Source organism: Oncorhynchus nerka, linkage group LG7 (genome assembly GCF_034236695.1).
Source record: "Oncorhynchus nerka isolate Pitt River linkage group LG7, Oner_Uvic_2.0, whole genome shotgun sequence".
Taxonomy (NCBI): domain Eukaryota; kingdom Metazoa; phylum Chordata; class Actinopteri; order Salmoniformes; family Salmonidae; genus Oncorhynchus; species Oncorhynchus nerka.
In genome coordinates, this window is record NC_088402.1 from 29199801 (window position 1) to 29337061 (window position 137261).

General features: G+C 43.8%; 5 protein-coding genes across 10 annotated transcripts; 2 read left to right on the plus strand and 3 right to left on the minus strand.

The window, feature by feature from the left end:
* Nucleotides 1-7055: 7055 nt before the first annotated feature.
* LOC115131422 (protachykinin-like) lies at nucleotides 7056-11639 on the plus strand. The gene is made up of 5 exons (XM_029663140.2): nucleotides 7056-7760; nucleotides 8681-8783; nucleotides 9013-9036; nucleotides 11217-11273; nucleotides 11432-11639. Exons 1-5 carry the CDS (start codon nucleotides 7650-7652, stop codon nucleotides 11476-11478), a joined length of 342 nt encoding a protein of 113 aa, XP_029519000.1. The 5' UTR covers nucleotides 7056-7649; the 3' UTR covers nucleotides 11479-11639.
* A 2791-nt stretch (nucleotides 11640-14430) lies between these two features.
* On the minus strand, nucleotides 14431-33605 carry LOC115131424 (asparagine synthetase [glutamine-hydrolyzing]-like). 3 transcript variants are annotated; one of them, XM_065020390.1, is made up of 13 exons: nucleotides 33497-33577; nucleotides 30975-31974; nucleotides 30601-30856; nucleotides 23721-23961; nucleotides 23222-23407; nucleotides 22768-22869; nucleotides 22405-22532; nucleotides 21421-21547; nucleotides 20739-20845; nucleotides 20398-20498; nucleotides 20141-20222; nucleotides 19178-19333; nucleotides 14431-18013 (listed from the first exon to the last, which is right to left on the minus strand). In XM_065020390.1, exons 2-13 carry the CDS (start codon nucleotides 31049-31051, stop codon nucleotides 17804-17806), a joined length of 1773 nt encoding a protein of 590 aa, XP_064876462.1. In that variant the 5' UTR covers nucleotides 31052-31974; nucleotides 33497-33577; the 3' UTR covers nucleotides 14431-17803. The 3 variants fall into 3 exon arrangements, with proteins under 3 accessions (XP_064876462.1, XP_029519004.1, XP_029519006.1); XM_029663144.2 differs by lacking the exon at nucleotides 30975-31974 and having other exon boundaries at nucleotides 33497-33605; XM_029663146.2 differs by lacking the exons at nucleotides 30975-31974; nucleotides 33497-33577 and adding an exon at nucleotides 29325-29574 and having other exon boundaries at nucleotides 30601-30690.
* Nucleotides 33606-34284: 679 nt separating this feature from the next.
* On the minus strand, nucleotides 34285-47095 carry LOC115131423 (anillin-like). Of its 3 annotated transcripts, none has more exons than XM_029663142.2 (23): nucleotides 46881-47095; nucleotides 45341-45494; nucleotides 44407-44898; nucleotides 43847-44202; nucleotides 43223-43610; nucleotides 42794-43044; nucleotides 42488-42595; nucleotides 42217-42358; nucleotides 41788-41993; nucleotides 41437-41582; nucleotides 40717-40864; nucleotides 40210-40345; nucleotides 39863-40039; nucleotides 39494-39620; nucleotides 39350-39398; nucleotides 39192-39245; nucleotides 38629-38661; nucleotides 38338-38356; nucleotides 37996-38108; nucleotides 37204-37290; nucleotides 36850-36957; nucleotides 36438-36610; nucleotides 34285-36093 (listed from the first exon to the last, which is right to left on the minus strand). In XM_029663142.2, the coding sequence occupies exons 1-23, from the start codon at nucleotides 46896-46898 to the stop codon at nucleotides 35979-35981; spliced, it is 3600 nt and encodes a 1199-aa protein (XP_029519002.2). In that variant the 5' UTR covers nucleotides 46899-47095; the 3' UTR covers nucleotides 34285-35978. The 3 variants fall into 3 exon arrangements, with proteins under 3 accessions (XP_029519002.2, XP_029519003.2, XP_029519001.2); XM_029663143.2 differs by having other exon boundaries at nucleotides 39875-40039; nucleotides 43223-43613; XM_029663141.2 differs by having other exon boundaries at nucleotides 43223-43613.
* A 9704-nt stretch (nucleotides 47096-56799) lies between these two features.
* LOC115131425 (putative tyrosine carboxypeptidase MATCAP2) lies at nucleotides 56800-68798 on the plus strand. 2 transcript variants are annotated; one of them, XM_029663147.2, is made up of 7 exons: nucleotides 56800-57173; nucleotides 58624-59393; nucleotides 61239-61382; nucleotides 64652-64784; nucleotides 65204-65509; nucleotides 66304-66401; nucleotides 67128-68798. In XM_029663147.2, the coding sequence occupies exons 1-7, from the start codon at nucleotides 57149-57151 to the stop codon at nucleotides 67299-67301; spliced, it is 1650 nt and encodes a 549-aa protein (XP_029519007.1). In that variant the 5' UTR covers nucleotides 56800-57148; the 3' UTR covers nucleotides 67302-68798. The 2 variants fall into 2 exon arrangements, with proteins under 2 accessions (XP_029519007.1, XP_029519008.1); XM_029663148.2 differs by having other exon boundaries at nucleotides 58628-59393.
* A 2751-nt stretch (nucleotides 68799-71549) lies between these two features.
* On the minus strand, nucleotides 71550-108760 carry LOC115131426 (endonuclease/exonuclease/phosphatase family domain-containing protein 1-like). Its single transcript, XM_029663149.2, has 7 exons — nucleotides 107503-108760; nucleotides 89292-89343; nucleotides 81548-81658; nucleotides 74432-74566; nucleotides 74144-74276; nucleotides 73781-73975; nucleotides 71550-73536 (listed from the first exon to the last, which is right to left on the minus strand). Exons 1-7 carry the CDS (start codon nucleotides 108351-108353, stop codon nucleotides 73349-73351), a joined length of 1665 nt encoding a protein of 554 aa, XP_029519009.1. The 5' UTR covers nucleotides 108354-108760; the 3' UTR covers nucleotides 71550-73348.
* Nucleotides 108761-137261: the final 28501 nt, after the last annotated feature.

Below are 137261 nucleotides of genomic sequence, written 5' to 3' on the forward strand. Positions count from 1 at the left end.
ATTGCTTTAGTGCCTTGTTGCATGTTTTGGAATATTTTTTATTCTGTACAGGTTTCCTTCTTTTCACTCTTTCAATTAGGTTAGTATTGTGGAGTAACTACAATGTTGTTGATCTATCCTCAGTTTTCTCCTATCACAGCCATTAAACTCTGTAACTATTTTAAAGTCCCTATTGGCCTAATGGTGAAATCCCTAAGCAGTTTCCTTCCTCTCCAGCAACTGAGCTAGGAAGGGTCTTTGTGGTTGAATCTGTGTTTGAAATGCACTGCTTGACTGTGGGGCCTTGCAGATAATTGTACTGTATATATGTGCCCTCGGTCCTTTTCGGTTATTGTTACCATGTCCGTTGGACTTGTGAGTACCTGTGCTGTTGTATCGGCTTCCATGCTACATGTTATTGTGCAGTTGTTTTACGGGTCTCTTCCTGTGTATTATTTAGAGGTTTACACATCGCTCTTTTGTTTGGGTGGAGAAAATAAAAAACCCTATTACATATTCCTGCACTTGTCCTATCATTATACAGTGTGACAGAACCACTGCAATGTGGTATGACCTCCAGTCTGGTATAGTTGGTCACCTTGTGAATATGAACATTGATTCATGTTACCAAAGGCTTATAATCCCTTTGTGACAGTGACACCGTTCTGTTTGAACGAAGCCCAGTCATTGATAATCTCACTCAATGTCATTATTCTACACAATCCCAATTAACCAAGTGACAGAAGAGACCATGTACATGAATAGAGAACAGTATCCTTCACCGTGATATTTACATTACATTTACATTTTACATTTAAGTCATTTAGCAGACGCTCTTATCCAGAGCGACTTACAAATTGGTGCGTTCACCTAGTTAGTTAATTAATAATTAGTGACCTAAGGCTGCATCCAAAATGGCACTAAGTGGTGCACTATATAGTGAATAGGTTGCCCTTTTGGACACAACACTAGTTATCCTGGATACATTCATCTGAATCTGTTTCAATTTCCACATGTCATGTGATAAAAACCCAGGATAAACACAGACATGCATTAATCTAACATCAACGGTTTGACATTTGAGAGTCATTATTTCTACCATTGATAGAGCCTACACTTTCTCATGCTCTTTTGAACCTCTAATGCTGTAGGGATAATACGGAAGGGAGTGGTTTGTGGCACACACCAGTGGAGGCTGGTCGGAGGAGCTATAGGAGGACGGGCTCATTGTAATGTCTGTAATGGAATAAATGGAACGTTATCAAACACATCCAACACATGGAAACCACATGTTTGACTCCGTTCCATTTATTCCATTTTAGCCATTTCAATGAGCTTGTCCTCCTACAGCTCCTCCCACCAGCCTCCACTGATGTCAGCTCATACCGCAGTTACACCTCCAACACCATCAAAACATCTGCTATGTGGATGTCGGCCAACGCTGGTTAATGTCTTTTTGGACAGAATAATGTTGTTTCTCCCATATTTTATGTGCTGATTCACTTTAACCTCACGTATTCAAAATTCACTCTGCTTTGCCAAACAATTGCATGTATTACTGTGGGATATGTAAAATTGTCCACACACAATCAGACTATCCTTTACTCTTACTATCTGTTTATCTATCTGCAGCAGGCTGACTTGTTGATTACACATTTTACGCACCACATAATGACTCGCAATTCAAATCCACTGACACTTTCAGTAAGGTACAAAAACCACAATATAATCCGGGCCAAGAGACACATTATCCTGTTTTATATGTTTTAGGATTCATTGTTGTGGGAAAGTCTCTGTCTCTAAAAGGAGAGAGAGAGGGAGAGGATAGAAGAGGAAAAGGGAAGAAAGAGAGAGAGAATGAGAGGGAAAGAGAGAACACGTTAGAGAGTAATAGGATACGGCATGTGTCAAAATTGATTGATTGCTGACCTTATGACCTGATGACGTGTACTGAAATATCTATTAGGAGGGATTCCCTTATTCACATCTTTTTTAATCTGTCCTGGCAGCTAAATATTCGGGGCTGTGGGTTTGCGCTAAAGCTGTGGTAACAGTGTTAAAGTATATGCTCCACGTTCTGTCCCTAACTATGTGTGTGTTTCGAGACATTTTTTTTTTTGTTTTAGTTTTATAATGTTTACATATTCATTACACACCCCTGCATTCTATATTATTAAGTAGGCTGTTGGTCTTTGAGGTCCTTTATGTCAATTTGCCTTTATACATCTCATTGACCTACTGTCAACTCCCTCAGTTGTAAACATCTACAATAATCATTAGACGTACGCGTCAGAGTTATCATACCCCGTGTCGGGGTTTGTACAGAGTTGGTTAAATCCGCTCTTTTGCTCCCCGCTTACATGGCTAATAATCTCCAAGCTGCTCTAAGCGGTGTTGTTTGTGTGAATATTGTTTTCCATAAAGTTAATAACCCCCCTAAAACGAAATATGAAATGACCTCTTCCCCTATCGTTAAAGCGTGAGATACATTTTTAAAACCAGTGATTTAATTCAAAATATTTAGTACCTACATTTTAACACATGTTATAATTCCAAAATGTTTACTATTTCTTAGAGATAAAGGGTCCTGTTAGCCCCGACCTGTAACTGACAGTTAGACTTACAGGTTATGTCGTTGTCTTTTGTTTGTATTGTTTATGTGTCCGCTGTGCGGGGAAAATGATAATACAAGCGGAACTACGTAGCTAATACTGTTGTAACGGGGATCCTTATTGTAGCAACACACTTTTGTAGGGAAGGCAATCCTGCGCTGCGTTAGCTAAGTTTTCATGTCATCGGGTGTAGTTCATAAAGGTTGAAGAGTGTATGTTAGGATGAAGTGTGAATTCATGCCAGGAATAATAAGTGTGAAGTTTGATTTCCTCCCTTCTGTAATAAGCAGCCAATGAGGTATTTTTTCCTTTATTCATGTGTTTAATCTGAACCCGTTATAACGCCGGTTAAACTGTTATGTATGTAAGCACTTCAGAGTTTTACCAAGCTAATAAGTCACTCCTAAGATAATGTTGTAAGAGTGTGCTTAACTGTATTTTTAATTTACTTTATAGTTCTCACTGAAGGGGATAATTCTCACTGAAACTACAGAATAAAGCCACCAGTTAAAATCATGGAACGGTTGTGCTCGTGGTTACTGAAGGGAGCTACAAGACCATTATTCGTTTCGAATTCACCAACTCAAAGACGCTTGCCCGCTCCATCATAACTTCGTAAGTTTTCCCTCCCTGTGTAGATCAAACGTCCTGCCTGTAAATCCTGGGTATGCCCACATCATTAATGAATAAAATGTGTAGAAAACTGTTTAGCCATAGTTAAAGGCCTTTCATAAAGAGCCTGTCATGATTGCCTGTGCCTCATGTTTAACACGTATTGCTTGTTACCGAATACTACTGTTGTACATTTAATATCTACTAGCCGATTTCGTCGCATTTGCACAAATTCTGTCATGTTACTGTGGTCTTTTTAAAAGTCAATAAATATGTGTGTAGAGTGTACATGTTTGTTTCACTGTAGATCTGTTTAAGACCTCCTAGAAACACCTAATTTCATCCCACAGCATTAATTAATAAACTGTGTAGAAGCTGTTTAGCCATAAGTAAAGGCCTTTCATAAAGCAGCTGTCATGATTGCATGTCCCTTATGTTTAACACGTATTGCTTGTTACAGAATACTACTGTTGTACATTTAATATCCCCTAGCAGATTTCGTTGCCTTTGCACAAATTCTGTCATGTTACTGTGGTCTTTTTAAAAGTCAATAAAAATGTGTGTAAAGTGTCCATGTTTGTTTCACTGTATATTTGTTTAAGCCCTCCTAGAAACACCTAATTAAAGGCCTTTCATAAAGAGGCGGTCATGATTGCATGTGCCTCATGTTTAACACGTATTGCTTGTTACAGAATACTACTGTTGTACATTTAATATCCCCTAGCAGATTTCGTTGCCTTTGCACAAATTCTGTCATGTTACTGTGGTCTTTTTAAAAGTCAATAAATATGTGTGTAAAGTGTACATGTTTGTTTCACTGTAGATCTGTTTAAGACCTCCTAGAAACACCTAATTTCATCCCACAGCATTAATTAATAAACTGTGTAGAAGCTGTTTAGCCATAAGTAAATGCCTTTCATAAAGTGGCTGTCATGATAAACCTGAATCTGAAAGTACCTTTAGGATCTTTTCTTTGGGGTTCTAATCTCCCGTGTGTACATGCACTGAAAATCCTTAGGCTGGAGCCATCTGGAAGCTCTGTGCCTGTACATATAAAGAGAACTCAATAGGAAACTAGGCTGAGAAACATTATTTAGATGGCTGTTTAATTGTTGTTTAAAGCCTGAAATGGACACAATGCCCAAGGGACCTTGTTTCTAACACACACACACACCCACACACATTCCTTGTTTCCCACACACACCCACACACACCCACACACACACACACATATTCAGGTCTTAAAAATGGCTTGTTCTGGACATTTATAATGCCTATGTCCCAGCGCTATCTATAGCCCCAGACATTCCTGCTTCATAGATAACAACCATAAGGGAGATAAAACTGGGGGGTGGAGGGGGGGCATGGGCCCCAAAAGTTCAAACACCCTCTAACACATGACCACACGAACAGGGGGGGGCGGGGCGGGGGCACATATTCAGTACACGTCATCAGGTCATAAGGTCAGCAATCAATCAATTTTGACACATGCCGTATCCTATTACTCTCTCACGTTATTTTGTATAGTAAAAGCCCAAACAGAAACATTATATGCTTTTTCAAAAAGATTTTCTGACACGGGACTTGATGACAGTTGGTTGTGATCCTGTAATCTCAGAGTTCCATACAGCCCTGTGTTACGTTATCAGATGGAGATAGTAGTGACATGTTGAGTGATACCTGCTGGGAATCAAGCTTTATTCTATTATCTACATGGTGGTGACATAGAGCCTCACCCCGGTCACCTGCCATGCCATGCTGTGTCATATCATGCCATCATATCTCTACAGCTTTTTATATAAATAGCATAGCTATGTCTGTTTCTCTCTGCCTCTCCACCCTGCTAACCTTCCCTTTATCTTCCTTGTCCACCCTGTCTCCTCCTCTATCTACACCTTTACTCCCTCTACCTCCTTTTACCTCTCTCTACCTCCCTCTTACCTCTCACATCTCTCCAGCTACCTCTCACATCTCGCCATGTACCGCCCACCTCTCCCCTTCTACCTCTGCCTTTTATCTTCCTTCTTTACTCCCATAGCTCTCCTCACATTCTTCCTCTACAGCAGCACGCCCACCTCTCACTCCTTCTCTCACTTGCTCCCTCTCCTCGTTTCTCTTTCATATTCTCTTTCGCTCAGTCTCCATCTTCCATTGTCTCTCCCACAGAATACCCGCTTCTTCTGATTTAAGAGCCCTTTCCCCTTCCTCCCCCTCCCTCTTTCCCTCTCCGTCCCTCTCTCTTTTTCCCTTCTTCTCTCTCTCCTCAGTACCTCTCCTCTTCCCACTGTTAATTCGATAAGCAGTCCTAGTTGTGAGGATGATTAAAATCCATCTAAAGTGTCTTGGTGACTACAGATACCGTGGCAGCACAGATAATGTCAATAATATTAGCAGCAGCGTAAATCCATCCACCGTAACTCTGTCTTCAGACCCGCACTGCTGATGAACTAATCCTGATCCATAAATGTAATATTTGTTATTTATAAATTGAACGTTTTAGTAATATATGCATGTGATCTAATGACAGGCACAATGTGACGAGGCAAAAGGTCAAATTTCAAAAAGAGGAGTAGATTCAGGTGTCATTAGAACACATCCTATAGGTTGGATCACTGTAAAATGTCCACATTTTGACTGGGTCAATCCTAAAGTACTCATTGTAAATTATGCACATCATCATTGTATCTCTGTCTCAACATATGCTCAAGACTCATGCTCTTTCAAGGCTATTTGTATTGTGGTGTATGTGTTATAAATGTACACATCCCACTATGTGATTGATGGTGACAGTGTGACCTATTAGATCCTCCGTAGACTATATATACTGTACATGACAGTGACATTATATATATATGCATCGTGACTGAAAGACACCTCATGTTATTTATTGGTCAAATTAAAATGAGCAATTTTCCATTAACAACATGTTTAAATAAAAGGAGTCCGTTGTGGCTGGGAGAAAGGCACTTGAGTTGTCAAGCACTCGGTGAGCTGCGTGGACACTGTGAACTGTGTGTTGTCAGTGTCAGTGCATCTCTCTCTTCACATCCAACACCTTTCTGCTAAACAAGCCAAGCTTTGTAATGAAAATCAGCTGGCTCCTCTCTGTCTCTGTGGGGTCAGACACCTGTTTAATTCAATTCTATTTCAGTTTAAGGGCTTTATTGGCATGGGAAACATGTTAAAATTGCCAAAGGATGTGAACTAGATAATAAACAAAAGTGAAATAAACAATAAAAATGAACAGTAAACATTACACTCACAAAAGTTCCAAAAATAATAAAGACATTACAAATGTCATATTATGTGCAAATAGTTGAAGTACAAAAGGGAAAATAAATAAAACATAACTATGGGTTGTATTTACGATGGTGTTTGTTCTTCACTGGTTACCCTTTTTTTGTGGCAACAGGTCACAAATCTTGCTGCTGTGATGGCACACTGTGCTATTTCACCCAATAGATATGGAGTTTATCAAAATTGGGTTTGTATTTGAATTCTTTGTGGGTTTGTGTAATCTGAGGTAAATATGTGTCTCTAATATAGTCGTACATTTGGCCGGAGGTTAGGAAGTGCCGCTCAGTTTCCAGCTCCTTTTGTGGGCAGTACATATAGCCTGTCTTCTGTTGAGAGCCAGGTCTGCCTACGGCAGCCGTTCTAAATAGCAAGGCTATGCTCAATTATAATGATTGAATTTCCAATTATTCATTTTTAGAAAAGTAACTTTCAGAATCCAAACTATTGTCAATGTGAAGAAAAACATGATCCACTGATGAGTAAGGTGCAAATCAACTTTCTTTTTATGTTGAATTTTTGCTTTGGCGTAGGATTTACGTGAAACCTTGAACTTCAGTGCGTCATCAGACTCACTTACTTCCTTCGCTTCACTTGGACAGTCCGATTACAACGGGAACAATACACTGAGTGCCAAGGAGGGTCATAGGGGAACGTTTGAAAGTCATATTGACCATATGCAAAATATCACAACGGATATTAGTCATCACACAGCTCCGAGGAAGTACCTGTCAAGTAAATGTACTTGCTTAATTGATATAAAGCGAATTAGATACCTGTCACCCTTCTATCCCTTGCTATATAACCTAGTGCAGTACTACCGTGTGGTCACAAAGACACAACAGGACCAAAGTGAAGGCATTAAAGAGCAGCAGAGCTCGCTTACTGGAGCAGAGATAGAACTGAGGCGAGGTTGCAACCAAGGAGGGAACATATCATTTTTGTGCACGCTTGAGGCACTTATATGGAGAGAAGATACCAATTTCCGCAGGTGTCAACATCGAGCTCTCAAAAGTCATAGAGAGTGGCTAAAAAACATTTAAACTCAGTTTACAAGTGCCCGAACAGCCTATTTCTACTCTTGAAAATCGAAACAAACGAAGAAAGAAGACTTAAACGGCTGAAGAGTTGCACGCAACAGATTGCTGCATCATGAAATTACTGCTACCGCTTGTGATAGCTTTTCTTGCTATCGCCCAAGTTTTTAGTGAAGAAATTGGTCCAAAGGAAGATCTTGATTATTGGATGGACGATCAAATTACGGTAGGCATTAATGATTTGATGTAAGACAAGAAAATATGTTAGGACAATTGTTTGTTAGAATCGCCTGTTAAACGAATTGTAAAAAATTGACATGGGAAAATGTAGGATTGCTTAACTATGGGGAAAATACTTTTTTAATTGGATGGCACAGCCTTGTGTTTTGTTTCATCAAAATTATTGAATGGAATTTCAACCAATTTCTATAAAATAAAATAAAATGTAAAATATTTGTATGCTTTTATAAAATAAGTCACCTGTTTGGAGAGCTTGGTCATGCGTAATTACGCATGTATACAGACAAAACATCAAACATTCTACCAGCAACACAAATTCTATGTCCGTGAAAGATGTATTATGATTCAATGGGGATAAAGTATGAGCTCTTAGCTCAGTGTGCTTCCACCATTACCTTAGTCCCAGAATGAAGCTCTATTCACATGTAGCGCACGTTCTCCCTCTGACATTGCGGGTTGGGCGCCTGCCAAGTCTCCGGGCGGGGCTCTTATTTCTCATCATCTGCAGTCGGTTTGGGAACATTCAGCAGGTTACGCAAAGCGTTTTAACAAGGCGGGAGGGCTATACAATAAGGAAGGAACCAACGGAATTGGTTAATTGATGGGCACTTTAATGTGCATGGTCCATTAGCCATAGCAGCGGTTGGACTACTACTTAGACTAATGCTGACCTGTAGGCATCCCCGTCAGATAAAAATAGGTCGGATATAAAAGTTCACACGGGGGTGTCTTTACTGTTTTATATTGATTGCTCTGCGAGATTAGATCTAGTGCTATACAAGTGTACAATATTTTACGCGAAGGTATAGGTTGGAAGGCAATAAGGGAGTCAGTTTCCCCACCCCTCGTCCTATTCCCTTCTCTGGTGTCTAATGTTGCATTAATTAGATTTTCTCCCTCGTGCAGGACGAGTGGCTGTCATCTGACCCATTCGGAGAGATACTGCGGAGAATGACGCGGAAACCGAGGCCGCATCAGTTCTTTGGCCTAATGGGGAAACGCTCCTCCGGTAAGACTGTGCTTCCTCGCGCCTCGCCCTGTCCTCACCCTTCACGCTCTTGAAGGCACTTTCCCGTTTATTGAAATGAAATGCCAATATTGATATGCATTATTAATGCCTTTAATAATTACATATTGTATATCAATATATTTATGCACGTTTTGTAGCGTATTCATACATTCTTAAATTAGATAATTATAGGCCTACATTGACTGAAGTCCCCCCTTTATTCCAACAGCAAATCCACAGATAACCCGAAAAAGTAAGTGAAAAACGTATTAATAATTACTTAATTCATCTTTTAAATTAATCTTGGAGAACATTTCCCAGGAAATGTTGCAATTGTCCATGCATACCAACAAATGAAGCCATGATTGAGTTATAATTATTTATTCTGACATTATGTTACAAATGGAAAGGGACTGTGTGGGCAGTGTGTAAGGCAGGCAGGGGAAGCCAATCAGAACATTTGGCAAAGTTGGGGAAAATCTATTGTGACATCAACCCAAGTGATGATGGCTTTATTTGCACATGGGCCAGGTAGACCATGTGACAAGTGATGAAATGTGATGAGTTAACTCCATGAGTAGGGGGGATTAGGGATGACACAGGTCCTTCACCTGTACTTCACCAGTACTTCACCTGTATTTCACCAGTACTTCACCTGTATTTCACCTGTACTTCACCTGTATTTCACCAGTACTTCACCAGTACTTCACCTGTATTTCACCAGTACTTCACCAGTACTTCACCTGTATATCACCAGTACTTCACCTGTATTTCACCTGTATTTCACCAGTACTTCACCTGTATTTCACCAGTACTTCACCTGTATTTCACCTGTATTTCACCAGTACTTAACCTGTATTTCACCAGTATTTCACCAGTACTTCACCTGTACTTCACCTGTATTTCACCTGTACTTCACCTGTATTTCACCAGTACTTCACCTGTATTTCACCACCTGTACTTCACCTGTACTTCACCTGTACCTCAACTGTATTTCACCAGTACTCCTATGTGGGCGAGAGGAGTCGTGCTAACCAGAGGGGTGACATGATGTGAGAGGTGGGGTGAAAAGAGGGGTGAGAGGGGTGTGAGGGAGAAGACAGGCTGGTGTCACATATCCAGTGCCATAGGCCAACAGGTCCTCATTATCATTCATAGGAGGGAGAACACAAACCACATGTTGCCCAGCAGCAAAAAACTAACAAAATGCAGGGGTTGAATAATTATATTTATTTTTGCATAATGGTAAATAAAAGTAGATAGAGAGAGAGAGAAAGAGAGAGAGAAAGAGAGAGAGAGAGAGACCGGAAAATTAACCTGACAAATGTTTTAATTAAATCACAACCCACACAGCTAACAGGTCGTTTGATGGGATTTTAAGATGCAGTAGGTGGTAGTCTTAGTTCTGCCTTGAAGACAACTCTAGTCCCTCGCTAGGATACATAGTCTTAATTCTGCCATGAAGACCCCTCGCTATGTCTCCCCTCTGTTCAGTCATTGAGGCATTTCCTTAATGACTCCCCCACTCAGCGATATGAGGCAGCAAGTACGTCATAAATACGTGTAGACCAACGTGTTGCCGGAACCTTGATGCAGGCATGACTATGTCAGTCATTACAGGCATAGAGAGAGAGAGTGAAGGAGAGAGAGAGTGAAGGAGAGAGACAGAGGGAGAGAGAGTGATGGAGAGAGAGTGAAGGAGAGAGATGGGGGGAGAGAGGGTGGGAGAGAAAGGGGGAGAGAGAGGAAGAGAGCGAGTGCTTCGATCAATGCCCCAGAGTTTTATAACCCCACTACTCCCCCGTATCCCCATTCCCTCCACCCTTATATTATATTCCATTAGGGGGATTGACAGAGGCTGACAGAGACAACAGTCAGTCTGGGACGCAAATGTCCCCTCAGTACGTACATCCTATCCCGCCCTCTTAGGAAAAAATCTCCAATCACAACCCTTCGTTCCTAAACCTGTGGGTGGGCGCCGCTCTATCCCTCAGTCACTAGGGCAAGGGGATGGAGTCCGTCAGTCAATTTGTACGATACTAGAGATCAGTAGGAGAGGTCACACTCTGTCACCATCGAGGTTATACACCAGGCATTGCATCATTAACAAAAAATTATGGGTCACACTTTATATGGATAGTCCCATATAGATGATCTACACATGGTCATACTATCAACACACTATCTGTTGATAAGCAACCACTTGCTAAGGTAACGGTTAGGTTTAGAATAAGGGTAAGGGTTAAGGTTAGGGCTAGGTTTAGTTTAGGGTTAGGGTGTAAATAATATTGGCAGTTTTTGGAAGAACTCACGCCTTTTTGTTCTGCACACTAGTCACTGCATCACTCGCTGTCTGTAATTGCAGTGACAATGGTTTTAACTGTTACAGGAAGAAACTCACACCTTTTTCTCCTCTCTTATCTTCTCTTTCAGGGCATAAAATTAACTCCTTTGTTGGACTGATGGGTAAGAGGAGCCAAGAGAAACCAGGTAAGGGTCTCATATGAGCTTTTTACACGACTGATCAAACCGAGCTGTTCTTAGATGGCCTGGTTACAAATCCACAATAATTGCTGGATCTGTGCTTAAAATGACAATCTGAAAATAAACTGTGCTGTGTTATTTACAAGCTTTCTCTTCAACTACAGATTCATATGAGTGGAACGCACTACAGAACTACAACAAGCGCCGCTAACCGGTTGGTCTTTCTTCAGTCCTCTGCTATTGGTCCACTTCTCATCCAGTCATTCCTACAGACAAGTGGAAGGGGTGTCTGATGCCGAGTTTTGTTTTGTGCAAAATATGGATAGTTAGTCAAAGTTATTGTAAGTTACCATAATAAAATGTCTGTTTTCACATCGTGGTTTTGTAGCTGTATTGTACCTGACAGTGCCAATTTCATTTGTCCAGGAAGAAGGGAGCTCAAAGGAGGGCAGGAGTGTGATCTGAAGAGGGTTACAAAATTACGGTCGTTTTCCCCAAAATTCACAGGTTTTCCGGAAATCCCGGTTTTAAGATTAAATCAGAAGGGAAATCGTAAACCAGAAATTCTCAGAATCCTCCGATCAGGATTTCTGGGAAATCCTGGGACATTTGGGAAAGTTTGCGGAATTTTGCCACGCGCAGTGTGATCTGGTACTCCTACCGTACTTTACAGAAACATAATGTTATTTAATGTATGTCACAGTATTAGTGCCATCAGCATAACATTTGTTCCAAATAATGCTATTGTCGTGGAACATCAAAGCAAAGCTCTACCCCAGGGTATGTAGAAAATTGCACTGCCAAGCCCACTGTCTAGTGCCTCATAAATGATTGTGCTGTAAATCAACTACACACTCTGGTACATGCTGCTCTATCAGAGCACGCTCTCGTTTAAATTGACTGTAAATCAACTACACACTCTGGTACATGCTGCTCTATCAGAGAACGCTCTCATTTAAATTGACTGTAAATCAACTACACACTCTGGTACATGCTGCTCTATCAGAGCACGCTCTCGTTTAAATTGACTGTAAATCAACTACACACTCTGGTACATGCTGCTCTATCAGAGCACGCTCTCGTTTAAATTGACTGTAAATCAACTACACACTCTGGTACATGCTGCTCTATCAGAGCACGCTCTCGTTTAAATTGACTGTAAATCAACTACACACTGGTACATGCTGCTCTATCAGAGCACGCTCTCGTTTAAATTGACTGTAAATCAACTACACACTCTGGTACATGCTGCTCTATCAGAGCACGCTCTCGTTTAAATTGACTGTAAATCAACTACACACTCTGGTACATGCTGCTCTATCAGAGCACGCTCTCGTTTAAATTGACTGTAAATCAAACTGTCATGTTTTATAAAACCAAGAGGTATGGTATGATATGACAGAATACTTGTGTGTGATTATGGCTTGATATATTAAAACTATTTTCTTTATTGGTGGAACGTGAATTTCTTATTTTCACCGATAGGAATATGCTGTGAAAGCGAAGAAAGGAAATTGTTCAACGGATGTAGATATCGTGGAGTGGTGCACCCTCTGAGGGACAAAGAAAGTAGCACACAGAGTTGTAAAATTGGGCAACCCCTCCCTCTCACACTGAAGAACAGACAGTACACACATCCAGGCACTTTCCACAGGTGATGGAGTTGTAGGCAGACTCATGGAAAACAGAAAGCAAAACGCTGCACACTGCTGCTCATGCTCCCAGGTGATATTTATTTACGTTTCGACCCTTAGGTCTTCATCAAGCATCCATATCCCAGGTGGGGGTGGAAGGTCCTATATATAGGGGCAGTACCCAGTGACATCACTTCCTGAAACAGGAGGTAAAAAATATATGACATAGTTTCACAATATTAACATTCAATGTATCAAAATATATGATCATACACAGGGAATGTGATCAATATTTACAGTAATATACATACACATACAATATTCAACAAGGATTTTTTTTTAAACAATTTGGACATATTGAAACTATAAAAACGGTTTCAAGTCAAACTCCTCGTTAAGGCCAAGAGGAGACAGTGTGTTGAGCCTGTGTATCCAGAAAGATTCCATTTGAAGAAGTTTCCTCTCAATGTCCCCTCCCCTGCATGACATCTTGACCATTTCTATTCCAATGTATCTCAGAGAACTAATAGGAAGTCCAGCTTGTACAAAATGAGCAGCAACAGGATGTTTTGTCTCACCTGTCCATATATTGCTGCAGTGCTCACTGGTCCGTGTCTTAAGGCTTCTATGGGGTTTCCCTGTGTAAGACGGGCCACAAGGACATTTCAACATGGAAATAACAATGGTGGACATGCAGGTAATCAGACCCTTGATGATAAATATTTGTCCTGTGCGAGGGGGGGGAGGTTGGTACTAACCTCCAACTGTCTTCTTTTCAGAGGAGACTTTCCTCCAGACCAAATGGAGAGCGACGGGGAGCACTATGGCTCCTAATTATGCTAACCTATATCTAGGAATGTTTGAAAAACAGGTGGTGCTGAATCCAGACCTTCACCCCTTTCTCTCCAATATTCTCCTAATTCGGAGATATTTGGAAGACATTTTTGTGATCCATACAGGGACCCAGGAACAACTTTTGGAATTCCATGCTTATCTAAACTCTATGACTCTAAACTCTCTAAACACCTTCACTTCACCATTAACTATGACCTATCACAATCAGTTTTCTTGATGTGATGGTTATTATGGACAAAACCTCCCTCTCGACAGATCTCTATAGGAAACATACGGACAGGAATACCCTCCTCAGAGGTGACAGATTTCATCCACGTCCACTTATTAAAAGCCTCCCAAAAAGTAAATTCAGTCGCATCAGAAGAATATGCAGCTCTGATACTTCTTATCAGAAACAGATGTCACTGAGTACTGTCCCTATATATAGGACCTTCCACCCCCACCTGGGATATGGATGCTTGATGAAGACCTAAGGGTCGAAACGTAAATAAATATCACCTGGGAGCATGAGCAGCAGTGTGCAGTGTTTTCCATATTAGGATACCCATAGTACTTAGAATGCATTCCCAATATATTGCGTTATACTTAAGTTGTATGCTAGTGTGGATATTGTAATGCAAACTCATGAATATCATGACCACACACACAACAAAAAAAAACACATCAGATAGATATTGTCAAGGGTATGGGGCACTTTTTATATCAGTCATGGTTAGGATGAAATACAGTAGACAGACACATAGCATTATGTACATCACTTTAGACATCTAATGCTGTAGTTTCATACATTTCCATCAGTCTAGACTCTAGATGGACCGTAGTTGAGAAAACAAAGTGCAATCAAATGCACCATGGTTAGCATCCAACTTCCAGTGTGTCTTTTGGTTTCACTATTTTCCTTAAGTAATGTCACCCATTATACGAGTCTGTCTCAAGTATGTTTTGTCTTCAATTGAATCATGTTGTTCCCAGCTTGACATTCAATCTGTAACACATTCTATTGTCATCTCAACGACACACTCACGCAAGAACCCTCACATAAATACAAAAACACACATCCACGCACACACACTTTATTATGGTTTATAGACCACTATTACACCATGTCATGGTCTTTGCTCTGATTTGGGGGGGGTGAAAACATGTTATGATTATGGCCCAATAGTCAAGCTTTTATAGTTGCTTCAATAAAATACTACTTTTTTAATGGTGAGTGAGTGTTGAGCATTATCCTTTTCAATAAGAAATGTTCAAAGAAAGAACCTTGGGGATTGATCAAAGCATTACAAAGTTTCATCATAATTCTGTTCTGACATTTAAAATGTTTAAAAGACATGAGTTGAATTGGGGTACTTCTCTTTATCAGGTTGGGTAAAGAACAGGAGAATGTCTATACCATCTATACCAGGGGAGGCTCCTCAGAGGCGGAAGGGGAGAACCATCCTCAGTGAATTTCATTTTTTTTTTTAAGTAAAACTTTTTAAAGTAATTATTTTTTAGATGAAACAATACTATAATAAATATAATCACTCACCAAATAATTGATTAAAACACTATTTTGCAAAGAAGGTCTACAGTAGACTCAGCAGCACTCTGTAGGGCAGCACCAAGGTGTAGCAGGAGGACAGCTAGCTTCAGTCCTCCTCTGGGTACATCGACTTCAAAACAAAACCTAGGAGGCTCATGGTTCTCAACCCCTTCCATAGACTTACACAGTAATTATAACAACCTCTGGAGGATGTCCTCCTCCCTATCAGAGCTCTTGCAGCAATGGGGATCCATAATCAATACAAATACAAAATGACATGTTGTCCACCCAATCGAAGAATCAGATAATTAATCTAGTACTGAAAGCATAAGCTATAGCTAGCTAGCACTGCAGTGCATGTGGTGCGTAGTTGACTCAAAGAGAGAGAAAGACAATAGTTGAACAGTTTTGAACAAATTAATTTCTTCAATTTGCAGGAGAAGCAAGAAAAAAGTGTATATAGAGAGATTGTCGTTTTTTAGCTAGTAAATACAGCTAGCTAGTTTAGCCTACTGAAACACTCCGCCCAAACAGCAGGATGCTATGTTAGCTAGCTGGCTATGACTAACACAACTCTTCCAAGTCAAGGTAAGCTTGTGGTTTTACTAATGTATTGCCACCGGGGCCGACACTGTAAAGTTACTGCATGATTGTAGTGGGTTTACTAACGCACTAGTTATATTAGCCATGTTGACTAGGACGTTACTTTAGCTAATATGGTGACAACGATGCAGGCTGTGTGTGGTGGTTTGGCTTGGAAAGTTTTTTTTTGCCTGATCACATACAGCTGATGTGTTGTGCATTGAAGTCCACAAGCGACGGAAAGAGGTAAGAGGAGCGCGCAGATGCGAGAAGAAATACAACGTGGCTGTGTGTTTACGCGTGATCAGTGGTGTATTCATTCCGCGGATTCTGTTGAAACGCGTTTCTTAAAAAGTAAGCAAACGGAACAAAACGGGGAGAAACAGAGTTGTGTCATTGTTAGACATCGCAAGTGTCACTGATAGTGACAGTCCATATGAGAGACCCAGGCCATGCAGGGTGTTACCCTCCAGTCGGAGCGCTGTTTCAACTGTTGGACCAATGATTACGTCCTATATCAGCTAGATGCAGGACAGAGTGTACAAGGCGGTATTGACTGTCACCATCTGTCACCTCAAATATGTCTCTAGACCTGTGTGCAGCTACGTTATAAACGTTAATTCATAGGCTAGGTTGTAGCAGCCTCATGATGGGTATAGGGAAATATGAGAAGCACGTAGTAGTCTGAACCTATCGCTGTTACATTGAACTGGCTCAATGGAATATGAATGACAGTCATCCAACATGCTGAAATAGAACGGCACTGACCGCAACTGATCTATACCTAAAAGCTATCCTGTCTATTGTCTCCTGTGACATAATCAAGACATCTTCTTGCACAGAATTGAACCTATTACAGCCTACTCCCTGTCTGGGTAAGAGGCAAAAGGACAATTGCAGTACCGGTTATACGCATCTAACTTAATGTAAATGACAGAAAAAAGCACTCGTTAGGAACAGTTAAATATCATGTTAAGGTTTAGCCAATGTCTGAAGCTGTTAAAATATGTATGTAATTTAGATATAATAATATGTACTATGTAATCACCATATGGTACTATAATCGATGAAAGCATTACAGTAGTGCTACTGAATTCCAGATAGATGGCCTACAGCATCATTCCAGTCTTCCAACATTATCAACTATTCCTAGTGAAACAGCAGTTTCCCAAATCAGTACTGACCCTGTAACTGTAATTAACACTGGTTAAGTACTAGAGCTTGATGATTCCTCCATAGAGCTGCCATAATTATCGCATAATTGTGTAACCGACAATTATGGTCAATAACGTGAACTAAAAAAATAGTCTTAAATTCATTTTAGGAAAAGGGGGATTCAACTTTAGATTCAAGTTTCAGGAGAATGGGGGATTCAACTTTATATTCAAGTAGAAATAATTTACCCAATAGCAGTTTTACATGAAATGGGTAAAGTTGGTAATCATTTTATGAGCGGAACGGCACGGTTGGGAGAAGTTTCATTTCCAAAAGTTCCAAGAGGTCAAATCCATTCGTTTTTGAAACAGGAATGTCACCAATGCTGTGTTCTATTCATTAGGTTTATCGTAGCTAATTAGATATGACTTATCTAAAGATGCATTATGAAGCGTTACAAGGTCAAACCATTTTTAAACAAAAATTACAATAACCGTGACCATTTGCATGAAAAGTAAGCCTAATCGTTACCCAAAATTCCATAAAAATCACAACTTTAGCATCAGACTGTTTCCAGATAGGTATGTGGTGAAGGGGAGGTGTAGTAATGGTGTGAAGGGGAGGTGTAGTAATAATGGCACAAGTGATTGACAGCTGACACAGTCTACATTCCAATATCCATACTAGCATACCACTTAGAATGCATGCATGCTCAATAGACTGCTTCACTCTAAGTGCTACGCAAGTGAGGACACTGGAGAAGAGCCACTGTTGCTTCTGTATCACTGGTCCTTGTCAGGCTTGTAGATGGAGAGGGTTCTGGCTGAGGGGTCTGTAGCATTGATCCAGCGGGGCATCCAGTAGTGGCTGAGCCACTCAGCTTGGCCCGGGTAAAGCTTCTCAAACACCTGGCGGTAGAAGTATGCCTCTTTGGTTCTGGGAGGGAGGAACGGGAACGTCTTAGAAGACTTCTCCAGCTGGAAGTCGTTCACCTTGGAGGAGTGAAAGAAGGAGTCAGAATGTGTGTGTGTGGTTGTGCATATGTCATGTGCCAGCGTTCCTGTGTGTGTGTGTACATGCGAGCCTGCTGTGTGCGTATGCACGTGTGTGTGTACCTTGCTTTTTTCAATTTTTACTAACGACATGCCACTGACTGAGTAAAGCCAGAGTTTCTATATATGCGGATAACTCAAAACTATACACGTCAGCTACTACAGCGACTGAAATGATTGCAACGCTTAAAGTGCTGCAGTTAGTTTCAGAGTGAGTAGCAAGGAATAAGTTAGCCCGAAATATTTCTAAAACTAAAAGCATTGTATTTGGAACAAAACACTCACTAAACCCTAAACCTCAACTAAATCTTGTAATAAATAATGTGGAAATTGAGAAAGTTGAGATGACTAAACTGCTTGGAGTAACACTAGAATGTAAACTGTCACGGTCAAAACATATTGATGCAGTAGTAGCTAAGATGGGGAGAAGTCTGTCTATAATAAAGTGATGCTCAGCCTTCTTAACGACACTATCAACAAGACAGGTCCTAAAGGCACCTAGTTTTGTTGCACCTGGACTACTGTTCAGTCGTGTGGTCAGGTGCCACAAAAAAAGGAGTGTTAGGAAAATTGTTGCAATTGGCTCAGAACAGAGCATGTTGAATGCACCGAGCTGTCTGTCTAAACTACTGGCACACAGCTCGGACACCCATGCATACCCCACAAAACATGCCACAGTCCCAAAGTCCAGAACAGACCATGGGCGATACACAGTACTACATAGAGCCATGACACAATGGAACTCTATGCCACATCAAGAAACTGACGCAAGCAGTAAAATTAGATGTAAAAAAAATAAAAATAAAAATAAAAAACAGATTTTAAAAAAACGTATGGAACAGCGGGACTGTGAAGCAACAAACATTGTCAGACATGTGCATACACACACACGACAACACTATACATACACATGGATTTAGTAATGTAGATATGTGGTTGTGGTGGAGTAGAGGCCTGATGGAACAGTGTGTTGTGAAATCTGTGTATGTATTGTAATGTTTGAAAATTGTATAAACTGCCTTAATTTGGCTGGACCCCAGGAAGAGTAGCTGCTGCTTTTGCAGCAGCTAATGGGGATCCAAAATAATACAAATACAAAAATACCTCAGACTCCATCTGGTCCTGCAGGCTGTTGTACCAGGACTTCTTGACAGACGTCATTCCGTCACTGAAGGCCTCTTTACGCCGCCATAGGATCTCGTCTGGGATCAGGTTCAGACCTTTAAATGAGTCTCTGAGGAGGTGCTTCTCCACTCCATCCTGGTTACACAACACATCCCTCAGTCAAACTGAACTGTGTTTGGAATTATAGCACTGGAACCCTTTACATGTTTAGAGACAGATTTTTATTGCAAGGATTCTGATTTGGATACACAACACTTACAATCACTCAATACACATATTTTCCACTTTTGCAATAATACTGATGGGTTCTGACTTCTAAACGTGAAAATATGAAATATCCTTATTCATGACACTGAGGGAGAGAGAGGGCATTGAAGACCGTTTATGTTATTGTTAGACATCAGGTATCCTATGGAAAGGACTTGCTACACCAGAAGTTAATGGCAATCTGTAGGAGGAATGTATATGGTGGGGTCAATTAAGGATGGATATGAGCTAGGGCCTTGGAATGTTACTGAGTAAGGGAAAGGCAATCACATGGATGTGGTCATTGATAAGGGTGGAGAGCTGTGGATTAGTGAGGAATGGGGGCCGAGGTCAGGTCACATTAAGGGAGAAGGAACAGTTTATTACCCACATCACTACGCTTCCTGCCTAGCAATAAAGATGTAATGTTTAGAGGGAAGGAGGAGACTTCACCTAACGTGGGGTAGATATACTTGGGCTGGTGGGAACATGTCTTTGTCTGTTCGTCTGTCTGACCCATTGGGTGAATAAACTTGGTTTGAGCTTTTCATAGGTTGTCCGTCAGTTTTTACTCTTCTTTAGAATCTAACAGTACATTACTTCCGATTTCATACTCCATTATCTCATCAGAGACAAATGTAGGGGATAGGGAGATTGGGATAGTGAGCATATGGTGATAAGGCTGAGAAAACTGACCTTGGGTTGCCTCATCTCCTCAGGCAGGGAGAGGTAGTACGCTGTGAACCTGTGGTCCAGGAAAGGCACTCTCAGCTCTAGACTGTAGAGAGAAGAGGAAAGTCAGAATCCTAGATCTTCTGTATTAAACCTATAGCTTGTGAAAAGAAAGAAAGAAAGAAAGAAAGAAAGGAAAGAAGAGCAGATAGCGGTCTGACAAGTTGAGGAATGGATGTAAAAATGAATGAATGTATTGAAAAATAGGTTGATGCCCCTACCCATGTGCAGAGGTGGTGCGGTCTGCTCTGAGCACGTCAAACAGGTACAGCTCCTTCAACAGACGAACACTGTCCTCTGCTGCTGCCTTGGGAGTGGGAGCCTGGAACAGGAAACAACAACTCAGCTCATATTCCCAGACATAACAACTGGTTCCAGGGTTGGGTTCAATTCCAATTTCAATTAAGTCAAACCAGGAATTTCCCATTGATTTCTAATAAATATGTTCAATTCCTGCACTTCCTGAATTGACTACTGCAGTCAACACAACAGTGTCTGGTACATGAAATTTGGTGAGGGGGAGAGAACGACACATCTCTGATGTGGAACAGACTTACAGTACCTTGTGGAAGTAGATGTATCCTTGTGTAAGCTCGTCAGAGCCTTCCCCAGAGAAGATCACCACGCTGTCAGTCTTCTCACGGATGTACTTTGACACTAGGTACATGCCTGCAGAATGAGAAAGGATTATTGGAAACAGAATTGAGTTGAAGTACTCCCTTGGCTATAACTTAAGCCTTACCAAATATACTGTACATTTCTTATAAAAAAGGTTATCGCGCCATCTAGAGACAAATAAAACCATCTGTATTTAGCAGGAAAAAAGTAAATGAAAGTAAACTGATCATCACATGAACTTTGGTCTTTACTTCAAGTTTGCACTTTTGGGACTGTTCAATTGTACCAGACAAACTGAATCACGTATTTCATCAACATATTAGGCCAAGGTCTGGCTGATTGCTTCTCTCTATTGACAGGCTTTTACAGGCCACACTCACTAATCTCCCAGGATTCCACTGGGATTCAATCCAGCCAATCAGGAGGAAAGGGAATGCAGCCTGTCCAGACTCCCTTTGTCCAGGTCATTGGGCACATTGACAAGGTACAAAGAAGCTGTCTAGTGTCTCGGTATTTCACAAATGTGTCATTCCCATAGCCTATTAATTAATCTTCAATGAGACACCACTTCTGATTGGTGTTTGGAGGTCTAGGCCAATCTAAGATGGGACAGTGTGCTCTCTCACCGACAGAGGCGCGTATGGTGGTGATGTCATAGGTCTCCAGGTGAAAGATGACCTCCTCCACGGCTTTGAGACCCTCCTCAGGGGTGAAGTTCACCTCGTGGTGCTCACTGCCGATGTAGGACGCCACCTGGAACGACACAAGGCATTCACCAAGACATTCATTCATGTTATCTATTTATTGCCTTCAGTTTATTGAGAACACATACTCTTTTACAATTACAGGGAGCAATGACTTCACAGGCTTCTTCACAAAGGAGTCTTTGGTATTATATTTGTATTATTCTATCATGTTGCGTTTTCATCATTTTAAATGCTCCTTTGTAATGCACTGGGAGCTGTAATGTATTGGGTAAAAGGTGATACAAAAATAAAGTTAGATTATTACTGATTATGAAGTTTTTTTTGTTACGAAACTAATTAACTAGCCTGCTAATATTGTTGCGCTCGCTAAGTCTAGAAGTCTTAGGCCTAGTTAACTGGTCTGTAACTTGATGTAAGATGTGCAACTATGTGAGAAATCAGCGTATGAGGTCAGTGCTGTATGTACATGCGCTCAGAAGACAGCAAACTTACAGGGATCCAGGGCCAGCTCAGTCCTATGGGTCAGCTAGCCCAAGCAGATTATTATTTGTTGTTGAAAAGGGTGACCAAAATATATATTTACAAAAATAAACTTCAAAAGACCGCTCCAAAACTGAAAAGGTTAACTAAAACAAAAAAATAAAGACTTGCAGGCCGAGGGGCTCTATGGCCACCTCTCTCTGAATCATTCACGCTCAACCTGATTGCCTGTACCTATGGGCTTCATCAAGGCTTGACAGAGCACCTGGACCCGGTTGCTGCTGCCTCCCTGGGGATGGAGTGTAGAAGTGGTAGTGTCTAATCATGCTCCTAAGACCTACCCAACCCGTTCCATAACAATATCATCACCATTATATTATAAGGCAGAGTCTCTCTATGGAGGCTGGAGAGAGCCTCACTCACCTTGCGAGCAGCCAGAATGTCTGGGCTGTCTTCAGCCCCGATAGCGAAGGTCTGGATGGGGTACTTCAACTTCTCCTCTTTGGCCAGTTTAACCAGCGTAGCTGCCACCAGACTAGAGTCCAAACCACCTGATAGAAATATATAATAACAGTCATACACCTCATTTACTAGATTATCACACGTTTAATTTGACCTATGGTGTAAAGATAATAAGAATGTATTATCATTGATATATTTGCACAGACAAGCATTAGTGAAAACAACAAGTAAAAGACCTCAAGCATTACTAACTCAAGGCACAAGCTTTCATGTGTGACACTACACAAAGAGGCAAACATACTTTGTAATAATCATTATTTGTACCTGAGAGAAGACAGCCGATCCTCCTGTGGGCCATGAGGCGTTTCCGGACAGCGTTCTCAAACAAAGAGCGGATGTTGCTCTTCACTGTCTCTGGGACAAAACCTAGAGGACAGCAAGAGATCTTACTGTCATCACACAGGGACCAGTCAACTGAATGGTTGAAGACCAGCAAATCAACTCTAGCATACTACACATCCAACTCCCATTGTCAGTGACTACAATGATTTCAGTTGGACAACAGGCTTCATTCATGGCAATACCCTTAATACCAAAAACCTGCATCCTAAAAGAACAATCAGTGACGCATTCCTCTCTTCATCTTATGTGTCAAACAACATCTGTCATCTTTCACTGATAGCTAGTGACAGGTAGTGGCACAGTTAAATAATCTGTAACCTTGGCCGCTGTCAATCATGATGCTGACATTATGGAAATACTATGGATGGGTGTGTACCTGAGGGGAGCCTCTCTACTGTGTCATAGGCAGCGTGGTTGGGCTCCTGGGTGCAGCAGTGGAAGCGGTCCATCTGAATAGACCCTACCTTCCCTGTGGGCTTCAGGTCAAACACCTCAAAGTGTCCTGGGAGGAATGGAGTGATCTTAGGAGGTGAGGACATTGAGTGGGTGATATCAGTCAGACCTGGGAACAAACAGAATAAGCATGTGTTTAAGAACAAACATGGAAACACTTTACATTAAGTTGTTATCATACCTGTGTAGTAACACTGTTGTTACACACTAGAAACAACATCTTAGCATTTTGTTACAATTGTACTTGACCAAGTGAATTTCCATTGAATAGCAATAGAGTTGAGCAGTTAATTTTTTTTCTACACTCTGTGACAAAGTTCATCCTATCCTATCCTGAATAGGTATTGTTCTTTAATCCACTTGTGTAGCAACCAAAACAGCTCAACCCCAATGGAGATATCAAGTAAGTAGTCCCCTCTCACCTTTTGCCTCAGAGCACACAGCCAGGAAGCCGTCGTCAGTCAGTAGTTTGAACAAAGGCCGCACGCCATACGTATCCCTCCCCAGGAAAACCTTCCTATTGGCTGTGTCCAGGAGGACGAAGGCGAACACTCCATCCAATAGGGACGCCATCTTCTGAATGCCGAAGCGCTCATACAGGTGAAGCAGGATCTCACCATCTACTTTGGTCTGGTAGTCAGTAAACTCAAACCGCTCCTTCAGCTAAAGAGGGAGGAAGATGGAGAAAGGTATTAGGATTATTATGAGACATAAGACATTACAAGTGGTGAGACATGCTCATGACATACACTCACCAACATATTTATTTGGACAGTGAAGCAAAAACTTTTAATTTGGCTCTATCAGTGGTGGAAAAAGTACCCAATCATCCTACTCCAGTAAAAGTAAAGATACTTTAATAGAAAATGACTCAAGTAAAAGTCACCCAGTAAAATACTACTTGAGTAAAAGTTTAAACTATTTAGTCTTAAATATACTTAAGCATCAATAGTAAATGTAATTGCTAAAATATACATAACTTAAGAATCAAGAGTAAAAGTATAAATAATTTCAAATTACTTATATTAAGCAAACCAGACGGCACAATTCTGTTTTTTATTTTATTTACGGACAGCCAGAGGAACACTCAGACATAATTTACAAACGAAGCATTTGTGTTTAGTGAGTCTGCCAGATCAGAGGCAGTAGGGATGACCAGGGTTGTTCTCTTGATAAGTGAGTGAATTGGACCATTTTCCTGTCCTGCTAAGCATTCAAAATGTAAATTCTTTAGAAATGTATCAAAGTAAAAGTAAAAGTTGTCAAAAATATAAATAGTAAAGTAAAGTACAGATACCCCCAAAAAACTACTTTGTAAGTACTTTAATTTATCTACGTAAGTACTTTACACCACTGGGCTCTATACTCCAGCATATGAGGCGACAGTACAGAATGTCCCCTTTTATTTGAGGGTATTTTCATACTTACAGTGCCTTAGGAAAGTATTCAGACCCCTTGATTTTTTCCACATTTTCTTATGTTGGTTACAGCCTTATTCTAAAATGGATCAAATTTTTAAAATCCTCAGCAATCTACACACAATACCCCATAATGACAAAGCGACCCTTTGCTATGACTCAAAATTTAACTCAGATGCATCCTGTTTCCATTGATCATCCTTGAGATGTTTCAACAACTTGATTGGAGTCCACCTGTGATAAATTCAATTGATTGGACATGATTTGAAAAGGCACACACCTGTCCATATAAGGTCCCACAGTTGACAGTGCATGTCAGAGCAAAAACCAAGCCATGAGGTTCAGGAAATTGTCAGTGGAGCTCTGAGACAGGATTGTGTATTGAGGCACAGATCTGGGGAAGGGTACCAATCAATTCCTGCTGCATTGAAGGTCCCCAAGAACACAGTGGCCTCCATCATTCTTAAATGGAAGAAATTTGGAACCACCAAGACTCTTTCTAGAGCTGGCCACCTGGCCAAACAGAGCAATTGGGGGAGAAGAGCCTTCCCTGGTCAGGGAGGTGACCAAGAACCCGATGGTCACTCTGACAGAGTTTCAAAGTTCCTCTGTGGAGATCGGATAACCTACCAGAAAGACAACCATCTCTACAGCACTCCACCAATCAGGCGTTTACGGTAGAGTGGACAGACAGAAGCCACTCCTCAATAAAAGGCACATGACAGCCCGTTTGGAGTTTACCAAAAGGCACCTAAAGACTCCCAGACCATGAGAAACAAGATTCTCTGGTCTGATGAAACCAAGATAGAACTCCTTGGCCTGAATGCCAAGTGTCACATCTGGAGGAAATCTGGCACCATCGCTACGGTGAAGCATGTTGCATTTTTCAGCAGCAGGGAATGGGAGACTAGTCAGGATCGAGGCAAAGATGAACGGAGCAAAGTACAGGAAGATCCTTGATGAAAACCTGCCCCAGAGTGCTCTGGAACTCAAACTGGGGTGAAGGTTCACCTTCCAACAGGACAACGACCCTAAGCACACACCCAAGACAACGCAGGAGTGGCTTCAGGACAAGTCTCTGAATGACCTTGAGTGACCCATCCATAGCCCGGACTTGTGGATGCTACAATGATTACAGATAATCATAAATGAATTGTGAATAATGATGAGTGAGAAAGTTACAGATGCACAAGGATCATGCCCTCAAAACATGCTACCCTCTCACCATTACAAATAACAGGGGAGTTTAGCATTTTTAGGGGGTATGATATTTATGCCTCTGATACTTTCTCACTCATTATCTAAACAGTAAATCAGATATGTATGAAAATACCCTAAAATAAAATGTACATTCTGTACTGTCACCTCATATAAAACATTTGATCTCAAATCCATAATGCTAGAGTATAAAGCCAAATGAAAAGTTTTAGCTTCACTGTCCAAATTAATACAAAGGGTAGTATACATGCTTATAACTGAATCACAATGGATAGTAAGTAATGTATGCACAATCACATCCAACAATTGTGCATACTACATGTAGTATCTGGGATCTACATCTGTTTATATTAGTTACTGTGCTGTTACTAAGCAGTAATGCATTACGGCAGTGTTACGTTACTACACCTAATAGGAAATGCACATGCGCACTGGGGTGCCGGGAACTGTAGAGCACGAAGGGTTTTGACTGGTCATTTCTCCACAACACAAATATTACAGTGGCAACGAGGTGATTAAACTACATAAACGGAGATTGCTTGAAGGGAAGAATTTTGCGTGAATAATGAAACTCAAAATAATTATGTAATTCATCAGTTATTTTTTATTTTCTTTCGCCAGTAGAGAAGGCTAAGCACTGCTAGCACTGCTAGTACAGTATTCAGGAGCTGCCAAGTAGCAAGACTATTGGAGTCCAGAATGGCGACACTGCCCCTGGTGGTTAAAAACGGTCTCATTGAACCCATTGAAATTAGGCGATCTCTGGAGAAATATTGGCAAGAGAAAAAAAAGGAAGAAGGAACGTAACACAAATGAGTGCAGTGAATGAAGTAATTGCAGAAACTTCTGAAGTGAAGAATTAGATGAAAATTAAGGAATACAAGGAATAAGGAAACTGAACAATTAACGGTGAAAATGGCAACCATTGGTCGAGTACCAGAGTTTGAGGCTACAAAAGAGGATTTTGATTCCTATTTGGAGCGTTTTGAGCGTTGGCTGGCTGCAAATTAAATCAAAGATGGAAAGAAAGCAGACGTATTTCTCAGTGTTTTGGGTCCAACTGAGTATGGATTGCTGAAAGGTCTCATTGAACCAATGAAAGCAGTGGAGTTGAACTATGCAGAACTGACTGAAACTCTTTCAAGGTATTTCAAGCCTAAGCCAATTCTCATTGCAGAACGTTTCAGATTTTACCAACGTCACCAGAGTCAATGGGAAACCGTGGCTGACTACATCCTTGCTTTGAAAAGGCTGGCAAGTACATGCGAGTTTGCACGATTTCTTGATGATGCTCTCCGAGACAAGTTTGTATGTGGTCTCACAGGTGAAGCATATCACAGAAGGCTCCTGTCAGAGAAGGACCTGACCTTTAAGAAAGCCTGTGATATAGCACTTTGACTCGAGCTTGCCCACAGGGATACTATTGAGCTATCGGGACATGCAGAACGTCAGAAAGGTGTTCACAAGGTCAGTGATGCACGTGGTGAAAAAAGTTCACAAAAGTCACACTTTTTTCAGTCCCGTTGTCAAGGTTACACAAGAACAAAGCAGCCCACATCTCAAAGGTTTAAGCCAAGGTTTTGCTACAGATGTGGGGGAGATAATCATCAGCACAGTGAATGTCGATTCCAAAATGAAAAGTGCCACAATTGTGGAAAGGTTGGACATTTACAGAGAGTGTGTAAGGCCTCAAAACGCACAGCAAGAGCACACAAAGTGTCAGACGCAGCACAAGAAGAGGAAGGTACAACTGAAACAGTAGTGGAACTGTTCACAGTGTACACAGCTCAACAACTAAAAGATGGAATCTATCTCAACATGGAGTTAGCGGGAAAACCAGTAAAAATGCAGCTGGACACCGGAGCGTCTGTATCTCTGGTTCCAGAGAGACTCTACAAAGAAAAAGTGCCCTCTTCAGCCCGCGTCCATCCGCCTTTCTTCATACACTGGTGACACTATTCCTGTGTTAGGGCAGATCCAGGTACCAGTCCGGTATGAAGGGAAGGAGTGGACGCTACCGCTTGTCATTGTTAAAGGAGAAAAATCAGCCTTGCTAGGCAGAAACTGGTTACAAAAGATCAAGTTGAACTGGGGAGAAATCTTCAGTCTGAGAAATGACAAACCAGTGAGTCAGGCTACACTCACTAACATGCTGGAGAAGCACAAATAACTTTTCAAAGATGGCTACGGTGAAATACAAGACTTCACAGCAAAAGTCAGAGTGCAAGAAGGAACCAAGCCTATCTTTCACAAACCACGTCCAGTTCCCTATGCTCTTAAGGAAGCAGTAGAGAAGGAACTGGACCGCCTACAGAAGAATAACATATTCACGAAAGTAACGAGAAGCAACTGGGCCGCTCCGATTGTTGTAGTCCCAAAGAAAGAAAAGACCGTCAGAATGTGCGGTGACTACAAGGTCACAGTAAATCACTGCATACTACCAGAGGAATATCCACTACCAAATGCTGAAGATCTGTTTGCCACTCTAGCTGGTGGGAAGGTTTTCAGTAAGCTGGACCTGGCATTCGCTTATCAGCAACTGAAGCTGGATCCGGAGTCAGAACAGTCTGACCATCAATACACACAAGGGGCTATTCAGATTCAATCGCTTGGCCTATGGAATCTCAACAGCTCCAGCGATATTCCAACAAACAATGGATCAGATCTTGGACGGTATAGACCATGTTGTGTGCTTCATGGACGACATCCTCGTGTCAGCACCAACCATTGGAGAGCACCTGGTAGTGCTGGACAAAGTGATGTCAAGACTGGAGAAATACGGTGTGAGAATGAAACGCAGCAAGTGTGAGTTCCTCCAGGACTCAAAGGAGTATCTCGGATACAAGATTGATGCACAAGGCCTGCACCCAACCAACAGCAAGGTGGAAGCAATCGTAAACGCACCAGCATCCACAAATATCTCAGAGCTGAGGTCATTTTTGGGGCTCCTGAACTATTACGGAAAGTTTGTGGCAAACTTGTCCACATTGTTGCATCCGCTTCACCAACTTCTGCAGGCCGATACAAAGTGGAATTGGTCCCCACAATGCGAAGAAGCATTCAAGACTTGCAAACAGCGTCTGCTAAAGAGCAAGTGGCTTGCCCACTACAACAGAGATGAAGCTGAGACTCGCGTGTGATGCATCTCCATACGGAGTAGGAGCCGTCATCTCACATGTTCTACCCTCAGGTGAAGAACACCCTATTGCATTTGCATCACGGACTCTGTCACCAAGGGAGAAAAATTATGCTCAAATTGAGAAGAAAGCTCATGAGACACTCAAAGAATGTCAGAGAATTCAAAGAGGAAGAGAGGGTGATGGTACGTGATTTCAGACACCCTAAGCGCCTGTGGAACTCAGGTGTGATCTTGCAACGCAGAGGACTTACCAAGTCCAAATTGGTCATTGCCAGGTCAACGTTCATGTGGATCATCTGCCTACGGTCCAATGCCCCAGCAGAGACATGCCGAGAGAACAAGAACGACCCCCAGGACTATTCTCCGTGCGGACGTGGACGTACAGGAGAGACAGAGCCTGACCTTCCACCCGAACCTGGCCCACCACAGGAAGCCCAGGAGGAGCGGAGATATCCTATTCGACATCGAAGGGCACCTCAAAAGCTTGACCTGTGAGTTGAGCTGGTTAAGGAGGTAACAGACAGTAAAACAAACACTTTAATATGTCCTAGATAAAAGGAAAGAAAAAGGACATTACCTGGGTTAGTTATTAGGACACAAACTCCATCTTCGGGGCAGAATAATCCCCTGGATTTGTGCTGGGCTCTGAAAAGTCTGCTTCAACCCAGTAGTTGAAAACTGTTTAAGAATGCATTGTTCAGATATTGCATTAGTAGTTACCTAACATATTTACCTTGTTCTCTGGGAGTTAAACACTATGGGGGAGGAGTGTAGTGTCTGGGATCTACATCTGTTTATATTAGTTACTGTGCTGTTACTAAGCAGTAATGCATTACGGCAGTGTTACGTTACTACACCTAATAGGAAATGCACATGCGCACTGGGGTGCCGGGAACTGTAGAGCACGAGGGGTTTTGACTAAACGAAAACTAACTGTACTCCCGTCTCCTGCCTGGTCATTTCTCCACAACACAAATATTACACTAGAAATTAGATAATAATTTAATGCCATTTTTTTTAAAGACAGATAATACCATTATCAATATGATCTTTGAAGATATTACGACTTTCTTCCCTCCCTGTTTTCACAAACTCACATTAACAAAAGTTTACTTCTTTGGCCACGTAAGTCTCTTTGGCATAGAAATAGTACCTTTTTAAGAAAGGAGTTAACTGGCCTAAAGCCATCCCTGCTTCGTGACCTGCAAGTAGAAACTCAATACGTTCCACACCAAAACTTGGCCAGATTCTAGGGTTCCTTGAGGCCTGGTACCATCTCCATTCCTACAGTAGCCTGGGGCTCAGAAGTTTGGATTTCAGGCAATATCTTACTATATGTCTATGGGCCGTAACTACGGTGTGATTTGTAGATCTCCTACCATAGCCTGGGATTTGTGACATAAAACAGTAACACAATCTGGATTCCAGGCTATACCTTATATGTCTATGGGCCATAACTACTGTGGTGTTTGCAAATCTATTGAGCCTGGGATATGTGAAACAATGTGGATTCCAGGCTAGACCTACCGTATGGTGGTTGTAGATTTCTCCGTTGTAGACAAGCCAGAGGTAGGGGAACTTCTTGATGCGGATGGGCTGCATGCCATACAGCTGGTCTACAATAGCCAGGCGATGGAAGCCGAAACAACAGTTAGTGAAGCCGTTGATGTTCTCAAAGCGAAAGGCGTCAGGGCCCCGGTGGGCAATCTTCATAGCGCTGGTGCACTGAACCGACAGGCACTCATCACTGCCAAACAAGGCCCATATACCACACATCCTGGGGCTGGAGAGAGCGGGGCGGGGGAGATAGAAAGAGGGAGAGGGTGTAATAAATACATGCCACAAAGGGCAGAGAAGATGGTCCAGAGACTAGTGCCCCTTTCGTATCTGTTCTTTACAACCTTTCAACCAGTGGAGGCTCCTCAGGAGGAAGGGCAGGACCATCCTCAGTGAATTTCATAAAAAAATAGTAAAACATGTAAAAAGTTATCCTTTTTAGATAAAACAATACTAAATATAATCACGCCACCAATTAATGATCAAAACACACTATTTTGCAAAGGTCTACAGTAGCCTCAACAGCACTCTGTAGGGTAACACCATGAGGTAGCCGGAGGACAGCTAGCTTTTGTCCTCCTCTGGGTACATTGACTTTTTTTTTTAATCTAGGAGGCTCTTGGCTCTAACCCCTTACAATAGACTTACACAGTATTTATGACAACCTCCGGAGGATGTCCTCCTACCTATCAGAGCTCTTGCAGCACAAACTGCAATCAAAGGATCAGAGAATTAATCTAGTACTGAAAGCATAAGATATTGCTAGCTAGCATTGCAATGCATGTGGTGACTAGTTGACTCAAAGAGAGAGAAAGACAATGAAAATTAAGGAGAAGCCAGAGAGAAATGTATAGAGAGATTGTCATTTTTTCCCACTTTCAGTTTCACTTACTTAGCTAGCAAATGCAGCTAGCTAGTTTAGCCTACTGAAACACTCTGCCCAAACAGCAGGATGCTATGTTAGCTAGCTGGCTATGACTAACAACACTGGAACTCTTCCAAGTCAAGGTAAGCTTGTGGTTTTACTAATGTATTGCCACCGGGGCCCGACACTGTAAAGTTACTGCATGATTGTAGTGGGTTTACTAACGCATTAGTTCAATGAGCCATGTTGACGAGGACATTACTTTAGCTAATATGGTGACAACGATGCAGGCTGTGTGTGGTGGTTTGGCTTGGAACGTTTTTTTTTTGCCTGATCACATACAGCTGATGCGTTGTGCATTGAAGTCCACAAGCGACGGAAGGAGGTAAGAGGAGGAGCGCACAGAAGGAATAAAACGCAAGAAGAAATACGTGGCTGTGTGTTTACGCATGATCAGCGGTGTATTCATTCCGTGGATTCTGTTGAAAAAAAAGTATATTAAATGGAAGCAAACGGAACAAAACGGGGATGAACATACTTGAATTTGTCCAATAGAAACTCGTTTGCATCCGTCTCTCAACCTGTGTGCACCTACGTTATAAACGTTCATTAATAAGCTAGGTTGTAGCAACCTCATGATGGGTATAAGGAAAATGTGAGTATCACGTAGTAGTAGCTATACCTATCGCTGTTACATTGAACTGGGTAAATGGAATATGAATGACAGTCGTCCAATATGCTGAAATAGAAATGGACATAGTGCACCTTTGCTAATCAGATAGGAAACTATAACACACCACACTATCATACCATACTTTTGGGTGGGGGCCACAAAATCTGAACTCATCACGAGGGTGCGCAGTGGCTCGCAGGTCTGAGTACCCACATCCATAACCACACATGCAGCGAACTTGCGAGCAAAACATTTTAGCGGCCCTTTTGACAGGGGAGAGAAAATGTTTTCGTTAATTTCCTGCAATTCTACACATTTGGCAATGGTCGGAAAGAAACGTTTGCAGTTAATGTGCCATCTGAGTGAGAGTGACTAACAAAATCAATGGGGGTCCCCCCCAGACTGTAATTTGACTATGATACGTTCAGATAGTCTAGCCAGCTAACTTACCAATCTAAAAAATGTTAGCTGACGCAGGCTAATTGAGTGAATGACATAACTGCTGATTCACAACCAAATTACACCTTGTACAGTATACTATAACTCTCAACAGTAAATTGAGACACCGACTGAGTTTGGGGGGGGTTGATCCGCCAGTTGCCCATCCAAAACTTAAACTGTCTTGACTGTCCACTAAAGTACCTCTAAAAATTCCATCCACCAGTAAATCTTATTTAATAACTTTCCAACTGTATTGCACTTAAGTCATTATGAGTGTCACTGCTCTGCTCGTGACAGTCCATATGAGAGACATGCAGGGTGTTCCCCTCCACCCTCCAGTCTAGGCAGGGCGCTGTTTTCAACTGTTGGACCAATGATTACGTCCTATATTAGCTAGATGCAGGCAAGAGTGTGCAAGGCGGTATTGAATGTCATTCATAGGCTAGGTTGTAGCAACCTCGTGATGGGTATAGGGAAAATGTATCTCGTCAAAGAAATAAGGCCGCGGTCATGTAAAACAAATGGAGAAAGAAGAAATACTATTGGACATATCGTACCTTCGCTAATCAGATGACACTATAACACCACACTATGATACTTTTTTACAAAACTATTGACGTCAACGTATTAAACTGTGTATTCGAAGTAGTATTACTGTTAAGACATCAAAACCGGTTTCACAAAGCGAGTCCCCATCAACATTTATTAATAAACAAATACTGTGTCGCTCTCTGCTCCACATGGTAATTAAACGTATGTGCCATGTGGCTTTGTCAAACCGCACGAACTACCCGGCAATAGAAAAGACAAGTTAAGATTCACTCCGTGATAAATACACATTCGATTGAAATGTCTAAAACGCATTAACATAGTTGTGAGAAACATACCTTTGTCGTTGACACAAAGGGGTGAATTAATAGTATTCTCCTCAGCGCCTGAAATGATGCAACGACAGAACTTCTGTACACGGTAGTGATGACTATGTCCTTAACTGAACTGGGAGGGGCGTGACTTGCAACTTCATGTTCGGTTGCATCACTTTATGGTTATATTTGAGATTCACATTTGACATACATTCTGGTTAGTTTGCGAGCCAAAGGTAACATGTTACAATAAACATACACTACATGACCAAAAGTATATGGACACCTGCACGTCGAACATCTCATTCATTAATCATCGCATTAATATGGAGTCAGTCTTATTCTAGCAAAGACAGTTTCAATTTATACTGAATAAAAATATAAATGTAACAATTTCAAAGACTTCACTGATTTACAGTTCATATGTAAATCAGTCAAGTGAAATAAATAAATTAGGCCCTAACCTATGGATTTCACATGATTGGGCAGGAGTTTAGATGGCAAACAGCCCCACCTCCCCCCAACAAATGTGCACAACATTTTAGAGAGAAACTTCATTAGTGTGTGGAACATTTCTGGGATTAAAATAACATGTAAAAAAAAAAAAAAAATTCAGCTCATGAAACATGGGACCTACACTTCACATTTTTGTTCAGTGTAGATAGGTTTTGGAAGTGACCATGTACAATTTAACAAACACTGAAATATTTCTCACCCTTCATAGCCAATTTTAGATTGACATGCTACATATGGTCTAAAACACCAGAATGTACCTTAAAATGCAACCCTAATCGTCTTTAAACAAAACACTATTTTGGTTAAAGCTGGCATTTATTTAAGTCTCATCGTTTCAGAATTACCAGTACATCAGGAATATTTGGAGTGCTTGTTGTGCCAATGAAAGACCAGAAAGACAGGACAGAACAGAGGATATAATAGAACTGCCAACATGTGGAAAATTAACATTGTGCATTAATTAATGGGTAGATAAGACATACTATTCCCCCCAAATCATCCATGTAAAAGCACAAAAAGGTGATGCACTCAGTCCTCTAAGCACATGCTTAAAACTGGGACTGAGAATAAGCTTTGCAGTTCATGACAGTGCATAGCTAAACTAAAATCAGAATAGAAATGTGCCCATAGGTTATTGCAATAACATCAACTGTCAAAGTTCACCATTACAATATAATGGTGGTAAAATATACTCATATCTGCTGACCCACACCCAGTTTAACTGTAACCATTTAAAACATGTACACAAAAATAAAACATCTACATAAAACAATATTAAGGGTTCTCGTTCTGTAGTCTCATTGACCTAGAAGTTTATAACCAGAGTTTGCAACATGATAAATACAAGACTAGCTATAGTTAAGATTGCAAAGGGGAAAAAGGGAATAGCAAAACAAGAAGGGTATTGAGTGGATAAAGGTGTGCGGCTAAATCTACAATCCTCTTATGGTTGTTCAACAGTGCTTCTAAATCATGCCATTCTCCCAATACTATGAGAAAGAGGAGCATTCACATGTATGTATATAGAATAAAATTCTGGTGCATCACCTTGGCACTGACGCAGATTATTCTAGAATTGGGTGTGACAAATTTAAATATTTTATAATGTTCCTCAAATCATGTGAGTGTAACAGCACAGAAAACCAAAATGCAACAGTCTCAAAATTCTCTCAAAGTTGGTAGCATGGCCTTAACACGTTGGAAATGCATAGAAAATACAGGGTCAGCATGGATTGTGTAAAAGCACCAGCAGCCCTTGTCAATACTGTAATATCTACTAAAGTACAGCTTTATTAATCTCTCTCACACTCATAACTTAAACCAGGGATGGGCAACTTCGATGTGGGTGGGGGCCACAAAATCTAAACTCATCACGAGGGGCCGCAGTGCTCACAGGTCTGAGTACCCACATCCATAACCACACATGCAGCGACCTTGCGAGCAAAACATTTTAGCGGCCCTTTTGACAGAGGAGAGAAAATGTTTTACTTAATTTCCTGCAATTCTACACATTTTGCCATGGTCGGAAAGAAATGTTTGCAGGTAATGTGCCATCTGAGTGAGAGTAACTAAGAAAATCAATGGGGGTCCCCCCCAGACTGTAATTCGACTATGACTACCACAAGTTTAGATAGCTGGTTAGACTAGCTTACCAATCTAAATAAATGTTAGCTGACGCGGGCTAATCGAGTGACTGACAAGATAAAAACTGCTGATTCACAACCAAATTACACCTTGTATAGTCTACTATAACTCTCAACAGTAAATTGAGACCCCGACTGAGTTGAGGGGGGGATTGATCAACCAGTTGCCCATCCCAAACTTAAACTGTCTTAAAACACCTCTAAAAAAATACCACCCACCGGTAAATCTTATTCAATAACTTTCATACTGTATTGCACTTAGTCATCGTGTCACTGATAGTGACAGTCCATATAAGACCCAGAGCCATTCAGGGTGTTAACCTCGGGTCCAGGCGGGGGCTCTGTGCTCAAACAGGCCTGTAGCAGGAGTCTGGCTGCCACATGCGCAAGTCCACAAGGATCTGGTTGAGCTTCTGCATCCACACGTTCCTCTCGTCCTTGGTGTCGGCACACAGCCAGTTTCTGCAGGTACACGGAAAGAGTCATGTGTTTCAGTATACAGGAACGGAGGCCCAAGTCCAATTCAGTTTCCTTCTCCCTTAAGTGCATACTCGTTAACTTCCTTGAAGGATTTGAAGGCATTGGATTGGTTTGAGAAATATGTTAATACTAGACACTGCCTACTCCAATCCAATTGTTTTAAAATCTTTGAAGGGAGTAAACAAGTGCTCACTTCAGGGAGAAGAGTGCAAAAAAATAGGAAACTTGGGGTCAAGTGCATTAAATGTCAAAATCAGCCAACATTCTTCACGCAAGGTATTTGCCTATAAAACACAGTGCGATGGCAACTTCGACTAGAGACTTACTTGGTGACACACATTGTGTTTTTACACTGGCTGACAAGCGTCTCTATGTCACTCTCTCTCTGAGGCCGGACGGTGATCAGCTCAAATGTGTTGGGCCGGGCACAGAACTCCCTGTTGGCTGGCTCCACCTTACAACTGGTGCAGTTGGCCAAGTTGATGCGTCCAATTGGCTTCTAGAAAGACATGGATCCGCCCAAAGAAATAAACTGAAAATTAAAATATAAAAAGCTACTAATTGGAGGCAACATGAATTGGCATACGGGTACATTAAAACTCAAGAATTACCTAAATAAAGCCTGATTTCCACTAGAGTCCTACAGTATTTTGAAATTAGGCTCATACGGCTATTCATTCAAGAAAAGGCTCCAATAATAGTGATCAGAGGCAGGTTGGCTTCCACGTCCTCTCTTACCTTGCGTTTCTCATCATCAGGGTAGGTCCAGTAGGAGATAGAGTATCCTGACAGGACACACCATCTCCTGTGCCATGCTCCGAACCCACTCACATCCTCAAACATTGTCTGAAAAACAGAAGGAAGCTATTGAAACGGCTTGTGTAATAAACCTTGACAGACATGAAGACATGAATGCCTAGGCTTGGTCTCTGTTTCCTCTGTGGTCTAAGCAGGGTTCCTATAAACACACTGACAATTAATGTGTAAAAAGGGATTGATAAATACATTTCATTGATTGATATGATTTAGCGCAGCAGGCCAACAGTCTTGAGGTGTACAGGGGCCCCGCGTTCAAAGCCAGTGTGTACTCACCAAGAAGCCTCTCTCCTCCACAAAGGAGCCCACCTCACACTGCATCTTCAGGTAGAGGTGTCCCTCCAAGGGGCACAGGAAAGGCACCTACAGATTACACAGGACATGTAACAGTCCTCAGCTGTAAGACTACCAACACAAAATGCTTTCATCGGGTGACAGGACAGATTGTGTTAATCGGGCTTTAGACTGAAACGCAAGACTCGTCTTCTTGTAGAGAAGATTCAATTGGATGTTGAAATACATTAACTGGACACTGCCTGAAACACCCCAAAAAACATCCAGCAGAACTTATTTTCCTTACAACAATACCAACCAACTTGTAGATTGAGGTTAGAAATGTTAGATGGTGCCACAACAGAACCACATTATGTCACAAACCCCAAAATATTAAAGTGGTCGTGGATCGATTAGCAACCTTGCTGTGAAACATATCTCTGAGAAGTGCTCTTTCAATGCCTTCATATTTGATCTAAGAGAGAGAAACAAGGTATGTGTGAGTGAATGAGTGTCAGAGTCTGGCAGGTAGCACACAGACCGTGCAGGTGGGGAAAAAAAGAAAAGAAAAACTCAGAATGGGAGGTCTTTCTCCCTGTCAGTTCCAAACGCTAGAAATGTTACCCCCTCCCCTACGACTACACTAGACATTAGCTGGCATTGTGTGCAGAGATACAGCCAAACTGGAAATAGAGGGTGAATTCAGGATATAATGAAAGTGACTGCATTGTACAACAGTGAAAGCAAATGAGTTAGACCATTAATATTATAATGTAAAAGGTCTATGGATTTTACCTTCTCCAATGAGAACTTGTTTTTCCCAATAGAGGCTAGCGTTAGCTTGTGAGACCCGACCAGGACAAAGTTACTGGTTCGTACTGCATTAGGACCCCCAGGACTGGCCACCACTGCAAAGAGCATTAGGAGATTGTTTCAGCAATGTTTTTGTAATTGCGCAGACATTATCGTCATCCAGAGACTTGCAACAATAAGTTCAATTTAAGTAGGTGAGACAACCACACATCACAACAACTGCAAGTAAAACCTTCAAAAAAAGATTCACTAGCAGCAGAATTATTTAAACAAGCACAGTAAGACATCAGGGTTCAAATTCATCAACCGAAAAAGTATCCTTACCTGGAGTCAGACTGCTCTTCTACAGGAGCAGCGAGCCAGATATGTTAGAAAGAGAGGCATGTTTTGAATCATTTACAAGATGGCTGGCTGTGCATACAACATGCATGACAGCATAATCTACACAGTAACAGAATATTACTATAATGCATTCACCGATGCAAGTCTACATTTCTCATGTGGCAATCATTCCTACTTATCGCCCCCATAACAGATCCGATGTGTTAAAACATTCCGCATATGACCACAAGGCAGTACGGTCTGTATTAGAGGTTGGTAAGAATGAAAGCTTACAGTGATGGCGAGGAACCTCTTGGGAGTGATGGCCTAGAAAGAGAAACGGTGATTCAGTTTCAGAAGAGGTTACGTTGGGACTCACTGACTAAATCACTGACTAAGCCAACTGCATTGCCAGCTGTGAACAAAGCCTTCCATCCTACAAAAGGGACCCTTCACCGTGTGGAATGAAAAGTAGAGCCTGCTGGCCTAGTGTGTGTATTTGGCAGCAGCAGGCCCAGGGCCTGGTAACACCAGCATTAGATGTGTTCTACTACCGAGTAGTAACATTACAGTACACCCACACAAAAAGGTGAATGGGGGTTTAAAATCAGTCCCTACAGACAAGCACAACGCGTGGGCCTTGTGAACATGGCTCCAGAGTATCTGAACACACACCATCTCATCTTAGAGACAGGACATCATTTGAAAGTGGCTCTACATGCATATTCTGATGCATAACAATGGCAGTGTATTCAAGCAGAAAATAGCAGCCAAGATACAAGACTATACTCAGTTACAACATTCAATAAACTAATTTGTAGTTTGTTATGGCACATTTGAGAAAATATAATAACTACCTTTGACTTGCTGGGCTTCTTCCTCTTGTCAGGGTTCAACTCACGCTTCTGCTCCTGAAGAAATAACTAGGGTTAGAGTAATAACCCAGTCCCAGATCAAAGAAGTCAGAGACCTCCTCAAACAATATCTGCATTTGCCGAAAGTAGCAAAAACTCACCAGGCAATAAACCTCAATATCAATTGCAAATTCATTAGAGACATCAGGCCTAAAATGGAAGCCAGAGAAATACATTAGAAAAGGACATGACAGTGATATTATTCTACAGAATTCCAGAGAGAGAATGTGTGTAGTTTAACTCACATGGTGAACTTGGTAGAGAAGGTGATCGCGTCTCCACTGATAGCGCTACGTGTGCTGGCTAGGGGAGTAGCAACTGTATTCTCAGCTCCAGCACGGATCATGATGAAGAAGTAATGGCTGGACCACTCTTGAATAAACACATACAATAGAAAACTTAATGATTTCAGTCTAACACACTATACATGAAGTATATTGAGCAATGTACATTTGGATCTTTTTTTTGACAGCACAATGTGGGAAACAGGAGATCAAGAACTTTGTTCCTTAAAAGCAATTTGGTTGCAGGCAAATTACAAAAAAATATCCATCATAATTAAAATAAATAAATTCTGAGATAACCAAGTAACAATATGTGTGTTGGGTCTCAACCTGAATTGTTACCAGTGGAGCAGACAAAGTCAGCTTTGAGGGGCAGTCGTAGTTCCAGGAGGGAGATGGATCCCTTGGAGGCTGTGACCCCCATGTCCCCACCCTGCCCCATTTGACCGCTAGGACCCTCTCCCTTCAGATGGTCAAGCTCTGCCTTCAGGGCCCCCCGCTTCTCAGCTGGAGGGAGACAAGAACATAAGACTGATAAGAAAACTGAATGCAATGTTAATGCGAAATGCATGTAGATAATCTCAAGATATAACAGCAGGTCCCCAAGGGGTATGGAGCAAATTGGGATTGGCTGTCAGTATGTCCACCCATGTTGTAGGGGTGGAATGGGAACTCACTGGCTATAAGCAAAAGCCTCTCAGCCTCAGCCTCCACCTGCGAGCCTTTCCCATGCTCCTCATCAGTACAGCAGTTCAGGGCCTGGCTAGCCTGGCTGATCACTGTTTGCTGCAGGTTTATTTCATTGGTCAGAACCTACAAGGAATCAGAAAGAAGACATCTCATTGGTCACATGGAATGAGGAAATCAACATCAGTGGTCAGAAGAACCTACACGGAATGAGGGGGAAAGATACTTTAGTCTATGAAATCAGGTTTTTGTACAGAGTGAGATCCTTCTCACAGTATGACACCGGAATTGTTCTTGTGCTGGCATTGTGGTCCAGTCTGTTTCTATCCAGCCAGACTGTTGGTCTGCACAGTACGGGACCATTCGATTGCTTGCTGTCAACACGGCGTGTTATAGGGACCATATGTGCAAATTACAGCCGGCACTCTGTTCAGAGGTGCTAAGTACTCTTGGCCGGCAGACGCACAACAATCCTACCGGTCTGTTCATGCCTTTACCTTCATCTTCTGTTTGATGTTGGTGTGTCCTTGGCTCCTGGGTTCCTCTGCTGCTCTACGAGACACATCCTCCTTCCTCACGATGACCTGCCTCACACGAGGCCTCTCCGTACTCTCCTTGATCCTGGTCGACCTGTACGCATCAATACTGGAAGAGAAAGGAAAACATACGTAAAGGCTAAAATCGATAGTTATATATGGCAATATTATTTTTGGACGATAGATATTTAACTCAAAATCTAGATTTGAAAGAAAATATATGAAAAACAAGTTTGCTACTGTAGGTAGCGTTAGCTTGCACTAGTCGGCTGTACCTGCGCCAAAACGCCAGTATTTTCCTCCTATAGTTCGTTCCCCCATCTTCGTGAAATAGCGAGCCAACAATTTCAGCACTTTCATTTCACGGACTGATCAAAATGCATTTGCTCATGCTCTCTCTGCAGCAGACAGTGAGCAATATGTTTGGAAAATCAAATCGCAATATTCAATCATAATACACACAGAATTGTGAGAATGGCAATAGTATCAATTCATATCAGCACCTAAGTATCGTGGAAATATCATATCGTGAGGTCCCTGGCAATTCCCAGCCCTAGCCATCTCTTGAACTCAGTGAAACTAAATAAAAATTCAAATTAAAGTTGTTGATGTATCAGTAGAAGGGGTGAAGCTCAGCCAGCTACATTAGAGTTTGGGTATGGGCTTTAACTGGTTGGTTACCTGTAGGGCAGGTTGTGGCCATCATCGGTCTCTAGCCTGTCTGATGACCCAGCCCGGAGCATGCGAGCCCTCTGGAACTTACTGGGTCTGGAAACACTGTCAGGAGTTAGGCTCTTAGCGTTGAACGAACTGGCTGGGGTTGACATCTGGGCAGGGATATACATGAAAGTAATTAGGTTGACCCCAAAAAATACATAATTCGCCATAACATTGTATCTAGTCCATGGGCGCAAATAAAATATGACAAGCTGGCATTAAAAAGCCGTTGTACGTCCCCAAGACATTAAATGGCTGAAAGATTTTACTACTTTGTATGCTTTAAGTTGTTTCCAGCTTTGTACTTTAACTCACCATCATCTTCACTGGGCTCTTGACCACAGCAGCCACAGTCTCAGAGAAGGGGGTGAGGATGGACATAGAGGAGATGTTCAATTCATTTTCCTCCTCACCACTCTGCACCTCGCTCTGGTCATGGAGCCCGTCAAAGATCCCGTTGATCACATCAGAGTTGATGGACTGGTCCACGTTCACCTCTAGCTCATGACTCACATCTTCGTCTGCAGTGAGAGAATCGTAGTGGAATATTATATAGTGACGCCAACGGTATGAACTTAGATTGTAAGGACTGCTCTAATTAAGTTAGTTGTTGACCGAAACCATAGGACATTAAAACACTAAATTGCAACCGATTCAAGCATCCAAATACTTATTTTTATGATCAGTGTACTATTCGAAAGCCAAGTTAGTATGATCAAGTAGTATACTCAGTAAGTACAGTACCTGATTCCTCCACTGAGAATTCTACTCGTTTCACAGGGCTGGAGGTTGGGTTGGTGGCAGCAGGTACATTGGGTTTTTTGGGTGCTGAATTCAGGCTATCCAGAGGGGAAGCGGTTTGCTCATCAGGCTGCTCAATCAGATCCTGAGAATTATTATTACAGGATCATTTAACATTTCCTTCCTAATTGCTTTGCAGTCATCCATCATACAACAGTCTGCACATAAAAGGTTGGTCCAAGCATGGTCAAAAGAAATATACTTCACCACCAACCTTGGCCTCTGTGTTTCTCTTGGTGTCTGCCTCTTCATCCTTGATCTTCCAAATGTTGTTCCCTTTCTGGAACCGGTTACGAATCTGAGCCAGTTCCGACTCGCGCTCCTGCAATAAAGAACAAGGAAATGACAATGTTTCATCAGTTTGTCAACAGTCTGGTCACAAAACAAATGTCATAATTACATGTGTAATACTTTATTTTCAAAAAGAGCTTAGAAAAATAAAATGCCAAAGTACTGTACAAAGGCAAAACTGAAGACATTAAGGCAGAAGGTCTGAGCAAATAAAGTGAACTGTACATACCAGTTTCTGTTTCTGTGCAAGGTCAGCGGTGGTGGTTTTGGCAACCTGGGCAGCTCTCAGCCTCTCCTGCACCAGCCTGGTGTTGGGGGTTCCAGAATGGCTCACCACAGGGGTATGACCAACCAGGCCTGCCCCAGACGAGTTTACTACGGTTGGAGTATGAGCGGCAGATCCATGGCTGGTATCAGTGGAACTCAGGCCGGAGCGCTCCTGGCACCTTTCCCCAAAACGCTCCATGAACGACTTGACCCCTGTTGGAAACAGAAAAATATTTAGTAACTCTTGTGAGGACAATGGAAGTGGACAGCAACAGACAAATGAACAGAGACTGCATATTAAAACATCTGATATTTTAGAACCACCTAATAAGTTGTCAACTTCAGCTTAGAAAAAAAGAAAAAGCTAAATTGAGTGCTCATTCTAGCTCACCTGGAGTTCCAGTTGCTCCTGCGGTGCCCCTCTGCTGCAGGGGAGTGGCCAGGGTGGCTTCCTTGGTGAACCTCTCCCTGGTCTGCAGGACAGAGGGCCCAGTGTTAGAGGGCTGTGTAGGGAGCTCTGACTTCTTGGGGCTGGCATTGACCTCCAGGACTCGGGACAGGGCCTGTTTCTTCAGGGGGCTCTGAGGCACAGGTGAGGGAGCACCTTTTTGGGAGCTGGGTGTGAAGGCTGAGGCTCTACCCTGGCAACTCCTCTGGGGACTGGGTAAAGGAGAGGGGAGACCTCTGCTAGTCTGTCTAGCTGGTCTGGCTTCAGGTACTTCAGTCTTCTGGTGGCTGGGGGGAACCACTCCGGTAGACTTGACTGGGGAGTTGAAAGGCTGCTGAAGAAATGGAAGAGGGAAATTTATTAACCAAACAATTTAAAATAACTTGTTACTGCACACTGCTTTCTTGCAAAGCATCACCACTTCCTATCTTAATTTCTACTTTGAATCATTTTCACATCCAAAATGCCTCTGTAGAATCAGCCTCTCCCATGGGAGGACATATTACTCACACAAAAGTTACGTACATCATGATTAATAACCAAGCCAACTGTCGCATTATGACTCGCCTGGGTGGAGTCCAGAAAAGGCTTGCTGTTTGATGACTGACTCATTTGTGTCCGGTCTGCAGCCACAGAGATAGGTTTGATACCTGCCTCTCTCCTCCAAGCAGGGGTGGCGATACTGACACTACCAGGGTTCCCTTGTGCATGGTCTCTGCTACGAGGGGCGGCGTGGCTGAGGTCGTCCTCCCAGGACCCAATGCTGGCAGCAAGGTTGGCCAGGCGACCCTTCCTGCCCACGGGGGCTTCTGAGGATGCAGCAGCAGGGACAGGTGTGGGGGCCAGGGCCAGAGCCTGCCTAGGGTGGGTCTGGTTCTTTACTGGGGACAGGGCTGCTGGGATGTCTCCAACCTCAGAGGTACCTTCGACGGGAAAAACATGGGCATTCATATGTCAGGCAAAAACAAATATGCTTTTAATATGATTGTTAATATGATTGTAGGAGTCTAATTCCAAACTGACATTGTTGTGTAAAAATGTTGGTTTTCAGGTGATCTATAAAGGTTAAGCAGGTGCTACATGTGCAAATGAAATTATCTAGCTAGTCAACAGGCCACGTGCCTTACCTTCAGAATCCCAGTACTGCCTTTGTTCAGCCAGTCTGGCCAGGCGAGACTTCATGGCAGCAGGGGTAGAGGAGGTGGGAGCCTCCCTCTGCGCTTCTCGGTTCCCCTGAAGAACCGGGCTAGCAGGCACCACCTCCACATTATTGGTCCTCTGTGGCTGTGGAGCAGCACTCACAGCCACCTTCTCTGGTTCTGGGGCAGAGCGTGCTACCTCCCTGGCCTGCTCTGGGACAAGCTGTGCTGCCAACATGGGCTCTGGTTCAGGAACGGGAGCAGGAGGACGGACAGCCACCCTCTCCAAAGAGGCGGCAGAGCGGACGCTGGCTGGGCCCGTTGGGGGCTTCCGGTCAGTCTGGGGGTCTGTCAGAGTAGGGGTCAGGGTGCGAGAAGTCATTGAAGGCTCCCTGTTCTCCTCGCCAATCATGGAGGGCTGGCCAAGTTCACCTGAACGACTCCGCTTTGAGGGAGAGGGCTTGCTGGATGGGTGAGGGGCTGGGGGTCAAGTGAGAAAGACAAGTTAAGTTTACAGTGGGAGATTTCCAATCCACAAAATTAATATTTAAGTATTTACCTTGAGTACCATATTAAAGCTCACAAATATACATAAACAGACGATCTAAAACTTCACAATTTTGTCTATATTTGAATACAGCCTAGGGAAAGCTTCAGCCATAGACCCATCCCACCGACTTGATTTGAACATAATTCTCAGTGAGCTGTTTCAAAGGTCAAGCTTCCGGTATGGGAAGCCATACACGTGCAGGGCATGAAGTTCAACCACCTAAAGGCTAATGGAGACATCTATGGGTTAAATTAAAACGATTCCCATCAATGCAATACTTACTATCGCAGCCAGAACTATCACTGGGCTAGAAAATGAATGTATTGAGAAATTATGTTGTATCATATTGAGAACAAATGAGTAAGATCGTACCTTTTTCGATGACAGGCACTGTGACCAGGCTGTTGCAGGTCTCAGCAAGAGGCTCCCTAGCTCGCTTGGCCATCTGTCTGTTAGCAGCAGTGGGTCTCTCTGCCATCTTCTTCTGTAGGTTCTCCCTGCGAGCACGGGTCCTCTCCAGGAGTTTCTGAGCAGGTAAAAAAGCACATTAGAAAATGTAACACATTTGCAATTAAAAGCAATGTCTACACAATTTCTTGCCTTTTTTTCTTCTAATTTAAATTTCATTTCTGCTATTGCACCTATATTGAGCAGTGGATTGCAGTGGTCTATAGCCTTAAAATAGTGAATAAGTTTTAGTCCATGTCATAGGGTCAAGAAAAACAACTAGGTCTGGGGGAGATAGGGCTGCAGTTGTCTCTACACTCCTCCCTGGCCTCCTCTCCTGTCAGTTCTCATCTGAACACCAAAACCCTAGCTGGCCTCCCAGTCCAAGGCAAACAGTCCTGAGGCATGATTTATTGCCCTGGTTGTTACAGTGCAAGACTCAACACATTCCTGCCTGTTTCAGTTGCCTACACGTCTCACACCCAGCCAGGATGTGTGGAAAAGTTGTTAAAGTGTGTGTGTCATTCCTCAGGAATGAGCCACTTCTGACGTGTTGTGGCTACTGGATTTGAAATCTCCCAGGCATTTCTATTGGTTGGAATTGACATTTTATGGATTTTGATGCCAGCCACTGCTTTTCTATATCAGTGTTGTTATGAAACACTTAGTTCCTAACTTGAGTGACTTAAAAAAAATGAAATATACACTCACTCCTCCTGGCACATTTGGTAAAATTGATAAAGCTGACAGGGTGCATCAGAAAGGGAAATTGACAGACAGATGTTGTATGGAAATGAAGGTGGAAAACATTACTGTATTCATACTGAAGTCGACCAAGGAATCCATTCATTACCTATTAAGGGAATTGTAGTATTCTCAGATTCCTCTCCCCCTGCTCGCACGTTAGGGGAGGGGCTGAGTTTTTTTTGACAAGATGACAATCATCTGACTGCCTTGTGCTGGCATACAATTTTAGTACAGTATTATGAATTATGAAGAGGAAAGGTAGCAGGCTAACATTAGCTATAAAATGATATACGTATGGAAGGTGGCAGGGTTTAGATGTCACTTCTATACTGAGTTAGTTTCAGTTAACGTCATACATTTGAATTAAGCTAAAGTTACCCAGCTACACTAGTTAAGATATTTAAATTCACATTTGTTGAAGAACAAGTATTAGTTTGACTCCAACCAATACTTTCAATGTTTTGTCCCAAACGTTACTACCAGTTAAAGTTAGCTACCTAACGTTACCACACAAACGTTAGATATTTAACGTAACTAACGTTGTTTTGAATCCAGGTTTTACAACATTATTTCAGTTCTACAAATATGGGTTTGACAGTGACTATCAAACAAGATTACCATCTTTATGCAATGCAACAAGAAATAATGTTTTGTTGGCTAACGCGTTACGTTATCGTTCGCTGGCCATGGCAGTTAGCTAGAAACAAACTGCACTCACCTCGGTAAACGGATCCATTCCGATAAGAGTTTCTTTGTTCAAATCTATTGATTTAGCTAACGTATACTGAATAATCGTCGTTTATCTATCCTAATACACTAAACGCGGACAGCTTCTCAGCCGCTGTTTCTGCAGACGCGTCGTTCGTTCCTTCTTTTTTTGACAAACAGATATGTTCAATATTTGAATTTCAGTGCTGTGTTCACTGCGCAGACTCCGACGTTTGGAATCACGCGACAGCCAATGATAAACCCGATGGGCGAGGACAGACGCAGTCTAGCCATTCAAGTCTCTCTCCATTTAATTCAAGGGCTTTATCGCTCTCTTTCAATTCAAATTCATTTAAGGGCTTTATTGGCATGGGAAACATATGTTAGCATTGCCAAAGCAAGTGAAGTAGATAATGAACAAAAGTGAAATAAACAATAAAAGTTAACAGTACACATTACATTCACAGAAGTTCCAAAAGAATAAAGGCATTTCAAATGTCATATGTTAGTTAAAGTACAAAAGGGAAAATAAAAACAAATATGGGTTGTATTTACAACGATGTTTGTTCTTCACTGGTTGCCTTTTTATTTTGGCAACAGGTCACAAATCTTGCTGCTGTGATGGCACACTGTGGTATTTCACCCAATAGATATGGAGTTTATCAAAATTGGGTTTGTTTTTGAACTCTTTGTGGGTCTGTGTATTCTGAGGGAAATGTGTCTCTAATATGGTCATACATTTGGCAGGAGGTCAGGAAGTGCAGCTTTAGTTTCCACCTCATTTGGTGGGCAGTGCGCACATAGCCTGTCTTCTCTCAAAGGTCTTTATTCTCATGAGAAACATGTTTACATTGCCAAAGAAAGTGAAATAAACAAAAACAAAAACCAGTAAACACTACACTCAAAAGTTCCAAAGGAATAGAGACATTTCAAATATCATATTATGGCTATATACACAGTACCAGTCAAAAGTTGACACTTACTAATTCCAGGGTTTTTATTTATTTTTAATATTTTCTACATTGTAGAATAATAGTGAAGACATCAAAACTATGAAATAACACATATGGAATCATGTAGTAAGCCAAAAAGTGTTAAACAATTCAAAATATGTCCAAACTTTTGACAGGTACTGTACGTTGTTGTCTCTCTCACACACACACACACACACACACACACACACACACACAGTCTTGTACAGCCAACCTTCTGGGGACACACAATTAAGTTCCATTCAAAATCCTATTTTCCCTAACCCATACTCTTACCTTAACCCAAAAGCCTAACCTTAACCCTAGCTCCAAACCGTAACCCTAAAAATAACCTTAAATCCTAACCCGAGCTCCTAACCCTAACACTAATTCTAACCCTAACCATAAACCCCCGAGAAATATAACTTGACCTCGTGGGGACTAACAAAATGTCTTCGGGTCCCCAAAAAGAATAGTTAAACACATCCACTATTATGTCCTACGTGTGTGTAGACTGGCCACGGTCGGAGACGATGTCCTCCGGAAGGCCATAATGCTGGAAGACCTGCCGGAACAGTGCCTCAGCAACCTGAAGAGAGGTAGGGAGACCAGAGAGAGGAATAAACTGCCATGATTTAGAAAATCTGTCCACAACCACCAGAATGGTGGTGAAACCGTCAGAGGGGAGATCTGTCCATTGTCGTTACCGATGAGACCAGGGACGCTGAGGCACGGGATGGAGTTTCCCTGCTGAAGCATGTCGGGGAGACTTAGTTTGGACACACACAGAACAGGAGTTGACATAGCGAGTAACGTCCTGCTTCAAGGTGGGCCACCAATACTTTTCGGAGAGTGATTGTATAGTACAGGTGATCCCAGGATGTCCAGCGATGAGAGATGTGTGTGCCCAGGTCAACAGTCGCGTCCTTATCCCCATGGGAACGTAGAGACGCTCAGGAGGACAGGTAGTGGGAGAGGGTTCCCTCTCCAGAGCCTGGTGAATGTCCACATCTACGTCCCAGACCACAGGGACTATGACACGAGAGAGAACATGAAAACAGGTCCATCGGCATTCGGGGGACCAGTCCGTGATTCTCATCTTTGACCATGAGAGGCCGGCTCATAGCCTGTGGCAAAAATGAGGGGACGCAAACAACAGGTATAGGCCAATCAAAAAGGTTCTTTATTGTAAACCAAAACTATTAACTTTAAACAAATAAAAAGGAATGAGGTGTGACAGTATCATAATGTAAAGTGTATGTAAAGTGCAGGGATGCATGAATCTGTGTGTGTGAATGACTGAGTGAAAACTATGCACAACTACAAAGGAACAAACAAAACAGGATCATACTTGGAGGAGCAGAGAGAGAGAGAGAGATTAGTGAAGCAGTTTAAATACCCTGAGCCCAGGTGACTCCAATCACTAACGACACTCCTCTGCCTGCAGGAGGAACCGCCCCTGCACTGCAGAGGGGCCGTGACACCCCCCTCCTTAAAACCCACATTTCGGCCCAAACATATTCACAACAATAAAATTCCCCAAAAAGAAAAAAAAAGATACCAGTCCCGGCTCCTAGTAGTGGCCCCGTGTCCCCCAACTGACTGTCCGCCCCTCAAACCCAGCAGCCCTGGTACCTGGGGAGCAATTTAAGAGGAAAGAGGCGCAGACAGCCCGTAGGGGTCAGCAGAGAGAAGATACAAACTAGGTTAAAGGAGCACGGGACAGAGCATCAGCAATGATATTATCCTTACCCCTAATGTGTCTAATATCAAGGTTGAATGGTTGCAAGAAAAAAGCCCAACGCATCAGGTGCTGGTTGGGATTTTGCAGGGACCTCAGAAAAATAAGTGGGTTGTGGTCAGTGAACACAGTTAAAGGGGTCAAACCAGAACCAACATAGACCTCGAAGTGCTGTAAAGCCCAAAGGAGACCTAAAGCCTCCTTTTCAATTACAGAATAGTTTTGCTGATACTTATTACATTTCCGGGAGAAGAAACTGACTGGACACTCAACATTGTTATCATTTTCCTGGAGAAGCACAGCCCCAGCACCGATTTGACTGGCGTCTACCTGCAATTTGAAAGGTTTCCCAAAATTTGGTGCTACCAACACAGGTGCCAAACACAAAAGAGCCTTAACTGCATCAAATGCCTCTTGACACTGGGTGGACCAGATAAATTCAGACTTGGCCTTCAACAGATTGGTCAGGGTCACTACTACCGAAAACTTTTTACAGAAAGCACGGTAGTACCCCGCCATTCCCAGGAAGCTTATCAGTTCTTTCTTTGTGGAGGGCTGTGGGAACTAAAATATATCATTTATTATTTTGTGATATCATTAAGGATAGTATAACAAGACAACTGTAACTCTGAAGGTGTACACGTTCTAGTTATCAGGTTTGCATCTAATGTTGTATAAAATAAATGATTAAGTTTAAGAATATTTTTGTGAAGATAACAATGTGATTTTAGCCTTCTAAATGAGAATTGTTTTTCATGTAAACTTTTGCTCAGTCAGTAATCATGATCAAGTGAGCACAGAAATTGTGTCGGCGTAATGGAACGCCCCATTTTTACTCAAGAATAAAAAGGACTCGTGACGAAATTTACATTAGACCAGAGAACGTGAGGACGTGGTCCACATGTTGAAATGGTTGGAATTTAAATAGAGACCAGACAGCATGGAGCGGTGGCTACACGGCTGACAAATGGTTTAAAACTACAACACCAGAATGAGTGAAGAAGATAGACTACACCGAAACATTCAGTCTGTAGTTAAGTCTGGTAGTCTAGTAAACTCGACCAAAGACCACCGCGTCTGTGAAATTTGGAGTATACTTTGTAACAAACACTCAGAGACAAAGAAGCCTACAACTGCAAATAACAGTTCTCTCGTAGGTACTCCAGAGTATCCATTCTAAGGACACTCTAAGATAAAGAAGCCTACTACAACTAAGGGCATTTTGAGCTCTGGTGGACAACCAGAGATTTACACAACCAGAGACTTACATCGAAATACTCACCATAGATGGATCAAATGGTTTCATCAGAGAGACGACAGAGAAAGACATCTACGTGTAAATATATGTTGCATTTCCAATCCGAATGAGCGGTTGTTAGGGTGCTAAATATTCATATTTACGGCGAGCGTAGTTTCCAAATGTAGGAACATATAAGCCCACTCTCTTTGTCTCTCCCACTCCTTATCGTTCCCGACCTCCTTTCCATTGTGTAACAAGCCAATCAATAATGTGTTTATGTATTTCTGTGTGAATTTTTAGTTAGTTAGTAAATAAATAATTAAGCCAATTTGTGTATCACTTTGCAGATTACATTTTTTATTTATTTATTTAACCTTTATTTAACCAGGTGGACCAGTCGAGAACAAGTTCTCATTTATAACTTTCCTGAAGTCCACAATCATTTCCTGTGTTTTGTTGACATTGAGTGTGAGGTTGTTTTCCTGACACCACACTCCGAGGGCCCTCACCTCCTCCCTGTAGGCCGTCTTGTCGTTGTTGGTAATCAAGCCTACCACTGTAGTGTCGTCTGCAAACTTGATGATTGAGTTGGAGGCATGTATGGCCACGCAGTCATGGGTGAACAGGGAGTACAGGAGAGGGCTTAGAACGCACCCTTGTGGGGCCCCAGTGTTGAGGATCAGCGGGGTGGAGATGTTGTTACCTACCCTCATCACTTGGGGGTGGCCCGTCAGGAAGTCCAGGACCCAGTTACACAGTGCAGGTTCGAGACCCAGGGTCTCGAGCTTAATGACGAGTTTGGAGGGTACTATGGCATTAAATGCTGAGCTGTAGTCGATGAACAACATTCTTACATAGGTATTCCTCTTGTCCAGATGGGTTAGGGCAGTGTGCAATGTGATTGCGATTGCGTCGTCTGTGGACCTATTGGGGCGGTAAGCAAATTGGAGTGGGTCTAGTGTGTCAGGTAGGGTGGAGGTGATAGGATCCTTGACTAGTCTCTCAAAGCACTTCATGATGACGAAAGTGAATGCTCAGTTACCTTAGCTTTTTTGGAAACAGGAACAATGGTGGCCCTCTTGAAGCATGTGGGAACAGCAGACTGAGATAAGGATTGATTGAATATGTCCGTAAACACACCAGCCAGCTGGTCTGTGCATGCTTTGAGGACATGGCTGGGGATGCCGTCTGGGCTGGCAGCCTTGCGAGGGTTAACACGTTTAAATGTTTTACTCACGTTGGCTGTAGTGAAGGAGAGTCTGCAGGTTTTGGTAGCGGGCCGTGTCAGTGGCACTGTGTTGTCCTCAAAGCAAGCAAAGAAGTTGTTTAGTTTGTCTGGGAACAAGACATTGTGGTCCGCGACGGGGCTGGTTCTCCTTTTGTAGTCCGTGATTGACTGTAGATCCTGCCACATACCTATCATGTCTGAGCCGTTGAATTGCGACTCTACTTTGTCTCTTTACTGACGCTTAGCTTGTTTGATTGCCTTGCGGAGAGAATAGCTACACTGTTTGTATTCGGTCATGTTTCCAGTCACCTTGCCCTGATTAAAAGCAGTGGTTTGCTCTTCCAGTTTTGCGCGAATGCTGCCATCAATCCTTGGTTGATGTCTGTTCAACACTGGTCCGAACAATCGGATTCCACGCTTCAAGATTGCTTCGATCACGTGGACTGGGATATGTTCCGCATAGCGCCGGACAATAACATTTATGAATACGCTGATTCGGTGAGCGAGTTTATTAGCAAGTGCATCGGTGATGTTGTACCCACAGCGTCTATTAAAACCTTCCCCAACCAGAAACCGTGGATTGATGGCAGCATTCGCGCAAAACTGAAAGCGCGAACCACTGCTTTTAATCAGGGCAAGGAGACCGGAAACATGACTGAATACAAACAGTGTAGCTATTCCCTCCGCAAGGCAATCAAACAAGCGAAGCGTCAGTATAGAAACAAAATAGAGTCGCAATACAACGGCTCAGACACGAGACAGGGTTTACAGTCAATCACGGACTACAAGAAGAAAACCAGCCCCGTCGCGGACCCCGATATCTTGCTCCCAGACAAACTAAACAACTTCTTCACTCGCTTGAGGAAAATACAGTGCCACTGACACGGCCCGCAACCAAAACCTGCGGACTCTCCTTCACCGCAGCCAACGTGAGTAAAACATTTCAACGTGTTAACCCTCGCAAGGCTGCAGGCCCAGATGGCATTCCCAGCCGCGTCCTCAGAGCATGCATAGACCAGCTGGCTGGTGTGTTTACGGACATATTCAATCAATCCCTATCCCAGTCTGCTGTTACCACATGCTTCAAGAGGGCCACCATTGTTCCTGTTCCCAAGAAAGCTAAGGTAACTGAGCTAAATGACTATCGCCCCGTAGCACTCACTTCCGTCATCATGAAGTGCTTTGAGAGACTAGTCAAGGATCACATTACCTCCGCCCTACGTGACACCCTAGACCCACTCCAATTTGCTTACCGCCCCAATAGGTCCACAGATGACGCAATCGCAATCACATTGCATACTGCCCTAACCCATCTGGACAAGAGGAATGCCTATGTAAGAATGCTGTTCATCGACTACAACTCAGCATTTAACACCATAGTACCCTCCAAACTGGTCATTAAGCTCGAGACCCTGGGTCTCAACCCCGCCCTGTGCAACTGGGTCCTGGACTTTCTGACGGGCCACCCCCAGGTGGTGAGGGTAGGAAACAACATCTCCACCCCGCTGATCCTCAACACTGGGGCCCCACAAGGGTGCGTTCTCAGCCCTCTCCTGTACTCCTTGTTCACCCATGACTGCGTGGCCATGCACTCCTCCAACTCAATTATCACGTTTGCAGACGACACTACAGTGGTAGGCTTGATTACCAACAACGACGAGACGGCTTACAGGGAGGAGGTGAGGGCCCTCTGAGTGTGGTGTCAGGAAATACAACCTCACACTCAACATCAACAAAACAAAGGAGATGATCGTGGACTTCAGGAAACAGCAGAGGGAGCAGCCCCCTATCCACATCGACGGGACAGTAGTGGAGAAGGTGGAAAGTTTTAAGTTCCTTGGCGTACACATCACGGACAAACTGAAATGGTCCACCCACACAGACAACGCGGGGAAGAAGTTCAAAATTTGGCTTGTCACCAAAAACACTCACAAGCTTTTACAGATGCACAATCGAGATCATCCTGTATCACCGCCTGGTACGGCAACTGCTCCGCCCACAACCGCAAGGCTCTCCAGAGGGTAGTGAGGTCTGCACAACGCATCACTGGGGGCAAACTACCTGCCCTCCAAGACACCTGCACCACCCGATGTCACAGGAAGGCCAAAAAGATCATCAAGGACAGCAACCACCCGAGCCACTGCCTGTTCATCCCACTATCATCCAGAAGGCGAGGTCAGCACAGGTGCATCAAAGCAGGGACCGAGAGACTAAAAAACAGCTTATATCTCAAGGCCGTCATACTGTTAAACAGCCATCACTAACATTGAGTGGCTGCTGCCAACATACTGACTCAAATCGCTAGCCACTGTAATAATTAAAAATTGGATGTAATAAATGTATCACTAGTCACTTTAAACAATGCCACTTTATTTAATGTTTACATACCCCACATTACTCATCTCATATGTATATACTGTAATCTATACCATCTACTGAATCTTGCCTATGCCGTTTGGCCATCGCTCAGCCATATATTTTTTGTACATATTCTTATTAATTCCTTTACACTTGTGTGTATAAGGTAGTTGTTGTGAAATTGTTAGATTACTTGTTAGATATTACTGCACGGTCGGATCTAGAAGCACAAGCATTTCGCTACACTTACATTAACATCTGCTAAGCATGTGTATGTGTCCAATAAAATTTGATTTGATCACTAACATACCCTATCTCTAGGAGCAGCTTGCCCACAGCCTTCCAACGCCAACGTCATCTCAAACATAGAGAACTCTGCATTCATAGCTTCTCCTGACTCCCCCTTCCTCTTAAAGACATCTCCATGCTTCTTTAACTTTTCCCTACATCTCCTCTTACTCTCATCACACAGGTGCTCACATCTATGAACCGCTGCAAATGCACCACGTAGGACATTCGACTTTTCTTTACTTGATACAGCTGTGATGTTTCCTTCTACCAACACTGGAATTCCATCAGTTTTATCTTTCCCCGTATTTAAAAAAAAAAAAACATTTTCCAAAGTGTATCAATTTCGGTCCCTCTAACAATAGTGGAACAAAATTCCTGCCATGCGTCCCTTTTCACTGTCTTAATCATTCTTCTGGCCATTGCTCTCTGTCAAGCCATTCTTAAGTACCTGTAGAGTGGTCTGGAGTTCATCTGAAATGTACCATTATGTTTCACATGCTAAAAATGTTTTGATTGATGGAACAATCCAGCCAATGGTTAGGCAGCTGTGGTTTTGGCAGAGGAAACTGATTGGTCAGGACTCAGGAGTAAAAGGTCCTGCCCCAGAGCAAATCTCTACAAATGAACAAAACTTTCTACAAATGTACAAATCTCTTGGTAAGGTGATAACAGTGACATAACTCAGAGTACACGCAGATTCAAAATCTGCAAGTGTATCTTAAATTCACAGTAGAATATTCATACTCGTAAATTCACTTTATGCTTTAAATCTTATTGAATGTATTCAAATGTCAAATTACAAGTTTGCGACCATTCTTAAATCTTTCACACATCATGATACAAACTTGCGAATCATACTTGCAACCATGAATCATAAATAGTGTGTGATCACGAAATTCAAAATACAAACCCAGGTAGTTCTGTGCTTCTGTCATCATTATAATCCCATAATTCAAGGCCTTACCTTCAGTGAGACATAAGGAGGATGGAATTTGACCTGCCCGGTTAAATGAAGCATATGCTTTTCTTTATGCCATTGAGTCTGAGTCACAAATTTAAAACATGCAGAAATACATGGAATCAGATGAGCAGATATTGAATGAAGCTACATTTATTAAACAATTTGGCGGAATTTGTATGAGGTTTAGTTAAAAAAAAGTGAAAAACATAATACAAATATGTATAAACTGTAATGACACTTTGGAATAATATTAGTTGCGAAAAATCTGAAATTTTACTGAAAAATCTGAATTTGACTGAAAACGTCATCTCTTTTTTTATTTTTTATTTTTTATTATTATTTTTTATTAACAACAAATCAATACATAAAGCACATGAGGGAACACAAGCATACATAGATTACAAACAATGGACAATCGAGCTAGGGGGTACAATATCACATTACAATTACACAAGGACCAAGGGACATGCATATACTTACAATTCTAACAGCTTTTTTGTTAGTAGAGCATTTAACCGTCTTAAAATACAGTTCAATTTCTTTTTGTAGGGTACGAAAATGTGGTTTTCTGTTTGTAAATTTACATTTGTGTATATGAAATTTGGCCAAAAGAATAATGAAATTAATTACATAAAAATGATTCCGCTTATTTCTATTGTATGTAAAGAATCCAAACAGTACATCTCTCCACAATAGTGTAAAATCTTCATAAATGTGTTAAATTATAAACCTACTGATGTCTTGCCACAGTTTTCTTACATGCATACAATGCCAAAAAAAGATGCACAACTGTTTCTGGGTGGTCATTACAAAAGGAGCAATTTGAGTTGATGTTTTCCTTAAACTTCTTCATATAGTGGTTGGCAGGATACTATTTATGAATAATTTTAAAGGAAACTTCCTTAACTTTGTTAACAAGTAGGTATGTTTGTGGCAACATCCAAACTTTTTTCCAACAGATATTATCAATAAATCCATTCCAATAAGGCATGACATAAGGTATAGATACAACATCCTGCTGAAACAAGGATCGTATCGCTCTGTTGTTGAATGGACCAAAAGAGAAACAAATCTTTCCTACTGATGAGTCAACAGGGGCAATAGATGAAAACGTCATCTCACAGAAGCACAATCGTTTCTGTGTGACGTTGCCTGGGCACCATGGAAACCGCTCTTAGCTTGTGTCATTTCTTTCTTCAGTCTCTATAACAGTTTGAGAGCTACAGGAGTACGGAATGACTGATGACATTCTCAGTTAGCTGGTTATCTGTTATCGTTATTTGACCATCTAGTTCGTTCGCTAGCTAGCTAATCTTGTTTAGTTTGATCTAGCTAGCTAGTTAGGTTAGTGACAGTTGGTAAACTGGTTAGCTAGCTACATTAGCCAACGTTACGTATTAGCTAGCTAACGTTAGCTAGCTACTAGTTTTTTTTGGCTTGGAAGACGTTGTTGTCAAGAGGTGGTCCACAGAACAAAGACTCGAATCAATGCTCGAATCAATAAAAGTCACTGGTATGTATGCACTTCATCTGTGTATGACTTGAATTTGCTTGAATTAGCTAACATTAGCTTTCCAATCTGTCCAGAAAGCCAGCAACAAAAACACACTGCACTTCAAACAGATTAAATGCTTATAATAAGTTGTGCTGCATATATGCTGCATTTCCACTCACTCTGAAACTGGCTGTTGTTTTGACATCCGTTAATTTTATGTTTTTAATAGTAAAAATGTATTCTATTTTTAAATCCGTTCTAGAGCAAAAAACAACAAGCACTAGTATCATGACAGGTCAACAGATAGAGGCCAAGTTGAAAGCTGCATCCTCTGAAGATGGAGAGGGTCAGTTTATGGCTTGAGCGGAGTGAGCTGGTCAGGGAATGGTAGACGATGGTGCTGGAGTCTGCTGATGATCTTGTAGAGACATAATAGACATGTTAGACATTATAAAGCAGTCATAACGTACATACTTTTCAAGCACCTTTCAAGACACCAAAAGTCACTTTTACATACACAAGATAAAAAATCTATAAAAACACACATTTAAAAGAGTAAGCATATAAAAAGTACACCAACATTGTTATAACAAGTCTAACAATGCATTATTACTGTCAGTAGCTGTTGCAGTACTTGTTAGTACATTGACATGGTCAAGGGATATTTATCCATTCTTAATGTATTTGTTCCATGACCAGCTACTGACTCATCTTTTGGAATGATTCAGCTTGGGCACTGTTATCTGAAATGGTTTGTTTTGAAATCTGTTGTTGCCATGTGATCTGCAGAAGTCCTGAATTGGTTGAGTTGTTAGTGCAGTGGTTGCATAGCTTCCACATCAGTGCTCCTGTCTGAACAAAGTAGTTATACACAGTGTGATGACGCTCCTGGTCAACCAGCCCATCTCACTGGAGCACAGGACACAAGGCTCTGCACTATGGCTGCTACCCTGTCAGACTCTGGAGGCACGATGGGAATCATTTGGCGACACGCCTACATCATAACTGACTGTGCTTTGTGCATAATAGTCCCACTAAGGACTGCTGGTACAATTGCTATAAAGCTGTAACTGGAGAGGTTGTCGGAAATGTCCATTTGGATATGTCCATTTGAGGTCTATGCACTGTGATTCTATGAAATGGAGGGGGATAGAAGCAGCCTTTATTGCCTTGGGCTGAGTGAGTCAGTGTTGCTCTGCAAACATAAACTAATGATATCATCCTCTGAGCTATTGAATAATCCTCTATTGGGTTCTGTAAACAACACATGCACACATGACATAATTCACAGAAATCTAGCTTTAGAGCTGAACTGGCTGCAGACTGAAGAAGCTCCTCTGTCTCATTCTGTAAGAGGATTAGTCTATGTACTGTTCAGTGAGTGAGTGAGAGAATCTAAAATAAGTAAGCTGCTGCGTCAGTATTACTGACTCAATCCTCGGTCAGTCATCATCACTTGTTGTTTCAGAAAGGCTTCATTGGCCAGAGATGGAGCAGTCTAAGAAGTACCTCCTGAGCTTGACAGTGCCGGTAGAGATGGAGATCTCTAAGAAGTACTCAAGCCCCACTGTGCCGGACAAGCAGCCTCTGAGCCCCACTCAGGTGTGCCTGGAGAAGCTGTCCTCCAGCATCCTCAAGGACCTCTTCACCACAGGAACCAGCAGCTACAATGTGCTCCTGCAGGGCGAGGAGGAGGAGAGACAGAGCCCAAAGCACTCCCCGTACCGCAGGCCCAAGAAGACTGTGAGATGTGCCTCTACATCCAGCAGGTCACACGATAACCACCGCCATCCGTCTGTAACTCCTCTGTTACTGTTGGGCCAGCAGGGCAGCGGAGACACCAGGGACACCAGGCACTCCTCCCACCACCATGTCTTCTCCTCCGCCTCAGGGGGCTTTGCCAGCGGACAAAAGGCAGCCCACAGCATCACGGTCCTGGGTAGCACCATGGGCCTGTCCCCCCGCCCTGTCGCCCGGCCACGGAAGACCTGCTTTTCCAGCTCACCCCGTACCAAGCTGCCCTCGCTGCCCAGAGGAGGGGTGATGCGGGAAGGGGAGAACGCCGGAATCAAGAAGCTCTGCATCCTCACTGCCATCAAGCCGTCCAACGTGGAGAAGGAGAAGGTGAAGTTCTTCAAGTCGGACTTTAGCTACAATCCTCAGTTTGAGTACAGCAACCCTGTGTCTCCGCTGGTGCTGGCTCGCCACAACAATGCCTCCGACCGCTTCCTGACACAGGTGAGACCCAGGTCAATTAATTAATCGTGTTTTTTTGGGCCATTTTAAACCATAAATGTCCCTACACATCAGCTATAACAGTGGAGAGGTGAGGAGCGAATTATCATGCCAATTACTGTTACAGGTAAGTCTAAGGACAGGAGACAAGTTTTATACAACTAAGGCAAGAAGTAGACTAGGCACAACAAACAGTAAGCACTTCCAGAGGTCGGTACAGATGACCTACCCTGTCCTAAATCATGTCCCAAGTGCCCAATACTACTGCTGAGCCGGCTGATTTTAAATAGTGAGGCACATTGTGCCGGGGTCAAGCCCAGAGCCTGTGGCCAAACAATTTCTCTCTGCCAAACCTCTTATTCTCCCAGGACTGAGCTGAAGTAAATATGCTCACTCGGTGAAAGCCACGTAGCCAGGCAGCAGACAAACCCTGACAGACAAGCTTGGATAGATTAGTTGGGGGGGAAAGGTGCTTTAAAACTCAAGCTTAGCACACCAGTCAGGGGGTGGAAAGAGACACCAGTGCTCTCTCTGTCTGAGCTGTAGTCTGGAGATCTATCCACATTAGTATTTATCAAATGGCTATCCACATTAGCCCTTAGAAAGGCCAGATAGCCAACAAGCTACTCTAACGACAGATCAATAGCTGAGTGAGTATGTTAAAAGTCATGTTGTGATTACCCCAACAAGAGAGACAAGAGAAATCAGACATCAAAAAGGTTATTGGATACATGAATATTACTGCACATCTTTGTACCTCACGCAATAGTTAGCGGAGCTTCAAGAATGAATTGAGGGAGAAATCAATTTCCAAGAAAATATTATTTCAAGCACTACTGTAAATGACAGTGATTGTACTAGGTAGCCTGCTGTATAACATATAGTCCAGTAGAATGAATAGAATGTAGTCTGGGCTAGTGTTTTGACTGCGGTTGGAGTTTAATAGCAACCCCTAAGGTGTTCTGTTGTGTGCTTGCTATCTGGGTGACACTAGTATACTGATAGGAACCTATGGCAGCCTCTTTTGTTGAGCGAAGACTACAGAAAATGTAGGTAATGTGATCCTGTGGTGGACGTTGCCGTTTGTGCTATCATGTTTACTTTCTTCCACTCCTGGTATTAGTATTGTTTTACACATTCCCATTGTGTATAGCTGTGTGGCCATTCACTACACTGATGTAGAATAGAACCCCTTTTTTTGTTTTGATCCTCAATGCTGACAATCAACTGTTATTAAACTTCAAACGATGAAACACAAATGAGCCTATCTGCCCAACTTCATGTTGTTTAGGCTACCTCATGCAGTTATCTTAACCCTGATAAGCTTCAGGAACTCATTTACACTGTGTGACTTCAACAGCTAATTGTGCTATTGCGCAACAACTCCAGTTACTGTACATTTAACAGAACTGACTTGATTTCCAGTCTCTATTTGATCTCTATGGCGTGTGCGCTGGGGCGAGAGAGAGGATGATCTCTGTAATGATCTGTAGGGAGCAGGGACTGTTTCTATTAAGCCTAGTCCACAGCCCTGACCACACCACAGAGAGAAGAGAGAAAGCACTGACCTGTCCTGCCCTGGCCTTGCCACCTGACAAAACAACTCCAAGTGCTATTCCTAAAAGGGAGCTATTTATATAGCCTAATCATAGATAGCTCTTTGCTATGCAGTATATCCCTCCAAACAAATCAACTGAAGGATGGGTCAAGATCTTGTTATTTCCCTCAATATCATCTGAACACATTGTACTCCTGAACTGAATCAAGCCTTTGTAGCTGTATCCTCACCTGTCCATCATTAGATTTTAGCATAATGTTTTCTGTTATTGTGTTTCTCTCCCCCTACAGGCGGTGCGTATCATGGAGTTGGCCCTCCAGAAGTATGGGAATTATGAGAAGTTTGAGCAAGCCACAGGAGGGAACCTGCTCACCAAGTGCCGTATCTGGTACCTGGTCAAGAAGTACATGGAAAAGGAGGGTTGTATTGGGGAGGTGAGAGGACATGAGCCAGCTGGAGTAATCTGATTCTAGAACTGTGGTCAAGGGCAACTTTTACCTAGAGAATGGTAGAAGGAACCCCTTACCACAGATCCAGGGTCAACTACAGTGCCTTCAGAAAGGATTCACACCACTTGACTTTTTCCACATTTTGTTGCTACAGCCTGAATTGAAAATAGATTAAATATTTTTTTTTGTCACTGGCCTACACACAAAACTCCATAATGTCAAAGTGGAATTATGTTTTTAGAAATCTTGAGTCAATAAGTATTCAACCCCTCTGTTGCGGCAAGACTAAATAAGTTCAGGAGTAAAAATGTGCATAAAAGTCACTTAATAAGTTGCATGGACTCTGTGTGCAGTAATAGTGTTTAACATGATATCCCACACATACAATGATCTGTCCCTCAGTCGAGCAATGAATTTCAAACACAGATTCAACCACAAAGACCAGGAAGGTTTTCCACTGCCTCACAAAGAAGGGCACCTATTGGTAGATGGGTAAAAAAATAAAAACAGACATTGAATATCCCTTTGAGCATGGAGAAGTTCTTTATTACACTTTGGATGTTGTATCAATACACCCAGTGTAACGGCTCTTGTGGGTTGAAGAAGGAGACCAAGGTGCAGCGTTGTAGGTGTTCATGATTTTTTATAAACTGAACACTGCAACAAAATAACAAAGTAGAAAAAAACGAAAGCGCACAGCTCTGTCAGGCAACAAAACAGCTAAACAGAAAATAACTCCTCACAAAACCCAAATGGAAAATGACAACCTATATATGATCCCCAATCAGAGACAACGATAGACAGCTGCCTCTTATTGGGAACCATACTCAGCCAAAAACACAAAGAAATAGAAAACAGATTCTCCCACCCGAGTCACACCCTGACCTAACCAAACATAGAGAATAAATAAGGATCTCTAAGGTCAGGGCGTGACACCCAGTCACTACAAAGATACAGGCGTCCTTCCTAACTCAGTTGCCGGAGAGGAAGGAAACCGCTCAAGGATTTCACCATGAGGCCAATTTTTTATTTATTTTATGTTTATTTAACTAGGCAAGTCGGTTAAGAACAAATTCTTATTTACAATGATGACCTACAAACAGGCTCTCAAAGTGCTTGATAGGAAGCCCAATAGCCATCATCATTGTCACATCCTTAGAAAGCATGAGCTCTTGAGTTGGGAAAATCTTGTGCAATACACTGACGCATGTCTTGTATTCAAGATCCTTAATGGCCTGGCTCCCCCTCCACTCAATATTTTTGTTAAACAGAAAACCCAGACATATGGCAGCAGATCCACAAGGTCTGCCATGAGAGGTGACTGTATAGTTCCTCTAAGGAAAAGCACCTTTAGTAAATCTGCATTCTCTGTGAGAGCTTCCCATGTCTGGAATACACTGCCATCAGACACACATAACTGCACCACATATCACACTTTCACAAAATGCTTGAAGACCTGGCTAAAGGTCAATCAGATTTGTGAACATGGTCCCTAGCTGTGTGTTGCCGCTTTCCATGTTGTCTGTTGTCTGTAGCTTGTGAGGTGTGGAAACACTTTGTTGCTTTTATGAATTTTGTCTTGCTGCTTTTTGTTCTATGTTGCTCTGTCTGTATGCTATGTCTTGCTTGTCCTATGTTGCTATGTCTTACTTGTTCTATGGTGCTATTGTCTATATTGTAATTGTTTTTAATAACCTGCCCAGGGACTGCGGTTGAAAATTAGCCGGCTGGCTAAAACCGGCACTTTTACTGAAACGTTGATTAATGTGCACTGTCCCTGTAAAAATAAAATAAAATAAACTAAACTAAACTACCAAAAGGCAAAAGGCCTTCTGCGGGGATGGGGGATTCAAAATAAATAAAATAAAAATATAGAACAAAACACACATCACGACAAGAGAGACAACACTACATAAAGAGAGACCTAAGACAACAACACAGCATGGTAGCAACACAACATGACAACAAAATGGTAGAAACACATGGCAGCAGCACAACATGGTAGCAGCACAAAAGAGGGTACAAACATTGTTGGGCACAGACAACAGCACAAAGGGAAAGAAGGTAGAGACAACATGATTGAGTCTTTGAATGAAGAGATTGAGATAAAGCTGTCCAGTTTGAGTGTTTGTTGCAGCTTGTTCCAGTTGCTAGCTGCAGCGAACTGAAAAGACAAGCGATCCAGGGATGTGTGTGCTTTGGGCACCTTTTCAACTGAATGTGACTGGCAGAACGGGTGTTGTATTTGGAGGATGAGGGCTGAAGTAGATATCTCAGATAGGGGGGAGTGAGGCCTAAGAGGGTTTTATAAATAAGCATCAACCAGTGGGTCTTGCGACAGGTATACAGAGATGACCAATTTACAGAGGAGTATAGAGTGCAGTGATGTGTCCTATAAGGAGCATTGGTGGCAAATCTGATGGCCAAATGGTAAAGAACATATATTTTGGTGACCAATGGTGACTTTAAAAGAGTTTAATTGCTGTGATAGGAGAAAACTGAGGATGGATCAACAAAATTGTAGTTACTCTACAATACCAACCTAATTGACAGAGGGGAAAGAAGGAAGCCTCTACAGAATAGTGTTGACTCAGGGGTGTGAATACTTGTGTAAATGAGATATTTCTGTATTTCATTTAAATACATTTGCAAAAACTAAAAACATGTTTTCACTTTGTCATTATTGGGTAAAATATATGTAATCTATTTTTAATTCAGGCTGTAACACAACAAAATGTGGTTTAAGTCAAGGGTATGAATGCTTTCTGAAGGCACTGTATGTTCATCCATCTAGTGGTTATGTCAGAGAGCAGTTCCCAGGTGTCCCATGGCTATAAAAGAACAGCCACACAGATACAGGAGAAGGCTGACATCCCCGACTTGTACAAGGTTTCCATTTCCATGAGCACATCCGCTTTACAGCCCTGTTGTTTTTGTTGAATAAATGAATAATAACTTCTGACACGTTCTGAGCCATGAAGGTCATAGAGACCATGGGAAACAGACATAAGAAAATACCACTCTCCCAGGGCCTGGTTAATCTTGTTCCTCCTAAATCTCCCAAAAGAACAAACCCCCTAAGATCACTATAATTAACATTCTGCACACCAGAATCAAAGCAATTCCCACATAGTAACCCCATATTCTGCTATGGTACCGTAGCGCTTATTAAGGTAGACGTTTCTTAACCACATATCTCTATGTGGTGTCTTTGCCAGAAAAATCTCAAAATCTCTCCCTCTCTCTGTTGTCAGATAGTGGTCAACGTGACAGACGACCTCCTCTCCAGAGCGTCGATGACGGTGGTGAACAGCCGGCCCACTCTGACCATCAACATTGCCACAGCCCGGGAACACTGGCTGGAGGGCATGCTACGACACGAGATCGGTTGGTACTATAACTCCATTATATCTCTAGGGGTGCTTAGTTTTGTCAAGAGGTGCACAAATCCCAGTGTTTGTTCCAGTATTGCAGCCACACAGTAATTCAAGGGTAACAATGCACACAGTTGTCCTGGATCAAGGAGAATGGGTCAGGAGTGCTAGGTGCAAAATATGTATTGGTTGATAAGAGGCACTTCCACAACCACAGCACATTTAAATGAACACAATCATTACTCATGGTCCTGGACCACTCAATACTGAACTTGCTGTTCGCTCTCAGTAATTCACCGGCCCACTAGTCTGCTCTGCTGTTCTCAGCAGCACTGTTATTTTTTCTAGGATGAGGTCAGCTTGGGACTCCTCACCCTGGTGGTCAAAATATAGCCACTGCGATCATTTCCTGTGTCTGTGCCCTCTTCCCAGGCACACACTACTTCCGGGGCATCAACAACGCCCAGCAGCCGTGGAACAACGGAGTCGGCAGGAAGAAGCACAACCTCCGACCTTTGAACCCCACGGAGGAGGGGCTGGCCAGCATCCACTCTGTCCTGTTCCGTAAGGACCCTACCCTGTGGAGGGCTGCCTTGCTCTACTACACTGTGTACCAGGCCAGCCGCATGTCCTTCTCTCAGCTGTTCCACAGCCTGGGATGCTTCGTCCAGGACCCCAACACACGCTGGGACTATTGTGTACGAGCCAAGAGGGGACAGACCAACACCGCACAGCCAGGTAACTGACACAGACATAACCGTTTGTTCACACGCTCATCCAGATGTAGTATCTTAATTTGAGCCGGTTTGCTACAGCAGGAAAATAATCAATCCTACAGCAACAGGAAATGTGAATTATTATGTGGATTATAATTAATGGACATTTTTGTAGGGGTCGATACATCTTTCGTAAGGGAAAATCAAGTCTGAAATTTGAAGGTGTAAATTGCAAACTTCAGAAGCCTTTTTAAACCGCCGATACACTACACGTTCTGAATGTTCTGCATTGCAGGAAAGTTTTCCTGCAACGGGGTGATCAAATTAAGCTCCTACATCTGTACATAGCTGCTGCATGCAGCTACACGCCTATCTCTTACTTGAGCTTTTCCTCCTACTGGAGTCAGCATTTTCTACCAGGCCTTGGCTGTTTTTAACTTAATGAATGTGGACTTGGCTGTTTTTAATTTCTGATGTAATGAATGTGGACTTGGCTGTTTTTAACTTAATGAATGTGGACTTGGCTGTTTTTAACTTAATGAATGTGGACTTGGCTGTTTTTAACTTAATGAATGTGGACTTGGCTGTTTTTAACTTCTGATGTAATGAATGTGGACTTGGCTGTTTTTAACTTAATGAATGTGGACTTGGCTGTTTTTAACTTCTGATGTAATGAATGTGGCCGTAGCTGTTTTTAACTTCTGATGTAATGAATGTGGCCTTGGCTGTTTTTAATTTCTGATGTAATGAATGTGGACTTGGCTCTTTCAGTACGTACTGGTGTCATCTCCATGGGCTTGTTGTTGTATATTTCAGGTTGTTTCAGTAAGGACCAGGTTTACCTGGATGGCATCCTGAAGATCCTGAGACACAGAGAGAAGATTGACTTCCAGCTGCTAATGTCCCTGGGGAAGGTGGGTAACAGGGGTCTGTTTAATATATCAGACTAGGACCCATAGACATAGCAACAGTAGGTTTATCAGGAGGCTGCCTAACCTGCATCCTATGCCTTTTTGTGCGTAATGATTATTTTTCAAAGGGTTTGCATTACACTGCAGACAGGAGACGCAAAGGGCGATGTGTTTGACTGTACAGCTTTCGTATCGCTCTCCTCTCTCCCTCTCTCTCCTTCACCATAACTACAATGCCTATTTGCACATGAATTTAAATGAGATGCCAGGCTGAAAAAGCTTACGTAAATACAGCAGTATGAGGAGAAAGCAGAGCAGACCATATTATGACTTCAGGCATAGAGAGGGAACACATGACTCAATGTGTTTCACACAGATGGGCTTCCAGTGTTACTGCTGTCTGTTCTAGGCATATCTGTATAGCACAGGTGGCCAACCCTCCTCCTAGAGAGCTACCTGGTATGCAGGCTTTTGTTCCTGCTCTGCTCTAGCACATCTGATTCTAATGAGCTGCTCATCAGAGCATGGATTCACAGTTCCTGGTGTGTTAGAGTAGGGCTGGAACAAAAGCCTGCCTGGAGAAGGGTTGGCCAGTGGCACTCCCTGCTGAATAGAAACCTGCTTGTATTACATTATTCCATCTGGATTGTTTCTGTCTGATGTTTTTATTTGCTTGTTCTAAAACACATTAGCATGATCTCGATTGTTTCTGTCTGTCTGCTTGCCCAGGTGTCGTACGAGGACGTGGATCGGCTGAAAGGCCTGGCGCAGATGGAGCCCGTGAGGATACCTCACTTCCTGCAGGACACAGCGTGCTACGCTGAACAGCTGGAGAAGATCATGGAGGTCAACCAGCTGACTGACGAGGAGCTCAGGGTGCTCATCCGAGACATGGAGGACTAGTGGGCCTGCACACTCAGTTACTCCAACACATAGCTTTTATAGGTTAACAGCAACCGGACCAAGATCCATTTGGGATTGGAACGTTTTGTAAATAACAAAGGCATAGAGGTTGTTATAAGGTTGTTATAAATGTATGTGTTGGAGTACGTGAGTGTGCGGGTTCTTCTGTCCCAATACCCCATGAAAAGTGACCATATGCTCCTCATCTGAGCATACCCAGAAAGAAGTGACCCCTGACCCTCCAGCATGCCACACTTCCACCGAGCTACTGAGCTACCGAAACCTCATTAAAGTCAGTGACATCATTCAGTGACAACCCTGCATCTCTCACCACCATCCCCAACAGGCAAAATGGCATATGATGTCATGATGATGTAGTTTCCTGGTTGAAAAATGGTTTTCTACTACGTATGGTAGCTGTGTGACGTGACATGACTTGTGCAGCATACTGTATTGTATGTAGGGTTTCCCTCTCCATATTTCTCCATCTCTCTCTTGCACCCCAAAGGTAAGTGCACTTCTATTTTCAATCTTCTGTTCCAAAGACTAATGGGTTCCTATGCTTTTACTGTGCCCTTGGTTGGTTGCTGTTCTGATAGTTGATGTTCAGGGAATTACCCATGAACCAGAGAGAGTGTGTGGTTGTCAGGATCGGGCTGCAGTAAGAGACATACAGGAGAAAGATGGCTATGGTATCATAAAAGCACAACACTGATTCATGATGTGCCAGGTCACAGTGGAGGAAGGCATGTGGAAGAAGCAAACTAACGAAGCACAAGACAGCAGCATAGTGCTGAGATAGTAGGACTGTGACAGCATAGAAGTGCATTGTGGATCATATGTATTTGTGCCCCGTTGATGTATCCGGCAAGAGGTTACCTTGGTGCAGCAGCATCAATCCCTTCAAACACCCACTGTCTTAAGATTTGCACTTTTCTCTCCAGCATTTATAACCTTTCACCTATGAACTTTGAACTGCTTTGTTTCTGGCAGTTTCCTTAGAGATAACCTTATAACCTTACACTGATAAACTCTCCTTGCTGCATTTTAAAACCAACCAATAGGCCTAGTGTTTTTAAAGGCACAGTACAACAGTAATATTGTACTGTAATGTTTTTCTCCATTTGTCAAACATGATTGACAGGTTGTTGATGTTCTTGCTTTTGGTACCTGTTATGAGAACTGAACACTGTGATATTTGATAAATATTGTTCTATTGACACTTTCACCTAGCCTGGTCCTAGATCAGTTTGTGCTGTCTTGCCAATAGTTATTTCTAATGACCATGGGAGTTGGCAGGACATCACAAACTGATCTGGAACCAGTCTAATTTTGACCTGATGTAGGTAGCATGTTTGCTGCCGATACTTCACCACAAATGGCCCTGGGCATGATCCAACTGTATGATGAGCACTATGTATTGTATTGCACTGTATTTTAATACCTTCTGATGTTCACTGAAGCCCTGGGAAACCCTAATAAAGTGGATCCATCACCTTGGAGACTTCTGTCTCAATCTGAGGAAAGAGGTGTTGCAGTCACCTTGTCGCTTCATTAATCTCCGGTTTCGCTGTGAGACTTGACTCCATTGTGGCTCTGTGTTTATTGGCACCTACAAGTACTGACATGCTGGACAATAGGCCTTTGTCTACACGGATCACTAACAAGAACAGGGCCTCTTGTCCTGGGCGGTCACTCTGCTCCATAGAACCTGTGTTGTATTCACTTGGCATGAAATGGAAGAAAACAGGCTGAAACAGGGAGGTACTACCTGAACTTGTCAAATAAGAAATGCTTGTTTTAATTTTCTGTTCCAGAATGTTTTTCTACTGGTGTGCCCTGATTTGTTAAACTGATAGGTGCTTGTCCTACTGGAGGAGACAACTTCATAGTGGGGGCTGGTCAGGAGGTGTTTTATATGGTTAGATATGGGTGTTTATCAGTGGAGGCTGCTGAGGGGAGGACGGCTCATAATAATAGCTGGAATGGAGTCAGTGGCATGGTATCCACCACATAGAAACCATGTGTTTGATACCATTCCATTGACTCCATTTCAGCCATTATTATGAGCCTTCATCCCCTCAGCAGCCTTCACTGGTGTTTATAGTCTATCGGTTGAGCTTGACCTGGCTGTGTTATACTACTAACAATGGAATCAGGTTCATTTTAACATGGAAACCAGATAATAAATGTATGAGATTCTACTTTTTACGCAAGACAATGTCAAAAGCCAAGTTTCTAAACATTCTGAGTCAGTTTTTATTTTGTTAGGGCGTGTTTCACATGGCTTGGAAGCCAACCATAAATATTTCACAGAGCCATTTAGTTTTAGAAGCTTGTCTGGTAGAAGTGGGTTAAATGTTTGTAGGACATGTGTGACAGCTGATGTGTGGGTGGGCTCAATGAGAGGAGGCCTCTGCAGTCCACATCTTTCACCGCTAGAGGGCAGTCCCATCCACTACTTTCTCCATAGCTCTATTCGGCAGTGATATGATTAGACTATGATATGTGAAATCACTTCAAAAACGGAAGAAAGCGGCAACTCAACTCCCAACATCATATACCAATGATGAAAGTAGAATTATGAACATTATAAAAGGTGCATTTTACTTTAAACACATTCCATCCTAATGTGAAAAGAGCCAGTATTGACCGATAATAACCACACTCTTAGTGAGGATATGCTTGTATACATGACATCACAGACCGAAGGTTCCTTCTGAACTTCCTCATCCTGTAATACATGATGTTGACAGTGATGTAACCATAGCAACAGAGGATGTAACATCCCCCAAGCACAGTTCACTCCGACATGTGCCACTGAAAGAAGAACTTGGCTGAACTGAAACAGATAAGCTGTTGCAAGAGCAGAGCTGGACACTTTCCAGGCACACTTACCTTCAGGATGTCCCAGCTTCCAAAATAGGAACCTCAGCGATGAATAGTCCTTATTTTCACATTAATCATCTGGTTGGAAAGCCAGGTCTACTTTTTTAGGATACTGATAAAGAATACTCTTAAATGTCTGCCCACATGACACAATTCTACAGTTTACTATAGAATAGTACAATACTTACTATAGAATTATAACGGAAACTGTAGTATACTGTAGAATACTACACCACACACTGTAGGATCCATCGATCATGTGTATTGTAGTACTTACTATAGAATGTTGTATACTGTAGAATACTATAGTAAATACTACAGTGCTATCTGCAAAAAAACTGTACAATATACTACAATACGGTCTGAAATAACACTGCACTTTTAAATAGTAAATACTAGTGTTTAATTTGCATATACCCTGCCAATTCCCCTCCCCCATATCGCAGTTTGAGCCACCAACAGACCATATATTGTGTTCCCTACAGATTATAGAAAAGGGCAGAAGCTCTCAACTATCTGTTCCGACCCCAGTCCTACCTACCTACAGGTTATGGAAAATGTCTTATTTTAGTATTTCTCCAGTAGGTTTCCTGAAGAAGAAAGCCTCCACTTCTATGTCAAAGATAATAAAACAAAAACCCTACAGTAAATACTACAGTATACTACAATACACAAAAACACTACATGAATTACTATAGTATATTCTACAGTTGTCTTTCACCACAGTATTTATACCATTGTTAACTGTAAATACTACAGTATACTACAGTAAATACTACAGTATCCACTGTAGTGTTTTTGCAGACTACAGTGAATACTACAGTAAATTCTGCAAGAACACTACACTGAATACTATAATAGCCTATCTAATAGGCCCAATTAAATGAGAGAAGCTCATGGTAATTTGTTGTATGGCTACTTCAGAAATATGAACTCATCATACCCAGAACAGGTGCAATGGTTATGATATACACTGCATTTACAAAACATTAAGAACACCTTCCTAATATCGAGTTGCACTCCCCCTTTTGCCCTCAGAACAGCCTCACTTCGTGGACACATGGACTCTACAAGGTGTCGAAAATGTTCCACAGGGATGCTGGCCCATGTTGACTCCAATCCTTCCCACAGTTGTGTCAAGTTGGCTGGATGTCCTTTTTAGCAAAGTAGCTAAAAAGTAGTAAGTAGTTGAAAAGTTGCTAATTAGCTAAAATACTAAAGTTGTCCATGACGAGATTTGAACACACAACCTTTGGGTTGCTAGATCAAATTATATGCCCACCCACCTTTTGTTTTTGCCTTAGGTAGCCTTTTGTCTTAAGAATCGTATCACTGGCTGACACACAACACCCAATAATGTCAAAGTGGAAGTATGTTTTTATATATTTTTTACAAATAAATGAAAAATGAAAAGCTGAAACATCTTGAGTCAATAAGTATTCAACTCCTTTGTCAACAGCTGAACTCCAGCCTCCCATTTCCCTCACAGAGTCAAATGTACCAGTATTACTGTGCATCAGTGTGGAAGCTATAGGCTACAGCTACGTTATGTACAGTGCATTCAGAAAGTATTCAGACCCCATGACCTTTTCCACATTTAGTTACATTACAGCCTTATCCTAAAATGGATTATTCTGTCCCTTCATCAATCTACACACAATACCCCATAATGACAAAGCAAAAACTGTTTTTTTTGCAAATATATAACAAATTACTCAGTACTTTGTTGAAGCATCTTTGGCAGCGATTACAGCCTGGAGTCTTCTTGGGTTTGACGCTACAAGCTTGGCACACCTTTATTTGGGGAGTTTCTCCCATTCTTCTCTGCAGATTCTCTCAAGCTCTGTCAGGTTGGATGGGGAGCGTCGCTGCACAGCTATTTTCAGGTCTCTTCAGAGATGTTCGATTGGGTTCAAGTCCAGGCTCTGGCTGGGCCACTCAAAGACATTCAGAGACTTGTCCCGAAGCCACTCCTGCATGGTCTGGCTGTGTGCTTAGGGTCGTTGTCCTGTTGGAAGGTGAACCTTCACCCCAGTCTGAGGTCCTGAGCAGGTTTTCCATCAAGGATCTCTCTGTACTTTGCTCTGTTCATCTTTCCCTAGATCCTGACTAGTCTCCCAGCTCCTGAAAAACCTCCCCACAGCATACAACTGTAGGGATGGTGCCAGGTTTCTCCAGATGGGACGCTTAGCATTCAGGTCAAAGAGTTCAATCTTGGTTTCATCAGACCAAAGATTCTTGTTTCTCATGGTCGGAGTCTTTTAGGTGCCTTTTGGCAAACTCCAAGTGGGCTGTCATGTGCCTTTTACAGACAGGTCTAAGTCTAGGTCTGTGCCATATCATGTCCAATTGAGATGTCCACAGGTGGACTCCATTCAAGTTATAGAAACATCTCTAGGATGATCAATTGAAACAGGATGCACCTGAGCTATAGTTATGGAAATAATATAATTTTTAAAATAAATGTGCAACAATTCTAAAAGCCTGTTTTCACTTTGTCATTATGGGGTAGCGTGTGTAGATTGTCATTCTGGGGTGGCGTGTCTAGATTGATTAAATTTATTTTTTTCCTCAGCAATTTTAGAATAAGGCTGTAATGTAACAAAATGTGGAAAAAGGGAAGAGGTAAGAATACCTTCCAAATGCACTGTAGGTCACAGGCACAAGTACAACATAATCATGAGAAATTCACATTAGTTGTGTTTGCTTGTATAGTATTAGGGTAACACATTCAGATTCAATTCCTGGTGGCATTAAATCACTCCATAGCCAAGCTCATAACACTGACAGACATGAACATGCTAGGGCTCTAGTGGTTGGATCTCATATCAAAGATGAGCACAGGGAATGTCCATTTCCTTTTATTTCATATACATTTTTAAAATGTTTTGGCACACTGATGTCTAACACACTATCAGTTTTAAATTATTTACTGCAAAACAATGTCATGATAAGTCTCTACTGTACATTGATAAAGGAAACTAAAAAGGCAATCTCGGTGCTTCAATTCACATTCGTCAGGTAAATCCACCCTTCGATCCACTGCAAAACCCAGGCCAAAGCAGGATCCAGTCCAGGGCAAAGTCAAGTCAGTCTGATATCACATCCACCATGCCACAATCTTCCTTCTGTATCTCTGTGGCGACCGCGAGCCACAGTCACCGCTCGTGTTTCGACATACTTTCTCCTCTCTCTACCACGGAAACTCTGTTTCTCAGCTCCTTCTGTGCCACGTCCACGTAGAACTCGGCCATGACAGGACAATGGTCGGACACCACCCCACCCCACGACCAATTGTCAGGTATCCAGGGGTTGGTCAGGCCCTCTCGCACCACCAGGCAGTGTCCTGCAGGGGGCAGCACACACATGGAGATATAGACAGGTCAGAGGGTAACACATTCAGATTCAATTCCTGGTGGCACTAAAATCACTCCATAGCCAAGCTCATCACACTAACAGACAAATTCAAGTCTAGCATTCATGTGCCAATGGTTAGATTGGTATGTTAATGCAGTGAGAATATGTAGCGTTCATACCATTTCTAGTTACACCGACACACAGTTACATCAGTAGACATCAAACAGACGTACCTGCGTAGATCTTCTTCAGTGACTTGCTGACCCAGATGTTGTCCAGACAGAGGGAGCCCTTGGGGGAGCGGGTGCTGATGTTGGTGAACATGTTGGGGGGCACCAGTGGGCTCAGCCTCTCCTTCCTCAGCTGGTCCAGCTCACTGCTCTGGGGGGGCAGGCCAAAGTCTCCCAACACCACCAGGCCCTTCTGAGCTGTCACACAGATGAACCACAGATGGACATTAGCAATGTAGCTACATTAGCTTTGTAACTAGGTCAATTCAACTAAAACATTAAACCACTGAAGAGAAAGATGGTAAGAATAACGGAAGACGACGTAAGGTTAGTAAAGACAGAATAGGGTGACCTTCAGCTACTGACCTTTCAGTGTGTCCTGGATCCTGGAGGTCAGTCTGTGGGCCTTGACTTCCTCAGAGGTGTGGTTCCTACAGTTGGACTCCCAAGCCCCAGCACTCATGTGGACATTGACCATTGTCATCTCCAACGATCCAACCTAGTCACATATTAACCATTAAAATGATGTTAGTCTCTCTGGCAGGACATTATATGGTTATAATGGTTTTGATAGGGGCAATAAAATGACTCATGCGTTCTATTTGTAATATCAGTTTAGGGAGTTCCAACCAAACACACTCCTTGTTGACTTACATAAAAGTGGGCGAGATATGGCCGGGGGTGGGGGTGCATCCCGTTGCCGTTGACAACAGGACTCTCCAGGACCGAAGCATCTTTCAGGTCAATCCCAGAAGAGCTGTCCCACAGGAACCCAGAATAACTGACTCCCTGGAGGAGAGAGGACAACAGGAGACACAGTCAGACAAATAACATCCTCCCTTCCCCCAGGGAGTCAGAGAGGAATAAAGAACACTAGTTCAACTTCCAGGATGCCCTTGAACCAGTATTAGAGTCAATTCAGTCTTCAGTGAACTTCTCAAAGCCAGAGCTCAGCCTCTAGCCTCTATACTATATCTATATCACACAGGCTGACAGTACAAGAGGACAGAGCTCAGCCTCTAGCCTCTATACTATATCACACAGGCTGACAGTACAAGAGGACAGAGCTCAGCCTCTAGCCTCTATACCACACAGGCTGACAGTACAAGAGGACAGAGCTCAGCCTCTATATTATATCTATACCACACAGGCTGACAGTACAAGAGGACAGAGCTCAGCCTCTAGCCTCTATACTATATCACACAGGCTGACAGTACAAGAGGACAGAGCTCAGCCTCTAGCCTCTATACTATATCTATATCACACAGGCTGACAGTACAAGAGGACAGAGCTCAGCCTCTAGCCTCTATACTATATCTATATCACACAGGCTGACAGTACAAGAGGACAGAGCTCAGCCTCTATACTATATCTATACCACACAGGCTGACAGTACAAGAGGACAGAGCTATATCTATACACACAGGCTGACAGTACTACAGGACAGAGCTCAGCCTCTATACCACAGGCTGACAGTACAAGAGGACAGAGCTCAGCCTCTATACTATATCTATACCACACAGGCTGACAGTACAAGAGGACAGAGCTCAGCCTCTATACTATATCTATACCACACAGGCTGACAGTACAAGAGGACAGAGCTCAGCCTCTATACCTATACACCACACAGGCTGATACTCATATCTATATCTATATCACACAGGCTGACAGTACAAGAGGACAGAGCTCAGCCTCTAGCCTCTATACTATATCTATACCACACAGGCTGACAGTACAAGAGGACAGAGCTCAGCCTCTATACTATATCTATATCACACAGGCTGACAGTACAAGAGGACAGAGCTCAGCCTCTATACTATATCTATACACACAGGCTGACAGTACAAGAGGACAGAGCTCAGCCTCTATACTATATCTATATCACACAGGCTGACAGTACAAGAGGACAGAGCTCAGCCTCTAGCCTCTATACTATATCTATATCACACAGGCTGACAGTACAAGAGGACAGAGCTCAGCCTCTAGCCTCTATACTATATCTATACCACACAGGCTGACAGTACAAGAGGACAGAGCTCAGCCTCTATACTATATCTATATCACACAGGCTGACAGTACAAGAGGACAGAGCTCAGCCTCTAGCCTCTATACTATATCTATATCACACAGGCTGACAGTACAAGAGGACAGAGCTCAGCCTCTAGCCTCTTGTACTGTCAGCCTGTGTGATAGGACAGAGCTCAGCCTCTAGCCTCTATACTATATCTATATCACACAGGCTGACAGTACAAGAGGACAGAGCTCAGCCTCTATACTATATCTATACCACACAGGACAGAGCTCAGCCTCTATACTATATCTATACCACACAGGCTGACAGTACTACAGGACAGAGCTCAGCCTCTATACTATATCTATACCACACAGGCTGACAGTACAAGAGGACAGAGCTCAGCCTCTATACTATATCTATACCACACAGGCTGACAGTACAAGAGGACAGAGCTCAGCCTCTAGCCTCTATACTATATCTATATCACACAGGCTGACAGTACTAGAGGACAGAGCTCAGCCTCTAGCCTCTATACTATATCTATATCACACAGGCTGACAGTACAAGAGGACAGAGCTCAGCCTCTGGCCTCTTGTACTGTCAGCCTGTGTGATATCGATATAGTATAGAGGACAGAGCTCAGCCTCTGGCCTCGATACTATATCTATACCACACAGGCTGACAGTACAAGAGGACAGAGCTCAGCCTCTATACTATATCTATACCACACAGGCTGACAGTACTAGAGGACAGGGCTGGGAGGCTGACAGTACTAGAGGACAGGGCTGGGAGGCTGACAGGGCTGGGAGGCTGACAGGCTGACAGGCTGACAGGGCTGGGAGGCTGACAGGGCTGGGAGGCTGACAGGGCTGGGAGGCTGACAGGGCTGGGAGGCTGACAGGCTGACAGGGTTGGAGGCTGACAGTACAAGAGGACAGAGGGGAGGACAGGACTGGGAGGCTGACATTACAAGAGGACAGAGGGGAGGATAGGGGTGGGATGCTGACAGTACTAGAGGACAGAGGGGAGGACCAGGCTGGGAGGCTGACAGTTCTAGAGGACAGTGGGTAGGACAGGGCTGGGAGGCTGACAGTACTAGAGGACAGAGAGGAGGACAGGGCTGGGAGGCTGACAGTACTAAAGGACAGAGCTGGGAGGCTGACAGTACTAAAGGACAGAGCTCAGCCTCTAGCCTCTATACTATATCTATATCACACAGGCTGACAGTACAAGAGGACAGAGCTCAGCCTCTATACTATATCTATACCACACAGGCTGACAGTACAAGAGGACAGAGCTCAGCCTCTATACTATATCTATACCACACAGGACAGAGCTCAGCCTCTATACTATATCTATACCACACAGGCTGACAGTACTACAGGACAGAGCTCAGCCTCTATACTATATCTATACCACACAGGCTGACAGTACTACAGGACAGAGCTCAGCCTCTATACTATATCTATACCACACAGGCTGACAGTACAAGAGGACAGAGCTCAGCCTCTAGCCTCTATACTATATCTATATCACACAGGCTGACAGTACTAGAGGACAGAGCTCAGCCTCTAGCCTCTATACTAGGCTGACAGTACAAGAGGACAGAGCTCAGCCTCTGGCCTCTTGTACTGGATATCGATATAGTATAGAGGGACAGGGCTCAGGGTCTCGAGGCTGACAGTACAAGAGGACAGAGCTCAGCCTCTATACTATATCTATACCACACAGGCTGAGGAGGACAGGGCTGGGAGGCTGACAGTACTAGAGGACAGGGCTGGGAGGCTGACAGGGCTGGGAGGCTGACAGGCTGACAGGGCTGGGAGGCTGACAGGGCTGGGAGGCTGAGGGCTGGGAGGCTGAGGGCTGGGAGGCTGACAGGCTGACTTGGAGGCTGACAGTACAAGAGGACAGAGGGGAGGACAGGACTGGGAGGCTGACATTACAAGAGGACAGAGGGGAGGATAGGGGTGGGATGCTGACAGTACTAGAGGACAGTGGGTAGGACAGGGCTGGGAGGCTGACAGTACTAGAGGACAGAGAGGAGGACAGGGCTGGGAGGCTGACAGTACTAAAGGACAGAGCTGGGAGGCTGACAGTACTAGAGGACAGAGCTCAGCCTCTAGCCTCTATACTATATCTATATCACACAGGCTGACAGTACAAGAGGACAGAGCTCAGCCTCTATACTATATCTATACCACACAGGCTGACAGTACAAGAGGACAGAGTTCAGCCTCTATACTATATCTATACCACACAGGCTGACAGTACAAGAGGACAGAGCTCAGCCTCTGGCCTCTATACTATATCGATATCACACAGGCTGACAGTACAAGGGGACAGAGCTCAGCCTCTAGACTATATCACACAGGCTGACAGTACTAGAGGACAGCGGGGAGGACAGGGCTGGGAGGCTGACAGTACTAGAGGACAGAGCTGGGAGGCTGACAGTACTAGAGGTCTGAGGGGAGGATTTGTTTTCAACCCCCCCTCCCCTTCACATCATCTGTACTATCCATCTTATTGACTGGAGGCATCACCACAGAATAAAGCTCAAGTTTATATCAAGGGTCCACAGCGTTCCTCATTGAGTTCCCTGAATTCCTATCGGACCTTGTAGTCATAGAAGATAATATTCAAATTTTTGGTGACTTTAATCTTCACATGGAAAAGTCCACAGACCCACTCCAAAAGGCTTTTGGAGCCATCATTGACTCAGTGGATTTTGACCTAGTTTTGTCCCATGGAATAAATGTTGTGGATCTTAATGTTTTTTCTCATAATCCTGGACTATCGGACCACCATTTTATTACGTTTGCAATTGCAACAAATAATCTGCTCAGACCCCAACCAAGGAGCATCAAAAGTCGTGCTATAAATTCACAGACAACACAAAGATTCCTTGATGTCCTTCCAGATTCCCTCTGTCTACCCAAGGACGTCAGAGGACGAAAATCAGTTAACCACCTAACTGAGGAACTCAATTTAACCTTGCGCAATACCCTAGATGCAGTTGCACCCCTAAAAACTAAAAAAAATTCTCATAAGAAATTAGCTCCCTGGTACACATAAAATATCCGAGCTCTGAAGCAAGCTTCCAGAAAATTGGAACAGAAATGGTGCCCGACTAGCTTGGAAAGACAGTACCGTGCAGTATCGAAGAGCCCTTACTGCTGCTCGATCATCCTATTTTTCCAACTTAATTGAGGAAAATAAGAACAATCTGAAATTTATTTTTGATACTGTCGCAAAGCTAACTCTAAAGTAGCATTCCCCAAGAGCGGATGGCTTTCACTTCAGCAGTAATAAATTCATGAACTTTGAGAAAAGATCACGATTATTAGAAAGCAAATTACGGACTCCTCTTTAAATTTGCGTATTCCTTCAAAAGCTCAGTTGTCCTGAGTCTGCACAACTCTGGCAGGACCTAGGATCAAGATAGACACTCAAGTGTTTTAGTACTATATCTCTTGACACAATGATGAAAATAATCATGGCCTCTACACCTTCAAGATGCATACTGGACCCTATACCAATTAAACTACATAAAGAGCTGCTTCCTGTGCTTGGCCCTACTATGTTATATTTTACCTCTATATTTGACCTCTTGGGGATGTCATTCGAAAACATGTTAACTTTCACTGCTATGCGGATGACACACAGCTGTACATTTCAATGAAACATGGTGAAGCCAAAAAAATTGCCCTCGCTAGAAGCCTGTGTTTCAGACATAAGGAAGTGGATGGCTGCAAACTTTCTACTTTTAAACTCGGGACAAAACAGAGATGCCTGTTCTAGGTCCCAAGAAACAAAGAGATCTTCTGATGAATCTAACAATTAATCTTAATGGTTGTACAGTCGTCTCAAATAAAACTGTGAAGGACCTCGGCGTTACTCTGGACCCTGATCTCTCTTTTGACGAACATATCAAGACCATTTCAAGGACAGCTTTTACCCATCTACGTAATATTTCAAAAATCAGAAACTTTCTGTCCAAAAATGATGCAGAAAAATTAATCCATGCTTTTGTTACTTCTAGGTTAGACTACTGCAATGCTCTACTTTCCGGCTACCCGGATAAAGCACTAAATAAACTTCAGTTAGTGTTAAATACGGCTGCTAGAATCCTGATGAGAACCAAAAAATGTGATCATATTACTCCAGTGCTAGCCTCCCTACACTGGCTTCCTGTCAAGGCAAGGGCTGATTTCAAGGTTTTACTGCTAACCTACAAATCATTACATGGGCTTGCTCCTACCTACCTCTGTGATTTTGTCCTGCCGTACATACCTACACATACGCTACTTTCACAAGACGCAGGCCTCCTAATTGTCCCTAGAATTTCGAAGCAAACAGCTGGAGGCAGGGCTTTCTCCTATAGAGCTCCATTTTTATGGAATGGTCTGCCTACCCATGTGAGAGACGCAAACTCGGGCTCAACCTTTAAGTCTTTGCTGAAGACTCATCTCTTCAGTGGGTCATATGATTGACTGTAGTCTGGCCCAGGAGTGTGAAGATGAACGGAAAGGCTCTGGAGCAACGAAGTGCCCTTGCTCTCTCTGCCTGGCCGGTTCCCCTCTTTCCATTGGGATTTTCTGCCTCTAACCCTATTACAGAGGCTGAGTCACTGGCTTACTGGTGCCCTTTCATGCCCTCCTGTCTCAGCCTCCAGTATTTATGCTGCAGTACTTTGTGTCGGGGGGGCTAGGGTCAGTTTGTTATATCTGGAGTACTTCTCCTGTCTTATCCAGTGTCCTGTGTGACTTAAAGTATGCTCTCTCTAATTCTCTCTTTCTCTCTCCCTGGGCGCCTGAGCCCTAGGACCATGCCTCAGGACTACCTGGCATGATGACTCCTTGCTGTCCCCTGTCCACCTGGCCATGCTGCTGCTCCAGTTTCAACTGTTCTGCCTGCGGCTATGGAATCCTGACCTGTTCACCGGACGTGCTACCTGTCCCAGACCTATTATTTGACCATGCTGGTCATTTATGAACATTTGAACATCTTGGCCATGTTCTGTTATAATCTCCACCTGGCACAGCTAGAAGAGGACTGGCCACCCCTCATAGCCTGGTTCCTCTCTAGGTTTCTTCCTAGGTTTTGGCCTTTCTAGGGAGTTTTTCCTAGCCAATGTGCTTCAACACCTGCATTGCTTGCTGTTTGGGGTTTTAGGCTGGGTTTCTATACAGCACTTTGAGATATCAGCTTATGTACAAAGGGCTATATACATTTATTTTATATCAGGACTAACTTCCTCTGAGGATAAACACTGCTATTTACGCCTTCTGGTGGTCGGGAAGACAGAGTGTGTGTGTGTCCTCTCAGAGAGATTCTTAGTGGTTTAAGACAGACATTCTGGGAACTGAAAGGTCCTCTAAAAAGGGTCCCATAAATCAACCCCCTTTTAAATCATACTGTACTAGACCTTTGATCCCTACAGCAGGCCTTAGATCATGTGAACTATTTTGATACGTCTGGTCATCGATAACAACCCCTAAGTTGGTTCTGTTTAATGAGTGTAGAAAGGTTGTTCAAGAGTGTATAGGGTTAGTAAATGTTTTACTGATAATGGCTGTGTTTACATCTTGGCTGTGTGAACTATTGAGATGGGTGGTCTGTTTCAGATGGGATGTGAGAGAGGGGTTGGGGGGGGGGAACAGAGCGGGAGAGAGTTGGAAAAAGAGAAACAAGAAAGACCGACAGAATGGGAAAGAAAACATTGTTTAGTGCAGTGATGTAATCAGTACCCCTACCTTGTTGAACAGTCCTGTGGGTTTCTCAGAGACGGTACTCTTCCATACTCCCCGTGGTCCTCTCCACTTCCGCACGCTGTCCAACGAGCCCTGGTTCAGTTCCACACAGAACTGCAACACAATAGAGGGGTACGTATTATTACACAACACCGGACAGTCGACCATTGAAATAGTGTACTAGTCATTCTACATTCTCATCATTCCATTTTAATGAAGTGGGCATTGCAATAGATGTAGGGTGTGTATGACTACACAGAGCAGTACATCACAACTACAGTCAACACTATTTTTGTCTCTATGTTTATTTATCCTCTACGATCTGTTCTTAAAATAGCCACAGAAGATATTTAAAATACATACAAATAAATGAGCACTGTTTTAGTATGAGGTGAAATATATAACTGAAATGTCTCCTCAAATGATACCTTTAAACCAAAATTATACAATTTGAAATGACCTCAAGTAGTACCGTATTCTACAGGAAATAGACTCAGAAAAAGGAAGTGACCAAATGTATTTCAGGGTGCACCAGACACCATTAGTGTTGAAACGTGTGAAAGGTCACTGAAGTTTGTCAACGATGGAATGGGAGAAAGTCCTTCTCTTCCTGGCTGAGCTGCTACCAGGTCTACTATAAGTCCCGGAGGGAGAGCTTCCCTATGGGGAACCAGAAAAGCAGAGGGCCTTTAACGCAGTGTGACTACCATCAATAAATACCCCATCGTCCTCTCCTGTCGGCCTCATTAATGTCAAGAACCAACTCAGTCTGACACAGCGACAAGTAGCCCACCATAAATGATGCTAATAACAAAAGTTTCAAAATGGCAGCCGGAAGAAAACAAGCAGGATTTACTATCGCCATGATGCCTGGATCCGACAGAAGTGGAGGGAGATATGAGGATGGATGGAAGGCAGCTCTACCCAGGAACAATAAACACACAGCCATAATTCAACCAGGGATGAACCAAGACGTGGGTATAGAGGAGGCCTTGGCACAGCTCCCGAGACCTGCGAATGTATTCATCGAGCACAGCTATTCCCAAACTGGGGGAAGCAATACCGTCGGGGCAGTGCAAAATAAAAATGGGATTCACATAATTTTTTTACCCATCACATTTTCAAACAGTACATTTATATTTTACAAAGGGGCTATACATTTGGATGAGGGTTTCTCTCCCCCCCCTCACCTGAGTAGCCTTGTTTCACTGCCAAAAATACAATTAAACCATCTGGTGTTCAGCGAAATAACACAATGTCAAATACAGGTAGCCTAGTCAAATAATTAACATCCAATCACATTAACCGTTACTCTCTCACTGGAAACCTTCCCTCTTGCGCAGACATTTAGAAACATGACAATTAGAAAAATAGTAAGACATGTATAGTAAGACGTATAAAAGCAACAGATACCATTAATAGGAAGGGTCTAGAAGCGTCTTATATGGTGAGTTACCGAGTGGCTATAACAGGCAAGCCCCATACTATTGTGGAGGACTTAATTCTTCCTGCTGCGGTGGATATGGCTGGGACAATGCTGGGGGAAAAGGCCAAAAACACTATACAGACAATGTTTTCATCAAACACTGTTTCACGACGCATCAGTGACATGGCAGGAGATGTTTTGAAACAATTACTGCTTCGCATACAAGCTAGTGAATTAAATGCGTTACAGCTGGATGAGTCCACAGACGTGGCGGGCCTGGCACAGCTCTGGTATATGTCATGTTACATTTATAGTGGGTCAATTAAGGAAGACATCCTCTTCTGCAAACCACTGGAAACCAGGACAACACAAGAGGATATTTTTTAAATACTGGACAGCTTTGTGACATCAAATTGACTTTGGTGGTCAAGATGTGTCTGTATCTGTATTGATGGTGCAAAATCCATGACAGGGAGACATAGCGGAGTGGTAACGCGCGTGCAAGCAGTTGCTCCCGACACCACTTGGGTCCACTGCATCATCCACGAGAGGCTCTTGCTGCCATGGGAATGCATGACAGATTGAAAGATGTTTTGGACACTACAGTGAAAATGGTTAACTTTGTTAAAGCAAGGCCCCTGAATATGTGTATTTTCTGCATTATGCAGATCTGCATCTATGATTACAGGGACTCTCCGCAACTATACTTAATGTGCGGGACAAAATTGAGGCTATGATTAAGAAGTTGGAGAACTTTTCTGTCTGCATTAACAAGGACAACACACGTCTTTCCATCATTGTATGATTGTTTGTGTGCAAATGACAACAAGCTTACGGACAATGTCAAATGTGAGATAGCGGAGCACCGAAGTGTCTGGGTGCACAATTACGCAGGTACTTTCCCGAAACTAACGACAAATACCTGGATTCATTATCCATGTCATGCCCTGCCTCCAGTCCACTTACCGATATCTGAACAAGAGAGCCTCATCGAAATCGCAACAAGTTGGTTCTCTGAAAATTGAATATAAATCAAAAGCCACTACCAGATTTCTGGATTGGGCTGCGGTCAGAGTATCCTGTCTTGGCAAATCGCGCTGTTAAGACATGGATGCCCTTTGCAACCACGTACCTATGTGAGAGTGGATTCTCGGCCCTCACTAGCATGAAAACTAAATACAGGTGTAACAGTATAGCTTCCGTCCCTCTCCTCGCCCCAACCTGGGCTCGAACCAGGGACCCTCTGCACACATCGACAACAGCCACCCTCGAAGCATCATTACCCACGGCTCCACAAAACCCGCGGTGTGTGCAGAGGGTCCCTGGTTCGAGCCCCCTTGCAAAGCAAAGGGAACAACTACTTCAAGGTCTCAGAGCGAGTGACGTCACCAATTGAAACGCTATTAGCGCGCACCCCGCTAACTAGCTAGCCATTTCATATCGGTTACACTCACTCCCCTTTTGACCTCCTTTTCCGCAGCAACCAGTGATCCGGGTCAACAGCATCAATGTAACAGTATAGCTCCCGTCCCTCTCCTCGCCCCTACCTTGGTTCGAACCAGGGACCCTCTGCACACAGACAACAGCCACCCTCGAAGCATCGTTCGTTACCCATCGCTCCACAAAGCCACGGCTCTTGCAGAGCAAGGGGAACAACTACTTCAAGGTCTATTAGAGCGCACCACCGCTAACTAGCTAGCCATTTCACATCGGTTACACAGGCACAGACTGTCTGGATTTTTTTTTAAGACAGACTCTCTCCAATACAACCCAACATTGTGAGGTTATGTGGTGAGTTATTCACAATTTGATGAACAAATAAGGTTTTATATGTAAGATGGCTAAATAAAGAGAAAAATTATGGATTATTATTATTATGTGCCCTGGTCCTATAAGAGCTCTTTGTCACTTCCCACGAGCCGGGTTGTGACAATACTCACTCATTCTTATGTTTAATAAATGTATTGTATAGGGTGTGTGTGTGTGTGTGTGTAGTAGGCTTACAATGATGGCAAAAAACAACATTTGAGAGTGCGCTGACCCTGGTGCTAGAGGGGTTACGTAGCTGGAGGTTGAATGTTTGAAGGGGTACAGGCCTATAAAAAGTTTGGGAACCACTAATCTAGCACAATGGGAAACTCTGATGGGGTGGGGGTCACAAAAGAAAAATCGGAACTGCGGGTGGCAGTTGCGCCACCATACCCCACCGTAGAAAACTCCTTTTACGTTGTAGAGTTCATGTTGTGTCATTTCTTTTTGGTTTTAAAGCAAGTTTCCTGCAATTCTACACATTTTGCCGTAGGGCGGAGAGAAATGTTTGCAGTTTTTAATGACATCTTAGTCACTGACAACAAACAAATCTATGGTGGCCCCCCTTGGCAGTAATTCATCCATGAATACTACAAGTTTAGACTAATTTACCAATCAAAAAATATTTAGTTGACATGGACTAACTGACTAACAGTGACTGACATAAGAGAAAAACTTAATGCACCATCAAATTTCAAAATTGCACCTATTGTAACTCGCAACAGTAAGTTGAGACTGATCAACCAGGGGGATGGCTCAGTCAAAGGGCCTTCAAAAGGGGGGCAGCCCTAATTAAAGTTAATCAGCCTTGATCAATACTGACAGGGGGCCATAAAACACTACCTGGTCACCATGGATACATTGGATGTTTTAGCAGCAGTGAGTGCTTTATTCCAGATCGTTACTTGTTGTCATGGAAGCATAGCAAATCCACACCACTACCACGTTTCACTATTGTTACACAATAGATAAATACAGTACTAGTCTGAGGGAAAGAAAAAAGGAAATGTGTGGGAGTGTGAAACAGCAAGATAGACAACAATATTGTGGGGGGTGTTCGTAAGGGTGAACATTGTAAATAGTGTGGGTGTGTGTTGTGATGTAACCAACTGACTAGATGATGGTTACCTCCACCATGTTACTCTACTACTGATTGCTGTTTGGTTAGCTCAGGGTTAACAAGTGCTTGGGTGAAACAAGGGTAAGTCACCTTGGTCAGATTTAACCTAGGTTTAATGATAGCACTGGGCTAAGAAATGTGTATGTGAAAGTGCCTACTGCCAGTCAGCCTCAGCCCTAATGAAACTCAGGTTGACACAGTCAAGTTGTTCTGAAGCTTACACTAGCAAAGCCTGGTAAACAACTAGAAGAACACCAAGAGTAATCTTTTAGGGGAAAAGGAATCATTGCTCAGTAATTCACCATAAACTACAGAAGGTTCCTTAACTACAAAACAGAACAAGAAAACAGTGACCAAGACTGCTACATGCTTAGAGTGACTAAACAGTGAAAAATGTCAACTGTCAGTAAATACGCCAACTCAAACTGCTGCTTTAGTCATAGTGTCATAGCGTGTGGTGTGTCATGCTGCAACACAGATGGACACCTCATAAGATGTGTTGACCATATTTGCAGAGATTAAAGGTAAACAAATGACAGATAGAAAGCCAAGCAAATAATGTATTTGTGTTGGGGGTTTGTCCAGTAGTAGTGCCATCACCCCTGGAGGCAGCTGCTCAATCAGCGATTACAGCCTGGAGTATTTTTGGGTTTGACGCTACAAGCTTGGCACACCTTTATTTGGAGAGTTTCTCCCATTCTTCTCTGCAGATCCTCTCAATCTCTGTCAGGTTGGATGGGGAGCGTCGCTGCACAGCTATTTTCAGGTCTCTCCAGAGATGTTTGATTGGGTTCAAGTCCGGGCTCTTGCTGGGCCACATAAGGACATTCAGACTTGTCCCGAAGCCATTCCTGCATTGTCTTGGCTGTGTGCTTAAGGTCATTGTCCTGTTGGAAAGTGAATTGTTGCCCCAGTCTGAGGTCCTGCGAGCTCTGGAGCAGGTTATCAAGCATCTCTCTGTACATCTTTCCCTCGATCCTGACTAGCCTCCCAGTCCCTGCTACTGAAAAACATCCCACAGCATGATACCACCACCATGCTTCACCGTAGGGATGGTGCCAGGTTTCCTCCAGACGTGATACTTGGCATTCAGGCCAAATAGTTCAATCATCAGACCAGTGAATCTTCTTTCTCATGGTTCATGAGTCCTTTAGGTGCCTTTTGGCAAACTCCAAGTGGGCTGTCATGTGCCTTTTACTGAGGAGTGGTTTCCTTCTGGCCACTTTACCATAAAGGCCTGGTGGAAAGCTGCAGAGATGGAAGAACCTTCCAGAAGGTCAACCATCTCCACGGAGGAACTCTGGAGCTCTGTCAGAGTGACCATTGGGTTCTTGGTCACCTCCCTGACCAAGGCCCTTCTCCCCCGATTGCTCAGTCTTGGTAGTTACAAATTACTTCCATTTAAAAATGGAGGCCACTGTGTTCTTGGGGACCTTCAATGGTGCCCTTCCCCAGATCTGTGCCTTGACACAATCCTGCCAGCTCTACAGACAATTCCTTCGACTTCATGACTTAGTTTTTGCTCTCACATGCACTGTCAACGGTGAGACCTTATATAGACAGGTGTGTTCCTTTCCAAATCATTAACAATAATTTGAATTTATCACAGGTGGACTCCAATCAAGTTGTAGAAACATCAAGCATGATCAATGGAAACCGGATGCACCTGAGCTCAATAGCAAAAGGGTCTGAATACTTATGTAAATAAGCTATCCGTTTTTTTATTTGTAATACATTTGCAAGAAATTCTAAAAACATGTTTTCTTTCTCATTACAGGGTATTACATGTAGATAGATGTTTTAAAAAAAAATCTATTTAAGAATGAGGCTGTAACGTAACAAAATGTGGAAAAAGTCAAGAGGTATGAATACTTTCTGAATGCACTGTATGTATCTACAGTTAAATCTTGTTTTGTCTGATTATGGGGGGGACTCAACTGGAAGTTATGAAACCATTATGGCCCATTTATTGCCTTCCCTCCCTAATCTTACTATATTTGCACACACTGTATATAGACTTTTCTATGTGTAACTTTTTTTTTTGTCACACTGATTTGCTTTCTCTTGGCCAGGTCGCAGTTGTAAATGAGAACTTGTTCTCAACTGGCCTACCTGGTTAAATAAAGGTGAAAAAAATAGTCATTTCAGTTTTGGAATTTTATCTAACATTCAATTTGTGGAATTCCATTGGAGAGTTAAAGAAACCCTACAGGGAGTTGATGAATTAGTTGGGGGAATAAGACAAGGAGGACAGATGTGATGTTAGAGCAGTGACTGCGTAGCCTTTGGGTTTGGACATGGTGTGAAATCAGAACCGGTCAGACTTCATGACTCACTGACTGCCTGCACTGCAGAGATAGAGAACATTGTATATGTGGAAGACGAGCGGAAAGAGGAATCGATGGATCATTTCTCTTCATAGAGCAACCCCCTTCCTTCCGCCTGTATTTTCCTTTCAGCTCTCTTCCCTCCTCTCTTTAGAGAGAAACTATCAATCCCTCTCTTTAGAGAGGACCTTTCTCTCTGTAACTCTCTCTGAGAGACAGCAGCTCTGCCGACCTAGTTCTCTCTCCAGGAGCACATCACATACGGTCTCTCTCCCCCTCGGTGTAAACTGTTCTATTTCAAGGCAAACTTTTAGAGTGTGAACTGTGAAGCCACTCTCCTGTGCTTTCACCACTATAAACCAGTCAGTAGTTGCTACGGTAGGTGTGGAGAAAGGGAGAGGGTGTCTTCTTTACGAGTGCGAGGAGATAGAGATGGGGGACACTGCCCTGGTATGCTGCTGTACACCGCTAAAATACCTGCTTCTCCATTACTGGATGTAATGTCATCAACCCATTAGGGGTTCTCTATGCACATCTGTGCTCTACTTTGGTAATGAGGTCAGGAGAATGTAGCTGTGGACAGAATCAGAGAAGGTCATATCTAGGGGCTGCCTGATGTACAATAATGAAGCAATAGGATGGTGATGTTTGGTGAATATGCACTCAGTTAAAGGGATAGACGTATAGATAACAGATCAGATCTAGTCTGAAGATCATTTGTGTGTTTACAAGTAAAATGTTGGCCAGTGTCTAGATGATATTGGTGTTTATATCAGTGCTGGAGCAGACTTTTAGTAACAGCTGTGTGAGTGAGAGAGAGAGGAGAGAAGAGAGGGAGAAATTGAATTATGCTTAATTGAGAACGAACAGAAGGTTAAGTGGGTGAGAGAGACAGCAATCGAGGGAGGATCGCTACATGTTTTTATTGTCAAGAGCATCTCATAATTATCAAACATAAAGATGATCTGTACTGGTGGACTAATAGGTACACACAGCTTTACTCCCCAAATCAATAAGAAAAGGTGTTTTATCTAGTAGGTGAAGTAAGGGACTGCTACACTGTACCTTGTCAAGGGCCTCCCGATCTACCAGGTCTTGGACGGCCAGTAACTTGATGCTGGAGAGAGAAAATGAGACAGAAAGATGGTGTAAGACACATGGATGCATCAATAAAACAGTGGTGATTTAATCTCTGTTATCCAAGCTGACTTTTCTGTTATTATTAGCCATATGATAGGATAACACACACACACACACACACACACACACACACACACACACACTTCTGGTAATAGAGGCAAATGCATTATTGACACAACAACCACAAAAGTTATGAGTAAACACAGCGGGCCTCCATCCATATCCAGGATGTTCCTGTCTCTACAACACATAACATGACTCAGTCTTTTCCCCTGAAGCACCATGTGATTAACTTCAATGGATATGTCTGAAATGGCACACTATTCCTTACATAGTGAACTATACACAGTGGCTCTAATCTAAAGCAGTGCACTAGGGAATAGGGTACCATTTTGGATGCATGCAAATAATGTATTATGCAGAGAATAGCAGAGGGGGGAGAGGAGACTGAACTATGGGTGGCAGGTAGCCTAGTGGTTAAGAGTGTTGGGCCAGTTGGTGCAGAGATAGTAAAGTAGGTTCCATGCTCTCGTAAACATTCATCCATTTACTTTCTAATTGTTTTTCTAGCCCACTAGTCAGCATCATAAAAAAGGGCAAAGCACTATTCTCTCTCTCCATCCTGCTGTACACACTGTGTTCACGTCTCCTTCACTGCTGTCTATTAACTAAATGAGTAAACTGAACATTCCTCACTCGTTCACTGACTCATTCAGACTTGTTTAAAACAAATACGCACCAGAGAAACCTCATTTGATAATAATTTTTTTTTAAATCTCCAACGGAGGGCTTAGACTATGGACTACTGTTATAACAAGAAGAGGTATTTCACAGGCCTATTTCACAGATGGGATAACACACACCACTGTTACATTATGTCCATTATGGAAATATTTCACAGGCCTATTTCACAGATGGGATAACACACACCACTGTTACATTATGTCCATTATGGAGATATTTCACAGGCCTATTTCACAGATGGGATAACACACACCACTGTTACATTATGTCCATTATGGAGATATTTCACAGGCCTATTTCACAGATGGGATAACACACACACCACTGTTACATTATGTCCATTATGGTGATATTTCAACAGGCCTATTTCACAGATGGGATAACACACACCACTGTTACATTATGTCCATTATGGAGATATTTCACAGGCCTATTTCACAGATGGGATAACACACACCACTGTTACATTATGTCCATTATGGAAATATTTCACAGGCCTATTTCACAGATGGGATAACACACACCACTGTTACATTATGTCCATTATGGAAATATTTCACAGCGCCTCATGTTTTACTGCACATCTTCAGGCTCCAATGCCGACCAGGTAGTGTTTTATGGCCCCCTGTCCACAGTATTGATCAAGGCTGATTAACTTTAATTAGATAATTACATCTACGGCAGTGAAAAATGAAACTCCATTTTCTCCAGGCTAAAACATGTAGTCTAGTGTATTTTATGCCGATTGTGAAGAGCCTCTCGCTATGTGCTAGATAATCCTAAAAAGAGGCAGCAAAATGAGGTTACATAGGCAGGGGGGTTTCTATTTGTGAAACGCTGCTGCTACTGCAGAGGCCACCACAAGCTTAGCTCCACGCCGATCATTAAAAAAAAGCTTTTCAACAGATTGCATTCTTTCATAAAGTATTTGTGAAACTGGGCCAGTTACATGGTGGGTTGCTGTGGCCCACATGTACTCCATGAATGAAGACAATCAGTTGGGATAACAGTAATGATGTAAGACACAATCACGATATGTGGCAAATGTAGGTGGCAGTAATAATAACGGCCCTAAATGAGTTGGTTCTGCGTAGTTGTGACAGACTTACGTCATGTGATGCAGCAAATGTTGACAAGGCGTTGGGAATGAGATTGGCTGAGGGGATGTTTGTCACGACATGATTTCATAATTTGTGGTCCTACAAGATGGCGTGGGGTCAACCACAGATGCAGTCAGGCTTCTTAATGGTGTATTATTCAAGTTCATACCTCCTCCCTCTCCCCTTAGTACGCTGCTCACATTATCCTTCTGCAAGAAGCCCCATCCTCAATTAGCATTTTCTGCATCAGGGCAATCAATCAATATGAAGGTCAAAGTTGTGGTCTCTACTTCACCTGGTCCCAGGTCCCATAGGTGCTCACTCCACCTAGCTGCTGCACTGTGTCCTCACTCACTCCCTAAGACAGCACCACCCACAGGGCAGTGGACTCCCACTCTCTACCACCACGCAACAGCCTGGGGAAACGTTTCTCACGTTAGGCCCCTCACCCTGCAGATCCAGAATGCTGTGGAATCTGTTATCTTCACTCCTCAACCTTCACTTCAGTTAGTTCTGGAACCAGGGGTCCAGTACATTAATATCAACTCAGCGAAAAAAAAGAAAACGTCCCTTTCTCAGGAAATATCAAAAATCCAAATAACTTCACAGATCTCCATTGAAAAAGTTTAAACACTGTTCCCATGCTTGTTCAATGAACCATAAACAATTAATGAACATGCACCTGTGGAACGGTCGTTAAGACACTAAACAGCTTACAGACGGTAGGCAATTAAGGTCACAGTTATGAAAACGTAGGACACAAGAGGCCTTTCTAGACTGAAATAGACCAAAAGAAAGATGCCCAGGGTCCATGCTCATCTGCGTGAACGTGCCTTAGGCATGTTGCAAGGAGGCATGAGGACTGCAGATGTGGTCAGGATAAAGGTAATAAATTGCAATGTCCGTACTGTGAGACGCCTAAGACAGCGCTACAGGGAGACAGGACGGACAGCTGATCGTCCTCGCAGTGGCAGACCACGTGTAACACCTGCACAGGTACATCCGAACATCACACCTGCAGGACAGGTACAGGATGGAAACAACTGCCTGAGTTACACAAGGAACGCACAAGTCCTTCATCAGTGCTCAGACTCTCAGCCTATTGCGGTGAGGCAGGTCCTCACCAGACATCACCGGCAACAACGTCGCCTATGGGCACAAACCCACCGTCACTGGACAAGACAGGACTGGCAAAAAGTGCTCTTCACTGACGAGTCGCGGTTGTCTCACAAGGGGTGATGGTCGGATTCGCGTTTATCGTTGGAGGAATGAGCGTTACACCGAGGCCTGTATTCTGGAGCGGGATCGATTTGGAAGTGGAGGGTCCATCATGGTCTGGGGTGGTGTGTCACAGCATCATCGGACTGAGCTTGTCATTGCAGGAAATCTCAAAGCTGTGCGTTACAGGGACATGACCTGACATGACGCTCCAGCATGACAATTTCACCAACCATACTGCTCCTTCCGTGAGTGATTTCCTGCAAGACAGGAATGTCAGGGTTCTGCCATTGCCAGCGAAGAGCCCGGATCTCAATCCCATTGAGCACGTCTGGGACCTGTTGGATCGGAGGGTGAGAGCTAGGGCCTTTCCCCCCAGAAATGTCCGCGAACTTGCAGGTGCCTTGGTGGCAGAGTGGGGTAACATCTCACAGCAAGAACTGGCAAATCTGGTGCAGTCCATGAGGAGATTCACTGCAGTACATAATGCAGCTGGTGGCCACACCAGATACTGACACTTGATTTTGATCCTCCCCACCCCCTTTGTTCAGGGACACATTATTCAATTTTTGTTAGTCATATGTCTGTGAAACTTGTTCAGTTTGTCTCAGTTGTTGAATCTTATGTTCATACAAATATTTACACATGTTAAGTTTGCTGAAAATAAACACAGTTGACAGTGAGAGGACTTTTCTTTTATTGCTGAGTTTACATCAGGAGACAGACAGGACAGCTAAGCCTAGACTGATATCCTAATTCTAGCATTCAGCTCAGTCACTGTGGATGTGACTGGAGAAGTGGACTAGCAGGATTCGTGCCCTGCCAGTCTCTACTGCCAAACACGTCTCAAGCACAGTAGGTTGGCTGTTTTCCAGCAGTTATTATTGAACATTACACAACACTGTCGTTGCATCCGTTCTGACTTTGACCCATTATGCAACGCCGCATCTGCTAATATAAGTAGAAGAAAAACGTGTCAACGTTAGCCTTTCGGTCTTCTCTGCTAGGGACTGATGAGGTGGTGGTGGTGGTTCACAGGAGCACCCAGTCCATAAAAAGAGGGAGGGAATGACATAAAGAGCATAAACGAGAGAAGGCAGGGATGACTGACGAGACTAAACTGATAAGGACAGCAGAGAGTCCACCCAGAGATAGGAGACTATTTCGCAGCAATATAATCGCCTGATAGTATATGGAGACAAATTATTACATAATGTACTATGGACCCATTTGCAAAGGAACACTCCATAACCAGCACTTAAGGAACTTTTTTTAGCTGCTTTGGTTGTGGTCTTCAAATGGTTTGATGCTTTTGCTTATCTCGACATCTCGACATCTCTGGTCTCCAAACAGGAACTACGCAATCAGAGATAGTGAACACAAACAGGTCTGGAGCCAGAGCTCTCTAGGAGGGTGACAACAGCCCTTCCTCTTCTCTAGGTGTGATCACACAATGTGAGGCTACAATAGAAAGCCTCTGGGACTCCACTGCCTCCCTCGCACTGACCACGGGTGACCTGGCTGCAGTGCACACATGGGGCCTGATGCTAGTGTGACCACGACCTTACAGGAGAGTGGAATTTACACACACACACAGTCAGAAGTTTGGACACACCTACTCATTGAAGGGTTTCTTTATTTTTACTATATTTTCTACATTGTAGGAAGACATCAAAACTATGAAATAAGACACATCTATGGAGTCATGTAGTAAGGGTTAAACAAATCAAAATATATTTTACTTTTGAGATTCTTCAAAGTAGCCACCCTTTGCCTTGATGACAGCTTTGCACACTTTGCATTCTCTCAACCAGCTTCAGACCCCTTGACTTTTTCACATTGTTACAGCTTTATTCTAAAATTGATTTAAAAATATATACTGTATAATTCTCAGCAATATACACACAATACCCCATAATGACAAAGTAAAAACTAGAGGTCGACCGATTATGATTTTCAATGCCGATACTGATTTGAGGACCAAAAAAAGCTGATGCCGATTAAAATCGTGTCGATTTTTTAAATGTGTTTGTAATAATGACAATTACAACAATACTGTATGAACACTTATTTTAACTTAATATATTAATATACATCAATAAAATCAATTTAGCCTCAAATAAATAATGAAACATGTTCAATTTGGTAGTAAAAGTGCAATATGTGCTATGTAAGAAAGCCAACGTTTAAGTTCCTTGCTCAGAACATATGAAAGCTGGTGGTTCCTTTTAAACATGAGTCTTCAATATTCCCAGGTACGAAGTTTTAGGTTGTAGTTATTATAGGACTATTTCTCTCTATACCATTTGTATTTCATTAACCTTTGACTATTGGATGTTCTTATAGGCACTGTTGCCAGTGTAACAGTATAGCTTCCGTCCCTCTCCTCGCCCCTACCTGGGATCGAACCAGGAACACATCGACAACAGCCACACTCGAAGCAGCGTTACCCAAGGGCAATAACTACTCCAAGTCTCAGAGCGAGTGACGTTTGAAACGCTAAAAGCGCACCCCGCTAACTAGCTAACTAGCTAGACATTTCACATCGGTTACACCAGCTTCATCTCGGGAGTTGATAGGTTTGAAGTCATAAACAGCGCAAATGTTTTACCTTTATTTAACCAGGCAAGTCAGTTAAGAACAAATTCTTATTTTCAATGACGGCCTAGGAACAAGTGGTTTAACTGCCTGTTCAGGGGCAGAACGACAGATTTGTACCTTGTCAGCTCGGGGGTTTGAACTTGCAACCTTCCGGTTACTAGTCCAACGCTCTAACCACTAGGCTACCCTGCCGCCCCATTGAAGCACAATGAAAAGCTGCTGGCAAAACGCACAAAAGTGCTGTTTGAATGAATGCTTACGAGCCTGCTGATGCCTACCATCGCTCAGTCAGACTGCTCTATCAAATCATAGACTTAATTATAACACACAGAAATACGAGCCTTAGGTCATTAATATGGTTGAATCCGGAAACTATCATCTCGAAAACAAGACGTTTATTCTTTCAGTGAAATACGGAAACGTTCCGTATTTTATCTAACGGATGGCATCCATAAGTCTCAATATTCCTGTTACATTGCACAACCTTCAATGTTATGTCATAATTACGTACAATTCTGGCAAATTTGGCGGCCCAAACTGTTGCATATACCCTGACTTTGCGTGTAATGAATGCAAGAGAAGTGACAATTTTACCTGGTTAATATTGCCTGCTAACCTAGATTTATTTTAGCTAAATATGCAGGTTTAAAAATATATACTTCTGTGTATTGATTTTAAGAAAGGCATTGAAGTTTATGGTTAGGTACACATTGGAGCAAGGACAGTCTTTTTCGCGAATACGCACCACATCGATTATATGCAACGCAGGACACGCTAGATAAACTAGTAATACCATCAACCATGTGTAGTTATTCCTAGTGATTATGATTGATTGTTTTTTATAAGATAAGTTTAATGCTAGCTAGCAACTTACCTTGGCTTACTGCATTCACGTAACAGGCAGGCTCCTCGTGGAGTGCAATGAGAGGCAGGTGGTTAGAGCGTTCTATTTAAAACCTCTCTAGGTAGGTGAGACGCTAACCTCCCACCAGGCCAACATCCGGTGAAACTGCAGAGAGCTAACATTCTAAATACACCATTTGTTATAGTAAACATTCGTGTAAATACATGTATCTTACATCATTTAAAAGATGGACGTCTTATTAATCCAGCCGCTGTGTCAGATTGCCGAAGCAAACATGCTATTTTCTGAGGACGGCGCCACGCACACACGCGTATTACTAGCATTTTCTAACCAAGCATTAGAGTCATGAAAGTCAGAAATAACAATAAAATAAATTGCTTACCATTGAAGATCTTCCTCTGGGTGGCAATGCCAAGTGTCCCAACTACTGAATGTTTGTTTTGTTTGATAAAATCCATTTTTTATAGCCTAACACTTTGTAAACCGCTTGCGTCATGATTTCTATCTCATTCAACTTTGGAAGATGCGTTCGTGGTAATTACACACACTAAACAAACGTTTATTCAGTCATGGTTGGTTTCATTGCAATCCTCTGGTTGTTACTAACACAACCATACTTGATGCTTCTTTTCCTGGGACATATTGACCGAAACAAACCGATTTGAAGACACCAATCAATGACATCATTGCGCACCAATGGTAGGACCGGTCGATTGACTGTATTTTGGCCCAATGACCACTGATCATCTTGAAATTTAGCTTGGAAGATAGCCAATGAGCTGAGGTAAACGGCAATATGTAATGGTTATACGTTCGAAGACCAGCCATTGTCAGGTTCATTCGCCATTGCAAATCCTACTTGACGGAGCCACGGGTGTTACGCTTAGCAGTACATATTCAATAGCATTTTCAACAAGTTTATATATTTAAAATATGGCGAATAAATCAGGAAAAGCTAAAACAAAGTCTAGGTATACAGATTCAACCCAAATTATAGAGGAAATAGATAGATACGTCGTCAGGCGTGTGAAGGACGGTCCCGGGGCATGGACCACAAAAAACGTCCCCATTCCAGCTGCTGTGAAGGACTACAACAAGAGCATGGGAGGTGTGGACCTGTCAGATGCGCTGATAGGATACTACAATGTTCTCCACAAGACCATGAAATGGTACAAGACATTTGTCTATCATTTCATTGACATTGCTGTGGTGAATGCCTTCATCCTCCAGAAGGAAATGGCTAAGAGCTGTGGACAGCCCCCCACCTCACAGCTAGCTGCTCATCCAGGAGCTTGCTAGCTACAGCAAGTCCACTGTAGCACCTTCTGTCCCCTCTACCTCTGTCCCTTCCACTCCAACCAGTGGTGTTCACCTGCCCAGATTCATCTTTGCAGGCATGAATGTGCCTCAGGGCAAAAAGGGCACAGTAGGGAGACGTCGTTGTGCCCTTTGTCACAGGAAATGCCCCATCACCTGCACAACCTGTTCAGTAAGCCTTTGCTTAACAGCAGAAAGAGACTGCTATGGGCCATGGCACCAGCAGCACAATATTGCGTAGAGGACTGAGGGTCTTCACAATATTGTAAATTGAAAATATGTAAATAGTTACCCTTGTTAATTGTTTTTTTTTAAATATATTTTTTATATATATATTTATTTTTGAGGGAGGGGGGGGGGTGTTAGAATAGCATTTTTGTATTTTGTATATAGTTATTTCCTTCAAAATGTATCACTGTACCATAATATGCATATCCTTGAATTAAAATAAATAAATAAAGATTAAATAAAAAGATGTAAAAAAATCATTAAAATAAAATAATAATAATAATAATAATAATAATAATAATAATAATAATAATAATAATAATAATAATAGGCCAAATCGGTGTCCAAAAATACCGATTGTTATGAAAACTTGAAATCGGCCCTAATTAAATCGCCCATTCTGATTAATCGGTCGACCTCTAGTAAAAACATATGAAATAACATTTACATAAGTAATCACACCATTTACTCAGTAGTTTGTTGAAGTACCTTTAGCAGCAATTACAGCCTTGAGTATGATGCTACAAGCTTGTCAAGCCTTGTATGTGGAGTTTCCCCCTATTCTTTTCTACAGAACCTCTCAAGCTTTGTCAGGTTGTATGGGGAGCGTCGCAGTAGAGCTCTTTTCAAGTGTCTTCAGCGATGTTCAAATCGGGTTCAAGTCCGGGCTCTGGCTGGGCCACTCAAGGACATTTGGAGACCTGTTCCGAAGATATTCCTGCATTGTCTTGGCTGTGTGCTTAGGGTCGTTGTCCTGTTGGAAGGTGAACCTTCACCCCAGTCTGAGGTCCTGAGCGCTCTGGAGCAGGTTTTCATCAAGGATCTCTGTACTTCGCGCCATTCATCTTTCCCGCGATCCTGACTAGTCTACCAGTCCCTGCCACTGAAAAACATCCCCACAGCATGATGCTGCCACCACGCTTCACCGTAGGAATGGTGCTCTAGGAATCTCTAGGAGTCGTGGTGATTCCAAACTTCTTCCATTTAAGAATTATGGAAGCCACTGTGTTCTTGGGGACCTTCAATGCGGCAGAATTTTTTTGGTACCCTTCCCCAGATCTGTACCTCGACACAATCCTGTCTCGGAGCTCTACGGACAATTCCTTGGACCACATGGCTTGGTTTTTGCTCTGATATGCACTGTCTGTGGGACCTCATATAGACAGGTGTGTGCTTTTCCAAATCATGACCAATCAATTGAATTTACCACTGGTGGACTCCAGTCAAGTTGTAGAAACATCAAGGATGATCAATGGAAAGAGGAAGCACCTGAGCTCAATTTCGAGTCTCTTAACAAAGGGTCTGAATACTTGTGTAAACAAGGTGTTAAAATGTTTAATACATTCGCTAAAAATCCCCCAAAAAAATCACCATGCCATTATGGGGTATTGTGTGTAGATTAAATAAAACATGTTCCTCTTCAATGAATTTTAGAATAAGGCTGTAATGTAACAAAATGTATAAAAATAACAGGATGTTATTGTGTTCAAACTCCTCCAATGCTCACTCAATTCTCCTCACAGCTCGACAGGATAGGCAGATTAACAAATTCACCCTGTCAACGATTAAGGCAAGCACCAAAAAAAAACATGGAAAAGAATGAGTAAAGGGCTCTACTGCAATGTACAAACAAGTGAGAGCGAGTGTGCACACACACACAGAATGAAAAAAGTTGGAGGGGGCTTGCAGCAAAGGTCATAAAGATCCACACTGCATCAGAGAAGAGGGAGAGCAGAGTCACACTATATACGGCTCAGAGAGAAACTGTAATCCCTCAATGTCATTACAATGGAGAAAAGACCCACTGTCACGCAGAAACTTAGAATGATTTACTTTGGTAGGAAATCTACTGTAGACGTACGCACACACACACACACACACTAAATACACAATGAAGAAAAAGTCCTTGTCAGATAAGAGTAAATCTGATAACACTGATATCGTTTTGTAACTAAAATAAACGAGCTGCAGCATGAAGGTCACCTTGGAATAATCCTGTCTCAGTCTACTGTACTAGATAGTGGTGTATAAGTGCAGACTGGTTTGAGAGATGGTGTCTCAGTGTAGCTTGGTTTTCAGGTCAATTGAGAACCAGTGCAATACTGGTTTCAAGACAGAGTGTACCAGTGTAAACTGTTACAGCTACAGAAGGGACTGGGCATGATGGCTCCTGTCCTGGCACTGAGAGAAGCAGTGTTTTCTGGGCAATGCTTCTCACGCAGTCTGTTGCCACAAACTGCTGCGCTGATGGAATCTTCCACCAGCACCTTCTCCCTCTGGAGCTTGCGCTGAGTGTTAAGCGCACACACACACATTCCTGTCAGTGGCGACCTCCCCAACACCACCGCTCATGACCTCAGCATCATCCTGTCTCACACACACACACACAAAACACGCTGACAGGGCTGAGAGAAACGGTGCCTCTCAGATAGCTCCCGATTTCATTTGGGGTGCACAGAGGGTGTGTACCATTGCAGTAGAGTCCAGCACATAGTCATGCTGTCTGTTTTAAAAGGCAGTCTGTTCTGTGAGTCGGGGGACAGACCTGCTGTTGCAGGTGAGATGTAGATGTGACCTTCCCATCATGCACTAGGGCAGGGATTCACACGGTGAGTGGCAGGCAGGCAGCACCAACACCTGCCTTTACGCGTTTTTAGATCATTTATGTTCAACTCGGATTTTGTTACAATTTTCACATACGTTGTAGCTTGGTCCCCATTTTACATCGGCGGGGTTTGTGCTGTGCCATCCATCAGCTCTTGAATACAGGGTGCTGTGTTTTTTTGAAGAAAGTATCAAATATAGTTTGACAACACTGTTTGTAATCTTTTAAATGATATCAAACATTTATCTTTTGCAGTGATGAAGGCATGGATGTCTCATGGTAGGGTATGCAAAATGGGTCAACTTTGAACACCTCCATCCTAAATGTTTTGGCATTCAGGTCTTAAAAATCACTTTCTGACCACTTCTTCCACGGATAAATATGTACGGAAAGAACATAATGCTTCAATATTAGAAGCGAGAGAACACAGTTGATCTGTAATGCCAGTAATCTGTTTAGAAGTCAGGAAGATCTTGTCCAGAGATTGTGTGGTGATGGGAATCATTGGATGATTACATTACAAGACTGATCGACTGACCTTTGAATAGCTAACTAGATACGCTGATCCGATTTTCCGTTATCAGATCAAGTCCATTCAGATGAACACAGAACACATTGTTTCTGTTATTGGGTTGGTCCGGTTGAATCGATTTATATCAGAAACACTGTCAGGGTTCTAATGACAAACCTCACTAATGATGAAAATCAGAACACATTCCAATAGGTATCTAATCCACACCCCTGTCGTCAGTGTGTCAGACATGCCTTGGGGTGGGGGGAGTTTTTTTTAGGGATGATTGTATAGAAGTTCAGACTGCAGTGAAAGCAGTTGTTCATTTGCCCTCAATGTAAAAACAAGAGTGGATTCCTCAGTACATCAAATCAGTTCAGACACATTGAAACCTTGGAAGTTCTTTTTCACTAACCCTGTAGAGGTTAACCTAGAGAGAGAGTATGTTTAGGGCAGCATGCGGGTTTATTTTCCCAAAAGCTGCACATCCAAGGTTAACCTATGTGGTTTCTCAGTTTTTACTCATTTATGTCCAAATCTAATTTCCACAGTAGTTATTGCATAACACTGACCAGATCCCCAACCACTAGCTCAGAAAAAAGAAGTTGCCTCTCGTGACAGCCAAAGTGAAAAAATTGCACAAATCAATATCGCAATGCATGGCACCGATCTTGCAAAACTGACATTACAGCATTTCTGTGGTCTAACGTTCCCTCGCCAACCGTTCCCTGACAACATAGTACACAGAGAGGGTATAGCTGGAGTCTGTAAGTAATGCAGCTGTTCAACATCTTAGCCAGACTACTTGTTTTTCTTCTAGAGGAGTCAACTGTGTCAGCAGCTTCATTCTACACATTCTCTGTACTACTGAACTGAATTAACTACCTGCTAGCCTATAGTAACCTTACGATCCCCGTCATGTCCCTGCTAGCCTATAGTAACCTCCCTATCCCTGTCATGTCCCTGCTAGCCTAGAGTAACCTCCCTGTCATGTCCCTGCTAGCCTATAGTAAACTCCCAATCCCTGTCATGTCCCTGCTAGCCTAGAGTAACCTCCCTATCATGTCCCTGCTAGCCTAGTAACCTCCCTATCCCTGTCATGTCCCTGCTAGCCTAGAGTAACCTCCTGTCATGTCCCTGCTAGCCTAGAGTAACCTCCCGATCATGTCCCTGCTAGCCTATAGTAACCTCCCTATCATGTCCCTGCTAGCCTATAGTAACCTCCCTGTCATGTCCCTGCTAGCCTATAGTAAACTCCCAATCCCTGTCATGTCCCTGCTAGCCTAGAGTAACCTCCCTAACATGTCCCTGCTAGCCTAGTAACCTCCCTATCCCCGTCATGTCCCTGCTAGCCTAGAGTAACCTCCCGATCATGTCCCTGCTAGCCTATAGTAACCTCCCTATCATGTCCCTGCTAGCCTAGAGTAACCTCCCTGTTATGTCCCTGCTAGCATATAGTAACCTCCCTATCCCTGTCATGTCCCTGCTAGCCTAGAGTAACCTCCCTGTCATGTCCCTGCTAGCCTAGAGTAACCTCCCTATCATGTCCCTGCTAGCCTATAACCTCCTACCATGTCCCTGTCATGTCCCTGCTCATGTCCTATAGTAACCTCCCTATCCCTGTCATGTCCCTATAGTAACCTCCTATCATGTCCCTAGCCTAGTAACCTCCCTATCCCTGTCATGTCCCTGCTAGCCTATAGTAACCTCCCTATCATGTCCCTGCTAGCCTATAGTAACCTCCCTATCCCTGTCATGTCCCTGCTAGCCTCCCTATCCCTGTCAGAGTAACCTCCCGATGTCCCTGCTGTCCCCCTGTCTAGCCTATATAAACCTCCCTATCCCTCCCTATCCCTGTCATGTCCCTGCTAGCCTATTGTAAACTCCCTGTCATGTCCCTGCTAGCCTAGAGTAACCTCCCTATCCCTGTCATGTCCCTGCTAGCCTAGAGTAACCTCCCTACCCCGGTCATGTCCCTGCTAGCCTAGAGTAACCTCCCTGTCATGTCCCTGCTAGCCTATAGTAACCTCCCTGTCATGTCCCTGCTAGCCTATTGTAACCTCCCTATCCCTGTCATGTCCCTGCTAGCATATAGTAACCTCCCTATCATGTCCCTGCTAGCCTATAGTAACCTCCCTATCCCTGTCATGTCCCTGCTAGCCTAGAGTAACCTCCCGATCATGTCCCTGCTAGCCTATAGTAACCTTACGATCCCCGTCATGTCCCTGCTAGCCTATAGTAACCTCCCTATCCCTGTCATGTCCCTGCTAGCCTATAGTAACCTCCCTATCATGTCCCTGCTAGCCTATAGTAAACTCCCAATCCCTGTCATGTCCCTGCTAGCCTAGAGTAACCTCCCTATCATGTCCCTGCTAGCCTATAGTAACCTCCCTGTCATGTCCCTGCTAGCCTATTGTAACCTCCCTATCCCTGTCATGTCCCTGCTAGCATATAGTAACCTCCCTATCATGTCCCTGCTAGCCTATAGTAACCTCCCTATCCCTGTCATGTCCCTGCTAGCCTAGAGTAACCTCCCGATCATGTCCCTGCTAGCCTATAGTAACCTCCCTATCCCTGTCATGTCCCTGCTAGCCTAGAGTAACCTCCCTGTCATGTCCCTGCTAGCCAATAGTAACCTCCCTGTCATGTACCTACTAGCCTATAGTAACCTCCCTATCATGTCCCTGCTAGCCTATAGTAACCTCCCTATCCCTGTTATGTCCCTGCTACCCTATAGTAACCTCCCTGTCATGTCCCTGCTAGCCTATAGTAATCTTACGATCCCCGGCATGTCCCTGCTAGCCTATAGTAACCTCCCTATCCCTGTCATGTCCCTGCTAGCCTATAGTAACCTCCCTATCATGTCCCTGCTAGCCTATAGTAAACTCCCAATCCCTGTCATGTCCCTGCTAGCCTAGAGTAACCTCCCTGTCATGTCCCTGCTAGCCTATAGTAACCTCCCTATCCCTGTCATGTCCCTGCTAGCCTATAGTAACCTCCCTATCCCTGTCATGTCCCTGCTAGCCTAGAGTAACCTCCCTGTCATGTCCCTGCTAGCCTAGAGTAACCTCCCTGTCATGTCCCTGCTAGCCTAGAGTAACCTCCATGTCATGTCCCTGCTAGCCTAGAGTAACCTCCCTGTCATGTCCCTGCTAGCCTATAGTAACCTCCCTGTCATGTCCCTGCTAGCCTATAGTAACCTCCCTTTCCCTGTCATGTCCCTGCTAGCTAGTTAGCCTGATGGGGCCACTTCCCTTTTCCCTTAGTCTCCGTCTGTGTCTCAGCCAGGGACTGGTAGAAGGAAGACCAACCGCTCAGCTGACTCATTACACAACTCGAGGGGTGTTCCTCTCCTCCAAGGCTGCGTCAGGCTGGTCGGCACTGGTTTACGATTGTCTGTCTAACCTTTGGTTCCGTGTGGTGCAGCACAGAGCGGGGGAGTTCATTGAACTCCAGTGACTCGCTCCCTGTGCTAGCTGGAGGCAGGCCAAGACTATCCAGCTCAGCCTGCACTGTAAACTCAAGTATCAGCCCTGCTGCATGTGATCTTTCGCTCCACAGCTCAGCGCTAAGCAAACAGACAACACCCTCTCCAACTTCCCTCACTACACCTCCCGTTCCCCTTCTTTCTTCCCTCGCTCTATTCCCATCCACCTTCTCGCCCTCCCTTGCTCCCATTCTCTCCAGTTGTTCCCTCTCCTCTCTACACGTCGATGTCCCCAGCCAGGACCCCCACCTACAGGCTGACAGAACACAGTAAAAGGGAGGGACAGCCAGGGGAAGTATCATAGCTTTGAAAATAGCTTTCGCTTCCTAACCTGTACAGAGGAAGACGAGGAAGGAGGGAAGTATCTGGGGTCAAAGTACTGTGCTAACGGTGGTCAAAATCATTATGAAAGGGCTTTGTTTTCTCTGCTTGTAGTGCATGTAGGACTTTCAGTTCTGCATTAGTAGGTGTGTATGTGGGCATGTTTAACTATACTTGTGGGGACCAAAAGAACTCACAAGAGTAAACAAAAACAAACATTTGAACAAGTGGGGTCCCCAAAAGGAAAAAAGCTATTTTTAGGCTTAGGGGTAGGGTTTATGGTTAGAATTAGGGTTAGAGGTTCAGGAAAATAGGATTTTCAATGAGAATCAATTGTGTGTCCCCACAAGTTTAGTAAAATAAATAAGTGTGCGTCAGTGTACTTTTTTTTAGACTAGGGTGGGGCAGTATTTAGTGTTCTTTATATTAAGCGACAGACACGAGGGGATCATGTGCATGACGACAGTGTTCTCTCGTGACAGATTGGATTTGGGACTGCATGTAAGATTTGACTCTGGGCGCCGAAATTACCATGACAGGTACACACGTTCTGACGGTAGCAGATTCAGGGGCAGCCCACCCATTAGGGACGGCCCCCCACTTGTGATTGACAACATTTTTATATAGAAAGTGTACAAAACATTATGAACATCTTCCTAATACTGAGTTGCACATTCACCCTCTGAATGGTATACATAGACAATCAATTAATTGTCTAGGCTTAAAAATATATTTTTTAACCAGCCTCCTCCCCTTCATCTACATTTACATTACATTTAAGTCATTTAGCAGACGCTCTTATCCAGAGCGACTTACAAATTGGTGCGTTCACCTTAAGACATCCAGTGGAACAGCCACTTTACAATAGTGCATCTAAATCTTTTAAGGGGGGAGAAGGATTACTTTATCCTATCCTAGGTATTCCTGAAAGAGGTGGGGTTTCAGGTGTCTCCGGAAGGTGGTGATTGACTCCGCTGTCCTGGCGTCGTGAGGGAGTTTGTTCCACCATTGGGGGGCCAGAGCAGCGAACAGTTTTGACTGGGCTGCGCGGGAACTGTACTTCCTCAGTGGTAGGGAGGCGAGCAGGCCAGAGGTGGATGAACGCAGTGCCCTTGTTTGGGTGTAGGGCCTGATCAGAGCCTGGAGGTACTGAGGTGCCGTTCCCCTCACAGCTCCGTAGGCAAGCACCATGGTCTTGTAGCGGATGCGAGCTTCAACTGGAAGCCAGTGGAGAGAGCGGAGGAGCGGGGTGACGTGAGAGAACTTGGGAAGGTTGAACACCAGACGGGCTGCGGCGTTCTGGATGAGTTGTAGGGGTTTAATGGCACAGGCAGGGAGCCCAGCCAACAGCGAGTTGCAGTAATCCAGACGGGAGATGACAAGTGCCTGGATTAGGACCTGCGCTGCTTCCTGTGTGAGGCAGGGTCGTACTCTGCGGATGTTGTAGAGCATGAACCTACAAGAACGGGCCACCACCTTGATGTTAGTTGAGAACGACAGGGTGTTGTCCAGGATCACGCCAAGGTTCTTAGCGCTCTGGGAGGAGGACACAATGGAGTTGTCAACCGTGATGGCGAGATCATGGAATGGGCAGTCCTTCCCCGGGAGGAAGAGCAGCTCCGTCTTGCCGAGGTTCAGCTTGAGGTGGTGATCCGTCATCCACACTGATATGTCTGCCAGACATGCAGAGATGCGATTTGCCACCTGGTCATCAGAAGGGGGAAAGGAGAAGTCTCCACGGTCGCCAACGGGCCAGCTACACTGATTGAAGTGCATTTAACAAGTATCATAGCTTTCACCTGCTCAGTCTATGTCATGGAAAGAGCAGGCGTTCTAATTGTTTTGTACACCAGTGTATATTATATCATTCATGGATTAGGTTTTAAAATGCTCATAAAAGTGCAGTAAATATGTATATATTCCTGTTTCAAAAAAATATATTGTTGAAAACATGCTGTTCAGCTACTTACTACTCTGCCCCTCAGGGACTGCCAGCGGCAACAGCTCCGCTTCCATGGGTGCATAGGCCATGCAAACATTGCTTGGTGTGTTATTCCAGCTATTTGCTATGAGGGGGAACTGGCCCAATGAAATCGCAGAATTTCATAGCATAAATTATACCAGCACAAAGTAAATAGATGGTCCTGGGGCACACATATGTGCATCCGTTGAGTCAAAACTTATGGGTCTGCTCCAGTCTCCTCTTCCCAATGAGTCTCATGCCAGACGGCTTACTTCCGAATACACCTACTCTATCAGGTACAGATTACCGTCTTCTTCCTGAGCAGTATGGCAGCTGCGTGGTCCCATGGTGTTTATACTTGCGTACTATTCTTTGTAAAGATGGACGTGGTACCTTCAGGCGTTTGGAAATTGCTCCCAAGGATGAACCAGACTTGTGGAGGTCTACAGTTTTTTTTCCTGGGGTCTTGGCTGATTTATTTTCCTTTCCTGTGATGTCAAGCAAAGAGGCACCAAGTTTGAAGGTAGGCCTTGAAATACATCCACAGGTAGACCTCCAATTGACTCAAATGATGTCAATTAGTTTATCAGAAGCTTCTAAAGGCATGACATCATTTTCTGGAATTTTCCAAGCTGTTTTAATGCACAGTCAACTTAGTGTATGTAATCTTCTGACCCACTGGAATTGTGATACAGTGAATTATAAGTTAAATAATCTGTCTGTAAACAATTGGAAAATTTACTTGTCATGCATAAAGTGGATGTCCTAACCAACTTGCCAAAACTATAGTTTTTTTAACAAGAAATGTGTGGAATGGTTGAAAAACGAGTTAATGACTCCCAACATAAGTGTGTGTAAACTTCCGACTTCAACTGTATATGCCCACCCATCCACCGTGATCAACCACCCTTATTAAAGTAACCATACAAAACATAATATACTCATTTGAGTGACTCGGATTTACATTTACCATGTTATGTCTAGTCTATGAGAGCAGGCTGCGTATTGTCCATTTCCCAACACAGTTAGGGGGTGCACAACTCAAAAGTAGGAAGTTCCTAAATATTTTATACATTGTAGATTACACTGTACAGTGAACAACATGTCATTATGTCAGGACAACATATATGTCTATTAAAAGGACAGTTCGTCTGTAGGTTTCAGATCAATACTTACTCATTTTCAAGCAGTGTCATACACACGACCTCTTTGATTCCAGGGTTGTTGGCTTTTTCACAGGAGCAGTTCTGGAGGTTCCAGGTAGCCACCCTGACCACCGCCTTCCCCTCCCGCATCCCAGAAGGAGGCTCCACGTCGGGCCGCACCGACATGATCCGAGTCGGCCCCCCGGCTGGGAGATCCAGGTCCTCACTCAGGAGACTGAACGATGTGGGGCTCGGATGAGACTTGGTATTGTATGCCAACCCCCCGTTGGTATTGGTGGAAGGTGTTCTGGAACGCTCCACATACACTTGAAAGCGGATTTTGTCCAATAGAGACGAGTTTATGTGATTGACCCTCACCAAGTCTTCGATGCTTTTAAACGGACCGTTTTCTAACCTGTATTCTACTACGTTATTCGCTATTTTACCCGTGATTCCACGAATGCTCATGAGCTGCGCCGGTGTGGCAGTATTAATGTTCATACCTGTGCATGACAGGTGGGGCTCGAAGTCTTTACGCAGCGACGACGGTGAGTGTTGGGACGAACTCGTCCTGCTCGAAACGCATATTTCCAGTCTGATGATCTCCAGTTTTCCGGCACCAATTCCACTCACGAGAGCCAAATCTTCTACCTTTTTAAACCCCGCAATGCAGTCCCGATACTGCACGATATTCTGCGCTACCATACGGTTCACTCCCGGTAGAGTCATCAGCTCCTCCTCGGTGGCCGTGTTGATATTCAACCTCTCCTGGTTCACGAGGATGTGGCTGAAGTTGCACGCTGCGCTAAACTTGCGCTTGCTGTTGCTGAAATCCGTCGGGTCTTTGGGGATCGAGCGGTGGCACCCCAAATTCCCACCCATGGCTGCGGCTCAGTTGGCAGTGCAATTCACCGTGGCTTCGAAGCCTAGAGGCCGTGGATCGACCGGGCAGAGCGGCGAAAGCAGCCGCACCACAGCAGCAGGCGCGCAACGTGGAAAAGTAGCCTACAGTGTGATTGACCGACTTTTGCTTAGATACATGCCCTGCATTCAAGACTGTTTTTACTCATTGACAAACATATTATCGTGTATTTGCTTTTTCGCGAATAAAATAGATAGAACATATGCACAAAACAGCGGTTCCCCTCGCAGGTCCAATTATTCAGCTGTCTCTCACTCCATTTTTGTCATGAAGCTTACTGGTGTTATTTCCCTGCTGAGTATTCAGGTAAATTAACAGTCCACACCGGTCAGCTTGCCTAGAGGAACTGTCCAGTGGCAAGTTGATGCTGCAGAATAGTGTTCGGATTTAACACCAGCTGGTCTCATCGTCACACTAGGGGGGCGTGGCTCTAACCTGACCGACGACTCCGTTTTTTCTGTCCACGTGTTCTACTCTGAAGATGACTTCAGATCTGATGCAGAGTACATTATTAAAACACATGCTTAAATCAAAATGGTTACAGTCTAAAGAGAGAAGAGCTGTCAAAATGTTATATCTCTATTCAGGCTATCACATGTAAAACGTAGCCTAATAGTTTAAACTAGCCTACTTTCACTTGCATACTTTTTAGTCAACTGTGGATAGGTATAATCCATTGTATGTGTTATAAGGAATATTACTTAATCAACAGGTTGTAAAAAACTCCACATCAAAACCCTAAAATTAGATTTTCGATTAAATCTCCTAATCTGTTGGTCTCTGTTTGACACCTCTGAAGAGGGTCAGAAGGTGGGTACACAGGATTTATTTCAGTTAAGTAGGCAGCTTTTTTCACCTTATCCTCTTTTCTATTTTACTAAAGAAGCGATTAGGAGTATTTCTGTCTGTAATAAAGCCCTTTTGTGGGAAAAACAAATTCTGATTGGCTGGGCCTAGCTCCCCATTGGGTGGGCCTGACTCCCAAGTGGGTGGGCCTATGCCATCCCAGGCCTGATTTGACTGATTTCCTTATATGAACTGTAACTATTTACATTGACCCCCCCCCCCCCCATTTGTTTTGTACACTGCTGCTACTTGTTGTTTATTATCTATGCATAGTCACTGTACCCCGATCTACATGTACAAATTGCCTCACTAACCCAGCGCACTGACTCGGTACCGGTACCCCCTGTATATAGCCTCGTTATTGTTATTTTAGTGTGTTGCTTTTTAATCATTTTTTACTTTAGTTTGTTTGGTAAATATTATCTTAACACTTCTTGAACTGCATTGTTGGTTAAGGGCCTGTAAGTAAGCATTTCCCAGTAAGGTCTACACTTGTTGTATTCGGTGCATGTGACAAAAAGTTTAATTTGAACAAAATCTTTGAAATTGTTGTTCATATTTTTGTTCAATATAATATGTGTAACATTACTTTTTACACACAGCCACTTAATAGCCAATAATACTCAAACGTGTCTCCATGTTGTTCACAGTCACAGAGGCCCCTACATGTTCTCAGTTTTGCATTTCAAATAATGTTACATCACTTAATTTATTTTCAGTCGAATGAATAAACAGATATGCGGGCACTTCAGGGATATCATATACATTGGTATTTCAAAGCTTCATATAGCCCACAGCCACCAGGTTCTCTCTCTCTCTCTCAAATGGAAGTGAATAAGCTAGGTACCCATTTTGTCCAACAGAACAACCAATGAGAGAGAGGTGATGAAGATTTCTACATAACATGATGCATTGTGGCCAGTTTCAATGTACAGCCAGGCTAAGTAATACCATTCTGTCTCTCTACATTACAGTTTTTTTCTCCTCTGATTTGATTAGCATCTAATTTGCATTTTAGATGAGCCAAAATTAGATTATGTTGGATTTCATCTCTAGCGACATAAAGTTGGTGATCGATAAGCTATTGAATTTTATTACACTTTCTGAACTACATGTACAGTGGGGCAAAAAAGTATTTAGTCAGCCACCAATTGTGCAAGTTCTCCCACTTAAAAAGTTGAGAGAGGCCTGTAATTTTCATCATAGGTACACTTCAACTTTGACAGACAAAATGACAAGAAAAAAAATCAAGAAAATCACATTGTAGGATTTTTAATGAATTTATTTTCAAATTATGGTGGAAAATAAGTATTTTCGTCAATAACAAAAGTTTATCTCAATACTTTGTTATGTACCCTTTGTTGGCAATGAAACAGGTCATGTTTTCTGTAAGTCTTCACAAGGTTTTCACACACTGTTGCTGGTATTTTGGCCCATTCCTCCATGCAGATCTCCTCTAGAGCAGTGATGTTTTGGGGCTGTTGCTGGGCAACACGGACTTTCAACTCCCTTCAAAGATTTTCTATGGGGTTGAGATCTAGAGACTGGCTAGGCCACTCCAGGACCTTGAAGTGCTTCTTACGAAGCCACTCCTTCGTTGCCCGGGCGGTGTGTTTGGGATCATTGTCATGCTGAAAGACCCAGCCACGTTTCATCTTCAATGCCCTTGCTGTTGGTAGGCTTTGTTACTTTGGTCCCAGCTCTATGCAAGTCATTCACTAGGTCCCCCCGTGTGGTTCTGGGATTTTTGCTCACCGTTCTTGTGATCATTTTGACCCCACGGGGTGAGATCTTGCGTGGAGCTCCAGATCGAGGGAGATTATCAGTGGTCTTGTATGTCTTCCATTTCCTAATAATTGCTCCCACAGTTGATTTCTTTAAACCAAGCTGCTTACCTATTGCAGATTCAGTCTTTCCAGCCTGGTGCAGGTCTACAATTTTGTTTCTGGTGTCCTTTGACAGCTCTTTGGTCTTGGCCATAGTGAAGTTTGTAGTGTGACTGTTTGAGGTTGTGGACAGGTGTCTTTTATACTGATAACAAGTTCAAACAGGTGCCATTAATACAGGTAACGAGTGGAGGACAGAGGAGCCTCTTAAAGAAGAAGTTACAGGTCTGTGAGAGCCAGAAATCTTGCTTGTTTGTAGGAGACCGAATACTTATTTTCCACCATAATTTGCAAATAAATTCATAAATAATCTTACAATGTAATTTTCTGGATTTTTTTTCTCATTTTGTCTGTCATAGTTGAAGTGTACCTATGATGAAAATTACAGGCCTCTCTCATCTTTTTAAGTGGGAGAACATGCACAATTGGTGGCTGACTAAATACTTTTTTGCCCCACTGTATGTAACAGAGCTGTGCAACACTTTATTTGATTATTTTGTTTAGTTAGAATGTTAGGAGTCTTAATTAAAAGCAGTGTGGACGTTATGTTGTGTGGGTTCAGCATAACAAAGCAGTGGACTTCCCTTTTGGAACTGTGCATGCAGGCTTTTGCTCTAGCCCTGCTCTAAATACACCTGATTCATCAAATCTAGGCCACCCCTGCCCAGTAATCTACCTAGCATAAACCAGAAGCTGTAGACAGGAAGCTATCTGATCGCCATGCAGCCTACACCAGTACAGTACCCTCACCAGTACTGATGGGGAAAGCCATGCTTGCAGTGTTACCATCACACCTCTTTATATAGCATCAGAGTGTTTCATGAAATGGCTCAAAGTCAGAACACTTGCACATTCACTTCAACACTGCTCTCATTACGCAATACCAACGTCAGAATCACTGAGAAAACAACAACAGGTATGTCTGTATGTCTGCAGATGATAAAACCACAAAACAAGATGTACCAAAACAGTTTGATCATTTTGGATAATCCAAAACAAACAAAGTAAACACAGTCAAAAATAGCTGAGGAGATTTAGATGTCATACGTGATGAACAGACAGATATCGAGGTGCCACCTTCCTCTGCCAGTAACCCTGTGCTCTGTTCCATGCCACTTCTTTGCCAATATTGACTTACTAATCCTATAGTTGTGGCAGCCAAGGCTCCTGGCCCCACTTGACCTGCAGAGAGAAAATTGGAGGTTGGTCTACAGAGCATGGAGCTGGAGTGTGACCAGAGGACAACCAACATCTTGTCTTCTTAACCCCTAACCAACTTCTCTCAGTTACTCTGATCATATCACCACTAAAACTTACTTGCCCATGTGGACACAGACAAGTATATGAAGTGTGTCACAGTTGGCAAGACTGGTGCTAGCACTGCCAAGGTAGTGGGTTCAATTCCCACAGGGATCACATACAAAAAATGTATGCCCTCACCAACTGTAAGTGGTTTTGGATATAGGTATCTAGAACATGTACAGGTTTGGAGAACCCTTTTTGGTTCTCGGTAGAACCCTTTTGCTTCCATGCAGAACCTTTTACACAGAGGGCTCAAGATGGAACCCAAAAGGAGCCCTTTTTTCCTTTTTACTTAAGTTGCGTTTACACAGGCAGCACAATTCTGATATCTTTTTTCATTAATCGGTCTTTAGACCAATCACATCAGATCTTTTTCAGAGTTGATCTGATTGTTCAAAAGACCAATTAGTGGAAAAAAGATCAGAATTGGGCTTCTTCTGTAAACGCAGTCAGAGATACACAAAGACACACAGACACAAACATTGTCTGGTCCAATGACGTAATGGGATTCTGGCTAACAAAAGGCCAGTCTCCATGGTGGCAGAGACCACACGTGGTGAAACGATGCAAACACACAGACAGAATAGAATAGAATCTGGCCCCTGATCCCTTAGTGGGTCCAGAGACTAACGTACTGCTCTGCAACCATACTGCATGGCACAACAAGAGAGAGATAAATAGAGAGAGTGAGTGTGGCACACCAAGCGAGTGCACTGTGTGTGTTGGCTGGGCTCCCTGCTTGTGCCATCAAACCATTGCAATTTATCCAGAATGCCGCAGTTCGCCTGAGGTTCAACCAAGTTCTCCCATGTCACCCCGCTCCTCCACAGACTCCACTTGCTTCCAGTCGCTCGCATCCACTACAAGACCACGGTGCTTGCCTACGGAGCCAGCAAGCAGGTAGCCTAGCGGTTAGAGCATTGGACTAGTAACCGAAAGGTTGCAAGATAAAATCCCTGAGCTGACAAGGTAAAAATCTGTCGTTCTGGCCCTGAACAAGGCAGTTAACCCACTGTTCCTAGGCCGTCATTGTAAATAAGCATTTGTTCTTAACTGACTTGCCTAGTTAAATAAAGGTCAATTAAATAAAAAGAAGAACTGCCCCTTCCTACTTTCAGGCTATTCTCAAACCCTACACCCCAACTGGAGTACTCTGTTCTACCACCTTTGGTCTCTTGGCCCTCCCACCCTGGAGGGAGGGCAGCTCCCGCTCAGCCTTCAAAGCTTGCCCCTGAAGCTAGCACAGCAGAGTCCCTGCCCATCTTCAGAAAACATCCGAGACCCTACCTTTTCAAAGAGTATCTTAAATAATCCCACAGCACGCCCCCTCGCAAATGTGTGCGTGTACTGCCTGTGTGTGTGGAACAGCAAGTGTGTGTCGCACAGTGTGTGTTTATGTGTTGCCTTGTCCAAGCCATGGGAACACAGAGAAAAGAGCTTAAACTTGCTGACAGCGCAGCAGCAATTCTTCTCCCTCTGTTGTCTGTCTGCTTGGACCCACTCCAGCACACCACACACAGAGCTCTAAAAAAAAATCAAAGGAGGTCATTGTCAAAACGAGCTATTAAGCAGAACAGACTGTGCAAGCCAAGTCGGGGGACTGCATTTAGCAAGAGCCCCTGTGTTTCACCAGCTATGGAACTGTATTTGGCAAAATGGAGGTCTCGGGGGTGATAGACTAGAGAAAGGCACCGAGCGCTGTGGACAGCGATTGAGATCGGTGTGCCGTACAGTGTTATGTAACCAGATTGGATCCAGTTTCCCATGGACCAGGCAGCAAGAGACTGCTGATGCCAGTGGTTTAGCATTAGTAACCACTCCACTGAGGCATAGAGCTGAATAGGGCACTGTAATTAGTCAGGGATCCTTATACCTAAGTGGATGGATAGAGACGGTCACAGATCCCCTCCAGTATTGCTGCTCATTCTGTTCACGGAGTTCCGGAGGTCGACATCACCTGGCCTTCTAGGTTGCACTGAACTGTGTCATTACGCACACCTGGTTCCAATTACTCACTGATTGTATTTGTATAAATGTGCTCTTTGTTTCCCCATTGGACTGTCAATTATTGTTCCCATGTCTGTTGGTGGCGTGAGTACCTATGCGTTGTCTCAGCCTGTGTTGCGTGTTTTGTGCATTGTGTATTACGGGTCCCGTGGCGTTCTACGAGGTTGACCCTCGCTCTTTTGTTTGGGTACATCCCAGTGTTTTGTATACATGTTTGTTTTGGGTGTATTAAAACCCCGGATTATGTATTCCTGCGCCTGTCTCCAAATAATTTATACCAACGTGACAGAGACGCATACAGTGTCTAGAAAAAGCCCACAACTGAGGCAGGCCTAAAAGTGACAATACACAGAGATGATAGGAAAGCTGAGGAAGATATCTTTTTCAGTTTCTTCATTGCTCCCTGGCAGGTCAATACAGGATATGTGTGATCAAAATGCACTATGCCGAACTGAACTTTTATGCAATTACTTTGAGTGGAGTAATTGGCTATTATCCTCAGTTCAATATAAATGATTAAAACCTGGTTTGTAGGGACGTTCATTCTGGACTGCATGGTTCCATGGGTGCTGACTGAGCACAGGGCCAGCAGGATGTGAACCTTGACCTTTGTCCAGTTTGACTTGGCTGGGATGATGTGGTCGACAGACAAACACCAAGGACCAATGCCAACACAGCTTTCTGTGTCAAAGGGTGTCGGTCAACAGTAGACCCAATTTCTATTGGCAGGCTTTAACTGCTTAACTATTACGATCAGCTAATTCCTAGATCACCATCGTATCTTTTACAATAATTCACTTTGGTAACGCTTTACTTGACACCCAGTGTCCTAACACGTTATTATGACACGTCATAACTGTATCATAATACAAGCACTTCACTTGATTTGATTTGATATTTCTACAGCTGACATAACTTGTCATAACATGATCATAACACTGTCATGACACATGTATTTATAGTTGTTGTGACAACATGGCGTTATTTTATGGCTGGTTTTGACACTTACATACGAGTTTAAAACCTACCACACAAGGCAAAACATTCCATTACTTGAAAATAAAAGGGAGCCGCACACTCTAGGAGCTCAGATGCAAAAATGTAATTACCAACGTTTCGACAGCCAAGCTGTCTTCATCAGGGATTATACCCTGAGCTCCTAGAGTGTGCGGCTCTCTTTTATTTTCCAGTTTTCTACTCCGCTAGCCACCTCGACTTAATAGGTGTGCGTTTCTTTTTCTTCTAAAACATTCCATTACACCATAGCCTACTGGTCAGTAGTATGTTTATGTTATATAGCATTTTCAGAAATGGACCATATTAAATGATCATTGTAATTGTGCACACATTGATGTCAGACATGCAGCTACCTCACTGCTCTGCTTCTGATGACTGGGATGAATGCAGGAGCAGATTTCAGGATTAGGACAAAACACCCTCTTTTTGACTGATGACTGACATAAGGCCATGTACGGGATAGGCCTGGGTGGCTTATGTGATTCTGATGGTCATAATGCTTCTTAAGTGTCATAAAGTGCATTTTCTTAGTCCAAGTAATTAATGTATTACAACAAAGGACCTAAGAAACCAACTTTCAGGGAAAGTTCTTGGCAGGGAAAAAAAGTCAAGCAAAGTCTTACCAATTATTTGGTCTCAAAATCATCCTAACTGGACGGTTCCAAAGTTTATTTAGACGACCAAGATGATATTTAGATATGAACACAAGTTATTTTGCATTAACTTTACATTGTTCAGTCAGAAAGTAACAGCAAATACACAACAGAATATACTTTACAGAACAGAGTTATAATCGTCAGGGGTATCAGTTAACTTTTCCTTTGCGGGAGACAATATTGGGAGACAGTCCAATGCGTGGCCTACATCCCTGTCTCCACGAATGTTCAGTCAATACCACACTATGGGGGCTGAAACATTGGACCTTTAGACTGGTCTGTTCAGATTGGTCAAGGCACCAATCACCTGGATGACCAGGTAAAACCCTTGACCAATCAGCAAGTTGAAAGGTGGGCAAACATAGCCGGCTGACAGAGGGGCTATGGCGTGATTCTAGAGTGGCTGGGGCAGTGTGTGTGAGTTCCACACAGCACTGGGGAGTCCAAAGGGACCCTTTTTGTTTGAATAACACGGAAAGAAAAAAGTACAAACAGGAAAAAGTAAACTATACTGTGTTCTTTGGACACTGTGTTAACTAACCTCCAGACAAGCTTCAATGCCATACAACTCTCCTTCTGTGGCCTCCAACTGCTCTTCAATGCAAGTAAAACTAAATGCATGCTCTTCAACCGATCACTGCCCGCACCCGCCCGCCCGTCCAGCATCACTACTCTGGACGGTTCTGGACAATTACAAATACCTAAGTGTCTGGTTAGACTGTAAACTCTCCTTCCAGGCTCAAAATAAGCATCTCCAATCCAAAATTAAATCTAGAATCGGCTGCCTATGTTGCAACAAAGTATCCTTCACTCATGCTGCCAAACATACCCTCACAAAACTGACTATCCTACCAATCCTCGACTTCGGCGATGTCATTTACAAAATAGCCTCCAACACTCTACTCAGCTAATTGGATGCAGTCTATCACAGTGCCATCCGTTTTGTCACCAAAGCCCCATATATTACCCACCACTGCGACCTGTATGCTCTCGTTGGCTGGCCCTTGCTACATATTCGTCGCCAAACCCACTGGCTCCAGGTCATCTATAAGTCTTTGCTAGGTAAAGCCTCTTATCTCAGCTCACTGGTCACCATAGCAGCACCCACCCGTAGCACGCGCTCCAGCAGGTATATTTCACTGGTCACCCCCAAAGCCAATTCCTCCTTTGGCTGCCTTTCCTTCCAGTTCTCTGCTGCCAATGACTGGAACGAATTGCAAAATCACTTTAGCTGGAGACTCATATATCCCTCACTAACTTTAAGCATCAGCTGTCAGAGCAGCTCACAGATCATTGCACCTGTACACAGCCCATCTGTAAATAGCCCATCCAACTACCTACCTCATCCCCATATTGTTTTTATTTTCCTTTGTACCCCAGTATCTCTACTTGCACATTCATCTTCTGCACATCTATTACTCCAGTGTTTAATTGCTAAATTGTAATTACTTCGCCACTATGGCCTATTTGTTGACTTATCTCCCTAATCTTACCTAATTTGCACACACTGTATATAGATTTTTTCTATTGTGTTATTGACTTTACATTTGTTTATTACATGTGTAACTCTGTGTTGTTGTTTGTGTTGCACTGCTTTGCTTTATCTTGGCCATGTCGCAATTGTAAATGAGAACTTGTTCTTTAACTGGCCTACATGGTTAAATAAAGGTGAAATAAAAAATAAAAAATAAATAGGAATTTGGGCAATGAGAAAAGAAAATAGTACAAGTCAACTTATTTCAGCTTGTTGGTCAATTTGTTTTTGTGCTAACTAAGCACTATATTTCCTCGACCAAGGAATTTCTGTTTGCCACTTACATTAAACGAGAGACTATCTACTTTTACCTTTAGTCTCTTTCACCTGATGTGGGTAAAAGTCATCAAACATAATCAGCGATCTACCCAATGGACTCATGCAAAATCTGAGTGCATTTCTCTGGTCTGCAGGATTCAGGTTTGGAGTACACCATGATGAGATGATCAGGTACTGAAGTCTAAAGAGATGCATGTTCAAGGACAGAAGCATAGCCTGGAAACTCCGGAGATATGACCTATGACTGTATGGCAGGGACCCAAACTGGACTGTTAAAAACACCAGGAAATCAGCTCCAGGTGATTACAACTTTGGAAATCTGTTAAAGTATTCTCACGCATAATAGAGATATCACGTTTCAGGCATGACCCAGATGCAGACAGTGTCTAGGAAACAAACATTTATTTCTAATACAGGCGCAGGCAAAGACAGGTCAAAGGCAGGCAGGGGTCAGTCATCCATAGACGGTGCAAAGGGTCCAGAACGGCAGGCAGTCTCAGGGTCAAGGCAGGCAGGGGTCAATAATCTAGTGAGGTGGGGCAAGGAGACAAAGGGCTGTGAGACATGGGTTTAACTCTGGGCACATGAAAGGTGGGATGTATATGAAGGGTACGGGGCAACAGAAGATGAACAGCAGAGGGGGTAATGAGTTTGGAGATGGGAAACGGGCCGATAAACCGGGGGGAGAGTTTGCGGGATTCCACCCGGAAGGGCAGATCCCGGGTGGACAGCCATACCTTCTGCCCGAGATGATACCGGGGAGCCGGGGTCCGGTGGTGATCTGCTTGTCGTCGATACCTGGAGGTGGTCTCGAGGAGGGCTTACCGGGCTCTCCTCCAGGTATTACGACAGCGAAGGACAAACATCTGGGCAGATGGTATGCCCACCTCTTCTTCCTGCTCAGGAAAGAGTGGGGGCTGATACCCCAGTGAACACTCAAAAGGTGATAGGCCCGTGGCAGGGCAGGGAAGGATGTTACGGACGTATTCAACCCACACAAGCTGTTGGCTCCAGGTGGTGAGGTTGGCGGAGACCAGGCAGCGCAGAATAGTCTCTAGGTCCTGGTTGGCTCACTCCAACTGGCCAATGGACTGGGGGTGGAACCCGGAGGACAGGCTGGCCAATGACCCAATGAGGGTGCAGAACGCCTTCCAGAACTGGGACGAGAACTGAGGACCCCGGTTGGAGACCATGTCAACTGGCAGTCCATGGATCTGGAAGACGTGCTGCACCATGAGATGGGCCGTCTCTTTGGCAGAGGGTAGCTTGGGGAGAGGAATGAGGTGAGCGGCTTTGGAAAACTGATCCACAACGGTCAGGATGGCGGTGTTGCCATCAGACGGGGGGGATCCGTGATAATGTCCAGGGAGATGTGAGACCACGGATGGTGAGGGACTGGCAGAGGTTGGAGGAGACCAGCCAGAACTTGCCGAGGAGTCTTGTTCTGTGCACAAACCGTGCAAGCGGCGACAAATGCGGAGAGGAACCATGGTAGGCCACTAAAAGTGTTGTCACACAAAAGCCAGGGTCACGGGAGCCTGGGTGCCAGGCAAACCTGGAGGAGTGGGCCCACTCCAGGACTGCGGAGCGGACCGCGTCAGGCACGAACATCCGGTTATCTGGACCCCTCGGGTTTGGCTGGGAACCCTGTGCCTCCCGAACCTGCTTCCCTATTCCCCAGCTGAGTTCCGTCGCCAGGCACAGGGTGGGAAGGATGGTCTCAGGTTCTGGGATAGTAGTCGTGGGGCTATAGCACCATGACAGCACTTCCAGCTTGACATTCTTGGATCCCGGCCAGTAAGAGAGGGAGAAATTGAACCGAGTGAACAGTAGGGCCCACCTAGCCTGCCTGGAATTGAGGCGCTTGGCGGTGCGGAGATATTCCAGGTTCTTGTGGTTGGTTCCATCTGTACACTCCCTGCAGCAATGATGTAATCCAAAAAGGGGATAGTGGAGCGATGGAATTCGCACTTCTCTGCTTTTACAAAAAGCTGGTTCTCCAGGAGGTGTGGGAGAACCTGTCGAGATGTAGAGCATGTGTTCTTAGGTAAGGCAGGAGAAGATGAGGATGTCATTGAGGTAGACGAAGACGAACAGTTTCAACATGTCACGGAGAACATCATTAACCAGAGCCTGAAACAGAGTAGGGGCGTTGGTAAGGTCAAGGGCATGACCAGGTACTTGTAGTGGCTGCTGGCCGGGTTGAAGGCAGTCTTCCACTCGTCTACTTCCCGTATCCGCACCAGGTGGTAGGAGTTCCGTAGGTCCAGCTTGGAGAACACGGTGGTCCCCTGGAGCGGTTCAAAGGAGATGAGAGGTAGCGGGTAGCGGTTCTTCACCGTGATGTCGTTGAGACCTCAGTAGTCGATGCACGGGCACAGGGTTTTGTCCTTCTCCACAAAGAAGAACCCTGCGCCGGCAGGGGAGGCAGAAGGACAAATGAACCCAGCAGCTAGGGAGTCTTCAATGTAGGTCTCCATAGCCTTGGTCTCCGGACCCGACAGAGAGTACAGTCATCCCCGGGGTGTAGTGGTACCTGGGAGAAGATCAATCCTGCAGTCATAAGGTCGGTGCTGTGGCAGCGAAGAGGCCGGGGCCTTACTGAGCACCTTCCGGAGGTCCTGGTACTCCGCGGGAATGGTGGAGAGGTCCAGGGCAACTTCAGAGGCCCCAGGAAGATGTCCCGGGGCAGGCTGCACTGACTTCAGGCAATGGGTGTGGCAGAACAGGCTCCAGCCCATGATGGCACCGGCAGACCAGTCAATGAGGGGATTGTGTCCCTGGAGCCAGGAGAATTCCAATACCACGGAAACCTGAGGAGACTTACTGAGCAGGATAATAACTATTATTCTGAACTGGATAATCTCGCTATGGTTCCCTGACACACATAGGTTGATGGGGGTGGAATGATGGGGGTGGGTGACCCGGCCTATTGATTTGGTCCTGCCGTACATACCTACAAATATGCTACGGTCACAAGACACATGCCTCCTAATTGTCCTTAGAATTTCTAAGCAAACAGCTGGAGGCAGGGCTTTCTCCTATAGAGCTCCATTTTTATGGAATGGTCTGCCTACCCATGTGAGAGACACAAACTCGGTCTCAACCTTTGAGAAACTCTGGAGCAACGAACTGCCCTTGCTGTCTCTGCCTGGCCGGTTCCCCTCTTTCCACTGGGATTCTCTGCCTCTAACCCTATTACAGGGGCTGAGTCACCTGCTTACTGGTGCTCTTTCATGCCGTCCCTAGGAGGGGTGCGTCACTTGAGTGGGTTGAGTCACTGATGTGATCTTCCTGTCTGGGTTGGCGCCCCCCTTGGGTTGTGCCGTGGCGGAGATCTTTGTGGGCTATACTCGGCCTTGTCTCAGGATGGTAAGTTGGTGGTTGAAGATATCCCTCTAGTGGTGTGGGGTTGTGCTTTGGCAAAGTGGGTGGGGTTATATCCTTCCTGTTTGGCCCTGTCCGGGGGTATCATCGGATGGGGCCACAGTGTCTCCTGACCCCTCCTGTCTCAGCCTCCAGTATTTATGCGGCAGTACTTAATGTGTCGGGGGGCTAGGGTCAGTTTGTTATATCTGGAGTACTTCTTATGTCTTATGCAGTGTCCTGTGTGAATTGAAGTATGCTCTCTCTGATTCTCTCTTTCTTTCTCTCTCTCGGAGGACCATGCCTCAGGACTACCTGGCATGATGACTCCTTTCTGTCTCCAGTCCACCTGGGCGTGCTGCTGCTCCAGTTTCAACAGTTCTGCCTGCGGCTATGGAATCCTGACCTGTTCACCGGACGTGCTACCTGTCCCAGACCTATTATTTGACCATGCTGGTCATTTATGAACATTTGAACATCTTGGCCATGTTCTGTTATAATCTCCACCCGGCACAGCCAGAAGAGGACTGGCCACCCCTCATAGCCTGGTTCCTCTCTAGGTTTCTTCCTAGGTTTTAGCCTTTCAAGAGAGTTTTTCCTAGCCAACGTCCTTCAACACCTACATTGCTTGCTGTTTGGGGTTTTAGGATGGGTTTCTGTACAGCTGATGTACGAAGGGCTATATAAATTGGGTTGTTGTGGTCAATTTACAATCCTACAAATTATTTGTAATTATGTTCTGGCTCCCAGACCATTTGCTCAAGAAACAAAATCATCCCATGGCTGAATCGAGTTGATGATCCCTGCTATTTGAGATATGACGGAGTCAGTAATTATTGACTGCCCCCTGCTGGTGAAATATAGCGTGCATCTTGGTGAGGAGGACAATGAATTTCAGAAGACAGTTTATGGCTTGTAACTTGACTCAAAGGTGAGCTAAGCCACATCTTACCAAAGTAATCCCCTTCCATCTTCACCAAAACCTTTTCATCAAAAACGTTGATTTCAATAAAACCACATTGGGTTGAATCATCACAAGTTTATTATGTGACTATACAGTTGAAGTCGGAAGTTTACATAGACTTAGGTTGGAGTTATTAAAACATGTTTTTCAACCACCCCACAAATTTCTTGTTAACAAACTATAGTTTTTGCAAGTTGGTTAGGATATCTACTTTGTGGATGACATAAGTAATTTTTCCAACAATTGTTTACAGACAGATTATTTCACTCATAATTCACTGTATCACAATTCCAGTGGGTCAGAAGTTTACATGCACTAAATTGACTGTGCCTTTAATCAGCTTGGAAAATTCCAGAAAATGATGTCATGACTTTAAAAGATTCTGATAGGCTAATTGACATACTTTGAGTCAATTGGAGGTGTACCTGTGGATGTATTTCAAGGCCTACCTTCAAACTCAGTGCCTCTTTGCTTGACATCATGGGAAAATCAAAAGACAACAGCCAAGACCTCAGCAAAAAAATTGTAGACCTCCACAAGTCTGGTTCATCCTTGGGGGCAATTTCCAAACGCCTGAAGGTACCACGTTCATCTGTACAAACGATAATACGCAAGTATAAACACCATGGGACCGCGCAGCCGTCATACCGCTCAGGAAGGAGACAGGTTCCGTCTCCTAGAGATGAACATACTTTGGTGCGAAGAGTGCAAATCAATCCCAGAACAACAGCAAAGGACCTTGTGAAGATGTTGGAGGAAACAGGTACAAAAGTATCTATATCCACAGTAAAGCAAGTCTTATATCGACATAACCTGAAAGGCCGCTCAGTAAGGAAGAAGCCACTGCTCCAAAACCGCCATATAAAAGCCAGACTACGGTTTGCAACTGCATATGGGGACAAAGATTGTACTTTTTAGAGTAAAATCCTCTGGTCTGATGAAACAAAAATAGAACTGTTTGGCCATAATGACCATCGTTATGTTTGGGGAAAAAGGGGGAAGTTTGGAAGAACACTATCCCAACCGTGAAGCACGGGGGTGGCAGCATCATGTTGTGGGGGTGCTTGCTGCAGAAGGGACTGGTGCACTTCACAAAATAGATGGCATCATGAGATTGGAAAATTAGGTGGATATATTGAAACATCTCAAAAAAGCTTGGTTGCAAATGAGTCTTCCAAATGGACAATGACAACAAGCATACTTCCAAAGTTGTGGCAAAATGGCTTAAGGACAACAAAGTCAAGGTATTGGAGTGGCCATCACAAAGCCCTGACCTCAATCCTATAGAACATTTGTGGGCAGAACTGAAAAAGTGTGTGAGAGTAAGGAGGCCTACAAACCTGACTCAGTTACACCAGCTCTGTCAGGAGGAATGGAACGCCTAGGCTGCCCGGAACCTGCGAGCGGTCGCATCCGCACTCGGTCCGCAGGTAGTATTACATTTCATTATAGTACAACGGTTTGATTTGTCTAATCTTAGCAATTTCTTCTTAGCTAGCTACATAGCCGTCTTTGTATCATAGATAATTGCGTAATTATCGTATTTCGTCGTCCTAACGCAGTCTACACTGCTATCTGCCCTGCAGCTAGCCAGCGTCCAACGTCTACCGATTAGCAGCACAACTATTACACTCAACTGAACGACTTGATTAGTGTAGTGTTGTCTTTGCTGTCTTCGTATCCAAGATAATTGTGTAGTTTAGAGTGTGTAGTTTTAGAGTGATTATCTTAATTTACCGAGGTTAGCTAGCCAGCTATTTGTCGTCCTTAACGTAGGAGACACTGCTAGCTAGCCAACAGCTAGCCAACGTCTACCGAACAGAACTTCCGCACTCAACAACCCGGTCGCATTTCGCTTCGCTCAACAGGTAGTATCACATTTTTCATTTCATTTCATTACAGTACAACGGCTTGATTTGTTTGATCGTAGCTAGCTACATAGCTAGCTACATAGCCGTCTTTGTATCAAAGATAATTGTGTAGTCTAGAGCGATTTCCTAGGTTAGCTAGCCAGCTATTGTCGTTCTTTTAACGCAACGTAACGTAATCAACACTGCTAGCTAGCCAGCTAGCCCCGAATAACAGCACAGTAGAAACTATTACACTCAACGGAGCGACTTGATTAGTGTAGTGTCAACAACGCAGCCACTGCCAGCTAGCCTACATAGTCAACAACGCAGCCTCTGCCAGCTAGCCTACTTCAGCAGTACTGTATCATTTTAATCATTTTAGTCAATAAGATTCTTGCTACGTAAGCTTAACTTTCTGAACACTCGAGGCGTGTAGTCCACTTGTCATTCAATCTCCTTTGCATTAGCGTAGCCTCTTGTGTAGCCTGTCAACTATGTGTCTGTCTATCCCTGTTCTCTCCTCTCTGCACAGACCATACAAACGCTCCACACCGCGTGGCGCGGCCACCCTAATCTGGTGGTCCCAGCGCGCACGACCCACGTGGAGTTCAGGTCTCCGGTAGCCTCTGGAACTGCCGATCTGCGGCCAACAAGGCAGAGTTCATCTCAGCCTATGCCTCCCTCTAGTCCCTCGACTTCTTGGCACTGACGGAAACATGGATCACCACAGACAACACTGCTACTCCTACTGCTCTCTCTTCGTCTGCCCACGTGTTCTCGCACACCCCGAGCTTCTGGTCAGCAGGGTGGTGGCACCGGGATCCTCATCTCTCCCAAGTGGTCATTCTCTCTTTCTCCCCTTACCCATCTGTCTATCGCCTCCTTTGAATTCCATGCTGTCACAGTTACCAGCCCTTTCAAGCTTAACATCCTTATCATTTATCGCCCTCCAGGTTCCCTCGGAGAGTTCATCAATGAGCTTGATGCCTTGATAAGCTCCTTTCCTGAGGACGGCTCACCTCTCACAGTTCTGGGCGACTTTAACCTACCCAGGTCTACCTTTGACTCATTCCTCTCTGCCTCCTTCTTTCCACTCCTCTCCTCTTTTGACCTCACCCTCTCACCATCCCCCCCTACTCACAAGGCAGGAAATACGCTCGACCTCATCTTTACTAGATGCTGTTCTTCCACTAACCTCATTGCAACTCCCCTCCAAGTCTCCGACCACTACCTTGTATCCTTTTCCCTCTCGCTCTCATCCAACACTTCCCACACTGTCCCCTACTCGGATGGTATCGCTGTCCCAACCTTCGCTCTCTCTCCCCGCTACTCTCTCCTCTTCCATCCTATCATCTCTTCCCTCTGCTCAAACCTTCTCCAACCTATCTCCTGATTCTGCCTCCTCAACCCTCCTCTCCTCCCTTTCTGCATCCTTTGACTCTCTATGTCCCCTATCCTCCAGGCCGGCTCGGTCCTCCCCTCCCGCTCCGTGGCTCGACGACTCATTGCGAGCTCACAGAACAGGGCTCCGGGCAGCCGAGCGGAAATGGAGGAAAACTCGCCTCCCTGCGGACCTGGCATCCTTTCACTCCCTCCTCTCTACATTTTCCTCTTCTCTCTCTGCTGCTAAAGCCACTTTCTACCACTCTAAATTCCAAGCATCTGCCTCTAACCCTAGGAAGCTCTTTGCCACCTTCTCCTCCCTCCTGAATCCTCCTCCCCCTCCCCCCCCTCCTCCCTCTCTGCAGGTCGACGACATCCGATCCTCGTTTGCTAAGTCAAACGACACCGCTGGTTCTGCTCACACTGCCCTACCCTGTGCTCTGACCTCTTTCTCCCCTCTCTCTCCAGATGAAATCTCGCGTCTTGTGACGGCCGGCCGCCCAACAACCTGCCCGCTTGACCCTATCCCCTCCTCTCTTCTCCAGACCATTTCCGGAGACCTTCTCCCTTACCTCACCTCGCTCATCAACTCATCCCTGACCGCTGGCTACGTCCCTTCCGTCTTCAAGAGAGCGAGAGTTGCACCCCTTCTGAAAAAACCTACACTCGATCCCTCCGATGTCAACAACTACAGACCAGTATCCCTTCTTTCTTTTCTCTCCAAAACTCTTGAACGTGCCGTCCTTGGCCAGCTCTCCCGCTATCTCTCTCAGAATGACCTTCTTGATCCAAATCAGTCAGGTTTCAAGACTAGTCATTCAACTGAGACTGCTCTTCTCTGTATCACGGAGCGCTCCGCACTGCTAAAGCTAACTCTCTCTCCTCTGCTCTCATCCTTCTAGACCTATCGGCTGCCTTCGATACTGTGAACCATCAGATCCTCCTCTCCACCCTCTCCGAGTTGGGCATCTCCGGCGCGGCCCACGCTTGTTGCGTCCTACCTGACAGGTCGCTCCTACCAGGTGGCGTGGCGAGAATCCGTCTCCACACCACGTGCTCTCACCACTGGTGTCCCCCAGGGCTCTGTTCTAGGCCCTCTCCTATTCTCGCTATACACCAAGTCACTTGGCTCTGTCATAACCTCACATGGTCTCTCCTATCATTGCTATGCAGACGACACACAATTAATCTTCTCCTTTCCCCCTTCTGATGACCAGGTGGCGAATCGCATCTCTGCATGTCTGGCAGACATATCAGTGTGGATGACGGATCACCACCTCAAGCTGAACCTCGGCAAGACTGAGCTGCTCTTCCTCCCGGGAAGGACTGCCCGTTCCATGATCTCGCCATCACGGTTGACAACTCCATTGTGTCCTCCTCCCAGAGCGCTAAGAACCTTGGCGTGATCCTGGACAACACCCTGTCGTTCTCAACTAACATCAAGGCGGTGGCCCGTTCCTGTAGGTTCATGCTCTACAACATCCGCAGAGTACGACCCTGCCTCACACAGGAAGCGGCGCAGGTCCTAATCCAGGCACTTGTCATCTCCCGTCTGGATTACTGCAACTCGCTGTTGGCTGGGCTCCCTGCCTGTGCCATTAAACCCCTACAACTCATCCAGAACGCCGCAGCCCGTCTGGTGTTCAACCTTCCCAAGTTCTCTCACGTCACCCCGCTCCTCCGCTCTCTCCACTGGCTTCCAGTTGAAGCTCGCATCCGCTACAAGACCATGGTGCTTGCCTACGGAGCTGTGAGGGGAACGGCACCTCAGTACCTCCAGGCTCTGATCAGGCCCTACACCCAAACAAGGGCACTGCGTTCATCCACCTCTGGCCTGCTCGCCTCCCTACCACTGAGGAAGTACATTTCCCGCTCAGCCCAGTCAAAACTGTTCGCTGCTCTGGCCCCCCAATGGTGGAACAAACTCCCTCACGACGCCAGGACAGCGGAGTCAATCACCACCTTCCGGAGACACCTGAAACCCCACCTCTTTAAGGAATACCTAGGATAGGATAAAGTAATCCCTCTCACCCCCCCTTAAAAGATTTAGATGCACTACTGTTCCACTGGATGTCATAAGGTGAATGCACCAATTTGTAAGTCGCTCTGGATAAGAGCGTCTGCTAAATGACTTAAATGTAAATGTAAATGTAACAAAATTCACCCAACTTATTGTGGGAAGCTTGTGGAAGGCTACCTGAAACGTTTGAACCAAGTTAAAGAATTTAAAGGCAATGCTACCAAATACTAATTGAGTGTATGTAAACTTCTGACCCACTGGGAATGTGATGAAAGAAATAAAAGCTGAAATAAATCATTCTCTCTACTATTATTCTGACATTTCACATTCTTAAAATAAAGTGGTGATCTTAACTGACCGAAAACAGGGAATTTTTACTAGGATTAAATGTCAGGATTTGTGAAAAACTGAGTTTAAATGTATTTGGCTAAGGTGTATGTAAACTTCTGACTTCAACTGTAAAAACAAAACGACAAAAAATACAGAGATGCAGGACATGAACAGAGTTAAATGTGATGTTTGGGAAGGGAACACGACAGTTGTTTATTACAGTCAATATAGACTTAGTCATTGGAAAGTAAACAACAATAGGGTTGTGTTAACGGGTTGAGTCAACAACCAAGCATTCCTCCCCACAGTCTTCTAAAACAGGGTTCTCTAGCCGTGGTCAAGGGGGCCTACTATGTGTCAGCTGGAGTCAAATCCAGTGTGCACAGTAGACCTCCAAGACCAGACTGGAAAACGCCTGCAAACAAACATGAAACGAATAATGAACAAACGATTACTGTAGCAGGGCCAATATAAGAGAACCAGAAATGTAAAACAGACAAAATAATAATAAATGAAACGTTCTAACGTGACTGAAGTTATACAATGAGGTCCATGGCTAGATCATTTAAATTGCCAGATGAAAGAGCATATCAGTTTGGTAGGAAGGTAAAATATTTTTTTTAAATAAAGTGACTACTAAATAACTGAAAAACCTAAATCATTACAAAACAAACCTGAGGTGAGTAGCTTCCTACTCTGCCGTTTGGTCATTTGGCGTTAAATAGAACACTACAATATAGCAGTGCAGTCCGTCTCCATGGCCATCTAACTAGGAAGAGAATAAGCAGTGCAGTCCGTCTCCAAGGCCATCTAACTAGGAAGAGAATAAGGAAGTGCAGTCTGTCTCCAAGGTCATCTAACTAGAAAGAGAATAAGCAGTGCAGTCCGTCTCCAAGGCCATCTAACTAGGAAGAGAATAAGCAGTGCAGTCCGTCTCCAAGGCCATCTAACTAGGAAGAGAATAAGCAGTGCAGTCTGTCTCCAAGGCCATCTAACTAGAAAGAGAATAAGCAGTGCAGTCTGTCTCCAAGGCCATCTAACTAGAAAGAGAATAAGCAGTGCAGTCTGTCTCCAAGGCCATCTAACTAGAAAGAGAATAAGCAGTGCAGTCCGTCTCCAAGGCAATCTAACTAGAAAGAGAATAAGCAGTGCAGTCTGTCTCCAAGGCCATCTAACTAGAAAGAGAAAAAGAAGTGCAGTCTGTCTCCAAGGCCATCTAACTAGAAAGAGAAATAGAAAGTGAAAAGAAAGAAGGAAGAACAGTGGTGTTCCTTTCTGGGGTTCAAAAAGAAAATCCTCTCTGAAATCATGAAAGAGCTGATAACAGTGTGTTTTGTTTTTCTGTGTGTGAGATTGTATGTGTGTGTGTGTGAGACTGTGTGTGTGAGAGACTGTGTGTGTGAGAGACTGTGTATGTGAGAGACTGTGTGTGTATGTGTGTGTGTGACTGTGAGACTGTGTGTGACGGTGTCTGTGATACTGTGTGTGTGAGACTGTGTGTGACGGTGTGTCTGTGTGTGTGTGTTTGACTATGTTTGTGTGTGAGACTGTGTGTGTGAGTGACTGTGTGTGTGTGTGCGTGTGTGTGTGAGACTGTGTGTGTGTGTGTGACTATGAGACTGTGTGTGTGAGACTGTGTGTGACGGTGTCTGTGTGTGTGTTTGTGACTGTGATACTGTGTGTGTGAGACTGTGTGTGACGGTGTCTCTCCGTGTGTGTGTGACTATGTTTGTGTGTGAGACTGTGAACAACAAAACATGATTGTACAACCATATAATGTGCCCACATCAGGAAGGAAGAAGAAAAGTATTTGGGGAGGAGAATGAGACAGGGGGAAAGAGAGAGAGAGAGAGAGAGAAAAGCAAGGAGAAATAGTACAGTGATATAGCATGTTCCAGGTCTGTCTGAAAGTGAGTTTGAGTTTAATGGAGGAGCCCCTCTCCCTCTATCCCCCAGTTAGAACCAACTTCCCCCAGACAGACCACGCTGCTCTGTCACACATACAGTATCAGTAACAGGTTGTTGGTCGACAGGCAAACTGACGGTCCAGGCAGGTAAATTGGCAACTAGTACATTGTTACATGGTGGTCCTCCTGCAATACTTTTAAAATATCTTCTTTTTTTTGTTCTTTTCCAAGGTCCTGTAGGGGCAAGAGAGAGAGCTATGTTGAGTAAGAGGCAGAGCTCTTCATAAGGAGCTGTATATACAGTATTGGCTGTGGTGTGTGTGATATCAAGGAGCACTTTGGCTGAGCCCTGTGCCGTTTTCAGACATTCAACAGGTGTGTATCGTCTCAAAGGGTGTGTGTTTTGATCTCTGCCCTTTCCTCCAAACTTTGAGACAAGTCTGTTTTTCAACAAATGGACACTAAGTAATATTCCATCATATTCTATGAAGGTACAGGAAGAGGTGAGGAGTAGAAACATAAATACTGTATTATACAACACCACAAAAATAGGTTGAATAATTGTTCATGGTTGACTCCATGTAATGCTGTTGTATAGAAATGTACAGTGCCTTGCGAAAGTATTCGGCCCCCTTGAACTTTGCGACCTTTTGCCACATTTCAGGCTTCAAACATAAAGATATAAAACTGTATTTTTTTGTGAAGAATCAACAACAAGTGGGACACAATCATGAAGTGGAACGACATTTATTGGATATTTCAAACTTTTTTAACAAATCAAAAACTGAAAAATTGGGCGTGCAAAATTATTCAGCCCCTTTACTTTCAGTGCAGCAAACTCTCTCCAGAAGTTCAGTGAGGATCTCTGAATGATCCAATGTTGACCTAAATGACTAATGATGATAAATACAATCCACCTGTGTGTAATCAAGTCTCCGTATAAATGCACCTGCACTGTGATAGTCTCAGAGGTCCGTTAAAAGCGCAGAGAGCATCATGAAGAACAAGGAACACACCAGGCAGGTCCGAGATACTGTTGTGAAGAAGTTTAAAGCCGGATTTGGATACAAAAAGATTTCCCAAGCTTTAAACATCCCAAGGAGCACTGTGCAAGCGATAATATTGAAATGGAAGGAGTATCAGACCACTGCAAATCTACCAAGACATGGCCGTCCCTCTAAACTTTCAGCTCATACAAGGAGAAGACTGATCAGAGATGCAGCCAAGAGGCCCATGATCACTCTGGTCAAACATGGTGGTGGCAGCATCATGGTTTGGGCCTGCTTTTCTTCAGCAGGGACAGGGAAGATGGTTAAAATTGATGGGAAGATGGATGGAGCCAAATACAGGACCATTCTGGAAGAAAACCTGATGGAGTCTGCAAAAGACCTGAGACTGGGACGGAGATTTGTCTTCCAACAAGACAATGATCCAAAACATAAAGCAAAATCTACAATGGAATGGTTCAAAAATAAACATATCCAGGTGTTAGAATGGCCAAGTCAAAGTCCAGACCTGAATCCAATCGAGAATCTGTGGAAAGAACTGAAAACTGCTGTTCACAAATGCTCTCCATCCAACCTCACTGAGCTCGAGCTGTTTTGCAAGGAGGAATGGGAAAAAAATGTCAGTCTCTCGATGTGCAAAACTGATAGAGACATACCCCAAGCGACTTACAGCTGTAATCACAGCAAAAGGTGGCGCTACAAAGTATTAACTTAAGGGGGCTGAATAATTTTGCACGCCCAATTTTTCAGTTTTTGATTTGTTAAAAAAGTTTGAAATATCCAATAAATGTCGTTCCACTTCATGATTGTGTCCCACTTGTTGTTGATTCTTCACAGAAAAATACAGTTTTATATCTTTATGTTTGAAGCCTGAAATGTGGCAAAAGTTCGCAAAGTTCAAGGGGGCCGAATACTTTCGCAAGGCACTGTATGTGTTGTAGTAGTGTGTTGTACCTGGAGGAGTCTAGTTTCTGTTGCTCCAGCACCCTCTGCTGTGCCTCTAGGTTCTTCTTCATCTGCTCGTGGCGCCGCTGGAACTGCAGACAGAACACAGGACAGTTTGCACGATTTGCATGGCTGGAGTCGTGTGTGTGTGTGTGTGTGTTATATTCGTATGTGTGCGCGCGCATGTGCATTCACAGTACGTGTGTGTGTCTGAGGGTGTATTTGTAATTCAATCTGAAGTGCCAGGGTGCGCTTTGGACATTCGTAAATTCAGAGCGTTGTCAGATGACCTGTTTCTAAATTCAGAGCGTTTCGCTCTCGGAGCGTTCAGAGCGTTGTCAGATTACCGGTTTCTAAATTCAGAGCGTTGTCAGATTACCGGTTTCTAAATTCAGAGCGTTGTCAGATTACCGGTTTCTAAATTCAGAGCGTTTCGCTCTCGGAGCGTTCAGAGCGTTGTCAGATTACCGGTTTCTAAATTCAGAGCGTTGTCAGATTACCGGTTTCTAAATTCAGAGCGTTGTCAGATTACCGGTTTCTAAATTCAGAGCGTTGTCAGATTACCGGTTTCTAAATTCAGAGCGTTGTCAGATTACCGGTTTCTAAATTCAGAGCGTTGTCAGATTACCGGTTTCTAAATTCAGAGCGTTTTGCTCTCGGAGCGTTCAGAGCGTTGTCAGATTACCGGTTTCTAAATTCAGAGCGTTTCGCTCTCGGAGCGTTCAGAGCGTTGTCAGATTACCGGTTTCTAAATTCAGAGCGTTTCGCTCTCGGAGCGTTCAGAGCGTTGTCAGATTACCGTTTCTAAATTCAGAGCGTTTCGCTCTCGGAGCGTTCAGAGCGTTGTCAGATTACCGGTTTCTAAATTCAGAGCGTTTCGCTCTCGGAGCGTTCAGAGCGTTGTCAGATTACCGGTTTCTAAATTCAGAGCGTTTCGCTCTCGGAGCGTTCAGAGCGTTGTCAGATTACCGGTTTCTAAATTCAGAGCGTTTCGCTCTCGGAGCGTTCAGAGCGTTGTCAGATTACCGGTTTCTAAATTCAGAGCGTTGTCAGATTACCGGTTTCTAAATTCAGAGCGTTGTCAGATTACCGGTTTCTAAATTCAGAGCGTTTCGCTCTCGGAGCGTTCAGAGCGTTGTCAGATTACCGGTTTCTAAATTCAGAGCGTTTCGCTCTCGGAGCGTTCAGAGCGTTGTCAGATTACCGGTTTCTAAATTCAGAGCGTTTCGCTCTCGGAGCGTTCAGAGCGTTGTCAGATTACCGGTTTCTAAATTCAGAGCGTTTCGCTCTCGGAGCGTTCAGAGCGTTGTCAGATTACCGGTTTCTAAATTCAGAGCGTTTCGCTCTCGGAGCGTTCAGAGGTTTCTAAATTCAAATTCAGAGCGTTTCGCTCTCGGAGCGTTCAGAGCGTTGTCAGATTACCGGTTTCTAAATTCAGAGCGTTTCGCTCTCGGAGCGTTCAGAGCGTTGTCAGATTACCGGTTTCTAAATTCAGGCGTTTCGCTCTCGGAGCGTTCAGAGCGTTGTCAGATTACCGTTTCTAAATTCAGAGCGTTTCGCTCTCGGAGCGTTCAGAGCGTTGTCAGATTACCGGTTTCTAAATTCAGAGCGTTTCGCTCTCGGAGCGTTCAGAGCGTTGTCAGATTACCGGTTTCTAAATTCAGAGCGTTTCGCTCTCGGAGCGTTCAGAGCGTTGTCAGATTACCGGTTTCTAAATTCAGAGCGTTGTCAGATTACCGGTTTCTAAATTCAGAGCGTTTCGCTCTCGGAGCGTTCAGAGCGTTGTCAGATTACCTGTTTCTAAATTCAGAGCGTTTCGCTCTCGGAGCGTTCAGAGCGTTGTCAGATTACCTGTTTCTAAATTCAGAGCGTTTCGCTCTCGGAGCGTTCAGAGCGTTGTCAGATTACCTGTTTCTAAATTCAGAGCGTTTCGCTCTCGGAGCGTTCAGAGCGCACCCTGGACGCTCTGGCGGAGGAGTAGGGTTGATCCGAGCGTCCTGACCTCACAACGGCTGTCAAGCACCGGAGCTAACTGGCCAACGTTGGCAGAGCTTGCGTGCTACTTCCAGACACAAATGAGAGAACAGCTCAACTCTGACCATTTTACTCGCCCTAGCAGTGCTGGGTTAGGTTGTTTTCATGTTATCCAGTGCATTGGTGACTAACTGTGCTGCTAGCAACAATTTAATGACGTTAACTAACACCGGTCATATTCAACGGGTGTTGAGCTTTCGAAAATTCATCAGTTATTCTGCGCTCTGGCACACTCAGACAAAAGTGCTCTGAAATAGAGTAGATAGACAAGAGTGAATTTATGAACGCACCCTATAAATGTAATCACAGCTATGAACATATTATAACGTTTCATCACGTATGTTGCTAAGAGTCAGTCAGTGGTGATTTGAAAGCATTCTTCCGTTCCCTTGGTGATTCTAAATCCTAAAATTACATTTACATTTGAATATGATGAGATCACAATTAAATAGAGCAACTTCAGCAGAATGTTTTGAATTTAGAATGTTTGGTGGCAACACCCCAAGACTAGACGTGACCTGTCTCTCCTATCTAAGCTTGAGTGACTTCATCCAGCATTTTGTCCAGGCTGTACCATTGATGGCATCATGGATATCAGAGGTTGAGGGAGACAGCCCGGGTCTCTGGCAGTGTGAGCAGTACTGGACATCCCAGCTCAGACATGTGACCATTCTCCTTGAACACAGCCAGCACCCGTCTGAGCAGGAGCAGAACCTTCTGGTTGACTGGTACACGGAGGTGAGGAGTATGTTTCTCTTTTACAGAGCGACAGTGAGATAGACCCTAGACAGAATCATGCAGCATGAGAGGAGAAAGGCTTTTAAATTGAACCTTTATTTAACTAGGTAAGTCAGTTAAGAACAAATTCCTACTTACAATGACGGCCTACCGGGGAACAGTGGGTTAACTGCCTTGTTCAGGGGCAGAACAACAGATTTTTACCTTGTCAGCTCGGGGATTCGATCCAGCAATCTTTCGCTTACTGGCCCAACACTCTAACCACTAAAATACCTGCCACTTTGGATTGGGAGGAGTGACCAGCAATGTCTCTTTTCTGATGAGAAACTGGAAGCCATTCTGAGGGTGTTGGAGCTGCAGTGATGGGCTTCCTGTCTGCCTCTAAATCATTCTCTGATTGACAGCTCAAGCGCTCTATGGACTGTACCCATTTTGAATTACTAATGATGCATTTTGTAGTGTTAACGTCAGGTAAGATAAGGCCTATTATCTATTTTTCTGTTAATTAAATCAATTTAACCATTCAAAACGGTGGTGCGTCTTTTTAGTGAGATTGCTGTACGGAAAATAGACAAATAAACATGGGAACAAACAGAGTATTTCAGTGATTTGATTGAGTGGTGTGAAGGTGTTCTGTTAGGTTCCTGTACCTCTTGCTCAGTCTTTGAGCTTCTAGATCTTCATCTCAAACACCTGTTTCATTTCCATCTTGGCCACGTGCTCCCTCTTCTAGGCCAGGGGAGTCCTGCAGGGTTTAGGCATGTGCACACACATCCATCAGTTTAAAGCCTTTGCACCCCAGCCCAGAGTAGTCAAACTCAGACTTTGGGCCAGGGTGGAAATTCCTGTCACGATCTCTTGCATACACTTATGCCTGGAGGAGGATGAGGACAAGCAGGGGAAGGCCCTGGGTGTGGAAGACCCAGCGATTCAATAGCCATTTCTACTTGTGTTAGCAAAGCCACCAACAAGCTCTACTGGTACGGATGCTGAGTGAAGCTCACGAAGCAAGCAAGAGCGTAAACACAGGACAACTATTAGAGAATATTCTACCAACAAGCATTCAATGAAGACTTCTGGGCAGTTTGCTAGAGTGCCGTAGAATGATATCCATTTCATGACCTGGTAGGGGCCTCTAGTGTCAAAAAAAGAGCAGCATCTCTATACAACACAGATACCTGTACGAGGGAAAAACAGAGGAGAGTATAGAAACATAGCTAACAAGGGGTTCTTGAAGAACTGAAATGACACTAGGGAGTTTTTCCCTAGCCACCGTGCTTCTACACCTGCATTGCTTGCTGTTTGGGGTTTTAGGCTGGACTTCTGTACAGCACTTTGAGATATCAGCTGATGTATGAAGGGCTATATAAATAAATTTGATTTGACACTTACATGCCTTCATTTGTGTCAAATCAAAAAAAAAAACATTAACATACACACACTTAGCATGCTGATATTATGATGACCGTGCATGAGAGAGCTATTAGCTAGCTAATGAATGCTGGTGGTTACTGTGATATTACAGTGCATCATTTTAGTGAGGTTCTCTGTACTTGACTGAATCTAAACTCAGCAAAAAAAGAAACGTCCTGTGTCAACTGCGTTTATTTTCTGCAAACTTAACATGTGCAAATATTTGTATGAACATAAGATTCAACAACTGAGACAAACTGAACAAGTTCCACAGACATGTGACTAACAGAAATGGAATGTGTCCCTGAACAAAGGGGGGGGGGGGGGGGGTTGAAAATCAGAAGTAACAGTCAGTATCTGGTGTGGCCACCAGCTGCATTAAGTACTGCAGTGCATCTCCTCATGGACTGCACCAGATTCGCCAGTTCTTGCTGTGAGATGTTACCTTGCACCAAGGCACCTGCTAGTTCCCGGACATTTCTGGGGGAAAGGCCCTAGCTCTCACCCTCCGATCCAACCGGTCCCAGACGTGCTCAATGGTATTGAGATTCAGGCTCTTGGCAGAACACTGACATTCCTGTCTTGCAGGAAATCACTCACGGAATGAGCAGTATGGCTGGTGGCATTGTCATGCTGGAGGGTCATGTCAGGATGAGCCTGCAGGAAGGGTACCATATGAGGGAGGAGGATGTCTTCCCTGTAACGCACAGCATTGAGATTTCCTGCAATAACAAGCTCAGTCCGACGATGCTGTGACACACCACCCCAGACCATGATGGACCCTCCACTTCCAAATCGATCCCGCTCCAGAGTACAGGCCTCGGTGTAACGCTCATTCCTTCGACGATAAACACGAATCCGACCATCACCCTTGGTGAGACAAAACCATGACTCGTTAGTGAAGAGCACTTTTTGCCAGTCCTGTCTGGTCCAGTGACGGTGGGTTTGTGCCCATAGATGACGATGTTGCCGGTGATGTCTCGTGAGGACCTGCCTTACAACAGGCTTACAAGCCCTTGGTCCAGCCTCCCAGCCTATTGCGGACAGTCTGAGCACTGATGGAGGGATTGTGCGTTCATGGCGTAACTTGAACAGTTGTTGTTGCCATCCTGTACCTGTTCCGCAGGTGTGATGTTCGGATGTACCGATCCTGAGCAGGTGTTGTTACACGTGGTCTGCCACTGCGAGGACGATCAGCTGTCTGTCCTGTAGCGCTGTCTTAGGCGTCTCACAGTACGGACATTGCAATTTATTGCCCTGGCCACATCTGCAGTCATGCTTCCTAAGGCACGCTCACACAGATGAGCAGGGACCCTGGGCATCTTTCTTTTGGTGTTTTTCCAGAGTCAGTAGAAAGGCCTCTTTAGTGTCCTACGTTTTCATA

What these genes read in the sequence shown, in the direction of transcription:
- LOC115131422 (XM_029663140.2), top strand. Translation starts at nt 7,650, where the DNA reads ATGAAATTACTGCTACCGCTTGTGATAGCTTTTCTTGCTATCGCCCAA. An exon ending in TCCACAGATAACCCGAAAAA is followed by an intron (nt 9,037 to 11,216) that starts GTAAGTGAAAAA and finishes CTTCTCTTTCAG; the next exon opens with GGCATAAAATTAACTCCTTT. An exon ending in GAGGAGCCAAGAGAAACCAG is followed by an intron (nt 11,274 to 11,431) that starts GTAAGGGTCTCA and finishes CTTCAACTACAG; the next exon opens with ATTCATATGAGTGGAACGCA.
- LOC115131424 (XM_065020390.1), bottom strand. Translation starts at nt 31,051, where the DNA reads ATGTTTTACTATTTTTTTATGAAATTCACTGAGGATGGTCCTGCCCTT. An exon ending in AAATCTACAACCACCATACG is followed by an intron (nt 23,962 to 30,600) that starts GTAGGTCTAGCC and finishes CTCCCTCTTTAG; the next exon opens with CTGAAGGAGCGGTTTGAGTT. An exon ending in AGTAGAGAGGCTCCCCTCAG is followed by an intron (nt 22,870 to 23,221) that starts GTACACACCCAT and finishes GCTGTCCTCTAG; the next exon opens with GTTTTGTCCCAGAGACAGTG.
- LOC115131423 (XM_029663141.2), bottom strand. An exon ending in GAGGCTTTTGCTTATAGCCA is followed by an intron (nt 40,040 to 40,209) that starts GTGAGTTCCCAT and finishes GTCTCCCTCCAG; the next exon opens with CTGAGAAGCGGGGGGCCCTG. An exon ending in AGAAGCCCAGCAAGTCAAAG is followed by an intron (nt 38,662 to 39,191) that starts GTAGTTATTATA and finishes TTCTCTTTCTAG; the next exon opens with GCCATCACTCCCAAGAGGTT.
- LOC115131425 (XM_029663147.2), top strand. Translation starts at nt 57,149, where the DNA reads ATGCTCGAATCAATAAAAGTCACTG. An exon ending in CCGACCGCTTCCTGACACAG is followed by an intron (nt 59,394 to 61,238) that starts GTGAGACCCAGG and finishes CTCCCCCTACAG; the next exon opens with GCGGTGCGTATCATGGAGTT. An exon ending in GACCAACACCGCACAGCCAG is followed by an intron (nt 65,510 to 66,303) that starts GTAACTGACACA and finishes TGTATATTTCAG; the next exon opens with GTTGTTTCAGTAAGGACCAG.
- LOC115131426 (XM_029663149.2), bottom strand. Translation starts at nt 108,353, where the DNA reads ATGGGTGGGAATTTGGGGTGCCACCGCTCGATCCCCAAAGACCCGACG. An exon ending in CCACAGGACTGTTCAACAAG is followed by an intron (nt 74,567 to 81,547) that starts GTAGGGGTACTG and finishes TCTCTCCTCCAG; the next exon opens with GGAGTCAGTTATTCTGGGTT. An exon ending in ACTGAAGAAGATCTACGCAG is followed by an intron (nt 73,537 to 73,780) that starts GTACGTCTGTTT and finishes TGCCCCCTGCAG; the next exon opens with GACACTGCCTGGTGGTGCGA.